Source organism: Marmota monax, unplaced genomic scaffold, assembly GCF_021218885.2.
Source record: "Marmota monax isolate L192 unplaced genomic scaffold, Marmota_monax_Labrador192_F-V1.1 WCK01_AAM20220418_F8-fsc00192, whole genome shotgun sequence".
NCBI classification, from domain to species: Eukaryota; Metazoa; Chordata; class Mammalia; order Rodentia; family Sciuridae; genus Marmota; species Marmota monax.
Genome location: NW_026693786.1, coordinates 842,746 through 974,486, shown reverse-complemented (window position 1 = coordinate 974,486; position 131,741 = coordinate 842,746). Strand labels below are relative to the sequence as shown.

The following is a 131,741-nucleotide window of genomic DNA, read 5'->3' as shown; positions in this document are numbered from 1 at the left end:
ATACAAAAATTTTCTAGGTGTGTGTGAGTGCTCGTGCAGTTTGTTACCACCCCTGTCTCCAACCTCTTAAACATGTTGCCTAAACCACTAAGATTTCTTTGTTTCCAAGTAGGTCGTCATATTCAGACACCTGGATAAGGCTTCCCTTGGCATCCATTTAGTCAATGGTGAATTTATTCTAGTTTCATTTCCTCTGGTGCCTACAGAGCTCTCTATCATTGGCATCAGAACTCAGTTCCTCAGGATAGTTTTGGTATTGTCAGCTCTTCACCTGTGACCTAGGGTTTAAGTTTTAGGTGGACACATATCTTTATTTTACATTTATGTGGTGCTGAGGATAGAATCCAGTGCCTTATGTATGCTAGGCGAGCGCTCTACCCTGAACCACAACCCCAGCCCCGTGACTTGGGTAACACAATTCTAAAAAAGTTTGCACTAGAACAATGTAAGATGCCCATATATAGGCATCTTTTTGAGGAAAAGTTGGTGAAAAGGACCCTGACACCTAAAACAGAATTTGATAAATTTGGGTGTATTATAAACTGCCCTATTTTTTTTTTTTCGTTGGGTGCTGGGGATGGAATACAGGGCTTTATACATACTAATGATCATGTACTCTCACTGAACTATACTCCCAGATCCTTAATGGAAATTTTCTTTTACTAGGGTCCAGTTTTTTTTAAGGTCTTGGAATTTGGTTAAGATTTAAATATAAAACCTTGCAGATGGATGACTAATAGCCATATTACAAATGGCTAAACTGGTCTATCAGGCTTTATGTTAAATACTCTGTATCAGTTATTTAACCTTCACAGTGAGGTGGAAGTTTACCACCCTGTTCCATAGGTGAAAGCTAAGATACATATGTTATTTCCACTCATATTAAATTCCAGAGTTTTTCTTTGTGCCCTTAATCCTGCTACCATATGACCTTATATTTCAATTTTCCTTCCAAGCCCTAGGGTCAATTGTTCATGAGGTATGATTTCCTAGAATAAATGTCAGTTAGGGCTGATTGTCCAAGGTACACTTAGAAGAGCAAATTATTCTAGGGAGGATTAAAGATTATAATGTGCTGGACATAGTGGTGCATGCATGTAATCCCATCTGCTCCAGAGGCTGAGTTAGGAGGATCCCAAGTGCCAGGCCACCCTGTCTCAAAATATAAAAATTACTGGGGGGTGCAACTCAGTGATGGAGTGCCTCTAAGTTTAATCCCTAGAACACACACAAAAAAATGTAAATTTTGGTAAATCACATACGGCATTACAAAATACACATAAGCATTACAAATAATGGGAGTCTTCATCTTAGTAGGTTAAGTATCTTGGAATCAGCTCTAGGACAAAAGGTATCAAAGGCTGGGTGTGGTGGCACATGCCTGTAATCCCAGCAACCAGAAGGGGCAGAGCCAGGAGAATTGCAAATTAGGTAAGCCTCAGCAATTTAGCAAGGTCCTGTCTCAAAAAAGGGCTGGGAATATAGTTCAGTGGTAAAGTAACCCTGGATTCAGTCTCTAGTACCTTAAAAAAACAATTATCAAGGTGTTCAATTCCCAGCACCACCACCAAAAAAAAAAGTTCCATTGGGCAGCCACAGGGATTCTAAGAATGTTTTCTTTGCTCTAAAGATAATAGGAACTTGTCTTTTAGAAATAGTTTTATAAGCCATTGAGAAAACCATCCCTATTCAGTTTGTTCACTTTATTTGCCATCCTTGAGGTGAATCTTTTTTTTTTTTTTTTTGAAATTTTTTTAATATTTATTTTTTAGTTTTCGGCGGACACAACATCTTTGTTTGTATGTGGTGTTGAGGATCGAACCCGGGCCACACGCATGCCAGGCCAGCGCGCTACCACTTGAGCCACATCCCCAGCCCCCTTGAGGTGAATCTTAACTGTTTCCAAGAATCATCTTTCTCTCAATGGATAGAGGTTTGCCACCCTGAAGCATATTCAGGAATGTACTGTACATTCTAAAGGCAGTTTTAAATGAGCCATTTTTAAACAATAGATACATTAGTGTTTAGAATAAGGAAACGGCTGCTGGGGTCAGTACTTTGAGAAAATTATTACAGCCAGATGTAGTTCCCAGCACCTGTAATTCCAGTGACTTGAGGGGCTGAGAGGAGGATTACAAATTGAAGGCCAGCGACTGCGGATGTAGCTCAGTGGTAACGCATCCCTGGGTTCAATCCCCAGTACCAAAAAAACAAAAGAATTATTACAAGTCATTCAACGTTTGAAACAAGGATACAATCCGCACTCACAAAAAAACAGGTATTTCAGTGGGGAGACTTGTAGATAATATTACCAAAACCTTAAGGGACATACATTCTGTAATTGTCTCCATTCAAATGCATCAGAACTGCTAGAGCTAGAATGATATTCAAATTTGGGTGGAGCATTAAGGAATAATTGGGTGAACAAGGACGGGCCTGAATTTTGAGTTTGTTTCCTCAACTAATAGAAATACATGTGTGTTGTACTCAACTACATCCTAGGCTAAAGTTTCTGGTTCCTTTGTTTTTGGCAGGACGGAGACCTAAAGCCTCTGAAATATTGCTGGGTTTCTCACTGGATGGTCTTGGTGACTACTTTTTAAAAAGATTCACTGTCAGTCCTCTATATGCACCAAATGTTCTAGATTAGTGCTGTCCAGTAGAAATATAAAGTCTCATGTAATTTTAAATAGCCACATTGCAAAAGGTAATGTGTAAAGAAATTTTAATGTTTTATTTAATGCAATAAAGTAAGTATTTCAACATGTGATCCATATAAAATTTTTGAGATAATCACATTTTTTTCATGCTGAATCTTCAATTTGGACTATCAACATCTCAAGTGCTCACTAATCACATGTAGCTACTATATTGTATGGCAAAGTTCTGGAACAATATGGGAGAGAGTGAATAAAGTGGGTAGAATGCAAATGGTGGTGAGCTTTACAAGTTCAGCTTTGGATATGCATAAACACCTTATCTGCTCATCCACACTACCCAAGAACTAAATAAGCCTCGTTCTTTTAATTGTGCACCAAAGCTATTTGCTTAAAGTGCCTATCCAGGCTTACAAAACTACCATCTTTCTACTCTTTTGAGGTTAAAAGACTACACCCTCTGCCAATGATTGAACTCTTAATTACCACAATACCTTAGCTAGTTAGGGAAACCCATTACAACTGCAGCATTATGGAGCAGTCGGTATCAGTTGTTACATTTATTTATTGCATAAACAAGCACCCCCAAATTTAGAGTCTCTTAATTCAGTTTCCTAATAGGTGTTAAAATAATACAAATCACTTCCAAGCAGTTCATCTGAAAATTCCTGTATTTGAATATTCCTGGCATTTGTTAGAAGTGGCTAATCTGGATTTACAACGTTTCCACTTTATGTCAGACAGTGATAGTATATAGTTTAAGTGAGTTTTCTGGGGTGGGATAGGAAAAGTATACAATATGAGAATAAAGATTCAGTGAAATCAAGTATTTCCCAACATCAAATCTCTCTGATGCCATTGCTTTTTGTTTGGTTTGGTTTGGCAACAGGGAGTGAAATATTAACAGTCCTGTGAAGAAAGAACCTTTGGAGCTGAGGTTTTAGAAAAAGCTGATTCATTTGGCTTGGCTTTACTTGTATTTTCTGAGTGAATATAACATTTTCTGTGGAAGAATCTGAAAATAATTTAGTAATAGTGAATGGATGTCGGTTTCTAGTGTGATTCCAATCTCTCTCTAGCACAAGAATCTTACTGCTTACTTGTAAGAAGCCGTCATCCAGCTTTTTTTTTTTTTAAAAAAAAAACAATACCCAGTGTGGTGGCACACACCTGTAATCCCAGCAATTTGGGAGGGCAAGAGAATCACAAATTTGAGGCCAGCCTCAGCAACTTAGCAAGACCCTGTCTCAAAATAAAAGGGTCTAGAGAGATAGTGGTAAAGCACCCCTGGGTTTAATCCCCAGTACCACAAAAAGAAAAGGTCAAAACCACCAGGAAATAAACAATAAAGCTGGAGAAGCCCTTTTTCTTTCCTTCCTACCTCAAGGTATTCTTTTCAATTCATGCTATTGGCATATTGATTTTCAATACCTATAAGTTAAATCTCCAACATATGTTTTTGTTTTGTTTTGTTTTGTTTTTTGGTGTTGAGGATTGAACCCTGGGGAGCTTAGCCACTGGACCACATCCCCAGTCATTTTTATTTTTTATTTTGAGACAGGGTCTCACTATGTTGCTTAATGCCTTGCTAATTAGCTGAGACTGGCCTCAAACTTGAGATCCTCCTGCGTCAGTCTCCTGAGTTGCTGGGATTACATGCATGCACTACCAAGCCTGGCTTCCAGCACATATTAAGTAGGCATGCCTTAGGCCTTATTACCTTTTCAAATATGGCAGTTTAATGGGGTTGGGGTTGTGGCTCAGTGGTAGAGCTCTTGCCTTGCACATTTGAGGCACTGGATTCAATCTCAGCACCACATAAAAATAAAGGTATTGTGTTCACCTACTATATATAATTTTTAAATGGCAGTTTAAAAACCAGAGCCTAGAATGGGTTCGATTCCTGACAGCATCATGGGAACTCAATATCTATCCACAACTGAACCAAAGTGCCATGAGGCCCATGAGAAAGCATTCTATGATTTATAGCACCCACAGTCTCCAATCACCACCACTCTACACTCTGAAAGGTTAAGGTGAACTTCCGTTATGGCAGAGAGGGAGGTGGAGAGATGGTTATGGATTGATGAGTAAGTCACATCCCAAAATGTGTATGTATACTTATTAGCTGTCAGGCCTTTTCACATTTGTCCTTTAATTTCACACTCGGGGAGAAATTGGCTATTTGCATTTTATAAGTGAAACAGAATCAGAGGTTATGTGACATGCTCCAGGACCCACTGCTGTTACTGATCATTCAAAAAATATTTCTTGGAATCTATGTCCCAAGAACTGTCTCAGATACAGAAGATCCTGGGGTCAATAAGACAATAGCCCTTACCTTCATAGAGGCTACATTCTAATAGGGATAGCTAGGTAATATATATTTGTAAATACCAAGTCAGGTTGTGATTAAATGTTGTGAAGAAAATAAGATGAGGTGATTTGATTGGGACTGAGATGGGGATACTTTCTGGCAGATGACATAAACTGGGGCCTATGAATGAATACAAGTTGGTAGTACATTCCAGTCCCAGGAAATGAGCACCACTCATTATTTGGAGGGAGGAAAAGGTACAGTGTTGAACAGGGAAATGGATAAGAGACAAGGCAGGGGCTAGTTCCTGAAGTTTTATAGCTCAAGGAAGGGAGATAGGATTTGATTCTGGGATAAGCTATTGGAAAGTCTTAATCATAGGAGTCAAGTGCTCTGATTTAAATAAAATGGCACAATCAGGGCTAGGAAGCAGATCTGACCTGAGGGTTACTGCATGCCACTATAATAGAAAACTCTCCCAAGTCTGTTCTTTTCCTTCTCCAAATGGAAGTTCAGGGAAGCTGGGTGCACAGTACCATGGAGATGACTCTGCAGTGCTCTAGACTTCTCTTTCTAGGGTTCCTTGTTTTCCTAAACTTGGTTTGTTGGGTGCATACAAACAATGATACTGTTCTTTGTTTTATTTTAGTCTAATCTGATAAAATAATGACCATCGCTGAGGAAATTCTCAGTTCAAATAAGACACAAAGAAAATGAAACACTCTCACTGATAATTGGGCCTTTGTTAATGTTTTTTCATTACTAAAACCTGTAGGGGGCAGGGTTGCCCAGATAGTGAGCCAAAGGGACCGCTGAGATATTTTTCTTTTCTTTTTTTTAATTTTTAAAGAGCTAGCTGATTACACAAATCCCTTTCATTGGATGCCTCTCAGTAATTACTTGTTAGTGATTTTATGGGTAATCTAAATTCAGCAAACTCAGATGACTCTAGTAAAAATAACATTTTTTATAGATTAGCTCATATGATCTGGCATTTAGGATCTACAGTCATCCAAACCAGCTGCCTACATTCAGGCAGGTCTACATTTCAAGTCATCCTGAGAGAACTGATAGCTGAAAAACAGGAACACTCTGGATTGAATGTTTCCAATTATTAAAGGGATATGGGGCCCAACCTGGCCATGGGGATTGGGGGTCCCAACCTTGGTGTCTAGGTTCCTAGTTCACTTTCTAGGCTTCAGGTGTGGGAGCAAAAGTACAGGGGAAGCTATGGTGCCAAAGGAAAGGCAATAGCTGTCTACAAGATAGGAACTGGGCCAAGCTAAATGGAGATTCGCTCCTTTTCAACTTGTTACGGAGGGATACATTGCTTCTCTTGTCTAGGTAAGGAGATCTACCTTTTAGTCCTGCATCATCTCCTCCATGCCACTATTGACGGCTAGCATGGGTTTGGTGATGACTTCATAGCCATATTTCCTCTGGACTCCATCAAAGGCCAAGGATTTTCAGGACTGTAGATGTGTGCATGTGGAGCCTGCATCATCTACAGAGGTGTCTTCTCAGGCTAAGAAACAAGTTTTGGGACAAGGCCCTAGTTCAATGTATGTGCAAAGTTACAAGCTCTTACCCTGTCTATCCAGCTTTTTTAACCAAGGGCTCTGAAAATAACATTTGCAACATACCGTGAAACTGTATAAAACATTCACCTAGGAAAGTTAATTCCCAGTGGCTGCCCACCCCCCTCAAACTTCCTTCTATCTTTGCTCCTTTTAAGGAATCTATCCACCTGCAGATCCAATTGAATTATTAGAATAATGTCTAGATAAGGACAAATGGCCTCAGGAGCTCTAAGAGATGATATAGGACCGGTGGTATAACTCAGTGGTAGAGAGTGCTTAGCATGTGTTTGATCCTTTGCGTGCGCGCGCGCGCACACACACACACACACACACACACCCCAAAACAAGGCAATATTAGGGTCTTGGGGCTTAAAAGTAATGTGCAAAAATTATCCTATTGAGAAATTAGCCCATGGAGAGGTGAAATGGGGGACCTAAATGTATATTGAAAATAAAAGATTTAAAGCCAGTCATGCTTAGGTTCACATGCCTTTTACAAGCTGTATGTTTTTTTTTTTTTTTCATTTATTTTTGGTGCTGGGGATTGAACCAAGGGCCTTTTGCATGCTGAGCCCACACTAGCATGGATGCTACATCTCCAGCAAATTGTATAATTTTAGATAAGACACTTAACCCTCTCTGAATCTTAGCTTTCCTTTCTGCAAAGCAGGGATAAGGATACTTAGAGATCATACATGTCAATCCCCTAGCACAAAATGTAGAGAACTTCTAATGAGCTTTTATTAATAAGGTGAGAAACCAGTACTGCCCAGCAGGGGAGGAGGTGGCTAGGCCAACCTCTAATGGCTATGAAGTCTGTACTTTGAGACTTTTGGGGGGCAGGGGCAGTGCTGGGGATTGAATCCAAGGCCTTCTGCAAGGGCTCTACCACTGAGCTACATCCTCAGCCCTGATTTTGAGAGCTTGTTAAAAGACTTAGTGTATGGTCTGGGGTACTAGCTTCAATGAAGATGAATACATTTGGCCAATGTTCTTTGGATGCTCAAGAAAGTCTATGAGGCTTGTGTGATGGTGAAAGGCAGGGAAACAGACACAGTTGCTCTGGAATAATACCTGTCCGTTGTTAGACAGTAGGGAAAAAAACTGAAAACCCAAATAACAGGTCCTTGCTTTATTAGGTATACTAGGGTTACACTTAACTGTGAAGCAACAATTAAATGACTGAACATTTGTTACTATGGCAACCTCTTTTTTGCTCAGCATCTAGCTACTATTTAGAGGCTACAATAGGAGCTAGATAGGCAGATAATTAGATATACCAGGTACAAAACAAACAAACAAAAAAACGGGCTGGGGTTGTGGCTCAGTGGTAGAGTGCTCCTGTAGCATATAGGAGGCACTGGGTTCGATCCTCAGCACCACATAAATGTAAAATAAAGATATTATGTCCACCTAAAACCAAAAAATAAATATATTTTAAAAACCAACCCAAGAAGTCTGCTGGCAAAATAGAATAATTGGCTGAAGAATCATCTTGCAACAATTCTTTTAAAACTTGCATGTGTCTCAACGAAGATTCTCTACACTCTGAGTGATGTCATAAGAAAATCTTTGATAGAGCTGGATAAGATTGAAAAGGAAAAGAAATGTGAAAAGTATAGATTGTATTTTATTTATTTATTTATTTGGTACTGAGGATTGAACTTTACTGGTGCTTTACTACTGGGCTACATCCCAGCCCTTTCATTTTTTTGAGACAGAGTCTTGCTAAGTTGCTGAAGCTGACCCCAAACTTGCCATCATCTTGCCTCTGTTAAAAAGTATAGATTTTAGGCCCAAGGAAAAGTTTTGTCATAAACCAGGAACTCCCAGAATTTTACCTAGAACTTCTCTCGTCTCACCTTCTCCAATTGGGGTGTCCTTTCTGCTAACAACAGCAACCCCTAGGCATCCTTTAACAACCTTTTAGGCACCATAGCTAAAGTCCTATTATCAGCATCCCCAGGTCTGAGATGAACTGAAATTTTCCTTCATTCTAAAAAGAGTGAAGCTACTACTAGATGAAAGACAGTTTGGGAAAAAAGACCACCCACTGAGACAACTCACCAGAGGAAACCCCTCATTAAATGCCACCCTGCTAACTTTTTTAAATATTTCTTTTAGTTGTAGTTGGACACAATACCTTTATTTTATTTATTTATTTTTTTATGTGGTGCTGAGGATGGAACCCAGGGCCTTACACGTGCTAGGTGAGTGCTCTACTGCTGAGCCCCAGCCCCAGCCCCACTCTGCTAACTTTTTCAACATGCCCTAGATGGTTCAAGGCTTCAAGCATCAGTGATCATAGCTGAGGAAAAAAGCACTACTAGATCCTTCATTCTTTTTCTAGTTGAGACTGTTTGACTTTATTATCTCTGTAGTATCGTTCCTTTATGTAAAATTATTTATCTTTTGATTACAGAAGAAATTCCCCTCACACACACATGGTTTTAAATATTTCCCTTACCCTGATGACTCATAAATCTGTATTTCTAGACTTGATCCCTCCCTGGAACTTTAGACACCTTTTTCCCCCCAGTTTACTGAACTTCTTGATCTGAACATTCTGTGGGCACTTTAGACTCATGTGATATCCTCCTCCTATGTTGGTAGTTGGCACCATGTGGTGTTCAGCAGTGTGCTTGGATGGCTAGGAATAGCTGTTAGGCCATTGCTCAACAGAAAAGATCATGAAACAGGCAGGAAGTTTCTATGAAATGTTGAACATGACTGAGTCAGAGCTTAAAAGTTATGAGTGGAGGTCAGAAAACCCACCCTTGCCATATATATTTAAGTATATGGCTACAAAAATGATTGAGATGTCCAGAGGGAGAAATTCAGTAGAGAGAAGGGAATCTGACCAGCAAGAAGAGCTAGAGTGGAACTGGGGCTGTAGCTCAGTGGTAGAGTGCTTGCCTTGCAGGTGTGAGGCCCTGGGTTCGATCCTCAGCACCACATAAAAATAAATAAATAAAATAAAGGTATGTGTCCATCTACAACTAAAGAAGAAAGAAGGAAGAAGAAGAAGAAGAAGAAGGAGAAGGAGGAAGAAGGAAGAAGAAGAAGAAGAGCTAGAACTTTGGCATGAAGGAATGTGACAGTAGTGTAGGCAAGTTAATGCTGGAAAGTACACTGGTGCAAGTTACTGAGTTTTGAGAGCCCCAAAGAATATTAGATCTTAGGACAGTAATAAAGGTGGCAAGATCTCAGTGCTGCCCTGACAGCTGCATAACAATTGGTCAGCCATGTGCCTTTTGGCATCTCAGTTGCCCTGTCTGAAAAATAAGGGAACTCAGCATGTCTTTCCATGTACTTAGGTTTTCCTTGATTTTTTTCATCAGTATTTTGAAATTTTCTTCATACATGTACATTTTATTAAGTGTACATCTAAGTATTTAATTTTCTTTGTAATGATTTCAAAATGCTATTGCTTTTGAGCTTGGTTTCTGCATATTTATTGACAAAATATAGAAATGTGGTTGATTTTTGAGTGTTGATCTTATAAACTGCAATGTTGCTGAACTCACTTATTGGCTCTATACAGTTTTTGCAGATTTCCTTGGGATTTATTTTATGTAAAAAAAAATCATGTCACCTGCAAATGGTTTTGTTTTTTCCCTTTTACACATTTTAATTCTTTTTTTCTCATTTTGTTGACTTTCCAGTGCTATGTGAAATAAGAGTGGCCAGAATGGCCTTACTCCCCATCTTAGAAGTATAAAGAATTTCCTCATATAGTGTGATGCTCACTGCAGGGTTTTTTGTAGATGCTTTTGATCAGGTTGAAGTAGTTCTTCTCCATTCCTAACTTGCTGAGTTTTTCATTGTTGTTGTTGTTTGTGTGTGTGTGTGTGTGTGTGTGTGTGTGTGTTACTGTGGATTGAACTCAGGGCCTTGTACATGCTAGGCAAGATCTCTACCACTGAGTCACATTCTCTGCCCCTTTAAATTTTATTTTGAAACAGGGTTTCAATAAGTTGTCCAGGCTGGCCTTGAAGTGGCCATCCTCCTGCCTCAGCTTCCCAAGTAGCTGGGATTATAGGCATGCACCTCCATGGTAGTTGTTGTTTCAAATTATGAATAAGTATTGGGTTTGGTCAAATGCTTTTTCTGCATTAATTGATAAGATCATTAGCTTATTGATACAGTACATTGAATTCACTGAGTTTGGAACATGAAAGCAGCCTTCCAGCCCTGAATAAACCCCAATTGGCATTTAATTCTTATATTAATGGATTTGGCTTGCTAATATTTTGTTGAAGAACTTACACCTATATTCATAAAGGACATTGTCTGGATTTGTCACTCTTTTGTATTATCTTTGTCTGGTTTTGATAACAGGATAATACTGGGTTCATTTCAAAGCCCCACTTTTTATTTCATTGATTTTCTGCATTTTTTAATTCTTCAATTCCATTGATTGCCCTTTGTTATTTTCTTCCTTCGGTTTGATTTCATTTTGCCTTTTTTTGTATTTTTTTAAATATAATTTTTATTGTTGTTGTTTATTTTTTATGTGGTGATGGGGATTGAACTCAGGACCTCATGCGTGCTAGGCAGGCACTTTACCACTGAGCTATCTCCCCAGCCCCTCATTTTGCCTTTTTTCTACTTTCTTGAGGTAGGAATGTAGATTATTAATTTGAGGCCATTCTTAATTTCTTTTTCTTTCTTTCTTTTTTTTTTTTTTTTTTGGTACTGGGGATTGAACTCAGGGGCACTTGACCACTGAGCCACATCCCAGCCCTATTTTGTATTTTATTTAGAGACAGGGTCTCACTGAGTTGCTTAGTGCCTCACCATTGCTGAGGCTGGCTGGCTTTAAATTTGTGATCCTCCTGTTTCAGCCTCCTGAGGGGCTGGGATTACAGGCATGTGCCACCGCACCCAGCACCATTCCTAATTTCTAATGAAAGCATTTGGTGCTATAAATTTTATAAATTTCCCTTTCAATACTTTAGCTCTGTCCCACATATTTTGATATGTTGTGTGTCTTATTCTGTGTTATTATAACAAATATAACAAAATACCTGAGACTGGGTAATTTATAAACAATACAAATTTATTTCTAACAGTTTAGAAGGCAAGGAAGTCCAGTATCAAGGTGCTGGCATACTCAGTGTCAAGTGAGGGTCTCATTGTTGGTGCCATTTTTATGTCCTCACATGGTAGAAGGTGAAAGCATAAGAGACCAAATGCACTTCCTCCCTTAAGCACTTTTATAAGAATACTAATCCATTGGTGAAATCAGAGCCCTATGGCCTAGTGATCTCCTAAAATACCATATTTTTGCTTTCCAAATACTTTCTTCCTGATATTCCAAGATTCCTTCTTTTGTCATTTCTGTTTCAAGAAGTTCCTTTAACCATATTTTAGGATAGGCCTGCTGTGACAAATTCTTAATTTTCCATCATCTGAGGATGTCTTGATTTCCTCTTCCTTCCTCAAAGATACAATTCTGAGTTGACAGTTCTTTTCTTTCAGTGCTTGAAAAAATTGTGAAATCTTTCTCCGCCCTCCACAATTTTTTATAGGAAATCTGCTCTTATTTGAATTGGTTTTTCCCTAAAACTAAGGTGTCAATAGTTTTATAACTATAAGGTGTCATGATTTAGTTTTCTCACTGCTTTCAAGATAGTTTTGTTCGTTTTGTGTTTAGTTTTCTGATATTTGATTATGATATGTCTTAGCATATATTTGTTTGAATTCATTCCATTTGGGATTCACTCAGCTTCTTTAATCTATAGGGTTATGTCTTTTGCCAAATTCAAGAAGTTTTCAGCCTTTATTTCTTTGAACACTTTTTCAGTCTTACCTTTTTCTCCTCTCCTTCTGGAACTGTGATAACATGAATGTTAGATCTTTTGTCATGGTCCCACAGTTCCCTTAGGGACCACTAATTATTTTTTCAGAACTGAGAGTTGAACCCAGGGCTTTGTGGATGCTAGGCAAGTGCTCTGCCACTGAGCTACATCCTCAGCCCTATCCTATCCTAGCCTAGCCTAGCCTATCTCATTCTATCCTATCCAGTCCTCTTACCTCAGCCTCTAAAGTCACCAGGATTACAGGCATATGCCACCATACCTGGCTTCTATTATTTTTTCCAGTCTATTTTCTTTTTTAAAAAATATTTATTTTTTAGTTTTAGGTGGACACAATCTTTATTTTATTTTATTTTTTTTATGTGGTGTTGAGGATTGAACCCAGCACCCCGTGCATGCCAGGCGAGCACACTACCACTTGAGCCCTCCAGTCTATTTTCTTTTAAAAATTTTTAAATATTTTTTAGTTGTAGATGGACATAATACCTTTATTTATTAATTTTTAAAATAACTTTAGCTTATTTATTTATTTATTTATGTGACGCTGAGGATCAAACCCAGGGTCTTGCATGTGCAAGGCGAGCCCTCTACCACTGAGCCATAACCCCAGCCCCTATTAATTTTTTTTAATGTGGTGCTGAGGACCAAACCCAGTACCTCACACATACTAGGCAACTGTTCTACCACTGAGCTATAACGCCAACCCCTCTTTTAAATTTTATTGAATTAATTAAAAATATTTTTGCAGTACCAGGGATTGAGCCAAGGGGTGCTCTACCACTGAGCTACATCCTCATCCCTGTTTATTTTTTATTTTGAGACAGGGTCTCCTTAAGTTGCTCAGGCTAGCCTCAAACTTGCCATCCTCCTGCCTCAACCTCCTGAGTAGCTGGGATTACAAGGGTGCCTCACCATAGCTGGCTCCTTTTGGGTTATTTTAGCTTTCAGTTCTAAAATTTCCATTTGTTTTTCTATTTATATTTTCTATTTATTTACTGGAATTTTCTGATTTTTAATCTATTTCAAGCATGTTCATAAATACTCATTGGAGCATTTTTATGATGGCTGCTTTAAGTTCCTTTTCAGATAATTCTAACATCTGTGTCATTTCACTGTTGGCATTGGTTGTCTTTTTTTCTTACAAGTTGATATTTTCTCAATTCTAGTAAGATATTCTGGTATGATGAGTATTTATTAAAACCTAGACATTTTGAGTGATATGTAATAATACTGTTGGTCTTATTTAAATCTTCGATTGTAGCAGGACTCCTCTGACAGCCTGGCACTGCCTCATTACTGTGAAATCAAAGTAGAAGTCCAGATTCCCATGGGACCTCTGTTGCCATCCAACTGTTGAGGGACTCCTCATTACTGCTTGGTGGGGGTGGGAGCTCAGGCACCCTATTAGGCCTCTACTGAGAATGCCCAGTCTGCTGGGAGGGGCAGGGATGTCACCTTACTGTCAGGGATAAAAGTCTGGACTCCCTATATGGCTTTCTGTGATGCCACCCTGATGATGGAGAGGGGAGGTGCTTTGTCACAGTAAGATGAAGGTGGAAATCTAGTCTCTCCACTTCACTTTTGTTGGCTAGAGTGAGAATGGGACCAGTTTCTTCCATAATGTGTGACAAGAGTAGAGTGGCTATTGTGTGAAAGTTTTCAGTCTTGTTGGGCTGCTCTTTTTCTGGTTCTTGGCTAGAGAAAGCAAAATTTTCTTGGGCTTTTTATTCCCATTAGTATTTCTGGGTTTCTGGCTTCTCTAGTACCAACTCTAGGATATATGAGGCAAAAAGAAAACACAGAGCACTCACCTCAGGAGAGTCGCTCTTGAAGTTCTGAGTTCCCTAGCTGGTCAGCCTTCTCTACACATTTCAGAGTCTCGGGTTTGTTTTATATACTACGTAGCATTTTAAGCTGTTCTTCAAGGAAGGAACAGAGAAAAATACATAAAATCGGTCTTTCCAGAAGCATAAGTCTTGATTAGAAGTAATTTTTAAAAATTGTTTTAATTTTTTTATACTAGTGATTGAACCCAGGGGAGCTGTACCATTGAACTATATCCCCAACTTTTGTAATTTTTGTTTGAGACAGGGTATCTCTAAGTTGCTGAGACTGACCACAAACTTGCCATCCTCCTGCCTTGACCTTGAGGTGCTGGGATTACAGGCATACACCACCACACCCTGCTATAAAGTTGTCCTAAATTTTTAACAGCAGAATCCATTTTTCAATGATAAAACTTAATCTGCTCAAAGGGAAGAGAGGCCCATAACTCTATATATAATCTTCTGTCATTCCACATATTACAGTGGACTTGAGGTACCTCTGATTCACAGAGAGCAATTTAAAAGCTCTCCACCATTTCTTCCTACTAGGATAACCCTTAACTGTGTTTAGCAAGGACTGTGAAGAACTCAGTTGGATAGAAAAAGTTAATTAAGATATGTTTGTTTGAAGCACCTATGCTTTGTCAACATAATGTTAAAGTGCTTTTGGAATTCAGTAGTTACAACTATTTACAGAAGTACTGAACTGGAACTAGCTTTACCTGGAACTTGACTTTCCCAGAAACTTGGCCCTGTATCAAACTTGGCTCTCCCTGCTTTGTGGACCCAGCCATTGTGGTTGACAGGTGAGTACTAACCTTGAATGCTTGAAACTACTCACCTTGAAGGAAAGGCTTAGGCTAGGCCTTATTTGAGGTGACAAAGTTTTTTTTTTTTCTTTTGGTGCTAGGGGTCTAACCCAAGGCTTGGGCTTGCTAAGCACAGGCTCTAACATTGAGCTATACTCCTAGCCTTAGGCAAAGACTTATTATGATCAGGGGATTTAGAACCCAAAGAAAAATAGCAGTGAGGGGTGGGGGATACTAGAAAACACCAAGCTCTCCTGCAAATATAAGGAATCTGTCAACTGGAGTCAGTGGAAGATAACAGCCCCAGTTTGGGGATGGGGGTGGGGAGCTGCACAGACAGTAAAAGTCCACCTCAATAAAGCATGTGGGCAGGGGTTTGGGTATGTTTTACCCTTTTCTCTTCCCCATATGCTACCTTGGGAGCTCCTTTACCCTTATTTGCATAACATTTGCTGCTCTTTCCCTTCCCCTCTGTAGCTTGGCCCAGTGCTGTAATTCTCAAAGACAGAGACCCCTTGAGCTAGTGTTGATATCTTAGACACACAAGTTCTTTTTCAGGAAAGCAGAGCCTCCCAGGAACTACTCCATGTCCCCCTCCCCCTGCCATAACTAGACCAGACAAAGGACCTTTTTCTGGCCTACAGACATCAAGCAAGGCCCTGAAAATTAAGTTGTAATGATTTTATTATATGAAGAGAAAAAGACTGAGAAAGCAAGGTGTAAGGGAGCTCATTTGGAGTTTTACCCCAATTTTGAAGGCCAGAGGACCCCTAAAGGCAGTGATAGGTACTCCAAAAGAAAGGCAGATGACAGATCCCTAGTTCCTTTTCCTCATGCCCTCCAATGGGGAGGCTGGGAAGGGAGAAGCACAAGGACTCTAGCTCAGTTTCGCTGTCCCTCATACCTCCATATTGGTGCTATATTCCCACTCCCTGTCCAGATCCTTCACTGGGGAACAGAGTGGGCATGGGGTGGGGCAGGTACTGACTTTAGAAGCAGCAAGCAGGCTTTCTGAGAGGTCAGGGGGGAAAAAAGATTTTTCTCACATTCCATGAAGTTGAGTGGAAGCACCTTGGAGAAGGGGTTCTTAATTTCGGCCCTTGATTTCTTCCTACTAGCTTAACCCTTAACTGTGTTTAGCAAGGACTGTGAAAAACTCAGTTGGATAGAAAAAGTTAATTGAGATATATTTGTTTGAAGCACCTATGCTTTGTCAACATAATGTTAACAACAAAAGTCAACAAATGGCATTTGGCTCCCACTGGGCCTCAATTTCCCAATCTGTGAAAGGAACTTAAAAGCAGCTGCCTCAGGCTGGGGTTGTAGCTCAGTTGATAGAGTGCTTGCCTAGCATGCACAAGGCCCTGGGTTCAATCCCCAGCAACACACACACAAAGCAGATGCCTCTCTTGGCTGAAGAGAGAGGGTCAAGTGTGATGAAGGATAGGAGAGCACATGTGAACTGTAAATTGCCCACCCACAGGTGAGGGAGCCCTTGTTACCATTAGAGGGGGCCTCTGTGTCCAGCTACGCTGGGGGAGGCCCTTCATTCAGGAGCTGAGGGATGGAGTGTCTGCAGTGTGTATAGAGTGCAGAGGTGTGAAATAAGCAGACAGCTGGGAGATCCCAGACTGACAGGAGGAAACTCTGGCCTTAAGAAAGAAGGATCTGTGAGGCTGGCCCTCCTCAGAAGCCTCCACCTTGGGAAAGGGAGTGTTATGTGAGTGTGTGGGTAGTGCAGGTGGCTGCCAATCCACCTTAGTGGAGGTTCCTCGGCTTAAGGAAGCAGGTTGGTGGAGAGTGGGTGGAGGGGTGTCTGTGAGGAGCAAATTGAGGAGGGCCGATCTCAGACACAAGGTGTTCCTTCCCACCACTACCACGAAGAGAGTTCTCCAGCCTAGGCAACTGTGCCTGCTCACCTGTGTGATCTCTGGGCAGTTGGTGGGACTGTGTGGTGGGGGAGCCGGCCTGAGCCCGTGAGGTGGAAGCCCAGAGTTCTGAGGAAGTTTTGTTTCTGTCGTTTCGTTTCACTTTATGTTCTGTATGTGTACGCGTGCACGGGCCTCGAGCATGCAAAGCGTGCGCTCTAGCCCTGAGCCACTCACCCGCTTCCTCTGGGACTGTCTCCTCGAGGCTGGGCGGGGGATTGAGCGGTGGGCCAAGTCTTTGGCTGGTGCAGCGCCACTGGCTGACCTCAGAGAGCAGGCGGCCCCGCGGGGCGGGCCCAGCGTTGGAGGTCGGAAAGGAGGGCAGAGGACGGCAGGAGCGTTTCCTCCGGGCGGTCCCCGCCCCCAGGCCCCTCATCCTGGCGGCCTCGAGCCTGGGCTCACGTAGGCCCTTCGCTAGCAGCGGCCAGACTTCACCCCTGGGGCCTTGGGGACGGCGCTTTCGGGTGGAGGGAGGAGGGAGGCCCTCGGAAGGGGCTCTCAGGGGCCCAAGGGGAGCGCCTCGTGTAGTAGTCGCCCTGCTGGCGGGGGTGAGTTTGGGGCGCCGTCGCCGCTGCAGCTGCAGCCACTGGTGGCGGTGGCACGAGCCGGGCGGTGGGGGAGCGGGAGGAGCAGAGCCCGGGCTAGCGGGCAGCTGCCGTCTACCCCTCGGGCCCTCGGGCCAGTTGGCGCGCGGAGACTGGCTCCTCCTGCCCTTCTCCCGCCCCCTTGCCCCTGGGCGGGCCGGATTCCCGTCTGAGTAGCAGGGGCAGATGCGTCTCCGTGGCGCGGCTCCCGGGTGGTCACCCCTCCCCGATGGGGGAACGGAGAGAGGCCCGCCGAGGGGCAGCAACCCCGTGCACCCCCCCGCTGCCCTCCCAACATGACCAGAAGCCGGCGACAAGACCAGGAGCCATAGCCGGGGTCCTCAGCCCCGTCTCCATCCCAGGCATCCCCAGAGTGCGGGGCGGGCCAGGGGACCTGGTGGGGAAGGGTACCGATTAGCACCCCTGGATCCCGATTATGCTGCGAGGGCAAATAGAGCGGGAGTGTGGTGGGTAGGAAAGGGGGGCAAGGGTCGCCCCGCGGGTTTCTAGGTCGGTTGGGGCCATGGTCTCTGGCAGGAGCAGAGGAGCGAGGGGGCCCTGGGCAGGGACCGCACGACAGGTGCTGCCAGTCGGCTGGTGGCACGGGCCCCGGAGGGCGCGAAAGAGGCCCGGCTGGCTCCGCCTCCCCTCCCCCAGCTGGACGCGGCTCTGACACTCGTTAGATGTGAGCAATGGGCTAATTTTATCCGGCTCGGGCTCAGCAGGAAACCGACGCTGAAGCTAGATTTGTTCTTCCGGGCGACTCTGGCCCCCGGGAGGCCAGTCTCGGGGAGCACAGGGGGGAGGGGACGCGCCCGCCTCGGTGGGAGTGGGGGCGTGGTGTCCCCTCTCTGCCCCAAAGTAGTCAAAGTAGTTTTGACGTCGGGGGTGGGGGGTGGTAATACTCCAGGACACTAAGGCCCAGAGGAGGAAGATATTTTGGAAAAATGATAGTACAAATTCCTTCTTGTGTTGCCTCACATTGTTGTCTCTAATTCTGTTTCTTTTCTTTTCTTTTTTTTTTTTTTTCCATTCCTGAAGTCCCTGGGTTCTAGCAGTGCCTGACACACATCAGGTTCTTAGGAAATACTGCTGAAAAGACAGGACAACCAGGCCTGGAGCTCTGTATCTGATGACCACTAGAGAGAGCTGAAAGGCAGGAATCAAGGGCCTTTGAAGAACAGCCTCCTCAACCTCCTGGGTATCTAATCCCTTTCCTTGTTCCTCTGGGGTCTCTGCTACAATTGCAGAACTTGTTTCAAGTGTTCTTACTCTAACCAGTCTCACTCTATGGGGCACCAGCTGTCAGACACCCGGGATTTGTAATCCCCGTCAGCTGGCTTGCTGTGCTACTGTGGAGAAGTGGCAGGGAGCTGCTGGCTGCCTTTTCAGACATGAAAAGGCCCTGGAGGAGAGCATATGCTCATAAAAATTATGGGATTCCACAGCTTTGAAATCTAACGATCCTGAGTGATCAAACAGACTGAGCTCTTCGGGCTGCTGGGGGAGGGACTGGAGGGGCGGCAGATCTTGGGTGGGAGAGCCTGAGGCCTGGCAGCTGGACAAAGTAATTAGCCTCAGTGGGAGGAGATGAGGAGGCCGGCAGCCTGAGGGTGTCTGCACTAAGCAGAGGAGAAACAGCAATAGCTAAGAACTGGGTGGTAAACCACCCACTCCCAAAGAAAGCCAGTCTCTTCTCTTTGTCCCTGTCTTGGCCATTGCACAGCCAGAAGGAGACGGACTTTATTCGTTGCTCTTGGTGTTCAGAGTAGAAAGGCAGTTGGTGGAAAGAAGCTTCCAAGGCCAAGGCTTCCTGAAGGTCTAGAATGAATGGGAGGGAGAAACCAAAAGTTTGTGTAGATTGGGAATGAGAGTAATTGTGAAGCAATGGGGTATGCTGAGAGTCACACTGCTCAGCTTTTATTTCCACTAAGAGCTGGTCCTGCTGACACCCTTTTAGAAATGGGCTTCTGTGTGGTTGAGTGAAGTGGACAACTCCTTTTTTCCTTTCTAGGGCCAGTGTCTTCATCTAGCAAACAAGGGGTTTGGATTGGACTGGAAGTTAATTACCTGAGTTCAAGTCTTGTTCTGATGAACTGTGTGAACCTGCAGCAGGCCCTTCGTTTCTCTAGGCCTCAATTTCCCCACTTAAATTCAATGCAGAATATGGACAAGTGAGACTTTAAGTTTACTCCTAGTTTTGTCATTCTCTGCTGTATCACCCTCCATTCCAGGCTGTTACTGTAGGGCTGTGTAACCCAGCTAGACTAATCTCTTCAGGTTCCCTATCAATAAGGGAGAGAGAAGAGGTTGAATTGTAATATTGCTAAGGTCATTGCCAATTTTCAGGAAGGCACATTTATAGCAAGGTGGTGGCCTTGGCAGGCTTTTACTCTGACTCAGCCAGTAACCATGTTCTCATTTTGTAAAGTAGCCACTTTTCCACTTCAGAGCTCCCTAGCAAATGAAGTTTCAAACAGTCCACCCAAACCCAAAGCCTTATATAGCTCCTCTCTTTTTCAAATGTCCGCTCTTTCAGAGAGCACAGACCCTGGCAGAAATCTGATTTGGAATGAGGCTTCAGTTCTGAAGCCAAACTTCCTGCTGTTAACCAGGTTGACTATTTCACCCTTATAGGCAACATCCATACCAAAACCAAACTTTTAGATCTGTTTATTTTGTTCCAAACCCCTTGAGGATTTAAATGTCCCAGGTCTCAAGCTCTGAAATTTTGTTCGTTCTCCTAGGTTTAACTGTGGTGCTTAAGAGGCTGCATCCTACTCTAAATATTAATACTGTGCTGCTTTTGCCAACCAACAATTCTCTCCAAAAGCACACAAGCCCACACATGCACATGCACATGTGTGGAAGAAGTAAATTGACACCCTGTCAATGTTAAGTGACACCTGAATAGGCAGATTTGGGACCTGTGAATATCTTTCCTTCAACTGGAGAGAAGTGGGTGGCAGCCTGATTTTTAAAAGCTATCCAGTCATGAGCAACAAAGGAGGCCCTGCAGGACCACCCTCCAGCATCTCAGTGGGGGCGGGGCAGGGAGGAATGGAAGCAGGGGCATTGTTGCTCTAGTATTTCCAATGGTCTCTCTCAGGAGTTACAGGGCTCCTGCAGTCCATCTTCTCCTGTTCCACTGCTGTTTGAGCTGACAGGCTACTAACTAGGCCCTTTCCTACTTACAGAGCCAAGAACCAGTGGATTTTCCTTCAGGGAGTTGATAAGAGCTGGACTAAGACCAGCAGAGGTGGGGGGGGGGGCTCAGACTTTGGCCTTGAATGAAACTTTCAGAGGCCAACCATGCCCCAGCTGCCTGTTTGTAACGGAAAAATTCATGTGTGGGGACCATTGTCTTCTTTGGAGCCCCTCAGGGCAACCTCATCCTCCTGGCCATAGGATGACCCTGGTTTAGGGTGGCAAATTACTATTGGCTCTAAGTGACAGCCAGGGGTGCCTGGCAAAAAGATGATGAAAGGTTGGGTGACAGGAACACAATAAACAAAGGCCCAGAGAGGGGAGAAAGAGACACAAAGACAGAGGAAAGAGAGAGGCTGAGCTCCTAATGAGGTGAGCTGTGCTAGCTGGACACAGCCTGGCAGAGCCCTCTGCCCCTAGCCAGGAGCACCTGGAATGCTCTTCAGTAAGATTGTTGCACAGAGCCTGGGTATAGGGAAGCATCTGGTACCTACTTCAGAGGGAAGAAGGTGGTCCAGAATCTACCTTTCCTGGCACCATTAATGCCCACTAAGCAGAGTGGCCCAGGATGTCCAGCATGGGGGAAACACTTGGTGGTAAAAGCTAGGGTGGCTTCCCCTTCCTAAAAGAAAGTGTCCAACCCTGTGTGCAGCTGCTGCCTGTACCTTTGGGGATCCAGGTTCTGAATGAGGTTTTTCCTAAAACAGTCCATTTCCTGTCCTGGCCAGGTGGAAATATTGACCTGTCATGAAAACTAAGAGATGGAGGAGTTGGTCTTTCACTATGTCAATAGCCACTGGCCCTCCATGCACCACGCCAGCTCACTGTCCTTAGTCCTCCTCTGCCTGCTGAGATGAAAGGAGTTTATTCACATTTGACAGGTGGATACAAGGATGGGGGACTGGGAAGGCCTCCAGGTTAATGCATTGACTTGGAAAATCTGTAAAAAACAGTGGGTGGAACATGGAACTCTGTGGTGTTTAAGGTCCTTTCCCTGTGTGATATTCTACTCTTCCAGTCTATGATTATATCAGCTTGAGCCAAAAAGTGAGATGAGGCTCAGCCTGAGATGAACGGGATTAATGCTAGTGTTAGGGCTGGACTGAGCCAATATGAGGCTGATTGGCCCAAGCTTTGGGTCCCTCCTTTCTCCAAGCACCTTGAATCTGTGACAATCATAAAAAGAAATAGAGAGGGAAAAGAATGGAAAGGAGGCAGTAGAGAAAAATCAAAGGAAAGGAAGAGAGAAACAGACTGTTAACCAACCATATCATGGGGATACTACCTGTATACAGCTCTCGGGAAGCCACAGACCTCAGGAACTTGTGAGACTAAATAAGGCTCCTTGTCTCATTCTGCCTCCCTTCCCCCACCACCCAAATGGCTTCCAAGGATGAATGGCAATAAATTTCTCAGTAATCAGAGGCTTGAGTCTCTCCCACTAGGCTCCTGGGGACACAGTAGCACCTTTGGCAGTTAATTTTAGTGGGCGACTAACAAGCTGGGGCCTGGAGGTTCTATCATCCTCCTCCCCCAGGGGTTAGAATGTATATGGAGAGGTTCCAAAGGCCAGGGGGAAATCTCAAGCTTTCCCGGTTCCTGGGAGAAGAAGGGCCCTGGCAAGTTTGAAGGCATTCATGGGGAAAATTTGGTTAATGAGTTTGGAACACCTAGAGCTTTGGCTCCAAGGGGGTGGTCAGGTGGCTGAAATGCTGTGTGCACAGGTTTGGGAACTAGTGTGCTGGTGGCAAAAAAATGTAAATGCTGAGCAGGGGAAGAGCTGGGGAGGAGCACACAATGGCAAGAAAGAGGCATTAGATTGGTTCCTCAGGGTTTGGGGAGCCTGGCAGCAGCTCCCCATTGGGGTCTGGATCAGGGACCAACATCTTATCCTTGCTGGAATCCCTCTGCTCTTTCTTGAACATCCTTTGATGCATGAGAGGGACGAAGAAGAGGATTACAGCCCCAATGATGGGGGGCACACCGGCAAAGTAGAAGGCCACATGGTAGTCCCCAAAACAGTTGCGGAGGAGGCCTGAAACAGTCAAGAGACACAAGTCAAGCTCAGCTTTTCCCTACCACCCAAAATTGCTCTCTGCCTCTTCTAGGGGCCATCCCAGTGCTTATCCAGAGAATCTTGGCCTGCACTGTCTTGACTTGGGAGTTCCCTCAACTTAAAGGCAAGTGGTTCCTCCCTGAGGTAATGGGGCTATGGGCCCTTGAGCTAAATGCTTATTATGGAAGGAGAGAATGAAGCCCCTCTTAAGATTTCCACATTTGTAACTTTCATCAAGCTATAGCTACCTTCCAGTCATTCCTAGGGATGGTGTTAGGAGGGAATCTAGTTTAAAATAATTCCAAGGAAGGAAGGCCAAGCCTTGTGTCTGTTCACAGTGATATTCCCCACCCCTACTCCCATTTATTCTCGTGGAACAATTTAGCTGAGTCCCTATTTACTTTTTCTCTGAGGTTCCCTTTCTCTGAAGTTCCAGTTCCCCTAGGAAGAAGTCACACAAGTCTTTTTTTTTTTTTCAGTTATAGATATGGTTGGCCCCTCTGGCTTCCTCTCTAAGCTGCCAATACCATGGATGTGTTTGGCATGGGATGCAAGGCCTCTTCCTGTTCACCTCCAGAAGCTAACATGAGCTACCTCATAAGGAGGATGAGCCCAGAAGCAAAGGCAAGGATGCCCTTGTCCCTTTGCTTACTCAGGAGACAAGCAAAAAGGAAAGAGTTGTTGATTCTGGACCACTGTTGCCATCAGGGACTGGATAGAGCCTCCCCTCCCCCAGTAAGCAGTGTGACTGTTGCACAAGAGCCTGAATGAAACCTTTTGCCACTGTCACATGGCACCCTCACAACACCTTGTACATAATTGGTGTTCAAGGAGTATTTGTTGAATTAGCCCATTTGACCAACTTAGGGGAGGCTAACCCATGAATCAGTGTTTGTAATAAATCCCTAGAAAGGAAATGAAGTTCTCTTCATTGGGTTTCTTATTTCGTATGTTCCCTCGGTTACCAACAGTGCTCTCCTGGGAGGATGGAGGGGGAAACTAGGAGTGCTGAAAAATGGCACACCAGCACTTTGCCTGCTGCCTGCTGGAGGTGAACTTCACTGGCTCTGTCTTGGGGTGTTTCCTTAATAAGTTTAATTCCTAAGCCAGTAGAGGAGGAGGAAGAGAAGGACATCTCAAAGTTTTAATAAAACTAGGGCCAGCTTTCTTTTTTTTCCCTACCTCTTTTACTCAGCTACCTTAAATAATCACTTAACTGTGAGGAGAGCAAGAGAACACTGGACAAATAAAATGGTCAAGAAGGTCAAACCCATTTTTCCCTCTACTTTCCTGGAAGGAGCCATGCTGACTATAATAAAACCCCACTGAAACACCACCATGGAAAACCCATCCCCCCCAAATGAATCCATGCCTGTGTACTGTGTTTAATCTCCTTCACCAATGGTGGTAAGGGGTTTCATGCACTCTGACAAGGCTGCTTATGCAGAAAATATGAGGAAAGGGGACCTTAAACAGAGATAGAGCCTATGGAAAACGGGTCTCTGACTCATGCCCTCCCTGGAAATCAACCTCACCTGCAATGGGGGGCCCAGCAATCATCGGCAGGGCCATCATGCCCAGGAGGTAGCCAATGGCCTGTGAGGCCTGCATTGGGCCCACCAGCTCAAATGCGATGGGGGCCATGATGGTGATGAAGAAGCCATCACACAGGCCCAGGAAGAGGCAGACAACGATGAGGCCCCCGAAGTCCCGGCACAGGGGAATCATCATGGACATCAGGCCCAGGAGCAGGAAGGAGAGGACCTAGGGGAGCAAGGGCCTGTGGTCATGTTGTGCTGACCAGGCAAGACCACATAGCACATAACATGTCCTTTTTCAGATCTTCATTTCTACCATCTATAAAATGGGTTGGGGGAAGCAGGGTGTCAACAAGGACAGCAGTTGGATTAAGCAGTTACTCAGGCCCCTTCTAAGTTCTTCAATGAAGGGTTCAAAGTCTTTGTGAGAGCCCCAACTTAACTGAATCTAGCAGGACTAAAGAAAGGGAGGACATGGCCCCTGGCCTCAAGAAGTTGGTCTTTGCATTGGATCCTGAGATAAAGGGAATGCTTTTTTTTTTTTTTTTTTTTTTTTCTGAGCCTATGTCTGAGTGTCTCAGGTATCAGGACCTGGGATCAGGTCATATTGATATTCTCAGATTCAAGTAAGGTATGGGAAAAGGAAGGGGAAGAGGGAGGATGGCTTGCACAATGACTAGATAGGGGATATAAAGAAAGGTATGGCTTTCTAAAATGTGGAAGGAGCCAATGCCCATTTTGGTGGGGGTAGATTTTAGAAAACACCTTGACATGAAAGAAACCATTAGGGGGTTCACCCAGGTTCCTTATGCTTTAGGACATGCGACACATCACCTGTCTCAAACACCTCAGGCAGCATGTCCCTGGGGGCCTCTGGGCTTGGCTGGACACCCTGAGAAGGCGACAAAGGGGCCTTTCAGGAAAACTAAGCTAGTAGGTGGGTGTCTAGGAAGCTTAAATCCAGACCAGGAGCACTGACTAGTCACTGGGCCTTCTTTTGGGCTGAGAAAAAAAATTGACTCCAAAACAAAGACAATCACTTTGCAGTGGCTGGTTTTTCTCTCTCAACAGAGAAGGGTCACAGGAAACAGCCGATCTTTTGATAAAGGTTATTTGCAACTTGTGCCTGTGGAGTTGAATGAAGACCTTGGCTGCAGGCAGAGAAAGGAGCACTGCCTGCCCCTCCACCAATCTCTGCAGCCAGCAGAGTCAGGTTATCCCAGGGCCAAGGCTAAGACCTGATCTGTTTACTAAGGCCTTAAGAGGCCCAAGGATTTGCCAATAGTTCGTAGTTGGTCAATAAGCAGGCCAATTTGCCCAGGAACTTGTGGGAGGAGTGAAGGTCAAGTCTGTTTAAGGTTCTAAAGACATTTTGTGTTGCAGCCAGGTGTGGTGAGCATGCCTGTAATTCCAGAGACTCAGGAGGCTGAGACAGGAAGATTGCAAGTGGGAGGCCAGCCTCAGCAATTTAGAGATCCCCGTCTCAAAAAGTAAAAATAAAGGCTGGGGGAGGCCAGGAACTGTGGCGCATGCCTGTAATCCCAGAGGCTTGAGAGGCTGTGATAGGAGGATTGCAAGTTCAAAGCTAGCCTCAGCAATGGAGGTGCTAAGCAACTCAGTAAGACCCTGTCTCTGAATAAAAAACAAAATGGGACTGGGGGTGTGGCTCCCCATACAAAAAAAAAAACAGAAAACAAAGGCTGGGAATGTTTCTGGGTGGTAGGTGCCACTGGGTTCAATCCTCATATCTACAAAGAGAAAAAAAGATTTTCTATATTGTTGCTCACAGTGGGTTTGTTAGGTGGATTAGTTGGGTTTTTGAGAGGATAATGCCATCTGAGGACATCTCTTTTTTGGGGAAACTTTGAACTTGACCACGTTGTTTTGAGGTAGGTAGGCAGAATTTAGGAATAAGAACAGGAGACACTCTAGCTTCACACACAACTATGAGATAAAACCAGATCCACCTATCAACCAAGCCCATTATGGTAATTAAGAGTTAATACCATTATATAACACAAAGGATGGCATTAACTGATTTTAATCAGCTCTAATTGCTACCTATTGTATCTAGTTGCCTCTTAACATACTCTAGGAGGCCTTGCCAAAGTTTAGAAATAAAAAAAAAAATCCCTCTTGGAACTGGGAATTAGGCCTCAAGAACTGGTCCAATGTGGGGCTCTCTTGCAGGTTGTCACCATTTTCTTGCCAACAAACTGTGCAGAGGCTAAATGCCAGGCATGTATGCCTGTCTTCACGAATAGTAAGAACCACAGGGTCTAATGGGTGGTTTTTCAGAACCTGAGGCTGTATATCCTCCTTTTCTCTCCCAGACCTGTACTCCTGCAACTGACCCAGAGACAAAAAAAAAAAAAAAAACAATTCCTGTGATGGAGTCTGTTGAGAAACTCAAGAGAAAGGAGCAGTTTATCCATTGTCTTGTGCTCTTGGCCTGAAACACTCAATTTGCAAAATGAAAGAGTTGAACTATAAGTTGATGAAGATGTGTTTCAACTATAATGTTCTAAGATTGTTTTATATTATTTTAAGTGGTAAAACTGGGTCAAGTAAGACTAAGGAAAAGGAGCAGGAGCAGAGGGTGGGAAAAGTTACCAGAAACACTGAATTCCAGCCTAACTTGGCCTCCATCCAGCAGTGCTTCCCAGTCCCTTGGAAATCCTGCTGTACAACAGAAAGCAAAAGCTGCTGGGGCCTCATCTCTCTCCTGCAGACTATAATGAGAAGCATGTGAGCTATATGGCTAGGCAGGGGCTGCTGCCTCTCCTCAAGATAAAGCCCTGGCTCAGTGCCAGATTACTCTGATTTCCAGAACCCTTTGGCATCTTGGCTAATAGTGGCAGGGAAGACCCATGGCGAGTGGGGGCTTGTGAAAGAGGCTGGAAGAACATGCATATTCCCAATGCAGAAAGCCACCCAGATAAAGCACTTGCTGATATTTGCACAGAAATTCAAAATTTCATAATCCCAATCATAGGCTCTTGGTTTGACCTTGGTCAAGTCAATTATTATTTCTGAAACTTGACTCTGTCATCCGTCACTTAGGGTAAGGTGTGATATGAGAAGAGTGCTTCACAGGAGTTCAGCTCTGCCATTACTGTCTGAGAAGCCTTTCCCTCAGTTTCTCCATCAGTGCCATGAGAATTTAGCCTGGCTGGACACGAAGGGCATCTACAGCTCTGGCAAAGAAGATTGGCCAGATCTCTCAAACTAACAGGAGTTAAACACAACAGGAAAAAATTAATCATGTCCTTATCCAAAACAACTGAGGGTATTTAGGAACACACTTGGGACAGATAAATCCCTGCTGTGAGTATCTTCAGGGCCCCTTAGAAGTGCCCTTAGGGCTTTCCCAGGCATTCAGTCCAAACACAACCACCTTCTGGATGGATAATTCATGACTATTTGTTTCTTGGGGCTGCCTTTGCCCTTCCCACAGGGTTCCACACTTAGGAACCTTCTGATAAGACCAGCTATAGGAGCAAAAAGCATGAGACAGATCAGGAAGACATTATTGCTGCCAGCCAGCCAAAGACGGACAACCTGAGTAGTAGTAGTCTATATTTGAATCAAAACAGGGCCCAGTGCACACAGAAAGAGGCCTCTGGAGCATCCATGTTTCTGCTGCCCACAATATGAGGAAACTGTGTCACTGTCAGAAGGATTAAAACCTGGTAATACTGCATTTCTTTTGATCCTCACCTGTAAGGTGAGATAGGAAAGCAAAGAATTATCTCGTTGCATAAATTAGTACAGTGAGGACTAAAGAGGGGAAGTAAGGTCTGGCCTTTTCTGGCCTTTTGTTTTTGATTTCCACTGAGAGGATGGCAATTGAGAACCATTGCTTGGGCGGGCACAGTGGCACACACCTGTAATCTCAGCAACTTGGGAGGCTAAAGCAGGAGAATCACAAGTTCAAGACCAGCCTCGGCAGCTTAGCAAGATCCTGTCTCAGAATAAAAAATTAAAAGGGCTGTGGATATAGTTCAGTGGCAAAACACCCCTGGGTTCAATCCCTAGTACCAGAGAGAGGAAGAGAACCAGTGCTTGATGCCAAGTAGCTCTGGAAGTATGAGACATGATAGGCTTGAGCCTGGGCCTAGAGGAGAGAGATGCTGGGTCACACGGAGTGTTATAGTTGCCTACAGTCCTCCAAGAGAGTGTACGGTAGCAATGAAATCAGTCCTTACTGGGGTCTGCATTTAACTTCCGGCCTCAGTTTCTTGTTTTCAGATGAACACCTATTATTAATTTTTTAAAATGCCTGTAAAATGTTCTAAAAGTTTCCATATACACTGATTTTACTGGGTACACATTCCATCTTGGTAAAGGAAGCATAACAAGGATGATTGCTTTTGCTTGAAAACAAGGGAAACTGAGGCTCAGAGAATTGGATTGACTTTCTTGTGTCACACAAGGGCCCAGGGAACTGCAGTGGCACACCCTACCAATCTGTTCCAAAGCCTAGAGATAACCTGTGGCAAGCTATTCTTCCTCACAGTGTACATATGGTCACACTCACCTGCAAGTAGATCTTCTTAAGTCCAGGAATGGAGTCACTGACATGGCCTGACACAAGACGCCCAAGGCCTGAGGTAGCCCCGATACACACCAAGAGCACCCAGGTCTCCTTGATTTCCAAGAACTCCTCTTCCACATACTTCATCTGAAAAGCAGGATACCAGGACCCTCAGAACACAAGGTGGAAGAAAAGCTGACTGGTTAATTGTTGGCATATTCAGGACTCTCTACTGAAACAACTGAAAGTTCTGTGGCATAGAAGTTTAGTGAATGCTGGAGTAAACAAAGCTGAATGGGTTCTTTTAATACAGGATTTGTTATTACCTTAAAGAGGTTACTACACATCATGAAGTTAGATCTAATATGTGCTATTTTTTAAACAAAATCATGTGACCACAAAGACCAGCATTCCACACAGTCGTAGAAAACTCTCTCAGGGGCTGGGGCTGTAGCTCAGTGGTAGAGCGCCTGCCTCACATGTGTGAGGCACTGGGTTTGATCCTCAGCACCACATAAAAATAAATAAAGATATTGTGTCCATCTACAACTAAAAAATATTTTTAAAAAATAGTTTAAAAAAAATAGAAAACTCTGTCAGACCATCTGGGCCAGTCTCCTATATCCCAATCTGCGTATCTCCCCAAAATCTGTCTAATTGTTTTTGCATCTTATTTTTATTTACTTAATATTTTATTGACAACCAGCCTTTTTTGTCTAATTTTTTTCACTGTGAGGGAAACCATAATGTATGGACCTTCCCATAAGGAACTCCCCCCATTTTCCTTTGGGGTCCTCCCTTGATCTGTGCTCTGTCCCTCTCTGGTTATCTCCAACCACTGTTCTGTTTCTTTTTCCAAATGTCTCAGCTCTGCCCTTTCAGTATCCCCCACCCCTACCCTCTGGACTCCAGGCAGGTTCAGGGCAGGTCTTCCTCACCAGGTGTACATAAGGAACGAAGTAGCCAAGGGCAGCAGCAGCAATCCCAAAGGCCCAGATGCGGTAAGTGCGTTGGCGGAACACTCTCATGTTGAAGTACTTCCTGAGCTGAGCCAGAAAGCGCTGGTGCAAGGTGTGGACACCTCTCTTGCTTGGGGTGTCCTGGGAGCTGGGCAGGAGGGGCCGGTAGGTAAGTGAGAGCAGCATAAGAACAAACATGAAGGTACTCAGCACCTGGAAGGTTTGGGCCAGCTTGATCTTATCCCCCAGCATTTTGATGAGGAAGGGGAAGGACATGGAGAAGATGCTACTCCCAGCAGACACCACACCATTGGCCAGACCCAGGCGGCGTTGGAAGTAGTGGCCCAGGATGACGAGGGATGGCTGAAAGGCGAAGGAACAGCCACAACCAAACAGAATTCCATACGTGAAGTAGCGCAGGCTTAGGGAGCTGTGGGAGAGACACAGAGAGCTATCCTCAGCAGCCTGACCATCTGCCTCCCCAGTTTGGCCTCTTGAGAACCTCCATCCCTTAACCCAAGCCCCACTTGCCATTGACCCTCAGAGCAGGCAAGGAATTGGGCCTTCTTTTTTTATTTACTGTTTTTTTTTAATTATACATGACAGTAGAATCCATTTTGATACAATTATACAAGCATGGGATATATCTTATTCTAGTTAGGATCCTATTCTTATGGATGTACATGATGGTGGGATTCACTATGATGTTTTCATACAAATACATGGGAAAATTATGTCAAATTAATTCCACTGTCTTTCCTTTTCCTATCCCCCCTCCCTTCCTTCTATTCCCCTTTGTGTAATATATTATACTTCTATTCTTCACCTCACCGCAACATTCAACCTTTGGTTTTGGGGGACTGGCTTACTTCACGTAGCAGGATAGTCTCCAAATCCATCCACTTACTGGCAGATGTCATAAAGTCATTCTTCCTTATGGCTGAGTAATACTCCATTGTGTATATATACCACATTTTCTTTATCCATCCATCTGTTGAAGGCACTTAAGTTGGCACCATGACTTAGCTATTGTGATTTGAGCTGATATAAACATTGATGTGGCTGCATCACTATAGTAAACTGATTTTAAAATTCTTTGGTTATATACTGAAAGTGTAATAGCTGGGTCAAATGGTGGTTCCATTCCTAGTTTTTTGAGGAATCTCCATACTGCTTTCCAGAGTGTTACACCAAAGGAATTGGACCTTCTGATCCCCATTTTGCAAGTGAGGAGGCAGATGCTCAGAGAGGTGATTTACCCAAGGTAATGTAACTGGGGATCAATAATGCTTGGACTTGAGTACACGTCTTTGTGTATCTAGCATGAATTGCAGCACCCTAGCAAACATGGTTGTTCAAAACAAAGCCATAACCAGCCTATACAAAGGCTATATAAGGGGCTACAGGGAGTTAAGTCAGTGCCTTAAAGCAGTTTTGCCCCTGATGCCCTACCCCATTTGCTCTTTCTGTAAGAACATTTCTGGATGGCTTCACAACCAGTGGAAAAATGGTCCTACTTGTGGCTAGAGCTCCAAGTCATCCTTCCTGTTATCTCAGTCAGAGCTCTGAGTTCCTCTGGATGACATGGAACTGGTCATGACTACTGCTCACCTAGACACCACTTTGGCTGGTGGCCAAAGCTTTATTCCAAGTAACAACAAAGGTCTGCAAGGAGCCAAAATCCTTGAAGGCTGAAACTTCCATAGGATTCTTCAATGTCTTTCTCCACATTCAGGGACCTTAGTATTTCAGAGAATGGATGATGATTTGAGAGACAGCCACTCCCCAACTCTTCCCAAGGTCCAGCAACCCTAGGTCCTGGATGATATCCATGGGGATAACAGGGTAAGGAGTCCCTTTAATTTCCAGAGTACTGCCTATCTTTCTGGACATGGTATTTATTAGTTCTCCCAGAGTAGAATGGCTGCTTGAAAGAAAGTGTAGCCTCAAAGAAGTTGTGGGCCTGACCAAGTAAGACAGGTCCTGCCTTAAAACCCTTAGGCCCTGTTGTGGCCATAAGCCTCTGTAACAGAAGGCAAAGTGTCAGAAGGGGAAAGGCCATGGGAAGGTCAGCTTGGCCAGTCATCTGCCCCCAGACAATATTGGCACAACCTAGTGAAGAGTTTTGTTTCCCTTTTGATGCCTCCATATATTTTGCAAGAGTTCTTATCTGGCCACTTTATTACCCAATACTCTTCTTGGCCAGGCAGTTCTTCCCTAGAGATAGACCCAGTCTTCATACTCAAGGACTCAGGCTATGCTGCAGAGAAGATGTGGTGTTAGCCCCCATGATTCCAAGATAGCTTTCATAACTGTTACTTTCTGTCTGCTTGTAATCACTGGATGTGGTCAGGGGTTCTGGTTCCAAACAGGCTGTTTCTACCTGTTACACATAGCTAAGCCAATTGCTCTTCTGTCAGGTTCCTTGAGGCTTCCTCCATTAGATTCTAGGTACTCTATGGGATTGGTCTGGGATGGGACTTATCTTAGGGAGAGAAGCTAGACCTTCAGAGAGGGGCCTGTATGGGCAAAACATGAGATTTAGTTAGGGTGCTGTGTGGTGAATTTGTTTCTAGCTGGGCCACAGGACAGTAGGCTCCTGAGTTGGGCTTGCCAAAGCCTCATCAGCCCTGCCTGTACTCTACCCAGTTCCATGTCATCCAGAGGAACTCAGAGCTCTGACTGAGACAACAGGAAGGATGACTTGGAGCTCTAGCCACAAGTAGAACCATTTTTCCACTAGATGTGAAGCCATCCAGAAAGTTTCTTGGCTCTGGAAATGTTCTTACAGAAAGAGCAAATGGGGTAAGGGGTCAGGGGCTAGAGAACAGAACGCCTACTCCAGTGTGCCTAAAGAAAAATTCCAGAAGAAAATACCACATCTGAGCTCCCTCCCCTCCTGTGACTGAGCCCATGTGAATTGGAAAGGAAATGGGATCCATATGTTGCTAATTTGTTTACACTTTGCTCTGCTGTGCCTCAAGCAACAGGCCTCTGCTGTGCAGTACTGAGAATGGAGTTGCTAGCTCCTCCCCACAAGAAACCAGGCACCAGCTTGCTGGGGGCAAATGAGGCTGACCACTAGAGGGGTCTTGAAAATGTTTGAAGCTGCTGTCCTGGGAGGGCTGAGCAGGTTCCAAGCAGGGCATGATTTTCCCTCCTCTGTCCCAATTTGATGGGATGGAGGCAAGAAATCATTGCAAGCCAAATCTGAGCTCTGCTGGAGGGCAGGCTGAGCAGCCAAAAATGCTGCTCACCCTCAAGGAGCCCAGTTGAGGCAGAACACAATTATCATTCTCTACCGTGAGTGGAACCTTATGCTTTGAGAGCAAGTTTCTGACAAGTTAGCTCTGCCCCCATTGCAAACATGTTACTGTGGCCACTTCCTTGTCTCCAGCCCAGCATTTTCCTACATCAGCCCAGGAAGACTGGAAGGAGGAGGTGCCATAAGTTCTAAAGTGTCTGGAAGAAAGAAAATGGAGTTCTTTAGGAACCCCATATTCCTCCAACTATGATGTAGGGTCTTTATTCTCCCATCCCCTATACACATACTTCTGCAGGACTGGTTAGAAAGCACAGATGAACTTAAAGCATGTTTCTTAGTTCTGCCAGTGGGGAGCAGTAGGACTAGGGTTCAAATTTACCTTTGATCAACATTAGTATGTTAGCCTATACCCAGCTGGGCTGCTGGGTTCTGGGTCTGTAACTCAATGAGGGATGCTGTTAAACATCTTTTTTTCAATCTTTATTTTTTAGTTGTAGTTGTACACAATACCTTTATTTGTTTTTAGGTGGTGCTGAGGATTGAACCCAGGACCCTGCGCTTGCTAGGCGAGCGCACTACTACTGAGCCACAATGGCAGCCCTGTTAAACATCTTTATCATGTCAAAGACATAAATCTTTATCTGCCCCAAATCATCTATCCATTGGCAGCCAGAGATATCTGGGAAAGGGCCAGACATGTTAAATAGCTTTGGGCTCAGCTGACTGCTTTTTCAGGATTGGATCCCTTCAAGAATTCTCGAATACTAGAGGCTTACTCAAGAGTTCACTCCTGGGAAGAAAGGCAAGCTCATGACATGTGAGGTACATTGAAAGGAAATAGAGTGGTATAGCTTGGAGAATCCTGGAAAGATCATTTGGTTTAATTCTCCCATGTTATAGATAGACAAATTGAGGCACAGACAGGGGAATGATACCCATCAGTTTTCCATAGCCATTTAGTGGCAAAAACTGGGCTTGGACCCAGGTCTATGAACTATCAGGCTTAGGCTCCTCCCAACTCTTTGGAACTCTTGGGTCCTCTTTGGGGATATTCCCTTCAAATGTGTCCTTCAGACCCTACCTAGATGAATCCATTGCATTATGAATCCTGGGAGCAGGGTCTTTGAGAGTCCCACATGGCCAGGGCCATAGAGGATCCTACAATGAGAAGAGTGTCTCTAGCTGAAGTCGAAAAAGAAGCCAGTGGAGAAACAGCCAGCAACTCCTAGCCTTACCTGGTGAAGGAGCTGGTATGGAGGCCAATGAAAGCAACAGCAGCGCCCGCAGTGGCTGTGATTCGGCAGCCCAGTCGGTCAGTGAATATACTCACAATGGGAGAACAGAAGAAGATCATACCCATCGCAAGGGCTCCTACCCATGCTGCAGAGAAAAGAAGCACAAAGACACTGTAGCTTAATGTGGTACCTGGTTATGCTGCTGGTATCTCAGTTCTTCTTCTCTGGCTATTCAGGGGAGTCATTGCATTGGTCTGCATTGTCAGCCTGCTGGTCTCTGCTGGTCAGAAAGGTATGCAAGCAGATGCTAGATATTATAAAACAGGGGATCCCAATGCTGGGGTCACATTTGGACTTGCCAACATTTTAGGCCTTTTTTGGGGACACTAAGCCAGATCTGTAGCATTAGGCACTGGGCTGCCTGGATTCAAGGGCAAGGAGCATGGGGGGTTAGCTTTTAGGAGCTATAGTCAGGTTTGTCTTAGTCATTGGGACGACTCTGTGAAGATGCTAAGACTAAGGAGCAGAGAAGGCCAAGACAAAAATCTTCTGGAATTGTACTAGGGTATAGAGAAGATTCAGGGGCCACCTAAAGATTTCTAAGGACACTGTGCAAGAGGGCTATGTAACCTCATCCTAAAATCCTCCATCAGAACCCATGTTTGGCAAATCTCTGATTCCAACTCAAACAGTAAGTCCTGTTTTTATTTTATTTTGGTACTGCGGATTAAACTCAGGGCCACTCTATCACTGAGATATGCCCCTATCCCTTTTTATTTTAATGCAGGATCTTACAAGGTTACTGAGGCTGGCCTCAAACTTGTGATCCTCTTGCCTCAATCTCCCAAATCTCTGGGATTACAGGCATGTACCACCATGCCCAGTGAGAGTATCCTGTTTTTAAAAGCTAAGTATCAGCTGGGTGTGGTGGTACATGCCTGTAATCCCAGCTGCTCAGGAGGCTGAGCCAGGAGGATAGCAGGTTCAAAGCCAGCCTCAACAACTTAGCAAGGCTGTAAGCAACCTAGAGAGATCTGTCATGAAATTAAAAATAAAAAAGGGCTGGGGATAATAATAATTACTATTATTAGTATAATAATAATAAAATAAAATCTAAGTATCTATAACAATCCTGACCAGGGAGAAAGAAATTTGCCATTTTACTTAGATTCTTCCAGACCATTTCCCCTTGCTCAGCCCTCAGAAGGAAAACCTGAATTTTCTTTTTTCATTTGTTTGTTTGAAGGCTATTATCAAGTTTCATCTTGAGCCTCTTTTTTCCAGGATAAATAATCGTAGTTCCTTAATTTTTCTTCTTAGCTTTAATTTCCAACTCCGTATTTTCAGAATTCTCTTCTGAACAGGTTCCAAGTCTTCATCATCATCATCATCAAAAAGTATTCATTGAGTGTCAGCTAAGTAGGGCTCTGGATCAGCTTCTGGCTCTCTTCAACCGTAGAGCCCCAGGTAGGCCAGAGGAGCACAACTGGAGTGAAGTTAGTGCTAGTCTACCACTTGTGTCCCATACCTTAGTGCCAAGTAGGATGCTCAAATCCCCACCAGGAATCTTCACTTCTGGGCCCTGTCCTGAGCCCATGATGCCTGACTCCCAAAACACTGGCTGAGGGCATCAGGAAATCTGGACTTTCATTACAATTTTACCTCTTATCAGCTGTGGAACCTTGAGATGTTACATAGCACTTCTCTAATTAATTTTTTCATCTGTGAAATAGGGATTAAAATTCCTACTGTGCCTTCCTCAAAGTTTTTAAAAATTATTATAACCATATATATATATATATATATATATATATATATAGAGAGAGAGAGAGAGAGAGAGAGAGAGAGAGTGTGTTTTGGAAATATTAACAGTTACATCATATACAAAAAAAACAACGTAAAATGGATCATTGACTTAAAGGTAAAAAACTATAAAATTTCTAGAGGAAAGTATAGGAGAAAAAATCCTTCTGACTTTTGGTAAGGCAAAGATTTCCAGATATTCATAAAAAAGTATGAGCCAGGGGCTGGGGTGTGGCTCAGCAGTAGAGTGCTTGCCTAGCATGGGCAAGACCCTGGGTTAGATCCTCAGCACCACATAAAAATAAATAAGTAAAATAAAGGTATTGTGTCCAACTATAACCAAAATATAAATATTTTTTAAAAGTATGATCTATAAGAGAAAATTTTGACACATTAGACTTTATAAAAATTTAAAACTTCTATTCTTTGAAAAAATAGTTACAAAAGTGAAAGGCAGGCCATAGACTGGGGAAAACATTTACAATGCACATATCTGGCAAAAGACTGGTATCCAGCACACAAGTGTGAATTGACTCTCACAATTCAAAAAGAAAAAAAGCAAGCAATCTGATATAAAATATGGGCAAAAGACTTGAAAAGACATCATACACACACAATATGAATAGCAATTAAACACATGAAAAGATGCTCAACATAATTAATCATTTAAGAAATGCATATTAAAACCACAGTGGGATACCCCCTACATACCCACTAAAAAGGCTTTTAAAAATGATAATACTTAGTATTGGGGAGGATGTGGAGGAAATGGAAATCTTATACACTGCTGGGAGAAATGAAAAATAGTACACTTTTTTGAAAAGTCTGGCAGCATCTTGTGAGGTTAATCATATATTTACCACATCATATACCACTCCTGGGTATTTAATCAAGATGAACAAAAACTTATGTTCATTCAAAAACCTGTACCTAGACGGTTATAGCAGCTTTTTGCATAATTGCTCAAACCTGGCAACAACCTGAATATACTTCAACTGATGAATAAATAGACAAATGGGTATTACATTAATGCAGCAGAATAAAATTCAGCAACAAACCAGAATGAACTATTGATACTTGTACAATTCTCAAAGGCCTTATACTAGGTGAAAGAAGTCAAACTCAAGTGACTCATAAGAAATTCTGGATAAGACAAAACTATGGGACAAAAAAACCCGCCAAATTGGTTGGTATCAGGGGAGGGGATGGTGTGAGAGGGTTGAATATGGAACGAGGCATGAGAGAATTTGGGGGATAATGGAAGAATATATATCTTGATTGTGGTAGTGGTACTCTTTGGGGGATATAGCTTAGTGGTAGACCAAGTGCTTAGCATGCAGGAAGCCTGGGCTCTAATCCCCAGCACCAAAAATAAAACTGGAAAACCAAGTATATAAAAAGCATAAATATTATCATACTTAAATTATATCTCTAAATTTGATGTTATTAAAAAGTGAGGTCAGGGGCTAGGAGTGTAGCTCAGTGGCACAGCATGTGTTTAACATGTGTGAGGCCTGAAGTTTAATCTCTAGCACCAAAAAGTGGGCAGGGGAAGGTAGAAAAACAGGAAGTACCAGTTAGAGATCTCATTTATGGGGCTGGGATTGTGGCTCAGCGGTAGAGCGCTCACCTAGTGTGTGTGAGGCCCTGGGTTTGATCCTCAGCACCACATAAAAATGAATAAATAAAGGTATTGTGTCCAACTACAACTAAAAAATAAATATTAAAAAAATCTCATTTATGGTATATATACTTTTGTTCTGGCCAGATTAAAAAAAAATAGCTTAGATGCTTTGTTGAAGAGGAAAACATAGCTGAATTTAGTAAATAATTTTACTGACATTCTATAGTCAGAACTCTATTGATTGACCCTTCTGAGTATATACAAGACAATGAAAACTGATGATTCAGCTTGTAAGGTACTTTTTGTACAGTCTAAGAAAGTGTAAATTGAATTTAATGTAGCTTTTAAAAATTAATCTGCTTTTTTGTCTGTTTTTTGGTATTGGGGATTTAACCCAGGAGTGCTTTAACACTGAACTACACCCCCAGCCCTTTTTGTTCTTTATTTTGAGACGGGGTCTTGCTAAGTTGCTTAGGTCCTTACTAAATTTCTAAGGCTGGCTTAGAACTTGCAATCCTCCTGCCTTGGCCTTCTGAGTCACTGGGATTACTGGTGTGCGCCACCACACCTTAATTTGGGGAGGGGGGTGTTACTGGGGATTAAACTCAGGGGCACTTGACCACTGAGCCAATTCCCAGCCCTATTTTGTATTTTATTTAGAGACAGAGTCTCACTGAGTTGCTTAGTGCCTTGTTTTTGCTGAGGCTGGCTTTGAACTCATGATCCTTCTGCCTCAGCCTCCTGAGCCTCTGGAATTACAGGCACACACCACCATGCCCAGGTATCTGCTTAATTTTGGAAAATATTTTTATTTTGAAATAATTTATTGATTCACAGAAAACAGTTGAAGTAGCTCAAAGGGGTTTAATGAACCCTTCACCCAGTTTCCCCTTATGTAACTATAGTACAATATAATAGTCAGGAAATTGATGGTGGTATAATGTATGTGTATAGTTCTGTATCATTTTATCATGCGTAGATTCCTATAACCATCATCACAATCAAGGTACACAAGAATTCCAAAACTACTAAGGTCTCCTTTGTGCCATCCATTTGTAGTCACACCCAGCCCATTCTCCCACCATCCCTAACTCCTAGAAATTATCACTGATTTGTTTTCCATATCTATTATATTCTTATTTTAAGAAGGTTATATAAATGGAGACGTATAGTATATAACCTTTGACATTGGCTTAACCTTTGATGTTGACATTTTGACACCCAACATAATCCTTTGGAAATACATATTTGAAGTGGGTTTCTTGGAGACAATATATAGTTGAAGCATGGCTTTCCCCCCACCCTACTCTGCCAAACTCTGTCTTTTAATTGATGTATTTAGAGCTTTTACATTTGATATAATCATATATATGTTAGGGCCATTTTATTTTTGTTTCTTATGAACTCTAGTTTCTTTTGCCTACATGCAGTTTACTTAAACAGTTTTTAGAATTCTGTTTTAACTGATAGTGCTTGAGTGCATCCCTTTGTATGACTTTTTAAGAGGCTACTAAAAATTCAAAGAATTCACATATGTATATAATATCCCAGTCATCTTGAATATTTCCTCTATATAGATTGATAACCACATCAGTTATAGTTATAATTTTTCCTTAACTGTTAAACATAATTTAGAAAATACAAAAAGAGAAGGAAACCCCATTATATTTACCCATTATTTTACCCTTTTCACTGTTATTTCTCCCTGTTTTGATTTAGAAGTGAGGTGTCCCCCAAAAAGTTCACATGTGAGACAATTCAAGAAGGTGAAATTATTGGGTTATGAGAGTCTTAACCCAATCAGTGATTTAATGCCCTGATAGGGATTAACTGAGTGGTCACTGAAGTGGTAGGGTGTGGCTGGAGGAGATGGGAATTGGGGCGTGGCTTTGGGATATATTTGTTTCTGGCTAGTGGAGTCTCTCTCTGCTTTCTGATCACCATGTGAGCCACTTCCCTTTGCTACGCTCTCCCACCATGATATTCTGCCTCACCTCGGGCCCTGAGGAATGGAACCAGCCTTCTATAGATTAAGACTCTGAAACCGTGGCCCTCAAATAAACTTTTCCTCCACTACAGTTGTTTTGGTGGACTCTTTTAGTTACAGCAGCCAAAAAAAAAAAAAATCTAAGACACTCCCTGATATTTTCTATCCCTTCTTTTATTATTTCTTTTCTAGTTAGAGAAACTCCTTTAGCCATTCTTTTTCTTTCTACTTTTTATTGGTACATTATAATTATACATAATAGTGGGATTTGTTGGCTTTACCCTTTCTTTTAGGGTAGGTCTATAAATAACAAATTCTCTTAGTTTTCCTTCATGTGAGAATGTTTTGGTTTTCCTATTCATTCCTGAAGGATATTTTCACTGATTATACAATTCTAGGTTTTTCTTTCAGCATTTAGAATATCATGCCACTTCTTCCTTTTGCCTTCCATGATTTCTAATTACAAATCTATTGTCTTAGAATTGTTTCCCCCTTAGAGTTAATGTGTCATTTCTCTTTCCCTGTTTTCAAGATTATTTTTTGTGTATGTATGTTTATGTGTGTATTTAGTTTTCAGAAGTTTAACTATGATGTGTCTTGGCATAGATGTGTCTTTGGGGTCTACTCAGCATCTTGAAACTAGACACTTATATCTTTTTCCATATTTGGGAAGTTTTCAGCACTATTTTATTTAGTACTTTCTCAGCCCCATCTTTTTTCTCCTCTCCTTCTGGGAATCCTCCTATGGCAGAAATGTGAGACCCTTTGTTATATCATCACAGGTCCCCAAGCTGTGTTCACATTTTCCCCCAATCTATTTTCTCTAAATTTTTCAGATTTTATCATTCCTATTGTTCTATTTTTTTAGTTCACTGATTCTTTCCTCTGTCTTCTCTAGTCTGCTGTGGAATCTACCCCATAAGGCTTATTTGATTTTGGTTAGTATTTTTTTCAGTAGTGAGGATTGAACTCAGGGCTTTGCATATTCTAGGCAAGCACTTTAACACTGAGCCACATCCCCAGCCCTTTGTATTTTTTTTATTTGAGACAGGGTATCAGTAAGTTGCCCAGGGTGGTCTCAAACTTGTGATCCTCCTGCCTCACCCTTTGGAGAAAGTTGAGATTACAGGTGTGGGTCACCATGCCTGGCTTATTATATTTTTCAGTTCTAAAAATTTCCATTTGTTTTGTCTTTATGACTTTTATTTACTTGCTGAGACTTTGTGGCTTTTTTTTCATTTATTTCAAGTATGATTTTAATGGCTTGTTATAGCATTTTTTTATGATAACTGCTGTAAAATCCTTGCCAAGTCTAATTTCTGTGTCATCTTGGTCTTGATGGTCTTTTTAAATTGAAGTCAAGATTTTCCTGGTCCTTGGTGTGACAAGGGATTTTCTATTGTATCCTGGGCATTTTGTTGTGAGACTCCAGAGCTTATTAAAATCTTGTGCTTTAGCAGGCCTCCTCTGACAACATGCCAGCCAGGCAGCACCAGGCAGCACTGCCAAATGAGGGTGGAAGTCCATGTTCCCGGCTCAGCCTCCATTGATACACTGGGGAGGAAGGTTGCCTTGATATTGCTGAGCAGGTGTAGCAGTTGGTCAAGATCCCCACTAGGCTTCTTCTGATACCTTCTTTATTGAAAGGAGTAGGGGTCCCTTGTTACTGTTTCCCATGTGGTATCAACTGACACTATACTAGGTGATAGTGAAAGTCCCAATGGCCTACTTGGCCTTCACTGACACCACTTTGGCACTTTTCCAGGAACAGGAGGGGTGGTCAGAGGTTACAGTCTGGCAAGGGTAAAAGTCCAGGCTCCCTACAAGGTCTCCACTGACGCTGTGGGGGAGGGGTAGGCCTTGTTACCACTGAGAGGGGAAGAAACTTCTGAATCCCTACTTACTTTTCTCTGACACCACTTCAGCATGGGAGGTTGGCATGTTGGGGCACCTTCTGAAGCTGGGTGAATGTAGAAATCTAAGATCCCTCCTAGGCCTTTGCTGACAAAGTGTGAGTGGGGTGCATTTTTTCCTCCATGGTGTTTGCCTGGAGTAGAGAGGTTGTTGTCTAAAGGTTTTCTGTCTTGCTAGGCTGCCCCTTTCCTGGTCATTTAGCTAAAGAATCAATCTTTTTTCTGCTTCCACTGGCATTTCTGGTCCATCAGTTTTAGATGTATTTCATGCAAGGAATAGGAAAAAGTGCCTTGATAGTTTTTAAAAACTTTTTTTAGTTGTAGATGGATATGATATCTTTATTTATTTATTTTTATGTGGTGCTGATGATCGAACCCTCATGCATGCAAGGCAAGTGCTCTCTTACTGAGCCATAACGCCAGCTCTTGATACAGTTATTAATGCTAAACGTGTATATATTTTAAATTAAGTCACCCATGTATAATATTCATTTATTGAACAGTTATTTAACATTATCTTTGGCCCAGACACATGGCTACCCCACTTGCATTGAGGATGCTAAATAAGTAACATACAGATATGGTCTTTGACTTCAAGGATCTGACAGTGGGGTAGGGAACATTTTTTTTATATAATAGGGCAATACAATTTATAAAATCCTGTGATTCATGACCAGAACTAAATTGTCTAAGTATTTTTAAAGAAATCAAACACTCCAAGTGAAGGAAAATTTACTATATTAAGGGAAAGAAAAGTAGCCTAATAGATTAATGAATGAAGAACAACATAGTATAAGACTTAAAGGATAGTGGGATAGGTTATCAGAGGAAATTTAGTAAGAGAAAAATAACCAAGCAATGGACAATTTGAAAAAAAGAACCAACAGCTGGGCACAGTAGTGCATGTCTGTAATTCTAGTGGTTTGGGAGGCTGAGGCTGGAAGATTGAGAGTTCAAAGCCAGCATCAGCAAAAGTGAGGTGCTGAGCAACTCAGTGAGACCCTGTCTCTAAATAAAATACAAAATAGGGCTAGGGATGTGGCTCAGTGGTTGACTACCCCTGAGTTCAATCCCAGGTACCCCTACCCCAAAAAGAATAGAACCAACAGTCATATAATAATGATATGGTCTTTGACTTCAAGGATCTAACAGTGGGGTAGGGAACATGTCACTAATAAATGAGCATTATTACTTGCCTTTGCCCTTTTTCCACTTGGTTTCTGTTTTTTGGAAAATGCAAGGAGTAGTCAAAGTTTTTGACAACTCTGACAGTTTTCAATCTGGACTCAAAGTCCAGATTCTATTTGTTTCTTATTATTGCCCCTGCTGTCACATGGGGAGGACAAAGAGATTTTGATGAAACAGCTGAGATTATGGGAGAGTTGGGAAGAGTGAAAAGTAGATTTCAACAAAAGAATACCATCTTTCTAAACAAACTTGGAAAAATCAGAGACGGGACTCCATAATTTTCCATCATGCAGAGGGCATTATTTTCAATTCACAGCTGTACCAAGTGCTAAGGAAGTGCTTAATTTCTGACAAATTTTCTTTGCAACAAAGCCCTGGCCTCTGAGGTTCAACTATATATAAATCCACTGATATGGTTTAGATATAAGGTGTCCTCCCCAAAAAGCTCATGTGTTAGGCAATGCAGGAATGTTCAGAGGCTAAATGATTAGATTATGAGAGCTATAACCTAATTAGTGGATTAGTGGATTAATCCATTTGATGGATTAATAATTTGGATTACTGGGCGGTAACTATAGGCAGATAGGGCATGGCTGAAGGAAGTAGTTCACTGGGGTCATGTCCTTGTGGATTATATATTTTGTTCCTGACTTTCTGTGTTTCTCTCTCTCTCTCTCTCTCTCTCTCTCTCTCTCTCTCCCCCTCCTTCTCTCTCTTTTCTCTCTTTCCCTCCCTCCCTCCTTCTCTCCCTCTGTCCCATGCTCTCTGTCTCTCTCCTTTCTCTCTCCCTCTCTCCCTCTCTCCCTCCCTGACTGCCATGAACCCAGCAGCTTTCCTCATCCACACCCTTCTACTATGATGTTCTGTTACACCTTGGGTCCCAAGCAATGGAACAATGAAAGAGGCTGGTCATGCACTGAAATCTCTGAAACCATAAGCCAAAATAAACTTCTCCTTCTCTAAGTTGTTCTTGTCAGTTATTTTGTTCACAATGATGAAAAACTGACTAACACACCCACCATCCACTCCTTTCATCTAGTAGTCCCCAGAAATTTTTTTCAACCTCAACCACTACCTCCAGGTGAATGACAGTTCACCCCAAAAGGCCTGTATTTGAAATGAACACAATGGCTGTATTCAGCAGGCAAGCCCTTCCTTTCCTCCTCTAAGCACCCATAGCTGTGGGGTTTCTGTTGGGCCTGGGCAGCACAAGGTCAGAACCCTGGCTTTTTTAGCTCTATCCTGGACCTGTTGGCCTTCCAGATTCCTCATCCTCAACATTTTTTTCACTCAAGTGCCCAATTAGTGCCCTGGATCCTTACCCAGGCACTCAGGCAAATGTCTTTGAAGTATAGGGAGACCGCTCGAAAAGAACTCAAATGTGGGACCAGATTCCTTATTTCTTGTTTGCCAAAAACCAAGCACTCCAAGCTCTCCCCCTGAGTTAAAAGAGGGAGAGAGGGTACTCCAAGAGCCAAACTCTCCAAATAAATTACAGGCTTTCACAAATTCCTGTTATTGTGAGAAACTAACAAAAGTTTAAATGAGGAAATGATGGAGCATAGCCAATGAAAGGCCAAAACTGGTTAAGGGATAGATGGGTGAGAGAGGTAAGGAGGGGTGACATGAGGGCAGAGGTGGCTCTATTCAAGAGCCCCCTGCTGCTTCCTGACAAGGTGCATAGTATAATGAAAGCATAGCAAATAGGATTAAGAGATCTCATTCGAAGCTTAGCTATACAGCTGCTATGCGCAGTGCTAAGTGGAGAGAATAGCACCATGAATTGGAGTTTGTGTTGCCAGAAGTATCCCTCTCCTTCTGTCTCATCTCCATATGCTTTCAGAGTTCTCAGAACCTGGTGGAGAGTCTAAATCTAGTGGGAATAAGTGACGGTGGCTGGAATGGTATAGGCAGGGTAAGGGGAGAGTGTGGAGTAGGTGGCAGGCAGGTCAGGACTGTGGTGACTATGCTAGCACATCTGGTCAGGTGATCATCACTCATTAGCTAGATGACTGGAAGCATCAGTGGAACACATTTAAAAGGAGGCAGGTGGGTGGTCATTGTGGCATGTACTATCGTTCAAATACTTGGGAGGGAGAATTGCTTGAGATGAGGAGATTGAGATCAGCCTGGGTCACATAACAATATCCAGTCAATCAATCAATTGATCAATGCAGGTAAAAGCACTTCTGGCATCAGCTGGGGACTTTCAGAGGGGAGAAATGCAACACCCTACTTTTTCCATAGGGACTGAGCTGTCAGATCTCTGACCTCCATTTTCTCTTTGGCTGACCAGGAAAAGAACCACCCGCTGAGCTTCAAATTTTAACTATTTCCCTAGCTTTGTGCAGGGCCCACAGTTAAGTGCTATGTAGCTGACCAGTGAATAGATAAAATACTCTTGCTCAGGGAAGGTGATTACAAAATCTTTTTCTGTCCCCTCTCCTCTCTGCTCCTCTCCTCTGCCCTCACTTCTCCTCCTTCCTTTTCTCCTCCTTCCCCTCTTCCTTCTTCTCTCTCCTTTTTCAGTGCTCAGAATCAAACCCAGGGCCTTCCACATATTAAGAAAGTATTCTATCACTGAGCAACCCCTCCAGCCCCCTTTTCCATTTTCTGACATACATTATGTTGAAGAGCTCTTTCTTCCAGCTCCCAGTTTCTCTAAACCCATTTGCTTTGTTAGCAACTCATGATCCATCCATTGTGTCTGGGACTCTGCTCCAGATTTGTAGTACACCTTTATTTAAAAAGTCAAAAACTACATTCATATTTGCCCTGGCATTTGATCTTCCCTGTGTTCTTTTTTTCAATATTAAAATGTAGTGAGGGTTTTTTATGGTATGACCCGGCAATATTGGAAAACATTCTTTTCCAAGCATTCGACACCTAAACAAACCCCATTTTTATTCTTCCATGCCTTGTCTCAATACATGGATTATCTACTTTTCAGTTTCAAAACTTTTGAAACCAAATAATCATTGAAAATATGTTAATGTTTCATCCCTTATTGGGTCATTTGGCCTCCTTTCCCTTGCTATTATTGTTTATTTACTTCCTTTTTCAGAGTACAAAAATCTAGGGGTCTAGTTCCTCATTTTACAGATAGTCAGACAGAGGCCCACAGAGACCCATCTCAAGGAGTGACCATGCCAAGTTTGAGATAGCAGGCTAACTACTGTCCCAGTCCTTCAGGTATAACTTGGCTTTACCTAATGGCCTATGGCTTACTGATTTGGCACCCACTGTTTTTCAAACAATGGTCAGTTATCTACTCTAGTTACTAAGGCAGATTACAGGTGGTTATATGACCAAAACATACCAGAGTTGGAATAAACTATGAAATGAAAGAGTTTCCTCCACTTTCCTCTGGGAAGACAGGACAAATGCCTACAGACTCAGACTGTCAGACTCAGATTGTCACTTAATAGAGGATATGGGAAACTGGAAGGAGGTAGAGATAGGCGGATAAGATATAAAGAGACAGAGGAGAGATACACATCTAAACTGGAAAGAATCTTACTAGAATTGCAGAATGTCCAAGATGAAAGGGCCCTTAAGAATCATAGAGGGGACAACCAAAATGGTTTCATGGGTGTATTACAAACATTTAAGGGTGAAATGATACCAATTCTACACAAATTCTTCCCCCCAACAGAAGGAAACACTTTCCAGCTTATTCTAGAAGCCTAACCCGATAAAGTTATCACAAGAAAAGTACAGAAAATGTCCCTTATAAGTGCATTTAAAAAAACACCTTAATAGCATTTTAGCAAATTAAATTCAATGATATATAAAAAGGACAAAACATCACGACTGAGTAGGATTTATCCAAGAAATGTAAAAAATCAATCAATGCAATATGCAATTATAACAGACTAAAAATAAAAAATATAATCATGTCAATATATGGATAAAAAGCATCTTACAAAATTCAATAGCCATTCAAGATTTTTAAAGATTCTCATCAAACTAGAAGTAGAAGGGGACTTTCTCATCCTGATTAGGGGCAAGTATAGAAAATCTATAGCTAACATCATAATAATGAAAGGTTGGTTCTAAGATAAAGAATAAAGAAAAGGTGTCTGCTCTCACTAGTTTTATTTAACATTCTGCCAGAGGTTCTTACTATTGCACTAAGAAAACAAGAAGAAATGAAAGACAGACAAATTGGAAATGAAGAAGTAAAGCTGTTTCCCGGACTGGGGTTTTAGCTCAGCGGTAGAGCGCTTACCTAGCATGTGCGAGGCCCTGGGTTTAATTCTGAGCATCACATAAAAATAAATAAATAAATAAATAAAGGTATGTGTCCAACTACACCTAAAAAATAAATATTAAAAAAACCGTTTCCATGATTTTCAACCTAGAAAATTCAAAAGACTCTACCAAAAAGCTACTAGAACTAACACATGAGTTAAGCAAGACCTCAGGACACATGCTGGGTGCAGTGGTCTATAATCCCAGTGACTCAGGAGGCTGAGGCAGGAGAATTGCAAGTTCAAGGCCAGCCTGGACAATTTAGCAAGACCCTCAGCAACTTAGTGTGACTCTGTCTCAAAATAAAAAAATAAAAAGGGCTGGGGATGTAGCTCAGTGGTAAAGTACCCCTAGGTTCAATCTCCAGTACCAAAAAAAAAAAAAGAAGAAGAAAGAAAAAGATCCCATGATACATCAACATGCAAAAATCAATTGTATTTTTATATATCAGCAATTCATGGCAAAAAAATTAAAATAAAAATAACATTTGCAACATCACAAAAATTTGAAAGACTTATGAATAAACTTGATAAAATTGTGTAAGCCTTCTATCCTGAAAAGTATAAAATGGTTCTTAGAAAATTAAAGAAGACTTACATGAATGGAGGGAAACACCTTGTTCATGAGTTAGAAGACATAATATTGTTAAGATGTCAATTCACCCCTAAATTGTCCTTGGATATAATGTAATCCTAATAAAGATTCCAGCAAAGTTGTGGGGATTTTTAGAATTTGGGACATTTATTTTCAAGTCGATGTGAACATAAAGGACTTAGAGTTGAGAAAATAATTTTGATAAACAAACTTGGGAGACTTATATGACCTGATTTTAAGACTTTTTATGAAGTTATAGCAATCAAGACAGTGTGCTATTGGCATAAAGATAGACATACAGATCAACGGTATAGAATAGAGAGTCTAGAAATGGGCCCACACATATAAATCTAGTTGGTTTTGGCAAATGTGTTGAGACAATTCAACAGGGAAATAATTTTTCAACTATTATTCAGGGTCAACTGAATATATACATTGCAAAGAATAAAGTTGATTTCTATCTTACACAATATTCAAAAATTAACTCAGAATGGTTCAGACATGTAAATGTAAGAAATGAAACTATAAAACAGGAGAAAATCATAGTGATCTTGGGTTATGCAAAGATTTCTTAAAGAGAACACAAATAACATAAGGTGTGAAAATACATGAAATTGACCTAATTGAAATTTTAAAATTTACTCTTCAAAGACAGTTTTAAGAGAATTAGAACATAAGCCACAGACTGGGAAAAAATATTTGCTGGTTATATATCTGGTAAAGAAGTGTGTGTGTGTGTGTGTGTGTGTGTGTGAGAGAGAGAGAGAGAGAGAGAGAGAGAGAGAGAGAGAGAGAGAGAGAGAGCGCATGCACATGGATGCACTCTCAAAACTCAAAAATAAGAAAGTTAAAAAACCCAATTAATTTGAATCCACATTTCACCAAAGAAGACATACGAATGCTACAAAACTCATGAAAAGATGTTCAATATCGTTGGTCATTAGAGAAATGCAAGTCAAAACCCAATAGAAAGTTACCACACACCGGTTAAAACATCTAAAATTTTTAAAACTGACTATACCAAGTGTTGATGAGGATTTGAAACAACTGGAACTGTCAGCTCCAATTGCATGGCTGCTGTGAATGTAAAATGGTGCTGTCACTTTGGAAAACAGTTTGGAAGTCCCTCAAATGGTTAAACACAGACCCGACAACCTAAAAAAAAAATGAAAGCATGTGTCCACATCGGGACTTGTGAATGAATATTCATAGCAACTATATTTGTAATAGTCAAAAACTAGAAACAACTCAAATGTCCATCAAGATGTAAATGGTTGCACAAATTGTGATATAGAAATACCAAGAAATACTACTCAACAATAAAATGAATGAACTATTGATACATGCAATGACATGGATGAATTGCAAAACAATTATGGTGAGAAGAAGCCAGAGTAAAAAAGTAACTACTTTTTATTCCATTTATATAAAATTATAGAAACTGCATTCAGTGACAGAAAGAATGGCAGTGGTTGCCTGTGCTTAAGGAGAGGACTTTTGGGGATGATGGATATACTCATCATCTTGAATACAATGACAGCTTCATAATATATACATAAATAAAATTTATCACATTGTGCACTTTAAATATAGGCCGTTTATTATATATCAGTTATGCCTCAATAAAGTGACTTTAAAGATACAGTAACATTTTTCTACTTATTAAAATAGCTATAACTTTTTACAAAGTAAATAGGCCAATCCTGAAAAGCCAAAGGTTGAACATTTTCTCTGATATGTGGAAGCTAAACCACAATGGGGGAGGGAGATAAAGAAAGAATAGAAGTTCAATGGATTAGACAAAGGGGAATAAAGAAAAGGGAGGAGGGATAGGATAAGGAAAGATAACTGGATGAATCTGACATAATTTTCCTATGTACACATATGAATACTTCACAGTGAATCTCACTATCATATACAACCATAAGAAATTAATTTTAAAAACAACTATGGGTAAATGGCAGAAAGATGAATAGAGAGAAGGGAGCAGGGGGCGTGGGAAGGGAACAGAGGGGAAGGAGAGGTACTGGGGACTGAATTACAACAAGATATATTCCATGCTTCTATAAATTATGTCAAAATGGATTCTATGGTCATGTATAATAAGGCCAGGCACAGTGGCACATGCCTGTAATCCCAGTGACTTGGGAGGCTGAGGCAGGAGGATCATGAGTTCAAAGCCAGCCTCAGCAATTTAGTGAAGCCCAAAGCAACTCAGCAAGACCCTGTCTCTAACTAAAATATAAAAAGGGGGGCTGGGATTGTGGCTCAGTGGCAGAGTGCATGCCTCGAGCATGTGAGGAACTGTTTGATTCTCAGCACCACATAAAAAATAAATAAACAAAGACTGTGTCCATGTATAACTAAAAAAATTTTTAAATAAAATATAAAAAAGGGCTGGGGATGTAGCTCAGTGGTTAAGTACCCCTGGATTCAATTCCTGGTACCAAAATAAATAAATAAATAGGAAACAGAGAAGCAAGGAAAAAAATCCAAAATTCTAATCACTAGGACACAAATATTTTTACCTTGGTATGTATTCTTCCAGATAGACACACACACACACTTTTGTCAAGACAGCATATTGCATACTTACCACTTTATCTACTTTTAAAATTGACCTATGTTAAATTATATATTTTAATATACCTAATTTTCAATATTGTCCAATATTTTTAACTACTTTAATATTCTAGAAAAATTATATGTGTATAAAATATTTTTATATAGCACTTATTATAATTAAACATTTAAAACACATAAAAATTGCTTGAGATGAGCACTTTTCCTTTTGCCTTAAGTTGTATTATGGTATGGTATGACAAATCAGATCTTGTTTTTAACTAAAATAGTATTTTGCTCATCATGGATTTTTACATTAATTTGGACTTTTAAAACTACTGTATTAAAATGTTACTTACCTTGAAAAAAATTGATGTATGTTTTAGAGACCTTTCCATGATTTCAAACTTCCACACTGGAAAGAATGGGAGGATGGAAGGAGGGGAGGGAAGGAGAAACTACTAATATATGCAACGATATGGATAAATATCAAAATAATCATGTTGAATAAAAGAAGCCAGATCCTGCCAGAAAATACATACTATACTGTATAATTCCAACCATGTAAAACTCTAGAAAATATGTACTAATCTATAGTGGCAGAAAGCATCTCAGTGGTTGTCTAGGTGTGAGGAGGAACAGGGAGTAAGATGGGAGGGATGAATTATAAAAAGATATGAGGAGGGGCTGGGGCTGTAGCTCAGAGGCAGAGTGCTTGCCTGGTACATATGAGGCACTGGGTTCAATCCTTAGCACCACATAAAAATAAACAAATAAAATAAAGGCATGCTAATCATCTATAACTACAAATTTTTTTAAAAGTGTATCATTGTGTTTATTTTAAAAAAAAGATATGAAGAAACATTTGGGGATGATATGTATGTCCATCACCTTGATTGTGGTGATGGTTTCCTGAGTGTGCACAGATGCCAAAACTCATCAAATTGTATACTTGGAATATGTGTGGTTTATTGTATGTTCAATGTTCCTCAATAAAGCATTGGGAAAAATCACAGATGGGGAAATTGAGGCTCAAATTCATTGCTGAGACAGAACTAAAACCCCCAGCTTTGGATTCCTAATCCAGTGTTTCTTCCACTGCATCATGATACCTAATAGGCTTTCAGTAAGACTGCTGTTCTCAGATCCTCTCTTCCATTGCCCTACCCTTCTGAGTGTTTCTCTCCTGAAGACTCATGGGAAAGTCCCTGAGATATCCCACCCCCATTGCAGATCTGCTTTTCTCTGCTTACTCATCCAATTATTTTGACCTCTCTTAACTTAGACATTAACCAAATTCCAAGTTGCCTCTCCTTTCAGCCAGGTTTGCCTGCTTCAGGGGTGCTCTTCCTGTGCTCAATTAGGCAATGGCTCTATGGCCTTGACACTCCTGAACTCTAGGGCAGTGCCTCTCAGCTTGGATCTACTTCAAGGTCTCCACAGTCCCACTTCCAAACGCTGTGCCCCAAATCAATAGGAATCTTGTGGCATTAAGAAAGACTGATCAGGGGCTGGAGTTGTGGCTCAGTGGTAGAGGGCTTGTCTGGCATGTGTGAAGCCCTGGGTTCAATCCTCCAGTGCCACATATAAATAAATAAAGAAAAGAAGGCTAATCAGTGATCTCCCTATTGTTTACAGATGATGAAACAAGGCTCACATAGTTAGTTCATGGCAGGGCAGGGTCAAGGCCTCTGGTCTCCTCCATCACTATGCCTTGTCTACTCCCTTGTCTGGTTCCTTGCCATTTTAGCATCTCTCTCTTGTGACCTCTAGGTGGTAGCTAGAGGCCTTATCCTAACCAGAGTTCTGTGAGATTGGGAAAAGGAACCCCAAACCCATGGTTTAGAAGGAGCAAGTGTGTAGTTAGGCCTGGGTAATAGTGCCTAGAGCTCACCAGCTGCTCCCTACTAGATTAGCAAATCTCCACACCCTCCTTGGAAACATGTGGCAGCTTCAATGATCTGTCCAACCACCAGAAAAGAAGCATCATGGGTCAGATGGCCAATTTTCTAAGTTTTGCTTTCACCAAGCATCAGTGCCTTTGCAGAGCTAAAACAAGAAGAAACAAAGGCAAAAATGATGATCCCCTTCCTACCCTAAGACAGTACCTGGATCAGGCCCCAGACTTAACTTTAAGGACACTTTTGAGCTAAAGAGACAGCCAGTTTGTGCAGCTGCTTCCAGCAGTGACACCAAGGAGACAAGTAACCACTCTGTCTCCAGAAGCAACTGTTTTCATGCTTGTAGTTCAGTATTAGAAAGGAAACCTGGGATAGTCTGCCTGGGGAAGATGACAATCTAATCAATCTAGGGAAGATTGGCTGCCAGGATCAATATGGCTTTGATCCTCAGAGCTGAGCCAAGCATTAACATTGATTTCACGGGGGCCTGCTGCTATGATGTCATGAAGCATCAAAGCCCAGAAGAAATATCAAGAGGACAATTCAGCTATGTTTCTGCCTTTGAGCAGGAATCTGCTGACAATTCCTAGGTCTTTGGATCCCTTATTAAAGCAAAAGTATGGAAGTAGGAGGAAAGAGAAAAAAAGAGACAGGAAAAATATGAGCAGAGCTCATTTTTCTATCTAAAATGTCTTTCCTGGGTATACTGCCCCTTTCTCTTAAGTGTTCTCTGAGGAGGTGAGGAAACTGAGGGAAAGAGGAAAGAAATCAAAAGTCCCTTCAGGCCAGAGAATATTACAGTGGTTTGTAACTTGCTCCCCTGTTGAAACAAGGAACCTGAAACAAGGCTAAAAGCTGTACCACTACAGGAGAGTTCTGGGCTGAGTTCATCTTTCTATAATGTTAAGAGTTCAGGCTCTGGAGTCAGAGAGACCTGGGTTTGGTTTTCATTTGGTTTTGGTGCTGGGGATTGAACCCTTACACAAGCTAAGTATGTGCTCTACCAAAGAGCCATGCTCCTAGCCCAAGCATAAGTTTAAGAACAAGATCTACTTACTCACTAGTTGACCTTGAGAAATTTTACCTCGTATCTCTGTCAGTTACCTCATCTGGAAAATGGACCCTACAAAATTACCAAGTAAATGTTTTGTGAAGATTAAGGCAACATACGATATCTTGCATTTAGAATTAAACTCTGTCCTGAGGCAAGAGATGAGGACAGTCAATCCTCAGAGGCTGCTACAGAAAAGGAACCCACCTACCTCAAACATACACCCCCTCCTTTAGCTAGTCCAGGTTTATCAAATGACTGTTATGCAATGGAGTATTTTTGTGTGCAGAAGTTAATGATCACTCAGTGTGGTGGGTCCTGACACAACTGCATGGGCTCCAGCATGCCCTAAAACCTGAAATGTGGCAGCAGGAAGCCTGATCACTGGTAAGGAGGAGCTAGGCCTTCAGCAGAGCAAGCACAAAGTGAAGTCTGGGCCTAGGCTGAGCACTGGATACTTGTCTGAGAAGTACCTCTGCAGTAATGGGGAGGTGGCAGAGTTGGCAGAAGGATGGGGGTCAAAGTTTCTAATCCCTTCCTCCACTGTCAGGAGGAGAAAATCATCACAAAAGCAGGATGCATGGGTAGGAGGAGGGGAAGGCAATAGCCACTCACACCAGTACTGAGCAAGACAGAGTCCATAGACTCAGGATAAACCTCTTGACAGTAAGGCGGGAAGACCCAATGCCTCTGTTTTTTAATGTAATTCCACTGTACATTTGAAGAGTCCTTTTATCTTCCAAAATCCTTTTCTAGAATTTATTTCATTAGATCCTCAGAATAAATGTGAGAATTAGGCCAGCAAATGTCTTCCTATACATCTTCTTTCCCTTCATAAAAAGCAGTAGTAGTAATAGTTAACACATATATAGAACTTACTAAATGACAGGTACCATGTCAAAATTTTTACATATTTTAGTTATTTTATCTCATTTAATTCTCAAAACAACTTCATATTGGTGTTTCATTTACTTGCCCTAAGTAAATAAACAAAGAGACATTGATGAGTAGATGTTGTAGTTTGGGTCCTAAATGTCCCCTAAGGGCCATGTGTTTAAATATTGGTCCTCAGGGTGGTGCTATTGGGAAGTGGGGCCCAGTAGAAGGTCTCTTGAAGATATGCCCTTGAAGTGGGTAGGGGGATTCTAGCCCCTTCCTCTTCCTCTTTATCTCTTTCCCTTCCTAGCTATGAGGTGAGTGGTTCTGCTTTGATGTATGCTCCCTGCCATGATGCACTGCCTCGCACCAGGCCCAAAAGCAATGGGGTCAATGGGTCATGGACTGGAATCTCCAAGTTTATGAACCAAAATAAACCTTTTCTCTACAAACTGATAATATCAGATATTTGTTATAGTAATGGAAAGCTGACTAACATATTAGAATGGGTGACACAGCTAGGAAGTAGTAGAGGGGGGACCCCAATACAGGTCTGCCTGACTTTAAAGGCCATGCTCTTAGCTACTATGCTATGGTTTATTGTATGTTCAATACAATAAACCATAGCATAGTATGGTTTTGCAAAGAAATTAGAGTCAAAGAGATTGACTGGCTTGCTCACAGAAAGCTAATACCAGAAATAGGCCTAACTGAATTTTATTACTTTTTCTAATTTTCTTTCCCTTATTCCCAACTGCATCGTCAATGGCAAGCCTTCCCACCCATGGGAACTGTGCTCCAGGCATCCTATGGTCACCATGACCTTGGAATGTAAACATGCCATCTTCTGGCAATGTCAGAGTTTAATCTCATTATTTATGATATCCACTCAGTAGATGAGGTAACCAAGGTGCAAAGAAGGCAAGCAGCTTACCGTGGCTCCCCACTGTACCAGGAGCAGAGAAATTCCTCGAAGTTCTTAATTCTCAAGTCTGGGCTTGTTTCACTTGAATATCTATGCATGTGCCCACAGGGCAGCAAAGAAAGCAGTGTAGGTCTAAAGAAAATCAGACAAAAGAGGCCCAGTCTGTTCCCAGTCTCCTTTTAATTGGGTCGTAGAGGCCTCCTGGCAGGGACAAATAGAGCTGACACAAAATTGAGGTGGCTGAAGAAAAAGAAGGTCAGGGGCCTACAATGAGAGGACAAGAGAAGTTTGAAAAATCATATACTTTGGTTAGAGGTAGAGGGAAGGTAATGTCAGGGTCTTTTTAAAGGCTTGGAGTGTCTTTCTGTAGAGATTCTGTGAGGTCCCAGAGAAGGGCAGGGTGAGGGCAGGGGTACAGGCAGAGTTGTAAACACATTTCCACCCTGGTCCACAGCCATGAAACCAACACTAAGAACCTGCCAGGATTTGGGCCTGGCGCTCAAGGATGCGGTGGCTATGGAGCAATGCAAGCCAAAAGGTCTGGCCAGTCCAAGCAGAAGGCTAACTTAAAGGAAGCTTGTTCAGTATTGCTGAATGCCAAACCTGTGGCCCATGCTTGGGCTGCCTCTGCATCACCTGGGTAGTCCAGGGACACTACCAGTTTTGGGAAGAACTGGGCTGAATCAACTAGTATTGTCAGGGTCCCTTGTGGAGACTGAGGAGAGCAGAAGAGGAGGTCAGAAAGACCATTTGGCTGGAACACTCCTTCAGAAAAGGGCTCCAGTGTAGACCTTACTAATCCTGTAATTATCTTGTGAATGATATATATTGCATTGTATTTCTGTGATATATGTTAGAATATGTAGCTATTAAAGGTAAATATTTCAAAAAGTGCCACAACTTCTAGTGCTGTATTTTGACATTTCTTCATTTTAGAATATCCACAAAGCCTCAGAAAATTGATGTGTCCTGCGTCTTTCTTCAACTCTTGAATGTGGAGAGCTATGAATGACAGTGTCAGGAAATGAACTTGGATCTTAAGGTACTAGATGCCATACACAAGGTCCAAGTGGAATTTTAAAAAGATGACTGGTTGAATTCGTTCATTTACTGTTGCTAATAACACAATACCACAGATTGGGTATGTTTTTAGAAAAAGAGGTTTATTTTGGCTCACTGTTTTGGAGGTTCAAAATCCAAGATTGGGTGGGCCCCATTGGTTTGGCCTCCGGTGATGGCCTTGCTGATGGCAGAATCCTGAGGCAGTACAGGACATCACATGGCAAGAGACAGGGAGTGCACGTGTTGTCTGTGTGTCTCCTCTGGTCTCTCACTCATAAAGCCATCAGTATTCAATCACAGGCATTCCACCCTGATGACTATCGGATCATAATTACCTCCCAAAGGCCCCAAATGTAAACACCATAGTCAGATGAAATTTCTACATCACAATGAGGATTACATTCCAACATGTGAAGCTTTGGGGGACACACTCAAACCATATCCACACCATAGCAGTGGTCATTGTGTACTGAGAGGTGTGGGGGTAGGACTGGAAGCTACCACCGAGGAGACTGATGTCACTTTTTTTAGGGAAGGTAAGAGGCAGCCTGGTCTGAGGATCTGCCCTGGGAGGAGAGGTAAGACAGAATCAAACAGATGAGAGTTTAGAGAAATGACACTTAGTGCTCATCTAGACCAATTTCCTCATTTTACACGTGGAGAAACCAAGATCCAGGGAAGTGAAAATGTACTGCCAAAGGCACCAATCTGTTGGTGCCATACTGTATTTTTCTATTACACAAAGACAAGATATTAAACAAGACAGGACTCTGTCTGGAGAAGTGGGGAGGAGAGAGCTGAGAAGGACTGCAAGGTTTCAAGCCTGTACCTGCATTCTGGATAATGCTTGAAAACAGGACCCCTAACATGTTCCCTGGCCTTTGGATGGTAGGCGGAATTTGGAGGAACACTTTGAAGAGAGTTGCTCTGCCCTCAGGACTGAGTCTTGGGTGCTTGGAAGATCCCAGAGGCTCTTCCATGTGCTGGGTAGGTGCCGGTCTGGGCTCTGGTGAAGGGTGCCCATCTGGTAGGTTTGGGTGGAGCAGCAAGTGTTAGTAAAAGCCAGACTGCCTAGCCCCTACGGCGGCCTGTTGCATTCTTCTATATGGGTGGCATTCCCCAGGGGTGGGGGTGTGGTGGGGTGAACAAACTAGCAAGCACCAAGGTAAAGAGGAGTACAGGTTGTTTGTTAAGACATGTGCTCTTTGGATGGGGTGGCCTCCATGCCAAGACAAACTCCTTCAGAAATAAATATTTGACATGAAAGACTAATCATGGGTTTGAGTTTGGGGCTTCATAGAAAGACATATGGCTCAATTCAGGATGAATTTTTGCAGCCTGTAGTACCAGGTTGGAGAAGGCAACAAATGAGATGGAAGGGTGGGAAGTGAATATTTTCAGTAGCCCTCAGAGATTTTACAAAATTGGATTTCCCAGGAACTGATAGCAAACAGATCTGAAGCAGATGTGGGGCGCACCAGAGATGGCAGAAGCAGAATGGGGTTCTTGCATCTTGCCCTACCTGCTCAGGGGTTACAGCTACACCTTTTCCAACCTCCCCACTCAACTGGTCTGTACCATTGTTGCAGGTGCCATTAAAAAGGCTCTTCACCAGGCCTGGAAATAGTGCCCCTACCCACCCACCTAACCTGCTAGCTGTCTGCACTACCCTCCAAGCCCAGGTACACTGCATTTCCAACAGGGTACAAATAGAGGCCAACAAAGTTGTTCTGTGCATTTCCCTGGCCTCTAGTGAAAGATTGGTCTGGAGACAGTAAAGAATACTGTGGCAATTGAGTGCCTGGCTGAACCTCTGCAAACTAAATCTAAAGGTTAGCTTCACTTGTTACCTTTTACATCCCTTCAGACATATAACTTAACCCCTTAGAACTCATTTTCCTACTGTGCAAAATAGGGGAATTATAGTTACATTACAGGATTATTGTAAGGACTATATAAAATGATGTATATGAAGAAAAATGAATGGCACATTAATAGGAGAAACACATAATTTATGATCTAAACCATGGCACATTTTTTTAAAGAGAGAGGAGAGAGAATTTTTTAATATTTATTTTAGTTTTCGGGGGACACAACATCTTTGTTTGTATGTGGTGCTGAGGATCGAACCCAGGCCACACGCATGCCAGGCGAGCACGCTACCGCTTGAGCCACATCCCAGCCCTAAACCATGGCACTTTTAAGAGGAAATGTTAACAATTAGAATGGAACAATTGTCACAAACTGAGACATCCAGTCATTCTATTTATAAAGATTACATATTATTAAGAAAACCTGGGCTGAAGATGTAGTTCAGTGGTCAAGCATTTGCCCAGAATGAGTGAATCCCTGAGTTCAATCCCCAGGACTGTGAGGGGGGAAAAAAAAGAAAGAAAACCTGAGTTTGAGTTCTTTATAATTGATTGCTGTGGAACTTGGAGCAAATGAACACCCTTCCCTAGAACTAACTTTGCCCAACTGTGAAACAAAGCAAACAGAATGCAAAGGGTAGGCTGAAAATTACACTTTGAGATTCATTGTGAATTGTGCATTCTATTCTAGAATATAACCCTGCAACAAGCACTGTTTTAAATTACTAATAACTGTAAAATGGGGGTTTCCAGCTTTCAGGTCCCATAAACAAGGGCAAGTGCCCTATGTTCTCTGGTCCTCAGCTCCCAGCTCTGAGGATGAACATGATGTATACCACCCTGTTCAGTTTTCTCCCTTATCCAAGGTCTGGTGGGGTAGGGCTTGGCATGGAAGAGAAAAGAGAGGTGAACCCAGGGCCCAAAATTCTGGACATCCACTGTTTTCCAAGAGGATAGAGCTTTTGCTAGTGCCAACAGCAAAGACAGAACACTTCCACATTGCTAGGGAGCAGGTAGAGGACATGCTAGGGACTAGAGGGCCCATTCTCTTCTTGTCCAAGAAAATACACAACTCTTCAACAGCTCAGTATTTACAAATCAGCCTGGAAAACAAGGTTCAGAAACCAAATAATGGGACTGACCAGACAACTAAAATAGGTATTTCCTTAGTTTTTCCTTGTAAGTTTCACTTAAACACCTTTGTATGTCACTGAGGACAGTGAATGCAAAGTTCACAGGACATTTTCCCACGTGTTCACTATGGCTTCCAGTGTCATCCCCCGGTCCCTACATACATAGGAGAAGAGCAGCAGGGATGGACAACATGAGCATCTTGCTCAGGCACCTTTATAACAATTAAGTCAAGGACGATGTACACTACATCATAGATATAAATTTGGGGAAGGATACTTTTGGCTTTCAGCATCAGCAGAGAAAAAAAAGAGAACTCTTTTCAGAATCATTGAACTTGTGCCATGTTTTGAGGCCCTAAGAACATACTTCATATCACGAGCCAATGAGAGAAAGGGTACCCAGTTCACATGCGACTTCTGGGAATGGGGGTATAGCTCAATGGTAGACTATTTACCTAGCATGTGCAAAGCCCTGGTTTGACCCCCCAGTAGTGGGAAAAAATAAACGTCCACACTTCTACTTGGAAAATCTATGGAAGCCTCCACAGTGAGCTTTGGGATTCTAACCTGCTACCTGGAGGTGAACCCAGGGCCCTGGCCTAAGGAAGGGGAGCCAAGCCTGGTGAGGTGGTACACACCTGTAATCCCAGTGACTCAGGAGGATGAGGTAAGAGGATTGCCAGATTGCAGCCAGCCTCAATAACTTAGTAAGACCCTGTCTCAAAATGAAATATAAATGATAGGGGATTAGCTCAGTGGTAGAGTACTTGCCTAGTAATCTAGCATGGGCAAGGTCCTGGGTTTGATCCCCAGCATTGAAAAAAAGAAAAGAAGAAAAGGAAAGAAATATATAGGCAGTTTCTACTTTAAAGATCACTGAAACCTCCACATTGAGCTTTGGGGTCCCATCTTGTTACTTGGATAACTTCTGTCCTAAAGAAAGGGAAATTCACCTTTCCTCCAAGTCCCAGAAGCTGCCCAATTCTTGCTGACATGTTAATTGTCAAGGACAAAGTACACTACATCACAGATACAAGTTTGAGGTAGGAAACATTTTGGCCTTCTGCATTAGCAGAGAAAGAAAAGAAAACTCTTTTCAGAACCATTGAATTTGTGTCATGTTTTGAGGGCCCTGAGAACATACTTCATATCATGATAGCCAGCAAGAGAAAGAGTGTCCAGTTCCCATGCTATTTTAGGGGCTGTCAGAATGGCTCAGTGGTAGAACACTGGCCTAGTATGGGCAAGATTCTGGGTTTAATTCCCAGGACTGAAGCAAAAAGAAAAAAAAAACAGAAAAGAAGTTAGCTTCTGCTTGGAAAGGTCCGTGAAACCTCCATAGATGAGTACTAAGGTCACAACCTGCTACTTGGAGAATATCTGGCCTAAAGGAGGGGAGCCTTATCTCTGCCCCAAGTCCCAGAAGTGACCCAATTCTTCCCAACATGACAAAAGTACCTGAAGGTCAGCCACATCCTTGGCCTTCCTTGTCTAACCTGGAGATGGAAGACCAACTGCTCTTTAGGGCTACCTTCCTTGACCAATCAGAGCTAACTTCTCCAGAAATGGACATAGCCAGGGCAGTGTCGGCAGCATAAGACTGCCCATGAACCCCTGAGATGGGCTCTTCTGGGTTCCCACTGCCTCCTGGGGTTAGCCTGGGTTGGAATTGCCTCCCTACTAGGGTACAGGCTCCAAGTGGTGGTGGGGGCCCGATTCTCTTGTTCACTGTAAAGTTCCCAATAACGCAGCCACTATTGGTTGAATAATGAAGCTGCTGGGAGACTCAGTGGTTCTTGGGTGGGGTGGTCAGGTTTGAGTCTCAGCTCACACACCTGGCCTCTTCCCTGCTATGTGCATGTATGCAGGCATGCACGTGTCTGGTCCTCCCCCAGGAGGACTCAGGAGCTCCTGAGTGTGGGGGCTACAGACTGGTTTTAGTTCACACCCCAACTGTTCTCTCCTAGGTGACTGGCTCTCCATTTCACAATTTCCTTACTGCCCAGGAAGGATCTCCCCTGAGGGGGTAAGTGTCCATCCCTCATGTACCCCAGGCTCCCCCTGTCTCAGCTCTGTGCCACCTAGAGCAGGTTCCCAGTTCCTTGTGTGGAAGTTGGGGAGCAGGGCTAATTGCAGAGTTTTGCCTAGACACTGCTGCCTCCTGAATCTTGGGATCAGGAGCAGAGAGAGACTCAAGGGCATAGTCTTCACTCTCCCACTGTGCCTTGAGTTGTGGTGATGAAAATGCCTGTCACTCACTCAGGCACTTCTGGGATGATCAACATACACAGCCCTTGACCAGAGGAGACAAGGCTAAGAGACAGTAGGCATGAAGCAGGAAGACCCTCCTGACAGAAAGGTCATTAAGGCCAGAAACCATTTACCAAGTCATGTGAGGGTCTCCTTTTGCTGGAGGTGATAGAAACTTGGAAGTTAATGGGTCTCTCAAGATCATCTGGCCTAGGCTCTTCATTTTCCAGATAAGGAAACTGAGACCCACAGAGAGGAAGTTGCCTGTTGGGGGTCACAGAGCTGCATGATGAAGAGCGGAGACCAAGCCCTGAAGCCAGGACTCACTGGCCAGAGTGGTTTCCATTACTCTAAGCTGAGAAGCCTCCTCAACTGCAGGACAGCCAGGCTGACTCTGGAGCATCTTCACTGTGCAGGTGAGAACTCCCCGTGGTCCCCAGAAGGTAAATGGCCAGTGGCAGGAGGGTTAAGATCAAAGCCCTTATCTTTAGGATAGTCAGGGCCAAGCTGTTCCCTGGACACTGCCTTGCCTCCTCTGAGGACAAGATCGGCCACTGTAATTCTGGAATGTGTGATGGCTGGCTCCCGTCTGGGGTCTGGGATCTCTCCTCAAAGACTGGCCAGTAATTTCCACCCCACCCCAAGACCTCAGGAAAATAAACAGTTGGCTCCCACTTGGGTAGCACCTTCCAAATGGTTCTGGCTGAGATTTGGCTGGGGTGGGAGGCACAGGTACCCAGGAGCCAAAGTCCCTCCCTGCATGTGCATGGCTGCTGGATCCAGGGAGACCAAGGCACATGCACCCAAGGGTAGATATGTGGGAGGACAGAGCTGGGCCAGAGATGAGAGGAGATCACAGGAGGTGGGGCTGCATTGGCCTTTGACAGATGCTGGGTAGGATCTGGACCAGGCATGGGGTGTCAGTGATGGAGCCTCCCCTGCCTTCACCTTCCTGCTGGGCAGGCACAGGTGGCAGAATGTGGGGGTCAGGGCATATGCAGAAGTCAGGATGCCTGACATGAGTTAAAACCTGACCCAGTCACTCCCTTGCTGGGTGACAGAGAGCTCTTCATTTCATTGCTTTGAATGTCAGTCTCTTCTGGAAACTTGGGAGCTAGTATAGCCTGAAGTGGGGAAGGCAGAGCTCATGGTGGTCTCAGGAGGAGCCTTAAGGTCAGTGGTTATGAGACAATTCTAGTTCCTATAACTTCAGACTATTCAAGAGGGGAAACTGATGGATTAATGTGTGGACTTCATGTAGATCCTGACTGAAATAAAGGGAAAAATAACCCCACAGGGGCTGGGGTAGAGTGCTTGCCTAAAACATTTGAGGCATTGGGTTTGATCTTCAGCACCATATAAAAAAATAAATAAAATAATCAAGGTGCCCCCCTCCCCCCCCAAAAAAAAGAAAGTAACCCCACAAAAACCAAAGCCTTCCATGACATTGATGAGACAGACATTTGGATACTGACCAGGTATTTGATCGTATTGTGGGATGATAGTCATTTTAGGCTTTATAATGATATCGTACTAGTGTTTAAAGAGGTGCAATCTTTCAGAGCTACCTTCTGAAATTCTTAGGGATGCATCAATAAGATGAATAGCCAGGACCTGATAATCGCTGAAGCAGGTGTTGTGTACAGCAGGGATCATTATGCCACTCCACTTGTGTATAGGCTTGAAATTTTCCATAACAATAAGCTTTACATATGAAATAGAGAAGGGTGCATGGGGAAGGTGTTTACCCAAATGTGGCTTATCTGTCCCCCTTTGGAAGACCATTCACATGGAGAACAACATTGGAAAGGTGTGAAAAGCCTTGTGTTCCTGGGATTGTGAGTACCAGAGGCACTGCTGCAGGTGGCTTGTGTCCCCTCATTTCAGCCCCCTCATTCTGACAACATCTGTGCTGCTCTGCTCAGCTTGTGGTGGCAGATTTGGTTGCCAGGCAATGGAAGGCAGAGGCCAGAAGCCCTTTTCTTGGGAGGGAGAAGGGGGAGGGAGAGAAAAAAGAAATAAGATCCTCATGGAAGGCTTGTTTCTGTCCCAGAACCCAGCCTGGGGGAGAAATGGGGTGTCCCTTGATTCCAGTTTTCTCAGGGCCCTACTTTCTGTGGTTTGCTCCTGGGGGCAGCCTCACTGTCAGGGCTTCAAGTCCTGGGTAGTGGGTGGGGAATGCCAGCACCTGCACCTCCTGTGAGAGCCAGGCAGCTCTGTGACTAAGGAAGATACCCATGATCACCCTTTGCACAGTTAGAATTCCAGAGAGGCCTCTTCTGGGCACTTCCAAATTGTTGTTTTCAAAACTTCCAGGAAATCAAGCTCATCAAATGGAGAATCTGCACTGGTAAAAACCTTGAGCTGGGATTATCCCAGAAGACAGGAGGGATGGGGCTTCTTTGGGGGTGAGAAATCTATCTTAGCTATCTTCTGGGGAGGAAGAAGCAGAAGGCTCAGGAGCTGCACAGGGGCCTGGCAGTCGGTCTCACATATACTGACCTGTTGGGGGATCCTTTGTTCTGGCATTGAGTCAGATCTTGTGAAAGGCTATATGGGACTGATCCAAGCTCTGATTCTGTTTTTTGAGCTCTAATAGCAAGTTATCTTATATGGCCCCTCACCACTTTGAGGCTGAGATGAACTGGGATTACAGTGTGCCTCTGCCTTCACCCCAAGTAGGAACTGCTCTTACTCAGGGTGAAAATAAGCTGCCTGCCCCCCACCCACCTACCAGGCCAGCTGGAGGAACCAACACAGTCAATGGCTTCTGTCTCTGTTTAGTGAGGGTACTTCCTAGAGCCACCCTATTGTGGTCAGGAAGTGGCCTAGGAGGTGGGATTCAGAGAGGCTCTAGGCTGGCAGCATTGTGTAGGGTGAGGTTTTTCAGTTGCCTCAAATATCAGCTTTTCAAGACCCTGCACCCAAGAAAAGACAGTTGTCTATGCTCTTTAAGAAAAACATCGGGGAGGCCAGCAGTCAATAACTAAGTAAGAGCAAGGCCCAGACAGCTCCCTCTTTCTGCAGCATCTCTGTGGCTCCTGGTTGCTAGGAGCTGGTGCTTCTGTTGCTAAGCAACGGGAGCCTGGTGGATTAAAATCAATTTCCTGAGCTTGCTGGAAGGGGGAGGGAGAAAACCTGGAATGCAGATGCCTTGGGAAAGCTCATCCCTGCCCCCAAGCTTTGGTGGATGATGCAGGTGGAGGGTGAATATGCACCAGGTAATCAGTATAAAGACCTAGAGTAAGGTTGACAAATAAAATGATGTTTAGAGCACTAATAAATGCTAATGGTGCTCCTTTGTGAAATCCCAGAAAGGCCTGCAGTCCCTGGGGTCTTTCTAAACCCAGCCTGGGCCAAATAGGACTGGGCAGATTTTGACCTCCAAACACTGATGATCTAAGCATTTTAGGGTCAGTAGTACTCAAAGTTCTGGGGTCTACTCTCTGGATGAATGACAAGAGGCTCCTGCACATATAGGCCTCTGTCCTTTGTTTGGGTAATAACCACAGTGATAACAGGAAGTTCACTTCCTCCTGAGGCGGCCCTTCTGAACCTTTCTGAACATAGACAGTGCTTTGTCCTGTTCAACCCAAATCAGTCTCCCTGTGGCTCCTTCCTGTGAGAACCAAGTGAGCTACTCCACTCTGCCTCTGTATAGGGACCTGTAGCTTCTCTTTTCTGTGAGTTCCATCCCCCACCCCATCACCTCTTGGAGGACAGACTTGGTGTGGGGAGTGTAGGGAGGTGGCTTCACTTTGCTCCACTTGATCCCTGATCTCCCACTTTGTCTTTACCCTTCCTAAAGGATGAGCCACTTATATAGATTAATGTGCAGAGTGTCTAGGACCCAAGTCTTACTCCAGGTTCAAGGTTTCTCCCACTGCCCTGCTTAGGTGAGGCCCTCTTGCCATAAGACAGTCTGTGAGTCAGAGAAACAGAAGAAGTCTATGAGGGAGAAATTTACAAACTTAACAAAGAAGGTTCAAGATTCAGAATGGGGATATGTAGAGCCCTGTAAACCCTGGAGAAACAACGATAACTGCTGAAATTTATTTTAAAGACTTTAAGTCTTTGTAAATTGTCTAATTCTCCTACTACAAAAGGAATAATGAAGAACTCTAGTAAATTTTGAACCCTGACTTTCTCCCATCCCTACCTGCAAGGTCAGCATACTGAAGTTCTTTTCTGGTGGGGTGTGACCAATAACATGGAGCTCTCTCTTTTTCCAGCTCCTCCTATAGGGAAACAGTTTGTTCCGGGGGGATAGGCTGCTGGGATCTCTCATCCTCATCAGATCCATGTTGCACAGGCTTGGTTCCACTCAAGCATGGCTGAAAGGACAAGGGAGCCCTTCCTTTACTCAGCTCCCATTGATGGGATAGAATCTCTACTTTAGGCATGGCAGGGCAGTAATATTATGCCTCTGATAATTTATACCCCATACTTTTCACTCATAATGTGGAGGTTCCATGCTGGGAAAGAAGTTAAGAAAAGCATTGGCTACCATTCCTACCCAGCACCTACTCGTAGAACAGGTGTGTCACTCTGGGGAAAGTAGGCTTCTCTTCTTGTCTCCAGCACCAGTGCAGTGAGTAGAAGTTCTTCCCATGAGAAGATATAAGCTTTAAGAATAGGGGCTGGCAGAGGCTGTGGCTGGGGCTCAGTGGTAGCACACTTGTCTGGCATGTGTGAGGCACTGTGTTCCATTCTCAGAACCGCATATAAATAAATAAAATAAAGGTCTATCAACAATTTACAAAATATTTTAAAAAAAAGAACAGGGGCTGGGGTTGTGACTCAGCAGTACAACACTTGCTTCGCACGTGTGAGGCACTGGGTTCAATCCTCAGTACCACATAAAAACAAATAAACAAAATAAAAGTATGGACACAACCATATACAACTAAATATATATTTAAAAAAAAAAAAGAATAGACAGCTCCTTAACTCTACCTAAGGGGAATACTTCTACTTAGAAAAAAAGGAGTGGTGACATTTTTGCCTAAAGGAATTGTCAGGAACAAGGAAGCACTTGGGATGAGCAATTAAGAGGGGATTGGGAGTTCACTGATTCTAGGAGCAACTATAGAATAGTAGACCACATAGAGGGTTAACAGAAAGAACCATGGTGGGGGGCACATGACACTAAGAAGAATCCTCTTAACATGTGAACAAGCCTCAAAGCATGTACCCCTGCAATGTGCCCAACTTTAATTGGATCAGATTATAAAATAATTTATACTTTGAGCATTTCTTTAAAAAACACTGGTGAGCCGGGCATGGTGGGCCAGGCTAAGCAACCCAGTGAAACTCTGTCTCTAAATAAAATACAAAATAGGGCTGGGGATGTGGCTCAGTTGTTGAGTGTCCCGAGGTTCAAGCCCCAGTACCCCCCCCATAAAAAATAGTGAAATTAAAAAACAATTAGTGGAGGTTAATAGTTGGGTGTGATATCACTAGTGATAGATCATCCGGACACTAAAAAAGGGATCTCAGGGAGAGAGACAGAGAACCCAGCAAAAACCATAGTAATCACTGTGGTAGATACTGCAGACATGCTCAAGACTCTGACCCCTGAGGAACAACATAAAGGCTGTATACTGCAGAGAAATAGACTTTATTGAATAGCCTAGCAAAGTTAGTGATAGCATCTAGAGTTGCTATTTTATTTGAAATGTCCAGCCTTTAACAAAAAAAAAATATATATATATATATAAGAGATGTGAAAAAGAAAAAGAAAAGTGTGGCAAATAAAAAGGAAAAAAGCAAGTAACAGAAAGTAGTTTGAGGGGGCCACATGTTGGGCTTAAAAGATAAAGCAGGTATTATACATATGTTCAAAAACTAAAGAAAATTATGCTTAAATAACTAAAAGACGGCTGGGTTTGTAGCTCAGTGGTAGAGCGCTCGCCTAGCATGTGTGAGGCACCGGGTTCAATTCTCAGCACCAATAAAAATAAATAAATAAAATAAAGGTATTGCATCCATATACAACATATATATATAGATAGATAGATATGTATATATATATATATATATATATAAAGAATGCATGATGACAATGTTCTATCCAAAAGAGAATATCAATAAAGAGAAATAACAAAAAATAACCAAACCAAAATTCTGCATTGAAAAATACAATAACTAACTAAAAAATTTGATAGTGGGGCTTGTCAGTAGATTTGAAGTGGCAGAAAAAAATTAGCAAATTTGAAGATAGATTAATATATTATGCAAATTGAGTAAAACTGAAAATATAGTATTAAAAAATGGACAGAGCCTCAGAGAAATGTGGGACACCATTAAGCATACTAAAATACATGCAATGGGATTTCAGAAAGAGAAGAGAATGGGACAGAAGGAAATATTCAAAAATAATAAAATCTTCTCAAATTTGAAGAAAAACATTAATCTCCATATCTAAGAAACTCTACAAATAAAAAGTGGGCTAAACACAAGGAGATACACTCAATTAAACCACAGTCAAAAATGTTTAGAGGCTGGGGTTGTGGCTCAGTGGTAGAGTGCTCTTCTAGCATATGCAAGGGCCTAGATTTGATCCTCAGCACCACATAAAAATAAATAAATAAAATAAAAGTATTGTGTCCAACTACAACTAAAAAATAAATATTTTTTTAAAATGCTGAAAACCCCAAAATAAAGGGAAATCTTGAAAGAAACAAAAGAAAATGACTCATCTTGTACAAGAAAAATGCTAATAAGAGTAATGGTTAACTTCTACCAGAAATAATAGAGGTCAGAAGGCAGTGGGATGACATATTAAAAGTGATGAAAGAAAATAAATGTCAGCCAAAAACACTCTATATGAAATGTCTAGTATAGGCAAATTTATAAAGACAAAGTAGATTACCAATCATCATGGACCAGGGGATGGGGGTAAGGGGAGATGGAGGTAAGGTACAGAGTTAATTTGGGGGACTATGAAAATGTTCTGGAATCAGATAGTGACAATGGTCGTATAACATTAGAAATATGGTGAATTTTGTGATCTGTGAATTTTTTCTCAATGAAAAAAATAAAAAATATCTTAAATCAATAACCTTATTTTCTACCAAAATAAACTAGAAAAAAGAGCAGACTAAACCAGAAGTAAGCAGAAGGAAGACAATATCAAAGATTGGAACAGAAATAGAGAATAAAAAAACAATAGAGAAAATCAGTGAAACCACAAGTTAATTCTTTGTAAAAGTCTATAAAATTGACAAACCTTTAACTAGACTTCCTAAGGAAAAAAGAGAAAAGATTCAAATTAGTAAAATTAAGAATAAAGATGGAGCTGGATACGGTGGCGCACACCTGTAATCCCAGCGGCTGGGGAGGTTGAGACAGGAAGATGGCGCGAGTTCAAAGCCAGCCTCAGCAAAAGTGAGGTGCTAAGCAACTCAGTGAGACCCTGTCTCTAAATAAAATACAAAATAGGGCTGGGGATGTGGCTCAGTGGTCGAGTGTCCCTGAGTTCAATCCCAGTACCAAAAATAAATAAATAAATAAAGATGTGTATGGCACTAAATTAGATTATTTAGATAAAATAGAAAATTTTCTAGAAAGCCACAAACTACCAAAATATATGCAAGACAGAAAATTTAAGTGGAACTGTAACAAGAGGTAGAATTATTAATTAAGTCATTACTCCCCATCCCAACTCAAATAACCTCATTTTGGTGAATTTTACCAAACATTTTTAAAATAGTTAATACTGATTCTTTACAAACTTTTCCAGAACAGAAGGGAATATTTCCCAGCTCATTCTATGAAGTTAGTATTATCCTGATACCAAAACCAGCCAAATGTACTACAAGAAAAGTATGAATCAATATCTTTTATGAATATTGATATAAAATTCCCCAACAGAATCCAGTAAATTGAATCCAGTTACATATACAAAAGATTATGCACATGACCAAGTAAGATTTATTCCAGGAATGTGAAGTTGACTTAACATCTGATGTGTAATATACCACATCAATAGAATAAAAGAAAAAAAAAACACATGATCATTTCAAAAGATGAAGAAAAAACAGTTGACAAAAACATAACATTCTTCTATGATAAAAACATTCAACAAACTAGGAATAGAAAGGAATTTCTTCAATGTGATGAAAGCCATCTATAAAAAAACCAAGTCTAACATCATATTTACTGGTGAAAGACTGATTGCTTTCCCTCTAAGATCAGAAATGAAACAATAATGTCTGCTGTCATTATATCTTTTCGACATTATACTTGAGGGTCCAGCCAAGCCAACTAGGCAAGAAAAAAAAAAGATATCCAGATTGGAAATAAATAAATAAAACTACCTCTGTTTTAAGATTACATGATCATGTACATAGAAAATATTGAGGAATTTACAAAAAGACTATTAGAACTAACAAATTAGTTCGGAAGGTTTCAAGACACAAGATCAATTTTATTTCTATACACTAGCAATAAACAATCTGAAAATAAAAATTAATAAAACAATTTCATTTACAATAGCATCCAGAAGCACACAAATTTCTTAGGAATAATTTTAACAGAAGAAGTATAAAACTTACACTCTGAAAAGTACAATCATTGTTGAAAGAAACCAGAAATAAATGGAAACACATCCCATCATCATGGATCAAAAGAGTTAATATTGTTAAGATAGCAATCTCTCTAAATTTACTTACAAATTCATCACTATTCCTATCAAAATTCCATCTGCATCTTCTTGTAGAAACTGACAGATCGATTCTCAAATTTGCATAGAAATGCAAGAGAACTAAAATAGCCAAAACAATTTTGAAAAATTGAGCAAAGTTGAAAGAGCAAAGTTGGAGTACTCACATTTCCTGATTTCAAATCCACTACAAATCTACAGCAATCAAGGCAGTGTGATACTACCATAAAAACATACAGATAGGTTAATGGAATAAAATTGAGAGTCTATTAAAAATTTACATTTAATGTTAACTGATTGGGAGCAAGGATGTCAAGATAATTTGATAAAAATAGTCATTTCAACAAATGATGATGAGATAACTGGATATTCACATGAACAAAAATGAAGTTGGACCCTCTACATGACATCACAGAGAGAAATTAACTCAAAGCACAGACCTAAATGTAAGAACTCAAACTACAGAACTAGATGGAAGCATAGAAGCGAATCATAACCTTAGATTAGGCTTTTGGTTTCTTTGATGTGATTTTAAAAGCACAAGCTACAAAAGAAAACAATAGATAAATTGGACTTCATGAAAATTAAAAGTTTTTTTTCTGGGTGTATACCCAAAAGAATTGAATTTGGAGACTTGAGCAGATATTTGCACACCAATGTAGCACTATTCACAATAGCCAAAAGATGGGAAAAACCCACGTGTTCATTTATAGATGAATTGATAAACAAATTGTGATATATACATACAATAGAATATTGTTCAGTCTTTAAAAAGAAGGAAATTCTGGCACATGTGCCAAAATGGATGAACTTTGAAGACATTATGCTCAGTTTTGTTTTGTTTTTGGTACTGTGGATTGAACCCAGGGGTGCTTAACCATTGAGCCATATTCCCAGAGCTTTTTTATGTTTTATTTTGGGACAAGATCTCACTAAGTTGCTCATGGCCTTGCAAATTTGCTAATACTGGCTTTGAACTTGCAATCTTCCTGCCTCAGCCTTCCTAGCCACTGAGACAATAGGTGTGCACACTGAGCCCAGCTATGTTCAGTTTTCTAAAAAGGCACAAAAGGAAAATTTTATATGATTTCACTTTAATGACATAGCTAGAGTAGTCAAATTAATAGAGATTGGAAGTAGAATGATGGTTGCCATGAGCTGAAAGGAGGAAAATATGCAGAGTTATTTTTTAATGGATACCAAATTTCAGTTCAGAAAGATGAAAATTTTCTGGAGATGGATGATGGTGGTGATTATATAACAATGTTAAAGCACTTACTGATGCTGAAATATACATTTGAAATGCTGAAACTTGTAAATTTTATGTTATATGTATTTGACCACAATACAATAATTTAAAAATTTGTTCTTCAAAAGATACAAGCCAGAAAATTAAAAGACAACCCATAGAATGACCGAAAATATTTGTAAATTATTTATCTGATAATATCCAGAATATATAAAGAATTCATATGGTTGTGCAATGGAAAGACAAATAGTAACATTTAAGGAGTTTGGAAGTTGTCACTCTGTCCTAACAATAAATAAAAAGCTAAACTAACTGAAAAATCAATAATTCTCTTTTTTTGTACTTGGCAGCTATACTGTTACTCATATGATGTATTTATAATGTTATTATATCTTTATACCTCTATTTTATTTATTTATTTTTATTAGGTGCTAAAGATTGAACCCAGTGCCTCACACATGCTAGGCAAGGACTCTGCCACTGAGCTATAACTTCAACCCATATTGATGGTTTTATAGATATACATATACATTATATATATATATATATATATATATATATATATATATATATATGCATAGATATATTATGAAACAAATGGATAATTATTTTGATTTCAACAAGGAACTAAGATTTTACTATAAGAGAAGCAAATGTAAAAATCAAAGAAAATAACTCTAAAATTATATTTTAAGTTTGAATTTGAAACATTTTTTCTTTTTTAATTTGTTCTTTTTAGTTCTATTACATGAAAATAGAATTCATTCTGGCATAAGTATAAAAGCATGAAATATAATTTGTTCTAATTCAGTCCCCAGTACTTCCCCTTCCCTCTCTTCCTCCAAACCCTGTTCCCTTCCCTCTACTCCACTGATCTTTCTGCTATTATAGTTTTTTTTAAAATTAGTATCTTGTGGATGTATATTGATGGTGAGATTCACTGTGATATTTCATATATATACAGAGATGTGTTATTTCAGATTCATTCCACAGTCCCATATGTCCTTTCTTGCCTTTATTCCTCTTTGTCTATTCCACTGATCTTTCTTCTATTTGTTTTTTTATCCCTCCATACCTTATTTTGGATTAGCTTCTGTGTATCAGCAAAAACATTTGACCTTTGACCTTTTGGGAGTGTCTTATTTCAGTTAGCATCATAGCCTCCAGTTACATCCATTTGCTGGCAAATGCCAGAAAGTCATTCTTCTTTATGGCTGAGTAATATTCCATCATGTATATATACCACATTTTCTTTATCCATTTATCTGTTGAAGGGCACCTGTGTTGGTTCCACAGCTTACTCATTTTGAATTGTGCTGCTACAAACATTGACATGGCTGTGTCATTGTAGTATGCTGGTTTCAAGTCTTTTGAGTATATACCAAGGAGGGGGATAACTGGGTCAAATGGTGGTTCCATTCCAAGTTTTCTGAAGAATCTCATACTGTCTTCCAGAGTGGTTGCAGCAATTTTCCATCCCACCAATAATGTATGAGTACCCTTTTCCCCACATCCTCACCAACATTTACAAAATAAATAATTGTTCTTAGAGTCACCAGAGAAAATGAATTCACAGGGTAAACAAATGCACCAAAAAATTGAGACAGACAAGAGAATACAAAAGATCACAATACCAGAGCAGAAAACTACGGGAACCACCACTGGAGTAGTACAATTCGAACTGTAACTGACAAACTGCTGGAGGTTCAGTGTACACAAGTCAGAGAGCTAAAAACTCCAGGGGGTGCCTAATCATAGAAGGATTCCCCCCCACCTCGCATTTTTTGAATTTTGCCACTAGGAGCATGTTCTCATAGTGAAAATTGGAAGGAAAAAACTTATGTTTCCAGCAGAGAGAAGGAGAATTAACCATTTTTAAATACTTTAGAGCATTGTATTCTTCTTAACACGGCCTGTCTGTACTCCAGAGAAAATATTTTAGTAGAGCTTAAACTACTGGGGTTTATCAGAGCTTAACTGACCTGGGGAAAGAGAAATACTCAACTCCAGCCCACTCTAGCCAACCTGTTTCACATGGATGAGAAGAACTGAGAAGCACTTGTGAAGTTGACAGCCCAAGAGCACAGGTTCACTAAAGACTGAGGCTTAATCATAGGACTACAGAATGTTTCTCGCCTCCCTCCACACCTTATTACCACACCACTATTTACCTAGCCTATTTACTAGAGTTCCTTTTGCTCAGTACATCATGTTCAGCTTTCAACTTAAACTTTCCAGACATATTCCAAAAGGCAAAAAAAAAAAAAAAAAAAAAACCCTGCAATTTGAAGAATTAGAGTAAACATCAAAACCAGACTCAGTTGTGGCAGGGATGCTGGAATTATCAGACTGAAGATAACACAATTATGACAAATATGCTAATGGATACAATAGACAGCATGCAAGAACAGATGGGCAAAGTAAGTAGAAAGATGGAAATTCTAAGAATCAAGAAGAAATACTAGCAATAAAAAAAAAAAACCACTATAACAGCTAGGGATGCAGCTCATGGCAGAGTACTTGCCTAGAATGTGTGAGTTCTTGGGTTTTATCCCCAGCACTACAAAACAAAACAAAACAAAAACCACTGTTAACAGAAATGAAGAATGCTTCTGATAGGATCATTAGTAAACTGGACATGGCTAAGGAAAGAATGTCTGAGCTTGAGGATAAGTCAATAAAAACTTCTAATATGGAAAAGCAAAGAAAAATAAGATTGAAAAAAAATGAAGCAGAATGTCCAAGAATGGTGGGACAACTATTGAAGGTATAATGAGTAATGAATATAAAAGATAAAAAAGGCAAAGAAACAGAAGAAACAATTGAAGCGATGATATGTGAGAATTTCACCCAAATTAATGTCAGGTACCAAATCACAGATCAGGAAACTCAAACAACATAAATCAGGATAAATGCCCCCAAATAAAAATCACATGCAGGTATATCATAGTTAAACTGAAGAAATCAAAGACAAGAAAAAAATACTGAAAGGAGCCAGAAGAAAACCCACTTTAGCTATAAAGGAATAAAGGTAAGAATTACATCTGACTTGTCTTTGGGAAGAAAACATGCAAACAAACAAACAAAAAAGAGTGGGATAAAATATTCAAAGTGTTGAGAAAGCTGGACATGGTGATACATATTTATAATCCCGGCAACTAGGAATGTTGAGACAGGAGAATCTCAAGTTTGAGACCAGCCTCAGAAACTTAGTATTAAAGCACCCCTGGGTTCAACCCCTAGTACCAAAATAAATAAAATAGAGAGCTGGGGCGGGGGGGTGGGGGAAACCAACAACAATAAGACCAATCTAGAATTCTGTACTCTGTAAAATTATCCCATAAAAGTGAAAAAGAAAACTTTCTCAGAAAAAAAAAATGAAGGAATTTGTTGCCAGTAGAACTTCCACAAAATAAATGTTAGAAGTTTGGTGGCGCATGCCTGTAATCCCAGCAGCTCAGGAGGCTGAGGCAGGAGGATCATGAGTTCAAAGCCAGCCTCAGCAACTTAACGAGGCACTAAGCAACTCAGTGAGATCCTGTCTCTAAATAAAATACAAAATAGGGCTGTGGATGTGGCTCAGTGGTTGAGTGCCCCTGAGTTCAATCCCTGGTACAAAAAAAAAAAGTTTGTTATAGAAAAGGAAAATGATATAAATCAGAAACTTCAAGTCTAGGGACTGAGGGTGTAGTTCAGTGGTAAAGCACTTACTAGCATATGTGAGGCCCTGGGTTCAATCCCCAGTACCATAAAAGTGAAAAACAAGTTCAGGTCTACATAGAGAAAGGAGCAGCATTGGAGAAAAGTATAAGAGAAAGTAAAATAAAAACTTTTTGTTCTTAATTGTTTTAGCATATACCTATTCATTCAAATAATATCAATGATGTATTTGATACAGGCTTATTTGTAAGTGTAAAGAATGACAGTAATGATACAAGTGATGGGAGGAGGTATTGGGATTATTTAGTTATTATGAAGTACTTGCAGTACCCCTTGAAGTGATATACTATTATCTAAAATTAGATTTAGATCAATTTTAAATGTATATAATATACATTTGTATATTGCAAATTCTAGAGCAACTATTAAAAAGTAAAAATGAAATATAATTGATATACAACAAAGGGAGAGAAAATGGAATCATAAAATGCTAAATTAAAACCATGAAAGGCAGAAAAAAATGAAATACAAAAATTGAAACAAAGAACAAGGATAATAAATGGCACACAGTAACAAATATGGTAGATGTAATTCAACTATATCAACAATCACTTTAAACATCAATAGTGTAAATACCCTAATTAAAAGAGCTTGTCAAGGTGAATTAAAAGACAAGATATATGTTTTCTTTAAGTAATTCACTTTTAATATAAACACACATAGATTAAAAGTAAGGGGATAAGAACAGAAGTACTTTGGATTAGACAAAGGGGAATGAAGGGAAGGAAGGGAAGATGGGAATGGGAAAGAGAAGAATGAATTGGACATAACTTTCCCTGTGCTCATACATGAATACACGACCAGTGAAACTCCACATTATGTACAACCACAAGAATGGGAAGTTATACTCCATATACGCATAATATGTCAGAATACATTCTACTGTCATGTATAACTAAAAAGAACAAATTTCAAAAATACAAAAAAGTAAGGAGATAGAGAAAGATACACCACATTAACATTAATCAAAAAGCTTGAGCAACTATATTATATTACATTTTATATAAGCTAGAAATAGAGATACCATATGACCCATCAATCCCCTACTGAGTATATATTGAAATTAGTATGTCAAAGACACATCTGCACTCATACATTTATTACAGCACTGTTCACAATAGCCAAGATATGGAATCAACCTAGATGTCCATTAATGGATGAATGAAGAAGATGTGGTATAGATATAGATAAAATAGAATATCATTTGGCCATAAAAAGAACAAACTTCTGTCATTACAGAATTTATAGCAACATGGGTGAATTTAGAGTACATTATGCAAATGATATGTCAGGTGAAGAAAGGCAAATACATTATACAATGTGTAATGATCATATCAGGGTAATTGGCATATCTATCACCTGAGACACATATAACTTCTTTGTGCTGGGAAACATCCCCTCTACTCATAAGTGGAAGCTAAAAAGTTGATCTTTAAGTAGAGAATAGAATAGTGATTATCAGAGCCTAAGAGGGGTGTGTGTGGAAGGGAGAGTGATGGAGAGAGGATGGTTAATGGGTGTAGAGGAATGCAGTTATATATTAAGAATAACTTCTAATGTTCTATAACACAATAATTATGGTTGAAGGCAATTACTTGAATGTTTCTGAGTAGTTATTAGAGGGGATATTCCTAATGCAAAGAAATGACATGTGTCTGAGGCAATAGATATGCCAATTACCCTGATATGATCATAACACATTATATATATATATGGAAATGTCACACTGTACCCCATAAATATGTAAAAGTATTATGTTTCAATTAAAATTAAAATATTTTTAAAAGATTTCATACAGAGCAAACTTCAGAGTAAGGAAAGTTATCTGAGATAAAGATGGGTACTATATAATGATAAAAGTGTCAATTTTCCAAGAAGACATAACCATCCTTAATGTATATGTGCCTAACAACAGAGTGTCAAAATACACAAGTAAAAACCATCAGAATTATGGAAATAAATAAGCAAATCTATTATAGTTGGAGGCTTAGAATTCAACACTCCTCTATTAGAAATGGACCACTCCAGCTGGCAGAAAATTAGTAAGACATCCTTTCCAAACTCACACCAAACATTGACCAAGATAGACCATATTCTGGACTCTAAAATATACCTTAACAAATTTAAAAGAATAAAATCATACAGCATCTGCCTTCAGTCTAAAATGGAGTTAAGCTAGAAATTAATAAAAGAAAGCTAGCTAGAAAATCTCCAAATATTTGGATATTAAACAACACACTGGTAAATTACACATGGGCCAAAAACTAAGAGAAATTTTAAAAATATTTTGAAGTAAATGAAAATACAACTTATCAAAATTTGTGGGATGCAATAAGAACAGTATATCCAGGGAAACTTGTACCATTGAATTGATATTTTAGAAAAGAAAAAAGATCTAAAAATTAATAATCAAAACTTCCACTTTAGGAAATTAGAAAAAAGTACTAATTAAATTCAAAGTAAGCAGAAGAAAAGAAATAACAAAATTTAGATCAGAAAATAATAAAATCAAAAGCAGGAAATAGAGAAAACCAATACAACAAAAGCTAATTCTTTTTTTTTTAAATTTTTTTTTTAATATTTATTTTTTAGTTATCAGTGGACACAACATCTTTGTTTGTATGTGGTGCTGAGGATCGAACCTGGGCCGCACGCATGCCAGGCGAGTACGCTACCACTTGAGCCACATCCCCAGCCCCAAAAGCTAATTCTTTAAAAAGATCTGCAAGTTCAATAAACCTCTAGACAGGCTAACTATGAAAAAGGAGAGAGAAGACACAAACTCCTAATATCAGAAGTGAAAGAGTACATTAGTACAGATTCCACAGACATTAAAAGGATAATAAAGAAACATTATAAACAATTCAATGCCCACAAATTTAATACTTAGATGAGAAGGACCAATTTTTTGAAAGACGCAATCTGTAAAAAGTCACACTAGACATAGTAGGCAACCTGAATAGCCTTATATTTATTAAGGAAATTAAATCAATAATTTTAAAACTTCTAAAGCAAACCCAGGCTCAGATGAGATCACTGGTGAATTCTACCGAACACTGAAGGAAGAAATTATACCAATTCTCTACATTATCTTTCAGAAGACAAAAGTAGAGGGACTTTTTCCTAACTCATTCCATGAGGCCAACATTACCCTAATATCAAAACCAGATAAAGACATTACAAAAAAAAAATGACCAGTATCTCTCATGAACATTCATGCAAAAGTCCTCAACAAAATATTGGCAAATTGTATTCAACAATGTACAAAAAGAATCATATACCATGACCAAGTGAGATTTATCTCAGGTATGTTTGGCTGGTTCAACATTCAAACATCATTAATGTAATCCATCACATCAAGAGATTAAAGAAGAAAAGGTGATCGTATCAATAGATGCAGGAAAAGCATTTGGCAAAATCCAAAACCCACTCCTGATACAAACTCCAAGCAAACCTGAAATAGAAGGGAACTTCCTCAACTTGATAAAGAACATTTACAAAGAACTGACAGCTAACACCATACTTAATGGTGAAAAACTGGATGCTTCCTCGCTACAGTGAAGAACAAAGGAAGGATTCCCCTTCCTACCACTCCTTTACAATATTGTACTGAAAATCCTAGCCAATGATACTGTAAAATAAATAAAATAAAATGTGTACCAATTGGGAACAAAGAAACAAAACTGTCCTTTTTGCAGATGATAGTATTGTCTATGTAGAAAATCTGAAAGAAAGAACAGACAGAAGAACTTCTGGAATTAATAAGTGATTATTATAGCAAGGTTGTAGGATACAAGTTCAGTATACAAAAGTAAATTGTTTTCATTTCTACCAGTAAAGAACAAGTAGAATTTAAAATTAAAAGAATAATTTTAATTTTATATAATATAATTTACATTTTTACTTCCCCCAAACGAAATACTTTGGTATAAATATAACAAAATATGTACAAGATCTAGGTGAGGAAAATTATAAAATTCAAATGAAATAAATCAAGAAACTAAGTAATTGTAGAGATATTCCAAGTTCATGGATGGAAATACTTGATGTTGTCAAGGTGTCAGTTCTTCCTAAACTTCAATGCAATCTCAATCAGAATCCCAGAAAGTTACTTTGTGGATACTGAGAAACTGATTTTAATATTTGTCTGGAAAGGCAAAAGACCCAGAATAGATAACACAATATTGAAAGAGAAGAACAAACCTGGAAAAGTGACACTAACTGACTTCAAGACTTCCTATTAAGCTACAGTAACCAGGACAGTATGACACTATTGAAAGAATAGACAAATAGTCTAATGGAACAGAATAGAAAGTCTAGAAATAGACCCATATGAATACAGTCAATTGATCTTTGACAAAGAAGCAAAGGCAATACAATGTAGCAACAGTCTCTCTGGAACAAGTGGATATATACATGAAAAAGCAGACAAATAAATGTAGACACAGACCTTATATCCTTCACAAAAAATTCACTCAAAATTAATCACATGCTTAAATGTAAAACACTAAAACTCCTAGGAGATAATATAGGAGAAAATTTAGATGACCTTGAGTGATGACTTTTTAAGATACAGCACCAAAGTTTCAATCCATAAAAGAAAGAATTGATAAACCGGACTTTATTAAAATTAACAACTTTTTTTCTGGTTGATGAAAAACACTGTTGAGTGAATGAGAAGAAAAGTCACAGGGAAATCTATTTGCAAAAGACACATCTGATAAAGGACTATTAACCAAAATATACAAAGAACTCTCAAAACTCAACAAAAAGAAAATGAACAACTAGATTTTAAAAACAGGCAAAAGACTTGATCACCTCATCAAAGAACATATGCAAATGGCAGATGAGCATATGATATCATATGTCATTAGACAAGTGCAAATGAGATACCACTACAAACCTATGAGAATGGCCAAAATCCAAAACACTGGCAACATCAAAGCCTAAAGAGGACATGGAGCAACAGAAACTCATGCATTGCTGTTGGGAAGGCAAAATGGTACAACCAATTTGGGAGACAGTTTGGCAGTTTCTTACAAAATTAAACATACTCTTACCATAAAATCCAGCAATCACATTCCTTGATATTTATTAAAATGAGTCAAAAACATATCTACACAAAAATCTACACTTGTTTGTTTATAGCAGTTTTATTCACAATGGTGAAAACTTGAAAGCAATCAAAATATTCTTCAGTAGATGATTAGATTAATAAACTATGGTTCATGCGGACAATGGGGTATTATTCAACACCAAAAAGAAATGAGCTATCAGGTCATAAAAAATGTATAGAGGAATCTTAAACACATATTGTTAAGTGAAAGAAGCCAATATGAAAAGGCTACATACAGTATGATTTCAACTATATGATATTCTGGGAAAGGTAAAACTATGGAGATAGTAGAAGGATTAGTGATTGCCACTGGTTCAGAGAGAGGGACAGATGACTAGATAGGGTACAGATGATTTTTTGGGTAGTGAGGCTATTCTGTATGATACTCTAATGATGGATGCATGTCATTATACATTTATCAAAACATACAGAATGTACAACATCAAGAGTGAATCTAGTGTAAACAAAAAGTCTGGGGCAATAAGGATGTGTCACCATAGGTTCTGGATTGTAACAAATATACCATTCTGGTGCAGGCTGTTAGTAGTGGGGAGGCTGTACAATGTGTGGGGACAGTAGGTATATGGGAAGTGTCTACCTTTTGTTCAACTTTGCTACAAACCTAAAACTGCTCTAAAAATAGTCTTTAAAAAACAGGCCAAGGGTTTGAATAGCGAATTCTCCAAAGAAGATATAGGAATGGCCAATGAGCACCTGAAAAGATACTTAACATCTTTAGTCATTAAGGAACTACAAATCAAAACCAAAATGAGATAACACTTAATACCCACTAGGATACTAATTAAAAAAAATAACAAATGTTGGTGAGGATGTAGAGAAACTGAAATTTTCAGGCATTGCTGGTAGGAATGCAAGATGTTTTAGCCACTTCAGAAAATATTTTGGCAGTTCCTTAGAATATTAAAGAAAGTTACTATATAACCCAACAATTCTACTCTTAGGTATACACCCAAGATATGTGAAAACATACATCTACAACAAACCTGTTCATAGCAACATTATTCATAATAGCTCCAAAGTAGAAACAACTTAAATATCTGTGAATTGTTGAATGAATAAATGAAACATGATACATCCACACAAAAGGTATTATTCAGCCACAAAAAAATGAATTACTAACACATGCCGAATATAAAATAAACTTGAAAGCACTCTAAGTGAAAGAAGACAGTCAAAAAGCACCATATGTTGTATGATTTAATTTAAATGAAATGTCCAGAACATGCAAATTTATAGAGACATAAAATACAGTACTATTTGCTAAAGGTTGGGTCAGAAGAGTGAAGAAATTGGAGGATGATGCTAAAGGACGTGGGTTTCTTTTTGGGTGATAATGTTCTAAAATTGATTGTGTTGGGGTTGCAATTCTGTAAATTTAATAAAAATCATAGAACTATACTTTAAATGAAACATGAATATTGTCTTGATAAAGCTGATATTTAAAAAAAAAAGCCAAATAGAATAGAATGTATCTTTGAGTTAAATCCTGAATGATAATCAAGTAATCAAAATGTAGAGAAAGAGCCAGGTGTGGTGGTGGTGCACTCCTATAATCCTAGCAGTTCGGGAGGCTGAGGCAGGAGGATTGTGAGTTCAGAGCCAACCTCAGCAACTTAGTGAAGTGCTGAGCAGCTCAGTGAGACCCTGTCTTTAAAAAAAGTACAAAATAGGGATGGAGATGTGGCTCAGTGGTTAAGTACCCTCTCCAGTACCAAAAGAAAAAATGTAGAGAAAGGTATTTCAAGCAGTGGATTTGTATGTACAACACTTTGGAGGCTTCAGATATGAATGATAGAATGTGAGTAAAAACGGTATCTGTGGATGGTTCAGGTAGGGTTGGGTGGAACAAAATGAACCGGGGAATGTCACTTGGGAACTTGAATGGTGTCCTCAGGAGTTTGGGTCTAACCTCATCAAGCCTTTAGAGATTATTGGGTGGTTTCTGGGAGGGGGACTAACAAAGTCAGATTTCTATGCCATGGAGCATGTCTGACAACAATCAGTCTGCAGAATACATGGAAGGAGGCAAGAATACCTTTTGTAAACTGTAACTGGATTTTGTAAATTGTATAGTTTCCAAAGTCTGTTAATGGGGGCTTTCTTAATTGTCTTCTCTGAGCTACCTCCCTCAGGGCCTGCCCTTAGCCTTGTTCCCACAGGGCTTTGCCTATTGTAGGATTTTATTTTAGGAAAATTAAATGTGCACAGGCTTCAAGCTCCAAAAGAATTAACCCAGAGGCAGATTTTCTATTTCTGAGAGATGCTTTGTGTGTCAGTGCCAAGAGTCTACCAGGCTAACCAACATTATATGGGGCTATAAAGTCCAGGTTATGGGTCTTGACCTGCTTTCTACATCCCCTTCCCCTAATACATACACTAATTTAGGATATCCTCTTTGTTTTATAAGCTTCCCTTCTACCCTTAGCCATAGACCCCAATTCCAAGCTTTACCACTAACCTGATGTGTGGTTTGTCTATATCATGAAGATTCTAAAAAAAATTTATCTCTAAAGTTCCTTACCACTTTATAGCTTAACTTTACTTAGATGGAGCTAAGCCTGAGCAGACAGAGAGACAGAAAGATGGAGAAAAACAGGAAGATGGAAGACAGGCGTCAGCCCTTAATGGGCCTTAGATCTTTCTTTCTGGCTGAGAACTATCTGGTTTTACGTGACCTAGTTTAGAAGAGTGGGGACTGTTCCCAAGCTAAGCATGCTTACCTTAAATTGGCCTACGGCCCTAAGATTTTCCACTTTCCAATCCAAAATGCATTTCATATTTTCCTTTGTTTTCTGTAGCCCCAAATCTCACGAGAGCATATTTCCCAGCAGTGCATATTGTTTTGGGTAGGCTAGGAAAGCATGTCCTTCATTAACAACCTGAATGATCCATTGAATAATGCAAGTAGAACCAAAAGGGCATTAGAACTTGGGCTTGACTGAACTACAATGAGGATCCTTACCCTGGGCCCTCTTGCCTTTCTTAAAAAGGTTTCTGGATTCTAGTCCATACTTCATAAAGTGCCTACTAATACAGAGAAATGACCCAGAGAAAAAGGCCTACCACTTGCACAGGGAGCCATGGCTTAGGAGGTCTGTACAGCAGTACAGGGAGTACACGTTTGGAGGTAGCAACCAAAGTGGAACAGGCAAAGGACACAGGGACTCCTGGAGCCCCATAGAGCTAACAGAAGCTTAGGGATCATCTACTTTAGCAGCTTCTAACTAAGAATGGTATAAGGTAAGTGGAAATGGAAACAAAAAAAGAAGACTTCAAGTGAATCCAAAACCCTCAAAGAAATTCTAGGTTGACCCAGGATGAGGTGGCATGTGGCAAAAGCTCACTAAATTGCAATTTCTTTCTGGTTGTAATGGTCATTATCTTCTGCTGATTAGGAGTTCTAATTGGCAGTTGTATCTTTGGCTAGTAAAGTGAGGACATAAATTATTGTATAATCAATGTATTTATTGGTAAGCAAACTTTTAAAAAATACATGGCTCAGGAGGAGAAATATTTTAAAAGGGGAAAAAATTGGCAACTGCTGATGGAACCTATACATTTCATTTTACTCATGAAGAAACCAAGATCCAAGGAGGAGAGGTAACTTGTCCAGAGTCACATCATGAATGGTCCCATCAAAACTGAAGCCCAGATCACTTAACCATCAGCTAGAACCCTTTTTTATCTACTCCACTCTATTCTAAAACTGACTGCTCCTCTACAATATAATGTAGATGCCCAGGAAAGTTTTGTTGAATTGTATGAAACTCAACAGTTTTGCCAGGAAAGTGTCTGACTTGATTGAACCATGGCCTAAAGTGATCTAGCTTGGCAGAATGGCACTAAAAAACCAGAATCTGGATGTCTTTGTTTTCTATTGCTACAACAAGACACCTGCAACTGAATAATTTATAAAGGAAAGAAATTTATTTTGGCTCATAGTTCTGGAGGCTGGGAAGTCCACCTGCATGGCAGCAGTGTTTGGTGATGCTGCTTCATCTCATGGTAGAAAAGTGGAATGGCAAGTGAGCACATGTGGAAGAGACAAAATATGAGGGGCAGCCTCACTTTATAACAATCTGCTCTCATGAAAATTAATACAGTCATCAGAGCAAGAACTCAGTCCTATAAGAATTAACCTAGCCTTGCAAGAGTTGTATTAATCTCTCCCACCACCTCTCAACACCATTGCATTGGGAATCAAATTTCAACATGAATTTTGGAAGGGACAGACCATATTTGTCCCATAGCACTGGGCTAAAACGTCTAAAACTCCTTTAGGGCCATGTCTCTTACCAGTGAGCATTGCGACAAAGCCATGGACTTCTGGACCATGCCAAACCATGGCAAGCCTAACTTAGGTTAGGACCGCAGCCTGGTCTAAACCCAAACTAGAGGTTCCAGAACTCTTCGATCCTTCTTACCAGATAAGTGTTTTATTGTGCCCCCAGCGTCACTAAACTTGTACTCAGTATGGCTCTGGCCCAGGTGGAGCTTGTTAAAGCAAATTAGAGAAGGGCAACTTTGTTTTTACCAGATACAAGGAAGCAACTGATGTATGACAAGGAGAAGCACAGAGAATGAAAGTACTGAGAGAAGCATGGGTTTGCAGCAGACCCCAAATAAAATATATCCAGGTGAGAGGAATGGCAAGGAAGGAGTCAGGGGAGGGTATGAGAGAATGCTGGAGCTTGAGTAGCTGTTTGGCTTTCATAAGCTTTTTAGGAGCCAGGTCTAGAAAAATCTCATAAAGACAAAGTAAAAAAAATCCACACCAGCCACAAGCATCAAGGCTTTGAAGCATTGGTGGGAGGGTATGAAGTCTGAATCCACCGCCCATCCGGACTCCTGGAACCCTGGGGGCCTTGGATGGAGCCTGCCCTCTTATTCCTAGGCTTTCCCCAAGAATGGTGCTACCTGCTGGGTTTCTGGTACTCTTGGCTCTCTTGGATCCCTTCTCCTCTCTCCTTAGAGGTGGTATTGACCAACCCTCTCCCACCAGATAAGGAAGTCTTGTTCTTCCTGATCTAGGAGAGCAAAACAGTCTTCATTCCCCGGGGGCTGGGAGGGCCTGAGAGGGGAAGTTCTGATGATTGTAAGCAGATCAGTCAGTGGTTTGGGCAGCCCCAGGGGCTCCTGGTCCCCATATCCTCCACCACCTCCCACTCTGTCCCCTCCCCATCTTTACCCTGCTTCCTCACTGGCCATTCAATTCTGTTGTTCAATGCCCAGAGACTTGCTGCAAGCTAACAGCAATGTATTTCACCTCTCCAGAATTGTCACCCCAGTACTGAGGTTGGCTGGGAAAGAAAATTACGATGTGCTTCTCACTCTGCTTCTACCCAACTCTGTCCATCCCTTTTCTACCTTCCAGTGGGGACTGCCCTGCTGCACAAATGCTATCTAATCTACAAAATTGCCTGAGCACCACCCCCATCCTCCCTGGCAGTCCAGACAGTGAAATGTTGCTCAGGCCTATCTTAGTCCCAGAAAAAGAATCTGAAGAGTGGGCAAGGGCCACAAGAAACTGTGGTGTCACAGAATCGGATGGGCCAGTGCTTCTCAAAGGGATGTGTTTCTGCCTTTATCTGCAGTAATTCTTTCTCCAAAGTGAAAGGAAAGTGACCACAACACTCGGAGCAACCAAAAGATCTTTATTGCAGCAGTGCAACAAAGAGAAAGGAAAGAAGGAAAGAGAGAGAGAAAAGAGAAGAGATGAACAGGGAGAGAGCAAGAGCAAGAGAGAGACAGAGAGCGCGCGTAAGAAAGATAAAGAGCAGGAGAGAGAGAGCAAGAGAGAAAGAGCAAGAGAGAAAGAGCAAGAGAGAGAGGGGGCCTGGCAGGAGGGAGTTTTATAGCCCAAATCTAATGGGGCCTCTGGGTCTGCAAGCTGCCTTGTTGGCCCAAGGGGGGGTTAAGTGTTCAGCCTTAAGCAGGGTTGAATGTTCAGACTTGAGGCAAACAGGTGATAAAGGACCAGATAGAGGGGGGTTTGAGTGCGTGGGCTATCTTGCAGCCAACATCTGTTCAGCCTGCCCAGCAGACAACAGAGTTCAGCCTGCTCTGCACCCAACACAAAGGACACATGCAAGGATTCTACAGTCCAGGCAAAATTTTTGTGCTTGGATTCCCTATTCTAGGCTGCCCATTTCCACACTATGGCAAAATCTCCTCAAGCCACACATTCCTTGTGGCCTGCAAAGTCACCCTTGGTCTCCAAATAGCCCCCTAGGGCCATTTTGAATTTTATTAAGGAAATATAAAATAAGAATGAAATACAAGTATGGCCATTTCCTTGGAGATGCTTGCCTGGAAGGAAAACATGAAAGGATTCCATATCCTGTTCTGTTAACAGTGTTTACACCATGCAATCTCTCTCTGAACCCTTTTCCCAAAACAACAGCTTTTACTGGCTGTAGTCCAGAGTCCTCTGTGCTTCCATATTTCCTGACTCATTGGAGGAGCAATAGGTCGGAAACTACCTTAAGATTGTCACTTGTCCACTCATGATCTTGTAGTCTCTGCTAACTGGGAGAACACTCAAGCCTTTATTTAAGTTAGTGAATTTAAAAAGAAATTAACACCCTCTGTATTTGCTATTATAATCTATTGGTTTGTTTTAGTAAATAAAAAATATTTATTCAGGCTTTGCTTCTCATTTTCCCCCTAAGACAACTCTTTATACATAAAGTCTTAAGTTCTTCAACTGAAATTCTTCCTTCATGGATTTTCAGAAATCCATTCACAATGCTTAGGGAGGTGCTACTGTAGGATGTGTGATAACATCAAAGGATATAAAATATCAACAACAACAAAAACTGCCAAAAATAGCCTTCAGTACAAAAGAGAAACACCAATGCCAAGTCAGCTTCTGCTTAAAAAAATTTTTAATGGAAGTGATCAATAATCAGTTAAAATTTAAAAATGCATTAAATTACTTATACATAAATGTTCAGAACAACTTAATTTATAGTAGACCCAGACAGGAAACAACACAAATGTCCATCTACAGGTAAATAGAGGAAAATAACTGTGGTATGGTCACACAATGGAATACTATTCAGCAATAAAAAAGAAAAAATATTGGTACACACATTATTCTGAATTTCAAAATAATTATGCTGAGTGAAAGAATCTCTAGACAAAAATAGTACATACTGTATAATTCTGCTCATGTAAAATTCTAAAAAATTCCAACTAGTTTATAGTGACAGAAGAAGATCAGTGGTTGCCTGGAGATAGAGGTGCAGAGAAGAACTGACTGCAAAAAGAGTATGAAGAAATTTTGGGCTATGATGATGGATATGGACATTATCCAGATTATTGCAATGATTTCATAAGTGTGTAGATTTGTCAAATTTTGCTAAATTATATGCCTTAAATATCTGCTGTTATTATATATCAATTATACCTTAATAAGCTGTTAAAAGGTAAATAGATTTAGAGCAGAAATATTAATTTTAATACATACTGTTGAGCTGACTATCCATTTTCAAGTCTCTTTATTTCTGTCACTGTTACAGAAGCTACAAAATTAAATGCTTATTTTTCAGACTCACTAACAAGTAGGAGTTAGAAAGCTAAATCAATGGAACCTCTTTCTTTTCCAACTGAAATCTTTCACTGATGTATATTATATAAATCATAGAAAAGCAGGAATGCTCTGGTGTGATGGGGGTGCTTTTCAGCTTACTGGAGTCTCCACTGACTTTCTCATTTACTTTCTCTATACCTATTATGGTTTGGATCTTGGAGGTCTCCCAAAGACTCAGGTGTTGAAAGCTTGGTCCACAAACCAGCAGTGTTCAGAAGCAAGGCTCTTGGGAAGTGATTAGATCATGAGAGCTCTAACTTCATCTGTGGTTTAATCCACCTATGGATTAATAATTTGATGGTATTATTGGAAGGTGGTAGAAACTAGGAAGTGGAGCCTAGTTGGAGGAAGTAGGACACCTGGAAGGGTATATCTTGTCCCTAGCCCCTTCCTCCCTTTCTCTTTTTTGGTTTTATGGCTGCCATGAGACAATGAGCTTTCTTCCACTTTGCCCTTCTGCCATGATGTTTCTGCCTTAGAGCCAGCCAACCAATTTCAGAGGACCAAGACCTCTGAAACTACGAGCCAAATAATCTTTCTTCCTCTAGCTGGGTGTAGTGGCACTCGCCTTTAATCCCAGCAACTGCGAGTGGGAGGCTGAGGCAGGAGGAACATGAGTTCAACACCAGCCCCAGCAACTTAGCAAGGCGCTGAGCAACTCAGCGAGACCCTATTTCTAAATAAAATATTTTAATAAAGGCTGGGGATATGGCTCAGTGGTCGAATGCCCCTGAGTTCAATCTTGGCACCAAAAACAAAACAAATCTTTCCTCCTCTTAGTTGTTTTTCTCAGATGTTTTTCACAGTGAGGAAAGGCTGACTAACACGCCACCCATCCTCTCCCTCTGCAGTAGTCACTAAGGAATTCTGAGCAATCTCTAGAGTTATACGGATCACTTCTTTCTTAGGCTAGCTACTATCTCACTTCTATCCTAAAAGATGATAGAGTCTAACTGTCCTGTTTTATACAAAGTGAGTCACAAAGATGTAAAGAGGTGACCTACACATGGTCTTACAAGACAGAAGCTCAAGTTGGTGGCCCAAATGTTTTAGGTATCTCAGACTCAGGTCCTCTTGTTGAGCCTGTGTGTGGCATTTCTCAAGGCCTTTCATTTCATGAGATTTTTTTTGCTTCAGTTTCTTCACAGATGTCTTGAGCCCCTAAAGAATTTCTATAACCCTAGTTCTAAGCACAACTACTTTTCTGTCCCATGCTCATTCTTGTTTTTCTTCGGTCATGGTCTTCCAAGCCTATGAACATTCCCCCTGCCTTTGGAGGAGCCCATTCTCCACAGATCTGCTGCAGACTTGCTATTAGAAGTTGTGATATGGGGCTGGGGATGTGGCTCAAGCGGTAGTGTGCTCGCCTGGCATGCACGGGGCCAAGGTTCGATCCTCAGCACCACATACAAACAAAGATGTTGTGTCCACTGAAAACTAAAGAATAAATTAAAAATTTAAAAAAAAAGAAGTTGTGAGATGCTGGGATAAGAACACCAAACTAGAACTAAAAGCTCTGGGTGAAACACTGGTAGACAGGAGGCTACCCAGGAAACAAATACCTCAGACCCACCTCTATGAAGAGAGCCTCAGGCCCCTAAAAGAGGCTGGGAACCAGAAAGCACAACCAACCATGACTCATCTCAGCAAAGGGCTCCACCCAAATTTAGAAGGACACCTCAGGACCCTCTTTAAAGACACTGGGCCAACAACAGAGGCAAGGTTTCTGTCACTAGAGGGAAGAGAAGGCAGGAAGAGGGAGTTCAGGGGAGACGCCCCCTATTAAAGGCCCCAACTGGCAGACTTGGGAGGAGACACTTCTCTGTGTGAGGAGACAGAAGACAGTGGAGGCCACTTCAGGGGACAGAGTTAGATTTAGAGGAGTCAGGGGCTTGGAACAAAGCATCCTGTCCTCTCCAGATGGAGCTGGAGATGGGATTAAGCCTGAATCCCTCCTAGGAGGAGTTGTAAGTGATTACGTTTCAAATCTCTAGGGTGATTTCTGGAAACACAAAGCTAAGAGCTGGAATGCCTTTCAACCTTAAAATTTCTTTAATTTGGTAATTATACCAGAGTCACAGATCTTCTGTTCCTTACATTTGTATCTGCCAGACCCATCCTGGGCAAAGGAGCAAGGTAAAGAAGACTGTAACTCCAAGAAGAGCCTTCTTGCAAAAGTAGGTCACCATGTGTGTTGCCTAGCACTGCATGTGAGGGAACCACCAAGCAAAGCTGGAAAGAAACTGCACAAAGATGTCTCACTTCCGAGCTCGCTCTCTCCCTCTTTACCCCCTCTCTCCTGCCTCCCCAACCATCTCTTACACACCCTTTCCAATAGGCCACTGCCTTTTAGAAGAACTTGAGTTCTACAAGTTCTGAGGAATGCAAGTGAGGTAATAGAAAAAGAGGTAGTTTGGGTCTGGGGATACACCTCAGTTGGTAGAGTGCTTGCCTTGAATGCACAAGGCCCTGGGTTCAATCCCCAGAACCACACTAAATAAATAAATAAAACAGGGTGATTTCAACACACTTCTCTCAGCAATAGACAGGTAAAAACAGAAAGACAGAGAGAGTGATAGTCACCGAAAAAAGAAAGAAAGAGAGCTAAGACCAGGAAAGGGGAAGACATAGGGAGTGTGGGATCTAGTCCAAGTTAACATGGTTTGACAATGATTTCCCTGATTCCCAGTGCAGAATGAAGAATAGGAAGAAATGAGTGCTTCTTAGGTGATACTACAGTCAAACCAAAGAAAGATCTTCTTCCATAACAAGGCACATAGGACACTGAGTTGGAACAATTTTTAGACAAATAATTTTTAAGACAGTGATTTGGAGTAAGTAAAGTAATAAATTTGGATCCCTCACAAATCTCTCTAAACTTTAGAGCTACTTCTTCAATGTTTAGAAACTTGCATTTTTCTAAATGTGACCCAAAGCTTCCCATTACACAGGATCCTGGGTAAAGGTCCTGATTTCAGGCCAATTTGATTTTAGCTTGGTCAGAATTTGTATTAACCTGAGACCTTAAAGAGGCAGACAATAAAATGGGGTTAAACAGGGATAGGAATGTGGCTCAGTGATAGAACACTGAGGCCCAGCACCACAAATAAATAAATAAATAAAAATTTAAAAACAAAATGGGGTTACAGCTGGGCACGTGGTGCATACCTGTAATCCCAGCAATTTGGGAGGCTGAAGCAGGAGGATTGTGAGTTCAAAGCCAGCCTCAACAATTTAGTGAGGCCCTAAGCAACTTAGCAAGACCCTGTCTCAAAATAAAACATAAAAAGGGCTGGGTTTGACAATGATTTGTCAACATCATTATGGTAGCAGGGATTGATTAAGGTTAAGTGTCCCTTAATCAATCCCTGGTACCATAATTAATTAATTAATTAAAGTGGGGTTAAACATATAAGAATTTATTAAGGGAAATGAGAGCAGATATGGAAGAAGTCTGAGAAGGCCAGGATAGCCCTAAGACCATAATGTAAATCTGACTCTGAGAGAAGGAGAGAGGGAGGGAAGGTTGGGTAGAAACATCCTAGCTTCCCCTATACTATAAAGAAGGTTTGGCAAGGCTGTCAGGGATTCATGAGGTGGTGGTCAGTCATCAGTCAGAGGAGTTCTGCGTTTCTTAGGAATGGGCCTTCCTAAGTATTCCTGCCATCTAGCAAGAGTGACCTCAGTGCAAATGCTGGGATAGATTTCAGAGCATGAGGACCAAGCTTTTGGTCAATCATGCTCTCTGTAGTTGGAGGTCTGCAAGGCATATTCTCATGGCAGCCACAGAGCTTCACCTTTAGTATCTATCATACCCCCTCATTGCCCAGCTGTGAGGGTCTTTTCCACACACCCACAGAGGGCAAAAACAGAGGAAAATGGGAACCAGCAAGCCTTTACCTGCAGCATGAAGTTAGAGCCACCTTGAACCTTGGCTCTTTCCATCTGACATCCCAGTACTTGCTCTGATGTGGACTAACATATTCATACTATCAAGGCTAGTTGTTGAGCAAAGCCATTCAATTCATATGGCCCTTCCAAGTACACTGAATGTAGAGGCCCTTTTCTGCTCCAGACATCCCTTGTCCTTCCTTTTCCTACACTCCTAATCACCTAGGTCTGGAGAACACAGAACAAAGCATAACGGCCAAGTCAATGGGGCAGGAGTTGGGAGAACATCAGATGCAACTATTAATTCTTCCAACAGTGGGTATGGTAGGGAAAGTTTAGGAAACTAACATTTTGTTGACACTTTCCTCTCTTGGGAAAAAAAATGGTACTGAGGATTGAACCCAATGGCATTGAACCCAGTGGTAACTGAGCTACATCTCTAGTCCTTTTTATTTTTTGAGACAGAATCTCACTAAATTGCTGAGGCTGGACTCAAACTTGTGATCCTTCTGCCTTAGCCTCCCAAGTAGCTGGAATTATAGGCCTGCTCATCTATGCCCCACTACCCTCCATCCTCTATGTATTTTACCTGCTTTACTTCACATAAAACTACACTGAGAGGTATTAATATACATGCTTGATGGGTGAAAAACTGAGAATACATGTAAGACACTTCACCACAGTCACACAGTAGTGACAAGAGCCCCAAATTTCACAAAGAACCAGAAACCCAGTCAGGGGGGGACAAACTTCATCCTCCAGTGAATGTTTCTTCTTTCCAAATCCCAAGAACTTGCAGGGTTGCAGTCCTCTCTGCAAGCAATTTCCACTGCAGGCCACCACTATCAGCATTTCTGTCTCCTGACTGACATGATTCAACCCAGCTCCAGCCCATTGGGGTCTTTCACCTGTGGTCTTGATAGGAGGCAGGGAAAACCTGATTAAGACTCTGGTCAGGACACTGTTACAAGTACAGGCCAGAGCAGAGGTCTGTAACTACCATGAGAGGATCCAGGGAGATGTTGGTGAGCCAGCTGGACTTTCTGGACTCTCCAGACCACTCACGACCACTGCATTAAATAGAAGAATAAGCCATTGTACAATGGTGGCCTATGGAAAACAGTATGGAGGTTCTTCCAAAAATTAAAAACAATATTGCTATATGATCTAACTATCGTATTCTTGAGTATATATACAAAGGAATTGAAATCAGTATCTCAAGGAAAGATTTGCACTCCCATGTTTGTTGCAGCATTATTCAAAATGGCCAAGATATGGAAACAACCTAAGTGTCTTTCAATGGATGAATGGGTAAAGAAAATGTGGCATATACACAATTGAATATTATTCAGGCTTAAAAACAAAGGAAATCCTGCTATTTGTGACAACATGGGATAAACCTAGAGGACATTCTGCTACATGAAATATGACAGACATAGAAAGACAAATACTATACCACTTCAAGTGTCTGTGAAATCTAAAAAGTTGAACTTACAGAAGCAAAAAGTAGAATGATGGTTACCCGGGACTGGGAGGTGAGGGAAATAGGGAGGTGTTGGTCAAAGAGTATAAAATTTCAGTTACAACATTAATAAGCACAGAGACTATAGTTAATAATACTATATTATATAAATGAAATTTGCTAAGTATATAGATTTTAAGTGTTCTTACCAGCAAGAAAAAAAGAATAACTATATGAGTGATGGATATGTTAATTAATTTGATTGTTGCAACCATTTCACAATTTACACATATATCAAATCATCACATTGTAAAACTTACATATATACAATATTTATTTGTCAATTATACCTCAATAAAACTGAGGAGAAGACCACTTAAAATAGCAAAGTGACTATATGTTGATGAACACTATTAATAACCCCCTTCAGCCTTAGTATTTGAGGAAAGATTTATGTAGTATGTTGAAGAAGATGTTTTATTTAGTACCAAATGGTTAATTTTACTAGTGGAATATTTCAGTAAATCTTATTTTCTGAACAAAGAAAAACCATTGGTAGTGTAGAAAAGGCACACATATGTACTTTATCATCCTCAGGCAAGTCAAGCTCATACATAACTATTGGTCCAGAGCCAGCAAGACAATAAGGCAGAAATGAACAGGCATTGAGTATCCCAGGGCCCAGCGTCTCCCTTCTCCCTGATCTGTTCTGGGTCTCCCTAACAGTCTCGTGCTTAAAAAGCAAGCTGTATATGTGAGAATAGGAAGTAGACAGGGGTGAAGACTGCTGGATGGTTTCAGGTACTCAACACAAGTCCTTTGGAAGACTTAGGGAGATGGCATGACTCAAATGGAGGATGCCAAGAAAAGTCAGAAACATGGGCAAATTGTTTATGGGCTTCCTGTTAGAGGCAGGCAGTTTCTTCAGAGGCCTTTGTGATGAACCAAAAAAAAAAAAAAGAGTAAGAAGGCTGGAAATGAAACATTTATAAGATGTGATGAGGGGAAAGGCAATGACAAGAGTGTTAATGGGGCTCAGGACAACACCAGTGACCCTGAAACTCCTATTCCCAGACTCCGAGGCCCTCCGCATACCAGAGTTCAGGGCTATGTTGAGGTAAGGGCAGTCTGGACTGCATGGAGCCATGGCTGGGAAGCCTGCTTCATTGGGAGTCTGTCCTTTAGGTTTCCTCACAGATGTGAGATGTGTTTTCTCTAGAGCAATGATTTTTTTTATCTTGCCTGTACATTAGAATCACCTAGGGAGCTTTTTAAAACATCACACCATCCCTCAGAGATGAAGATTAAATTGGTCTGGGGTAGGGCCAGGATGTCAGTATTTCTTTAATGCCCCCCAGGGGATTCTGATGGTCTGCTGAGGTTGAGAATTGCTGCTCTAAAGGAAGCCCATAGACACAGTATGAGGCTACACTGGGGGACAGATCAAGGGACAGGAAGTTGGTGGAGGTAGAGGGATACAAAGTAGAGAGACAAGGATGCTGTGGAAAGCACACGCTGGCCTATAAGCCAGGAGAAAATGGGTTAAGGCCATTTCTGTCACTGCTTTACTATGTGACCCTGGTCAGGTCCATGTCTCTCTCTGAGCTTCTCTGCCACTAAAATAAAGGGATCAGACTCAATGGCCTCTCAGAGTCTTTCTGAATTCCTCAACATTCTAGGAATTTACCAGGTAGAAGAAACACCTGGTACCCTTGTTGGCACTGCATGGGCTTAGCCTGCAGAGAGATGCAAAAGAGCACTTCCAACCCAGTCATTGGAAATTGTTGGTCCCAGGGAAGTGCCTCCCAAGAGCCCAGAGTAGAAGGCATAGAAATGGTCTTCAGGGTTTCCTCAATTGTAAGCCCACTAAGCAGGGTCAGTGCTCAGGTTTAGGCTTTTTAGAATGCTGGTAGCAGTGGAGACACTACTTATATTTAGTAGTAGTAATAGGAGTAGAAATAGTAGAGTAGTATTAGTTGTAGTAGTAGTAGTAGTAGTAGTAGTAGTAGTAATGGCAGCAGTAATGAGGATCTTAAGTTGACATTTAACTTTCCCATTCTATAATAATGACAGTTCAAATGTGTCTACAGCAGCATCCCAGGAGCTGAAAACATGTTCCTTCTCTCTCCTCCCTCCCCCCCCCTCTCTCTCTCTCCCCCCCCTCTCTCCCTCCCCTCCCCTCTCCTCTCTTCTCCTCTCCTCTCCTCTCTCTCTCATCCCTATCATCGCTCTCCCTGAGGAATGAAAGAAGTAAAAGTGTACATTAAAATCTTGTGTTTTTAATTCACTAATTTCTAAGCCCAGGCCTGGCCAAGATTCTTGGTCCACACATTGGACTCTAAGACTGGCTCAATGCCCATTTGGGAAGGGTGCAACGTGTCCTCTCCCACCTCCAATCCAACCCTTAATCTCCATTCTCTGCACTTTGTTCCCCAGCCAATGTCCTTGCGCTACCTGGAAGTTTTGCCACCTATTTCTTTCCTCTCCCCCCAACCCTGTCCTGCTTATGAATTACAGAACACAATCAATGAATAACAACTCTACTATGGAACAACCACAACTCACACATAATCAACCATAGTCAATTACCTAGACTAGAAGCTTCTTGGAAAAGACACCTTGCTTCTCCCTTCTCCTCAGTGTCCCACAGCCTAACACAGAAGTGAGCACACAGTGGGTATCATTCAAAGAGATCAGCTGGTTCATCTGATAAAGATGCCAGGCCTTATCAATCAAGGATTATAAGAACCCAATGCAGTAAGCAAATAGTCATGAATTTTATGAGAAGGTATTTTGGAACACCAGGTCCAAAACATTGGCTTACCACTGCAAGTTCTTTTCCTCCCTCTCCCACAGAGCATAATCTGCCCATATCATAGAACTACTCCTGGCTGCTCCCCATATGCATGCTCTAGTGTTTCCACTTCGGATTCCTTCTGCTTTTACCTCTGACCCTCTATACCAGATATAAAATGCAGGAGGAGCCACATCTCACTCTAACCATTACCCCACTTGGGTCCCCCTTGCCTAGAATGGCTAGACAGACCCTTATCAAAGTCAGTCATATCCTACCCCTTTCTCATTGCTTTCCTATCACCATCAGCAAGCCTTCCCTATTCTCCCTAGCCAAAAGAACTTCACAACTAAAAGAAAAGAAGGAAGGAAGGAGCTGGGCTCAGTTGCACACGCCTATAATCCCAGCAGTTCAGGAGGCTGAGGCAGGAGGATCACAAGTTCAAAGCCAGCCTCAGCAACTTAGTGAGACCCTGTCTCTAAATAAAATATTAAAAGGGCTGGGTATGTGGCTCAGTAGTTAAGTACCCCTGGATTCAATCCCAAGTACCAAAAGGAAGGAAGGAAGGAAGGAAGGAAGAAACGAAGGAAGGAAGGGAGGGAAGCAGGGATGGAGGGATGGAGGGAGGAAGGAAGGAAGGAAGGAAGGATGGATGGATAACCTGAGAGCAGAAGAGGAACTCTTGGGAATGGGAAAGGGGCCAAGGAGGAGGGAGAGGGTAGGAGGAGAGGGTAGAAAAAGGGTGGATGGACATGATCAATGCATGAGAATATGCACATATGAAAACATCATAATAAATTTCATAAATTTGTATGATTAAGATGTATTAATGATTATAATAAAAAAGAAGATCTTCCAAATTCCCAGGGGCCTTTTTCCCCCCTCTGTCTTGGCCTTTAGCATTTTCTACTATACTTTATAGTTAATCCCCTAATAACCCTAAAATAACTCACTTGTATGATCCTAGACAAGTCACTTAACTCCTCAAGCTTTAATCACTCATCTTTAAAACAGGGATAAAAAGCCCCACTCTAACTTTTTCCTACCATATCAAATGAGATAAAATATGTAAAAGTATATAGTATATAATCATAATGATAGTTGATAGTTATTGAACACTTACATGTATACACACACACACACACATACACATATGCTGAAACCACCAAGCAATCTTCTGCAATCAGGATTCATTATCCTGATTTTTGAGGACACTAAGAGACACAGAGAGATTAAATAATTTGCACAAGGATATGCAACTAGTGAATTACAGAACTGTAGAATTTGATTTGAACCTAGGTAGTCTGGCTTTGGAGTGACCACTTATATGACTCAGTCACATATTTCCAATGTATGCAATAAGACATTCACATATATAATTCTTAAATAAAATTAAGTGCTTTAAAATATACAAAAAATACAATGAAAGTTTACCAATTCAGAGATAGATCAATTTTATCTAGAGCTATCAAATAAAATATCATGTAAGATGTAATGATTTAAATTGGGTCATGAAAGATATATTAGAGCAGGGAAGGTATCATAAGTGAGGGCTTAGTTTAGTCAAAAGCCCAGAGGTAGAAATATGTTTGAGATACAGAAAGGAAAGTAATGATAGCACTAGTTTGGCTAGAGTGGGGGCATCATGATAGACAAAGGATAGATGAATGGTCTGGAAAAAATAAATATGACCTGCTGAGCAATAGCTATGTAGGGTTTAAATGCAGCTCTCTCTGAGCCAATGAAACCAAATTTAAATATGCATGAAGACAGTCAGGGATGGGATGTGTAAGTGGATTAAAAAAAGGTGAGTCAGGTGAAAGGTAAACTGTAACAGAGATAAATGATAGTTTCTATAGTAGGATTAAAAAGCAACCTGCACAGAAGTAGGATAAGAAAGATAGGGCTTAGCAGAGACATGTGTAAGAGACACCTCAAGGTTTTGGACAAGTGTCACTTCATTAGGTAGCAACCTGCAATGTGTTGCCTTATTGGAAATCTTGAACTCAGTCGTTTAAAATGTACTGGTCAGAATAAAAAAGGAAATAGCTGTGTATTCTTCTGTTTTGAGCACACTACATCTACAAGGCTGCCTGGTTCTGGTGCCCCATATCTTATAACCAACTCGGGTGTGTCCAGAGGAGAGTAGACTGTAGACTGAAGACACTTGAAACTGTGTTATGTGAACATTAGTGAAGGGAGGCCTGTGTATATTTATATATCTGTGTATAACCATATATGTAATAATATGTATATGTATTATAGAAATATATGTGTCACATGTATATCATATATACATATTTAAAATTATATATGTGATATTTATATGCACCTTAAGCAAATTTCACAAAACAGTAATTATTCCTACTCTATGTGACAAATTGACATTTTTTATTGCACTTTAGTTTTTTCAAATATAAATTGTGTCTTTCTAAATTGATATTATGACTCACTAATGGGTTATAATGCAGATTTTGAAAAAACATTGTTACAGAAGACCTTTGAGGTCCCCACATGCACTAGGCCTTCCCCTTCTGTGCTGCTCATTTTTTACTCTCCAATTCAAAATGGTACCTGGACTGTGGGCAAGTCCCTTCTTGTTTTCCCAGAATGGAAGCCAACACAACTGCTTCCAACAGGACAAGAGGGAAAGCCTGCCACTCTACAGGACAGTAACCAAATCCACTGCTGAGTGCAGTGGTGGTGATGCTCCAGGAGAGAGCACACTGGCAGTTGGAGGAGTGGCGGGAACTGGCTGGCACTGGCTGGCACAACCTCAATGCATGTCTAGTCCGGAGGATGCCTGGGGGGCTTGCCAACTCTATTCTGGTCATTTCACTATGGTCCAAGGGGGTCAAGGACCAACCTGCTGCTAGTCACTTAGCTCAAATTGTGCCCGGACAGGGACATTGAACTTTTCCCTTCTTGAAATAGAGGGCCTCCTTTGGCCCCTTTCCCAACTATGAAATCCTCCAAGCCCCTTAATAGTAATACATCACTTCTCTTTCTGACTGCATGACACATTTGAATTCAAGCTCATCCCTCCTATTTATAACACCAGGAAGGCTCAAGTAAGCCAAAAACATTTGATCAGTGTGACACATTTACTGTCACATTCTCATGAGACATTTGTCCCATGACAGGTGGAGGAGGAACCCCCAGGGAATGATATTTTAATATAAATTGGCATATAATGTTTTGAACAACCAATAAAAAAATAATAAAAATAAATAAATTGGCACATACCTATAACAGATTTTCCCTATACTCTTCCACACACTTCCTTTATGACTTATTTTTGAGTTACTGGGCCCTGGGAATCCAAAAGTTTCTCTTACCTCATAGCGCATGCCCCATCACTCATCACTAATCATCAACCTTCTATCTCACTTTATGATCAAGCCCACCTAAGTTTAGCCATTTCACAGTCATTTGCTCTTTGCCTGGAATCAAATGTTGAAACTAACCACAGGGAAGTCCCTGGAAAAACACACTGAAAGTCTGAATAATTTCATAGATTCAGAGAAAGACCAATAGAACTGGAACAAACCTCAAAAATTATTTAGGTGGCTGGGGATGTGGCTCAAGCGGTAGCACACTCGCCTGGCATGCGTGCGGCCCAGGTTCGATCCTCAGCACCACATACAAAAAACAAAGATGTTGTGTCCACTGAAGACTAAAAAATAAATATTAAAATTCTCTCTCTCTCTTTAAAAAAATATTTAGCTTAACTGATATCTGATCATAGAGACTAATCATATATGAGGGAAAAAGGAAGGTGTGAGAGATCAGCTTCTCAAGTTATTGATTACACATTTTAGGCTTCTTATACTATTTGTCTGATAAATAAATATGCTTTTCTTTTCCTCAAACAGCAGCCTCTACCTCCCATCTGAAATTCAGCACATATACACATAGTCATTGCCCAATTCCAGCTCCAGCCTGACTCACCACAATAAAATAACTTACACAAAACAAACCACCTTTCTACTGGTTACACATTTGGAATCAGAGAATCATAGATTTCCAGGATTGGGAGGTCTGTTATAGGTCATCCTTAATTTAAAAAAAAAAAACTAAAGTTCATGTGCTTTACCCATAAAACCCATGGAAACTCAATCCAGAGAGACAAGAAGAGAAAGGCAAACTAAGATAGATTCTACCTTTACTGGGTTTCTGCCTGGTTTTCTTTAACACCAGGAAGATTGGCATATGCATATTTCATGGACAAGACTTTCAAACTCAAAATCTATGTGCTTGCAACAGGGGACAAGTATTTTCTTCTGTCATGATCAGGATTCCCAGATCTCCATAAGCCTGCCACTCCAACCACTAACAAATCCCAAGGGATATATCATTCAACATACTTCTCATTGGACATCAAAAGACACTGTAAGGGAGGCAAAGGGGGCCTTTAAGTCATGGAAGCAAAACCTGGTTAGCAACCCCATTGGCATGGTGGGAGGCACTGACCTCTCTGAAATTGGCTTGGTCCTGAATCCAGAATTTTGTCCCTTTCTTTCCATCATCATGAGCCCAATTCTATCTGATGACTAGATTAATGTTTCTTCTGCTTCTTGGAGAAGAGGGAGTAAAGTGGTATTTGGCACATGAGCATAGATCACAAAGTCGTGAACTACCAGAGATAGAAGACTCCTATGGGATCATTGAATTTAGCATAAAATTCTAGAGGGAGAGACACAGGCTCAAAGAAAGGAAAGAATATGCTCAAAGTTACAAGATAGATTGGTGACTGACCCAAGTCTCGTGACTCAGCTAGCACTATTTCCTTTGGGCTTTAGGTCTGTTTAGTCTTTATCTTTTCAGTCATTATTCATTCAACAAATATTTATTGAGTATCTATTATGTGCCAGTCAGGCTTTGTGCTAGGCCCTGGAGCATATAATGGGGGAGTCCATAATTTCTCAATAGGAAGGACTTAGGGAAAGCAATTGGTTGGAAGGAGGTGACTAGAGGACTTGTCTTAATGCTTGCTGGCATGAGTTTTGCTTAGATTATCTATTTATTAGTCATGGCTTTGGGGGATGCTAAAATTCTCCCAAGCTAGCCTTTGATGCTATCAATGATGATGGAGGAAGGATAGATCTTTCTGATAGTGCCCTATTTCAAGACAAAGATCATCCCCTTATTCCTGGAGGGTAGGAGGAGAAGGGAGTATAGGTTGTTAGGAGGAGAAGGGTTAGGCTGAGAAGAAATCCCCAGAGCAAAACAGCTGCCAAATTTAAGAGTTCCCCACAACAGGATGAATCAAGGCCTTTCCAGTCAGAGAAACCACAGGCCGCTGGCACTGAGCCGGTGCCAGCAGGAGACCTAGTTAGAGGGGTGTGTGGCTAAAGGAGTCAATGTGCTCAAAAGACCCGCAGATGTTGCAGAACAGGGCAAGAGAGCACCACAGATGGGATCCTGAAAAGTCAAGTTAGCTACATCCTCGGGAACCCAGGTCTGGTAGAAAAACAGTCTTCAGATGTTGCCTTTGAGAAGTTAGAGTATCCAGAGTGCAGTATAGCCAGCCTGAGCTGAAACACTGTCAACCAAGGTGGGCTACAAACATATGCAAATTGCTTCAGAAGTCATATCTTGAGCATTTGAGGATAATATATCTTCTCTAAGAGTGAACTCAGGATATGAGACGAACAGGACCCGTGAGGACAGGGAATGAGCATCACCCCCTGACCTTATAACTTGAATCATTGAATTAACATCACTCAGTCATATCTGAAAGGCTCCAAGTCTATGCTCATTGTGCAGGTAGAGACACTGAAGCTTAGAGGGGTAAGAGCCTAGTCTATAGTCACACAGTTAAGTGAACATGGCAGTGGTAATGTTAGAGCTCAGGTCTAATAATAGCACTTCTTCCATAATCCTCTCTTGCACTTGGCATTGAACTCATCTCAATGCACACAAAAAATGCCACTATCCCTGCCTTGCCTTCCACCAGCCATCGTTCCATTCTACTTTCTACCCGGGCCCTGAAGACAGCAGACCAAGGCTCTGGGCAGCCTTGCAGACTTAGGCAGGGTGAAACACAGTGCTGTGAGAGTGATAAGCACAGCTAAAGATGTGGACATGAAGAAACAACTCCCAGGGGTTGTCTCAATGCCGGGTAATTGAAGTTTGAGGCATTTTTCAAACATGTCATTATCCTTGCACTTAAGGCTGCCACCGGCGATAGTGTAACGGGAATGAGGCCAAAATTCCCCAAGATAAACAAACAGACATTCAGCTCCAGCCTGAGCTTCAGGTAACCTGTTGCCACCAGACATTCTGGCTCCCTTAGCACAAGAACTGGACTTCTAGCTCCCACGTGGCTCTGGACAGATCTCTACCAGCACACACACTTTAAATTTTGCAGTTTTCCCTGCTTTGTGCTCCTGCCCCAACCGTTTGTCTCTGGGAAAATGGAGGCATAGGGTCTAAGAATGTACATCTGCCCCCAAAAGTTAAGAGGCTGGTTTTGGGGGGTGGGATGTGTAGTTTGGTGGTAGAGTGCTTACCTAGTATACATGAGGCCCTGGGTTCAATCCCCAGCAAAGAGAAGACAGAGAGAGAGAGCCAGAGCGAGAGCGAGCGAGCGAGAGAGAGAGAGAGAGAGAGAGAGAGAGAGAGATGGAATCCTGGCTTCAAGGATCAGGTTGAAAGACTTGGAATCCTCAGATATGGATCTTGACATGATCCCACCATCAAAGTACTCACAATTCTGAAGACATAGAAAGACAAGTAATTGATCAGGCAGATAAGGAAATATTATATGGGTGTTCTATGCAAAGGAGGGATAATGAGAACCAAGGTACAGGTGCTCTACTCTTATTTTCCTGTCTGGCACTTTGCTACAGGCTACAGACCCTTTGAGCCTCAGTTTCCTCATTTAAAAAAATCAAAGGATTCAACCAAACATAGGGTTTCCAAATTGTCTTATTGTCGGAATTACCTGATTATATTATTTTAAATGCAGAGATTACAGCCCCTCTTCAGCGATTCTGATTCAGTTAGTTTATTATGAGCCCCAGAGAAGTTATATTTTTAATACACTCCCTAGGTAATTTTTTTTTGGAGTGCTGGGGATCAAACTCAGTGCCTTGGGCATGCTAGGTATGTGCTCTACCACTGAGCTTCATTCCCAGTCCTTCCCAAGATGGCTTACTGAACTGGATGACCACTGAGGAGTTTCTAGCCCTGATGTGAGCAAGTACTTTGTCACAGTTATCAATATCATCATCGAAAAAGCTTTTGTCATGCAATTACCTCCATATGATTCAGACCTGGGCATTTCACAGAGGAAGTTAGTGAGCCTCTGAAAATTCACAAAGATTGAAATTGATTATGTATTCAGACCTTAAGAACATACCTAAAGTCTCTTGAATATTGGATGACATTTTATTTGAAAAAGAAAGTCAATAATAACCTTATTAAGGAAGAGAAGGGCAAAAGCACACTGAGGGGTGGCAAAGGGAGAGGTATTCAATTACATGTTGGGGCAGGAATGGGTGGGGAGGAATGCATTCTCTGTTGCAAACAGGTAACTCTGTCAATCTCATCTTCACCAGGGCCTTGCACCAAAATCTGTACTTCCTGCTCTAAGAGAATAGGCAAAGACCATCTTTCTGGCATGACTGGAGGCAAGAGGCTGAACCCAAAGGCTTAGGGAGAACTATATGTCATAGCATCTTAGAATTCTAAGTTGAGAAGTTCTTTCCTCTAGGTTTATTTTCTTCTGCTACAAGCAAACCTCACCAGTACTCTGGTCTTTGGGTAAAAGGTAGACAAGTTTAAATAGCCATTTCCTGGGTAATTATGTGACAGAATTCACTTGAACTCAGGATGCTAAATGACTGCCCCACTCAAAGTGTCACTGGGCTGGCAAGAGAGGAGCCTGTCTCCCCAATCAGCTTTTCTCCTGAAGGGGAATAATGAAAAGAATTGACTTAGGTTAGATCTGGAAACTAGGACTAAGGAGGTAAAGCTGTCAAGGGAAGGACATGACAGATGTAAATTTTTCCTGTCTAGCTACACCTGGAATGCTGATGAAACACATGGTGCCTTGGTAATTCCAGACTGCAGCCAGAGGATGGGTGAGAGTGTGGCTTTACTCTGGAATTCAGAAATCTGATTGGCCCCAGTGGAAGAAGAGGAGGAAAAAAATCTTGGCCTCCACAGTTCAAAATTAGAGTCCATAGACAGGGTAAGGAAATTGGAGAGTCATTTTCCAAGTGTCCAGAAGCAAAGTGAATCTTGGGGGCTTCCTGTGGGATTTCTTAGGCAGAGGGGTATGGTCAGCAGTCAAAGGAAAAACCAAAAACCCTGACCTTGGTTGCTAAAAACAATGATTTGGAAAACAAATCCAAACACATCACACCTTGAAAAGTAGCCTTGCAAATAAGGGCTGAGAAGTCAGCAGTGGATCGTGGCTTTGTCTAGCCTGCCTGGAGTGAGAGGCACAAACCATTGTGGGTCTTCTTGCCCACAATGCATTAACCTTTCCCCAAACATATCGTGTTCTCCCTCATTTCATTTCAATACACTTTAGTCAAGCACAAACCATTATAGTGCCTTGTGTTAGCTGCCAGAATCACTTTATTTCTCCTTATAATGCATTATACTCAATGGTAACCTCTTATTGTTATCCATCGTGGTCTACCTTGATTCAAGTATGGTGTGTGTGTGTGTGTGTGTGTGTGTGTGTGTTCATATAGACTTCATTCTCTGTTTCTCCTTGACTCTCTCCCATCATAGCACTTAGCAAAATGTGCTGTATCTATGAAGTGAAATGAATCTTCTTGCAGGAACCCAAGCCAAAGAGAGAAAGAAAGGCAGAAAGAGTACACAGTCAGTATCTTTTTGGTCTACTGCCTAATTTTTATTGGGCTTGCTGCCTGGTTTTATTGGATTCCTGGAAACTGATGGTTATCTTAATAGCAAATCCAGATTCCTCACCTTTTGTATGCCTGTAGATAAACTTACTACCCACTTCAATGTGCACACATACACACACAACTTCAAGTCTGCCACCTGTTGTCTATGTGCCCTTTACTTCACTTCTCTGAGCTCAGTTTCCTCATCTGCAATAATGGGCTAATAATAACATCCCAACACAAGCTGCATTTTCCCAAATAGACCTGTCCTACTGGTTTGCATAAACTCAAAGTTGTCATTGCTCCTTTGAGTGAGATGGGAAGGCTCTTCTGTATAGAAAGGCCTAGCTAAGTTTGTCCCTAAGAGAGGGAAAGGGACCTCGTGGGAAGCCTGTGATTCTCTGTTATAGACACAAAGACTGCAGAAGCAGACAGCCACCAAGTCTTTAGAGCAAACATGATAAGGGGACAGGACATTGGCCAGGCTGGGCAAATTTGAATTCTTGTGTGTATGGAAGGGCAGCCAGGGAACACAGAATATTCACAACAGCAACTTCTCCTGTGCCAATGGGACTTCAGGGCTCACCAAGTATTTCCAGATCATTCCCTCATTTGATTCTTAAGACGAGCAACAGAAATCTGGATGTTTTTGCCTACTTTTTTTTTACATTTAAACTTTGGGTCAAATCTTTAAAACCAGGCTGATTTTTATAAATGAGGAAACTGAAGTTCAGGGCAGTAAATCACTTTGCCCAAAGTCACATGGGATAGTGGTGAAGTCTGCAGAGGGTGACAGAATCCATGTTTTCTGATTCCTTGTGGTGTGCTCCTCCCCCTGTACCAAATAACAAGGGTGGTGTAAGTGGCAGGATATGGTGCCAGGACTGCAGAGATTGAAGAGGGAAGCAATATGGAAGGGGAAGACAAAGAATGTGAGGGCAAAGGATGGTGAAGAGTGAATGGGTCTGGCATCTGAACCATAACCCCTCCCCGAGACATTTTAGAAATTTTAGTAATTTTCTAAGGGCCTCTTAGGGTTCTTCCAGGGAACACCTCTCTCCCAGATGTTGCCTCCAGAAGCAACCTGGCTCTTCCCAGATCCTCGCCACTGGGCACACTTGGGTAATGCTCTACTGAAGCCAGACAAAAATCATCACCTTTCCCTGCCCCTCCCCCAGACACACATGCATATGTGCACCAAGTACCTGACCCTGGCCAATATCACTCTATGAGCCAAACTGCCTTCCTCTTCTGCTCAATATTCAGAAGGGGATGGAAAACCCATCATCAGCTTCCCATAGGAAAAGGCTGATGAGATGGGCAGGGAAGGAAATATTCATCTCAGCCCATCAAGGAGGGCTATGGACAATGCAAAATCAAGGTTGACCTCTGTCTGTAATTTCTTCTGACTGTATCATGCACCCCAAGAAGTACACACACTGATATGAGCACAGGCACAATTACAGAAGGCATGGAGGCAACTTCCCTGGGGCCCTTTTGCAATGTAAGGAGATGTTTCCTGTTTTTCAGAGGGAAAGAGTTACAGGCCTGCTTAGAGCCCAGAGCAGCTTCTGAATGTTGTTACAGAAAGTATCTTACCTGAGATCTGGGGCCAGGAGTGAGGGAGTTGAGTCAGAGTCCCAGACTGAATCCAAATGAGCTGACTGGGAGGCAGGAGCACTCATTCATTCTACCCCTGTACAATACACAGAGAGACCCTAGACAAGGAAGAATGAAAGTGGACCACAGCCAAGTGACCCCAAGGCTGCTTGAGTGCATGGGAAAGGATTACCATAGAGTTGCTGACCTCTAAGATATCAGAGTTGGAAGGGGCTTGGGAATCATTTGGATATGGAATATGATATCCACAGAGAAGCAGGGGAGAGATGGCCCTAGGCTTGGGAATCAACAGGCCTGTATTTGAATCCTGGCTCTACTGTGAGTACTAGCACTTGACCTTGGATAACTTACCTAATATTTCTGTTCCTTATATGAAAAAAAGGTGGGAAAAGTATCCCCCCTATAAAGGTATTTTGAGGATTAAGTGAGATAATCCATAGAAAAATTTTAGCATAATGCCTGGCATGCAGTAGGTTCTCAGTAGTCAAGCACAGTGGTGGTTGAATTCTTATTCCCTCATTGCTAGCTATTTTACTTGGAGCAAACTGTTCTACCTCTTAGAGTGTCTTAATGGGACTAATCCTACTTCACATGGTTTTTGTGAAGACTCTGTGAAATAATGCAAATCTAGTATGATGCTAAACACACAGTAAATACTCAATAAATATTGCCTGAGTCTAAATTGGGTGTCACTATCCATAAGACCTAGAATGTTTTTTTGTAAATATTTTTTAGTTGTAGATGGACACAATATCTTTATTTATTTATTTTTATGTGGTGCTGAGGGTCAAACCCAGGGCCTCACACATACTGGGCAAGGGCTCTACCACTGAGCTATAGCCCTAGCCCCTAAGACCTGGAATGTTTTCCCAGGATTGTGCTACAGCACCCCAAACTCTTGCCTCATCCTTTGTGTGACGTGTCAGAAAAATGGATACAGCCTAAACAGGCTCAAGTAAGCTGAATTTTCTCAGATGAAGACTGAACCACAGTTTGGGGTTTGGACTTTATTAGTACTTGACTATCCTCACTTGCATGACCAATTCCTCAATCACAGATAAAATAGACCAAGTCTAATGAGATAGCCACCTACCATTCTCTGAGGGCACACATTCCCATTCTGATACTCCTAGACCTCTCTAGCTATTTTCCCTGTCAGAGCCCAAAGTGAGAGGGCAAGAGCAAGGAGCTCAGGGTCTGGGGGAGAGAGGCTTTCCTGTCTCTTACTGCACGATCTAAGGACACTTTTGGCTTATGTCTGGCCTGTATGCTCTGAAGGCCTCTAGTGGATCTCTAATGGAGATCAAGGTTTGTCTCCAAGGCAAACCACATCTGTAGGTTGTGGGATGAAGAGGAGGGCACTGAATGATATTCAAAGCCCTGGAAATCTTCCATCACTTGATAGGATCCTTCAGAGACTCAGGTCAGGCGGAATCACCCATCTGTTAAATCTTCCCTTTGCACTCAAGTCTAGGCCTTGCAGGCACCTCAAAGTAACCCTTAAGAAGCTTCTTCTTGGCCTTGTCAAGCAACTATTGTTTGTGAAAACTTAAAAGAAGTAGCTGGGCTTTTATACCAATGCATGGATTGGGAGCTGGCTCCCAATCAGGATGATAGTGACTGTTGCTAGTCTACCCTTTACTACTGCCAAGCAAATAACAAAACTGTGTCAGTCTGAAGACACATGCCTCAGTTTCCTCATATGTAAAATGAGATGGTGGTCTATGTGATGGCTATCTGGAATTTGAGTCCACAACTCAATGAACAAGTGGTCACAGGCTCTACCCTGCATGTGCATGAATATGTACAAATATGCCCTTGTGCATCCTCACCACATCTACACTGACACACATCTATATACACATATGTCTGTACTTGCACATGGTTGGATATACTCAAATACCCATTCACATTCATACATACATACTTTCACAAGTTTGACTGAAAAACACACACACACACACACAAAGCATCTCTTCTAAAGCTGACCAAGAAATCAACACACTTGAAAAGGCACTCTGTTATATATTTATGGACAGGTACAAGAAAAGAAATTCATACTCAGAGTAAATGATCACCAATCCTAAGGCTGAAAAGACTAAATCTCTCTGTTCTACTCTCCACTGCCCAACCACAACACACAAACACACAATCATACACATACTTTTCAGTATATCTTGTGAGGATCGTTTCCCAGAAAACTTGAACAATATGTCCTAAACCTAGAATGAATACACACCTTGGTTTTCTAGGACAATCCTAATTTTTAGTAAATACTTTGATTATTTTTTTTATTTTTTAAATTTTTTAATTTGACAATCCTATGACTGTTGTCTTTTTTAAAATTTCTTTTAGTTGTAGATAGACACAATACCTTTTTTTGTTTATTTTTATGTGGTGCTGAGGATCAAACCCAGTGCCTCACAAATGCTGGGCAAGCCCTGTACCACTAAGCTACAACCCCAGCCCCCAACTGTTGTCTTAATAAAATGTTAACAGTGTCCTTTTTCACCCTCAAAGGCATCCAAGTTTGCATAATAAATGATATGATAAATCGTACCAAAACCCCTCCTCACCCAGGACCATTGTTGGGTTACCTATGATGGGGCCTATCATATTAGACCCAGGACTACTCTCTTCCTTGGAAACCATCTTGTTCCCTAATCATGCTTTCCTTTTCAACTCTATCACTAGAGATGCTTTTTAGTAATCTAACCTTGCAAATAAGCAAAACAATTTACTGATCCCTGTCCCAGAGATTGAGGGAAGGCTGGAACACTCTGCCATTTGATTTGAGAAGTAATCCAGCCACCAAAATTTTAGTTGGCCTCAAAATGGACATTAGCCCTCCTCCTCTCAGTCTCCCCCTCCACTTAATACTTCAGCTTCCCCTCTGCTGCTTATAATCCTCAGTACCCTTTTCTTCCTCCTTCTTTTATCCCCTTCCTTTCTCCCCAAACTTTAATAACTCCAGGCTCTCTCTGAAGCAAATATACTCCATGGTACCACACTGCCACACCCTAGACTCAGAAACCCTTGGAATAAAGAGAGAGAGATTCAACTTCTTTTAGGCTCTGTGACTAATTTTCATTAGGCCTGTTGCCTAATTTCTTTTAGCTTCAGGGCATGTGGGCCAGTGACTATTTTCGTGGCTGGATTAACTGTATTTTGAAAAAAATGTGAAAATGCTGTCAGCTCTTTGCAAACATGGCTAAAAATATATTGTGCAGGATAGAGTCCTAGTGCTATTCACAGAGCAACTGGACAGGGATCCGTGTTTTCCAGACATGTGGATACACATACTGGAGTTTGAATTTTAGCAGCAGCTGTGCTAATGTGCAAACAAGATGGAGGCAGGGAAGAGGCCTCAGCAAGGGCAAAACGGACATTATCAGAATGAAATGGGGGAATTTACAAATAGAGCCTGTGTCAGACCCCTAGAAAACTAGACAGTCTTGGGGAAATCTGGGTGATATGGCATGCCCTTTTATAGCTATGAAGCTGTACATACACGCACATGCATACACATAAATACACAGATACATACACATCTGCTTGTGTTAGTGAGAAAAACAGTAAGAGGCTATATGGGGGCTGGGGTTGTGGCTCAGCGGTAGAGCACTTGCCTAGCATGTGCGAGGCTGGGTTCAATCCTCAGTACCACATAAAAATAAATAAACAAAATAAAGGTATTGTGTCCAACTACAACTAAAAAATAAATGTTAAAAAAAAAAGTAAGAGGCTATCTGTCCATGTGGATAAACATGTATGTATGCCTGTGGGGGTTGTGCTTTTAATTATCTATGTCATGAGTTCAGGCTTAAAGTCAGAGATATATGTGAAGTTTTGTACATATGGGAAGATATATATAATGGGAGTTATCTCAACCCACCTATACATGCAAAGGTACATATGCAACTCTACAGATTAATTTATTAATGTGGTGACCATGAGGATAATTCATATGGAAGGTTCCAAGCAATTTTCAAAGGATTATCATATCCATTCTGTCATTTGAACTGCATCAAGAGGCAATGAGATAGGAATTATAATCCTATCACTGGCCATTTTTTACAGATAGGGAAAGTGAGGCTCAGACTTGGCCAAGATTGCAGATCAGGCAAATAGCAAAGCTAGGACTTGCACTGGCCTATCTGATGTCAGATCCTGTGCCTTACCATATACTACACAGCACAAAGAGAAGTGAGGCAAAGAAGAGCTGAACTTTAGGGTCTTCTTTATGACTTCCCATCCCAAGGCCATATTTTCCATCAGTGCTAAAACAAATTCCATAAAAAAGAAGACAGTGCTATTCTTTGTCAAGCCAACCTAGAAATACCCTTCAGGTTGCTGGGCCTGCCTGGAGATACTAGCCAAGTCCACTCACAAGACACAGATGAGCTATGGCCTCCTTAAGCAGGTATTCATTGGTGATACCCTGAAACCCGTGGAGTGAGGGGGTTTCCTGGAGCTAGAAGCTGAAATAATAAATTTGTTTCCTCCTTATTCTCTCCTCTGGCTGTCTGTAGATGTGTCATTTTCTTCCTAAAAGCCACAGGCTCCCAGCATCTGGTCTGACCGGTTCCACTTGAGCCTTCCATGTTTGAGACATTCTATGAAGAAGGCAGGTAGGATAGGCCAGAGTAGGCCTGAATGTGAGTAGTGCCATCCCCAGGCAAGGCAGCAAATGAATCCATCTGGGTCCTGCTAACCTCTCTTACCCAAGACACCAGGTCCGTCCAGCTGTTTAGTCAACAGATCTATGGAAAATTTGCTTTGGGCTAGTCTTTCCATAGGCAAAATATAGGTCAAGGCAAAAAAAAAAAAAAAAAAAAAAAAAAAAAAACTTTAACTCTTAGAACTATTGTTCACCATTTGCATGATTAGAACCTGGTCAACTTCATAGAGTAATGGAGATACTGATAGTGATACCAAGGTTTCTGGGATCACTGCTTTAAAGTCTTTGGAGGAGTCAGGGCTCAGGGGAGGGCCTTAGTCTCCTAATAATCTAGAGGTAGAAAAGCCTCACCATTCCTCTTCTCAATAAAGAGCATGCTCAGTCATCCCAACTTGTTACCAAAACTTTAACTTGCCAATGTTTAGAGCTTACTGCCAGGTGCCTTATTGAGACTTCCAGGTTTTCTTCTTTCTTGCCCCCACCCAGAAGATAAACCATCATTCCAAGTAATAGATGTGAGGTCCTAATAGATGTGAGTAATAGATGTGAGTTCATGCAGCTCAGCAGAATAAGCTCTTAGGAGCTGGGATGCCTGTTGTGGATGGAGCTGCTTGGGTTCAGAACTGTTTGTGAATGTCAATGGTTCCCTCCAGAACTTAGAGAGGAGTTTACAGGCTGGTGGAGCCAGTGCAGGATCACCCAACATGTGAACTAAGCATGAGCATGGAATACCAGCGAAGCAGGCCCACTCCAAAATGAGAAAAGTATAAATTTAATGAATTTTTTTTCTGAAATGTAGCATCCGGAAAAAAATAGTGCTTAGGGCCTTTAAAAGTCTTAATCTGGATCTTGAGCATGAGCAACATCAGAGCAGCCCAGATGGTGCCTTCATGAGACATCCCTACCATCCAGAGTTCCTGAATGGGTAATACTGTGCTCCCTTAGGCTCACCTGGGATCACACTTGCTCTCTAAGGCTCAGCTGTAGCCTACTACGGAGATAATAAGAACAGTGAACATATACATAGCACTTACCATGTGCAAGAAACTGTTCTAAGCTTATTAGCTATGTAGAGAGAGACACAGATATCAGCTCATTTAACAACCCCATGTTGTAAGTACTTTTGTTATCTTCCTTTTACAAATGAGGCACAGAAAGGTTAAGTGCCTTGCCCAAGGACACACAGCTAGTGAATGGTAGAGCCAGGATTTATTCAAATAGTTTGGTTCTAGGCCAGTTCTCATCAAGCTGGTTTCATGAGAGGAAGACTCCCAGTGGTACCCCACCCATAAGACATAAAGCCCTTTTGAAAAACAAAATCAAGGTCTTAGAAAAGTGATCTCGAAGATTATTTAGCAGAAATTTCCAGAGATATTGATTCAGTATATCTCAATCTATTCCACCAAATCTCATTTTTGCATTGAGGTATTTGCTCACTTACAAACACATTTTCTCTTTGCTCCTCTTCATGGAATTCTCCAAGGAGATATAATAAGAGATCATGGGATAGTTACCTTTTCAGAAGTCATCTTTGCTTAGATCTGGGAGAATCTGCTTTCCTTTTTCATCAAAGAAGTTGTTCTCTTCTGTTCACCACCCGACCACTCCCAATCACCCTCATTAGGCCCTTGCTAGTAAATTCACAAGACCTCTTTGATTTACACAAACTTGGCCCAAGTATCTAGGGAAGTCCAATTTTCTCATTTCATAAATAGAGAAACTTGAGGTCCAGAAAGGGGGATGGGCTTGGTAAGGTCACAAAGACAGCCAGTAACACAGCCAGAACCAGAACCAGAACCCAGATCTCCTGAATCCCAGTCCACAAGTGTTCTTTCTTTCCATGCTTTTTCTTTTCTTTTCTTTTCTTTTTCTTTTCTTTTTTTTTTTTTTTTTTTTTTTTTTTGAGCTAGGGAAAGCATTTTTCCTGATCCCAGGCAGCAAGATTTAACTATGCCCAGATCCTCCTTTCCATTCCCCCCCAATTCCCATGCCCCTGAACTTTGTGACTCCTAGTTGTGTGTTTCATCATACTATATGTACTGTTTTTTATCCTTAAACTTCAGGCTGCTACCAATTTAGGAAAAAAAAAATCTATCCCAGCTTTCTGGGAGCTCCTACATTTCTGACCCCCATGGAACATGAAATTGGAAGACCTGGGTTGTAGTCTCAGCTCTGCTGAATATTAAATGTGTGGCCTTAGGCCACACACTTACCCTCAGTCTGTTATCCATTTTCTGCCACTATAAAACAGGAACATGGATCTCTACCCTAATAAAAACAAATCATGTTGTCTTTTCATTTTCTAAGCCCCTTCAACACAGCACTTGATGTGACCAAGTGCTATGGTCACATTATGAGACATTATGGCACAATATGGGATTCAGCTATTTTATTTCATAATTGTCTCTGTTGCAAGGATCAACAAAAGCTAAGATGTAAACTACAATGTGCCACACACAGAGGGGATCAGTATCACTCAATAGACTTCTCTCTTCTGGGGTTCACAGGATCTGGAGGTCCATTTGGGATCCGGGGTGAGGGATTAAGAGCTGCTTCTAGTTATACTCTTCTCAGACCTCTTAGAAAAAAGTTCCTGGGCTGCTGACATGGAAGAGCAGGTGGTGTGGGCTGGGCAGGCTGTGCTACAAGCCATTTACAGGCATCTCATTCTGTGGCTCTATGCCCAGACATCCCCCCGCCCTGTGCCCTTCTCTCCAAATGTCCTTAGTATTTTTCTCTCCTTCTGCCCCTCCACCTCACCCCACCTGTTGGATAGGGCTTGATGGGGAACAGTGACTCACTGGGTTCCCAGAGGGCAAAGACCCAGAATCTGAGCAACAACCAAACTATCTAATTTTCAATTCCTATCCCACCATTTCTCAATTTTCCACCCCATTTCAAATTCCAACTCAACCAGCAAGATTTGTGATTCCTCTGGTACTCACATGCATCTCTCCTTTTCCATATCACCACATGAAAACTGTAAAAAACTCAATTTAATACACTTAGCAGTGATCTATGGTTGTTTGGAATGTTATATCTTCTCAAAGAAATTATAAACTTCTTAAGGCCTTCTCTGGCTCATCCAATGTCAGCCCAGCACTTAATAGAACTGAACCTACATTAATTGAATTGGAGGGAGAAGGTATGGGGAGGACTTGTGAGCAGGGAGAGAGACTAACACTTACTGAACACTTAGTAGGAGCCAAGCTGTAAGTTAAACATTTTACATGTGTCATCTCACTTAATCTCTACATCAGTAGTAATACATGTTATTGTTACCCTTATTGTACATATGAGAAAACTCAGACTCTAAGAAGTTAAAAACCTTGTCAAGTACAGCCATGTGGTAAGGCATCTATCTGAATGTAGTGCTGTTTGATTCTAAAGCATATAGTCAAAGATGGATTAACAGCTCAAATGTCCATTAGTAAGGTGTTGATTAAATAAATTATGATTAAGTATGGCACAGTTATAAAAAAGAATGAGGGCTTTATAGATTGGATGTGTAACAATACCCAAGATAGATTTTGAAGTATAAAAAGCAAGGTAGAAGATAATGTGGATTACAGTCCACCATTTGTATTTTAAAAACAGGATATAGGGCTGGGGTTGTGGCTCAGTGGTAGAGTACTTGCCTAGCACATGTGAGGCACTGGGTTCAATCCTTAGAACCACATAAAAATAGATAAATAAAATAAAGATATTGTGTCCATCTACAACTAAAAAATTAAAACAAGATATATACATAGTTGCTTATACACATATGGAATATCTCTTAAAGGACACCAGATAACACTGGTGGCCTCTGGGGAAGGAAACAGAGTCACTGGAAAACAGGAGTGGGAAAGACACTTTTCACCATTGTACCTTTTGAATTTTATTTCTATCTCTTTCCACATAGTAGTACCTGGGGATCAAATTGGGGAATGCTTAGTATGCCAGAAGTCCACCCCTGGGGATCAAATTGGGGAATGCTTAGTATGCCAGAAGTCCACCCCTGGAACCCATTTACTAACACTCTTAAAAACCAACCTCCACTACAAGCAGCTACCCACAATGTGATTAAGGTCACCTCTTTTCAGATCTCAGTTCTTTACCTGGAAGATAGGAACCAGAGAGAATAGGATTAAGTGATCTTTAAAATGTCTTTCAGCGCAGACATTTAAAAACCTGAAAATCAAGAGAGTCCTAGTGTATTTGAAATCGTAGTCTCAGAAAAGGGCTTGGAGATTTTGTTTTTGCTTTTTGCAACAAAAAAAGAAAAACGTTTCCATTCTGATTTGCCAACTAGTTATACTTAATGGAGGCTCCTTAAGTGGCCATTGAAATGCTTGCTCAAAACTGCTATTGCAATCCTCCTTTGTGAAGTCCACAATCCTTCTGTGGCCTCTGTTCTCTGGGGCTATCCTGTTTAGAACACAAGGAAACTGGCCTACACCAAAACTGAGTACAAAGGAGCAAAACTCCTTCTATACTTAATGTCCCTTGGCCCAGACCTTCTGACCCTAAATATCCCTTTCCTTCTTCCTTACTACCTGCAGGAGAACAGAGGCTCTGTTAGAGACCCTCGGGAGGAAGTGACACCCTAACTCCACCCCACCATCCACCCCCCATCCTTAGCAATTGCTACTAAAAGAACTTAGTCCTTGACAAACTAGGGAGGTTTGTGAGCTCCTGCCAAGTGCTGTAAATATTTCAACATGCCTTGTTTCCTTGAATGTATATGACCTGGGATCTGGCCCCTCCTCTCTCTCTCTCTGGGCTCTCAGAGAGCTGAGGAACAAAGAAAACACAGGCAGTCCTTAGCTACAGGACACCCGGGTCAAATTGCAGAAGAATACAAGGGGAGATGGGGAAGAGATGGAGTGGGGAGGAGGCGACAGATGGCGAGGAAACATTTAGAAACAAGTATGAATCCATTTCTAGGGGCTGGAAAAGTATAATAATAATAACCATTTCATTTCACAATTGACAAAGATCTTTCATATACACATAATCTCATTTGACCCTTTACAGTCCTATCAAAGTGATACTATTTGTCTCGGTTCATAAATGGGAATCCTAAAGCCCAGAAAGGTTATGTGACTTATTCAGGCTAAACAGCTAAGAAGTGACAGTTTCCCTTGTCCTTTTTGGACTCAAGGATTATGACCCTTTGCATAAAGACGTAAAGTAAAATGGGTAGTTAGAAGATCATGTCTTGTATCATGAGATTGTCTATTTTTTGTTTACTAAATCCCTTCTTGGTCATTCCTTTTTATTTTTTAATCGTAATGATGTCCAGAGGCTATAGGAATGAAAAAACTCTGTAGCAGTCTCCCTTGGTAGCTCCCCCCACATCTTCACTATGTATTAGATGATGTCTAAAAGCAGGAGTTCTAAATTCATACTGTCTGGGTCCAAGCGCTGGGTCTGCTATTATTTGGCATATGAACTTGGACAAGATACATAACTCCCATGCCTCTCTTTATCTACAAGATGAATGAAGTAATGGTACCTACCTCATAGGGTTGCTGAGAATTAAGATGGATTGGTACATGAAAGTGTTTCGTGCCTTACACATTTCATTGCTAAGTGTTAATTAAACATTGTTACTACTACTACAACTACTACTACTAGGGTGTTTGATAGGAGTAAGAAACTAAATGTCAAAAAATTTCATTTTGGAATGCTCCAGAGGTAGCCATCACCAAGTTCAGTGCTTCACATTTTTCTTCAGTATCAGGGAAGTCTTACAAGTCATCTCCATTCTTCTACCCAGTTCCCCTTGGGATTAGTGACAATCCAGCATGAGGGGCATGGGTCATGAACAGAAGAAGAGTTCTTTTGTTTGTGAGAAGCTCAGTGACCCAAACAAGTGGCTGAACCTGTGACCTCAATCTCATAGGCAATATGATCTTAGCAATTGTGTTAATTGACTGGGACACACACCACACACCAGTTATACACACATACACACACATCTGGACACATGGGTACATGTGCATACCCTTCCAGCCTGGTTGAGAGGGTGGACAGTCAGATCCCAGGATAATCTAAGCAAAGAGTCTGTGTGGGGACTGCTTATTTAACAACACTTACCTTCCCTTTTTCTCTTCAGCTGCACAGAGGCTGGAGAGCATCTGACCTGGGTGCTTCACTACCCCATTCTCTACCCTCCCTAAAGGCACTTCTGACTTAAGTTAGGTGCTTGAGTATCTGTGTCCTACCTTCAGTGACCCCTCTACAAGCAACTTTGTGGCCTTTTTGGCAAAAAGAAAGATGCTAGAGGCTTAAAATATAATAACCAGAACCCTCCAAAGTTACCAAAAACTAATCTGAAGCCGGGCATGGTGTTACACACCTGTAATCCCAGCAACTCAGAGGTGAAGGCAGGAGGATAGCAAGTTCAAGACCAGCCTGAGACTCTTAGCAAGACCCTAAGCAATTTAGTGAGACCCTGTCTCAATATAAAAAATAAAAAGGATTGGGAACATAGCTCAGTGGTTAAGCACCCCTGGATTTAATCCCTGGTACCAAGAAAAAAAATCTGAAATCTAGAGGTTCCACTGGCCCAGGAGATGGGGAACAATGACAGTGAGGACTTGAAGATAAAGAGACTCAAGTGACCAAGACATTTTTTAAATACTACTGAGTACAAACCAGTTATAATACTATCTTCTGGGCAGGAGTCCTGTGGCTGTGAAAAGAGGAAGTATGGAAATGACAAAAAAGGTTTATTTATTTTGTTTTATTTATTTGTTTGGTTTTTGGTATTGGGGATTGAACCCAGGGGCGTTTAACCACTGAGCCACATCCCCTGCCCTTTTTGTCTTTTATTTAGAGACAGGGTCTGAGTTGCTTAGGGCCCTGCTAAGTGTCTGAGGCTGGCTTTGACCTTGCCATCCCCCTGCCTCAGCCTCACGAGCTGCTAGGATTACAGGAGTGCACCAGTATTCCTAGCTGACAAAAAGATTTTATAGCAGTTATCTTACTGCAAATATCCAGAGCTAATGACTTCCATACTCTTGAGTACTCCACAGAAAGTCATCCTTCATTCAGAAAGTAGAGAGCAAAAGTGGAGAGAAAGGCAAAAAGGGGAAGGGAAGTAGTGTTTGTGAGATCTATAGGGGTTGGCCTGGGGCTCCAGCTGGAGTTGGGCCTGTTTAACATGTAAACCCCAGATGTTCTTCTGAGTGGTAGAAAGAGAGGTAGGGGAACAGTATTGAGAGGAAAGAGGGTGGTACATCCAGCAAACATGATAAAAATGCACTGTAAAAATAGGAGAAGCTGAGAAAATATGTGGTGGTAAGCTAATTTCATACTTTGCTCTCAGCAACCCTGAAACTGGAGCAAAGTAGAGCGAAAAGAGGGCAAGACTACCAGGGTGAAGAGGCTGCACTCCCTCAAAGCACCCAAACATGCCACATTCCCCACTCTCAAGTAGATGCCAAGTGATTTTACATTAGCCACAGCACCCACCTTCAGAGCAAGTGGTTACATGACCCTAGGTTTGCTAGTCCTCTGTTATCTCTGAAACCAGAGAGGTCTGGGGTGGGCCTAAACCCTCTTCCCAGAAACTTTTGAATACTAAAAGGGATGAAGAATAGGGGAAGATGAAGATAGAAAGAAACTTTCAATAAATGTTTCCCAATCCCATGTGGAGTAGAAAATGGGTCTAGGTCAAGAGGTACAATCCAGGCTGCCCATATTCTATCATTCTCACCTAGCAAGTCTCCCAGGCTGGGTCCTTTACACTAGTCCTGCAGAACCTTTTTTAGAAGCCCCTGTTACATTAAACCTGACCCACAGACAGATGGAATAGTCATAATCCGTGTGTGAATGTGTGTGTGAGTGTGTGTGTGTGTTAAGAACAAAACCCTTTCTCTAAGATTTATTCATTCAATTCCAGGTAAAACAGCTTCTTTCAACACAGTAAATCCCACCTCATCATTCACATAATCTGAAAGAGTAAATGATTCTTTCTTTTCAAAATGCAACAAAGCAAAAAGATGCTGGTAGGAAAAACAGTGCATCCTCCTGAGAAACTGGACTACTCCAAATGTTGTGAGCATCTTTTATGTACTTCTACCACTGTCAACAGTTCAGCTGCTTGTTTACTCTTCATGGGGCTGGAGGAAATATTGTCAATGACAACAAAATGTAAATCTAAAGAAAATGAGTGAGCTCTGTGCATGCTACTTCCTTAGGCATACTTTCAGCTAAGCTGAAGCTGAAGTTGACCAGGGATTGTGGACACCCAAGAGGGCCTTCTCTAAGATCACACAAGCAGCAGCCCTCCCCTCCCCCACCACAGTGGGATCCAGGCAGCAGCCCTGAGCCAGCTATAAAGACGCCCTGTGCTGTCTGAACCCCTCTACAGGGAACCTCTGTATCACATTTAGGAATCTTGGTTTACTCTTCTAGCCTACAGTAACAGCAAACCAAGGTCACACTGACCATGCATTTCTGAGAAATGAGAGAAAGCTGTGGGAAACTAAATTTCAGAAGAGGAGTCCAAACTGAGGCCTGAGGAAATACTTATAGTTTATATTTTTAAAGAAGAGATTCAAATGCTGAGAAACAGGAACATACAGACCCACCCTGCTAGTCCGAAGTAGGCCAAGTGGAGGGATTTCTCTTGGAGGCCCAGCTTTCTGTTGAGCAAGGCACTATGGGAGATGCAGCCATATGCTCAGAGTTGTCCTGATATACTCAATAAAAAGGAATGGGTCTTTTTTTATTGGTTCTTTGTAATTATACATGACAATAGAATTCATTTTGATATAATTATACAAGCATGGAATATATCTTATTCTAATTAGGACCCTATTCTTATGGATGTACACAATGGTGGGATTTGCTACAGTGTATGTACATCAGAAAATTATTTCAGATTCATTCCACTGTCTTTCCTTTTCCTATTCCCCCTCCCTTCCCTTCATTTCCCTTTGTCCAGTTTACTAAATATCTATTCTTCCCCTCTCCCCCTTTATTATGGGTTAGCTTCCATACATCAATGAAAATGAACCATATCCATATGCATGGGAATATGATATCTAAATGGCTTTTCCTTGCTTTCCTAATCTCCTCCCAATCCTTCCTCCTCCATTCAGGAAGATTTACAAATTTTCATTTGCCTGAACAAGTCAACATTTATGGTAGTTAAGTAGTAAAGAATAAGATATCACACAATTCTAGAAGGATAGATGGAAGAGCTAGAAAGTTCATATAGTCAAATCTTTTCATTTTACAGATAGATAAACTGAGATATTGAGAGGTAGAATGCCTGCTCAAAGTCACTGAACAGTTAAGGGCACAAGTTATCTAACTCCTAGTCACTGACTAGCTGATATCACTGAGATTGCCAGCTTCTTGGGGGTCCATATTTGGCCTGAAGTCTTCCTTTTTAAGATTTAGAATAAGCATTTGAGGCCACTGCTCAGTGAACCAGGGATACAGCCTCAACCAGTTAACCCAGCTCAAACAAGCATCCTCTTATTTGGCTTCCAAACACCCCAACCTCTCTTTCTCATCCTTTACAATGAATCAAGGTTGTAGTATGGGATCCAGTTTTATTGGAGAGGAGGCAGGGGAATAACTCAAAAGATGTTTGGCTGATGGCCCTGTGACCTGAAGCTCCACAGTAGGCTCTGAGTCAACATGATCTAGCTCTGCTGGACAGTAGCCTTCAGCCAAAGTCAAACGATTGGTGGATTTGGGCTGGGGTTGTGGCTCAGAGGTAGAGAGCTCACCTAGCATGTGTGAGGCACTGGGTTTGATCCTCAACACCACATAAAAATAAAATAAAGATATTGTGTCCACCTATAACTAAATAATAAATAAATAAATATTTTTAAAAATATTTTTTAAAAAAGATTGGCAGATTTGCTCAAATGATACCTTAATCCCAAAGTCAGCAATGAAAACCCCTAAGATGGGAAAGACAAAGATAGCCTACTCTGCTCTAGCCCTACCCATCTTGAGTACTCTGGGTTCACCTGAAGACAGAGTGGACCCTTCTTCTCCATGCCTAGAAAATCCAGTCTCCATCAGAGTGATCCAGCAGCTTGAGTAGTGAAGCTTCTTGACCATTTTCCCTTTCCTTAATAGTGAGAACCTTACTCTACCCTCACTCAGGAGCTTGCAAGGGCCATGCTTATAAACTGCCTAATGCCGGGCACAGTGGTGCATGCCTATAATCCCAGCAGCTCTGGAGGCTGAGACAGGAGGAGAGGATCGCAAGTTGAAAGCCAGCCTCAGCAAAAAACAAGATGCTAAGCAACTCAGTAAGACCCTGTCTCTAAAAAAAAAAAAAATAGGGCTGGGGATGTGGTTCAATAGTCAAATGCCCCCCAAAAAAACTGCCCAATAAAAAAACCGCTTCTCATCATATTTTACCAGTCAGTACTAGACTCACAGTTGAGGTGGAAAATACAGGGTAATGGGTTTACTCTGGAGCACTTTCAAAAAAACTTTGGTTTGGATCCAATGTTAGCAACTTTGTCTTGTTCTGCCTTATCCTGAGCCGCCAACCCTAACCCTACCCCCATTTAGGATTTTGATAGTGAGCTGAGGCCTGCAACCTATGCCACCTTGCTCCTCTTTCCCTAAAAGCCTCACTTATCATCCCAGGAAACCATTCTGGGCCTATAGTTTCTACAGATTGCCTGGTTGCCTCCTATCCTATCTGTGGCTTGATCTGGGTTGGAGAACTCCCAAATTTCCCCCCAGTCTCTACAAAAGTATAGACACATTTCTCACCTGATCTCTACTGCTTCTTCCCTAAACCAGACCGTGGTTACCTGCCTCACTTTCGAAAACCTTTTGCCTGCCAGTCCTCCCAGGCCTAGAACCCAGGAAAAATTGGCTCTGCCTCTAAATAGGTGAAGACAGGACACTACATATACTTCTGTTGACACTACAGAACCATGCACATCATAGAGTCCACAAAGATTGTACATTGTATGCTTTAGTATGTCCTGAATTCCACTTCCCTCCTACCTCCTGTGGCCTTTGCCCATGTCCAAAGGCCCCCTAAGGCGGAGTTATTCCCCAAACATCAAAACTAACTTTCTCTGGGATTCTCTCACATCTGTAGAATCTTAGATCTACAAAACCAATCAGGACAGCTTTAGGGTTGTAATGATGTTAAGCCTAACCAAAAACAATCTGGATTATGAAGCGCCTCCAAACAGTAATTTCATAGATGTTTAGAGATGGAAGTCATGTTAGACATTAATAGAAATGGACCATGCATCAACCTCCTGGAGTGACCCCCATAATGGCTATTGGGCAAATACTGGCTGATAAAAATGATAGCAAACTTCTATTTGGCTTTGTGTCCTTTTGGGACACCAAGGCTGTAGCACAGGTGGCCAGGACAGTTTGAGTAAATTGCAGACAGTATGTTCAGGCAGAGACATTTGGAATCTCAGGATCTAAATGGTGGCTTGAGAAAGCTGAGGAGATAAAGAAAGGTAGTGTTGAGAATGAGATTTTCTGGAATGTAGTAGGGTGTTCCTGACTTTTCCAAAATAAAAACTGAGGTATTCCTGAGAGGCTCTTGTATCAAAAATAACTTTAGTGAATTCAAGATACACCACAGCAAGGACCCAAGCCAAAGTACTCTGAGACCCTGGGGACATACCAAATTCCTTTCTGTCGCTTCCTGACCTATTACTCTCCATAATTTAAGCTAGTAACCTCAATTCCTCAGTGGACCTGGTCTGTGTCAGAATACACACTAGCCACACCTCTGCATAGACCACTGCACCACCGCCCCCCTCCAGCTGCCGTGAGGTCTTGACCGGAAAGTCCCAGCCAGCCCTCCCCCTGAGTCCCCTATGATCACCTACTTTGAAGTCTGTTCCCCAGCAGTGAACCTCTTCCTGGTAAAATAGTGGTTTTTCCAAGTTTTATTACACACTCCTAAGGCCCCAGCTCTAGGCCTGCTCACACCACATAAATGCCAGGGCCTAGCTTCAGTCCAGCCTCTGCTGCTTCTCTTCAAGTTGCACTCAAACTTTGCCACTAATCCCCAAGACCAACAGTCTGCTCTCAATCACAGGGCAACATTCAGGAGGTCCCTCCACCCATCTACCCACACATACACCCCCCAATAACCTAGGCAACAGCCTGAGGCCCTACCCTGGCTGCCTTCCTAAGAGCCCCTGAACTACATCAAAGCAAAAAAAAAAAAAGGTGGTCCCAGGGATGAGTGTGGCTGTGACCTTCCCCCTAGAAGTTGTTCCACATAGGCCAGGGACCCCCTCCATTCCAGCATCAGGTGGCCTGGGTAGTGCTGAGACTGCCCTTGATAGCTACTGACATAGACTCAGACTTTCTTCAAGAGGGACCTGCACACTGTTGCTATGCCAATGAGTCACAAGATTTGGGGCACCAAAAGCCCCAAAGCCCCTTCTGCCAGGGCAGTCTAAAGAAGCTGCAAACTAAAAACACAAGTTCTCAGTTGAGGGCATTGAGAGAAGCTCTCCAAGGGGAATCCACAGGTGGATGCCCCAGAATTCAAGGTTTCTATGTTCACTTAATAGTCTCCAAGCCCCCTCAGATGGTAGCAGAAGTACATGCTGGGAATTGGCAAGAGCAGAGAAAGCTTCAGCTCCAAACCAACACTGAAAATCCACATTTTCCAAGCTGCAAACTTGAGGTGGTGGCATATATAGAGTTGTCCTGGAGCCACCAGAGGAAGTGAAACTTAGGGGGTATTCCAAGCCCCCGACTCATGGGAGACGTCTCACAAGAACTGCCTAAAGGGCTTCTCCGGCAAAGCAGATGGCTCCTTTGACTGTTCCAAGCTCACAGGGGGCCACAGTGTGAGGATCCTGCACAAGCTTTGCAGCCACTGGCCTGGAGAGAAAGGGCTATGCCCCCAATCCTGCTAATCTTAGGGAAGGAGACCAAGTCAGCCCCAAGTCACAGCGGGAGTGGCAGGGCCAATATTCTGGCTTCAGATGGAAAAGGGCACCCTGCCCACCCCCGCCATAGCAAAGAGGCACGGGGTTGGGGTGAAGGGGCATGGCTGAAGTTGGGGGTGGTGCGAAGTGAGCCACAGGGCCCAGCCTGCCGGCGCCTCAAGCCTCAAGTCTCACGCCTCTCTGGCAGGAGACCGCCTCCCTGCCAACTTTGGGGCTCAGCTCAAAGGACACCGAAATCCGCTCGTTCCCCCAGGGCTGCTTGGGATGGCAGTGGTCTGGCTGGGCCGTAACCACGGCAGGCAGAAACGCGTACACACCCCCAATCGCACTCCCTCTCTCCTCCCTCCCTTTCCCTCCTACAGACACACGCCTTCCGTGTGTTTGACTCCCAGCAAAGAGTCACCAGGATTCCCGAAGTGTTTTTGACAGAAAACACCTCCGCTCTTCCAAAGGAACAAGGGCTGCTGTGGAGATTCGTGGTATCGTGCTTCTCTCCCACCTCCCAATTCTCTCACCCCACCTCCCAATTCTCTCCAGTCTTCATGCCTTCGCCCCCTCTGCCCCCCAAAATTCCTGAAAATATTTTCTTCCAGCACACATGGGCAAAGTACTTTAAACAAATCCAAAAGGTGAGTCTGGATTTGTCCCAGGGCAAAAAAAAGTTCATTGCTTGCCTGTGATCAATGAATGTCCCAGTTCCCACTCCCAGGACGTCTTGCACCTAGTCTCCACAGCTGAGGCTGCCCAGAGCCCGGCAACCCGCGTCTCAGCAGGGCCATGGGCAGAACAAGGGAAGGAGTAGCAGCGGCGCTTTGGAGGGGCGCCTGGTACCAGGAGGTATGGAGGTGGAAGCAGGAGTACACACTCTTGCCTAGAATGCCAAGTGGGGCGCATGGGGCTACTCACCTGCTTGGAACTCCACCTGGCGATTTTTCTCTTTTTCCTCCTCTAGCAGCATGGAGTAGAGGATCCCGACGGAGTTATGGATGCCGAAGATGGAGCCGTTGCACCAGGTGGCGGCGAATACCACCATCCAGCCGAAGCCGCCTTCGGGAGGCTGGAAGCCACGCGCTGTGCCGCGAGTCTCCACTGTGGGCGTGGGCTCGGGTTCGTGCACCGGCTCCGGCTCAAACTCCAGCTCCGGCAGGGGTGCGGGGTCCGGTAGGGGTTGGGGCTCGGGCTGGGGCTCGGGCGGAGGCACTGGCACTGGCACGGGCTCGGGCTCGGGCTCAGGCTCAGGCTCAGGCTCGGGCTCCGGCTCCGGACTACCCACCGGCTCCTGCTGTTCCTGGTCTGTCTCCTGCCAGGGCCCCTTGGCTTCCTCGCTCGCTGGGATTTGCTTCGCCATCGCGGCCGGGGGACTGTGGCTGCTCGGGCCGGAGGAGCCTCTGTGTGGCTGGTACTTGTTTCTACTGCTGCTGCTCCGAGCACTGCTGCTGCCACTGCCTCTGCCTCTGCCTCCTCCTCCTCGAGGCTCCGCGCCCCAGCTGGCCAGCCCGTCCCGCGACAGACGGTCCCTCGAGCCCTCTCCTCCTCCTCCGCCCCTGTCCAACCCCCCTCCTCCTCTCCCCATGTCATCTCTCTCTCCTCCCCCTCCTCCTCCCCCCACCTCTTCCTCCCTCAACAGGCAGCCGCTACAGCCTCGCTCTTCTCCCCAGCCCTTCCTCCTCCTCTTACTCGCCTACCTACTCTAGCCGTCGCTGCTTCTCCTAAACTCCCCTTCCAAACTACTGAATCCTGTTCTCCTTGTCCAGATGCCCAGTAGAGGAAGAATTTAAAAAGGGAAAGAAAAAAAAAAGAGCACAAACTATTCTGCTTCTCTGCCCTCTTCTCCCCTCAGGTTCCAGAACCCGCACTGATCAACCCCGAGTCTCCCAGAAAAGACCCTGCCTGCCCTTCCCTCTTCCTCACTAGCAGCCTGCAATTGGGGTGCCTGGGGAGCCCAAGACGACAGCTAGCCCTTGAGGGACCCCACCCTGCCTTCAGGAGTCCCTATGTCCCCAGTTGGGCTTGAGGGGGCGACCCAGAGGGGACAGCCTGGGCTTCGGACAGAGGGTGGGCACAATCTTCTCGAGCCCCAGGTCTTGGCCCCCCACTGACCTACACGCACCCCACCCCCCGTATCCCCCTACCCCCGCCCTTCCCGGCAAATCCCTGGCGGGGCCGAAAGGAGAGGAGGCGGCTCCGCAACGAGGCCCGCCCCTCCGGGCAGTCAATCAGGGCTTTGTTTGCGCCAACCTGGAGCCCAGAGGAGCCACAGAGGGCCGGGTCTGGGCCGGGCCAGGGCAGAGTCTGGGCTAGGGGCCGGGCCAGGAAGGGAGGGAGGTGTAGTGGCACTAGAGGGGGCCGGGCCCAGGCCAAGGCGGGAGTCGGAGCTCGGTTCGGGCTCCTCCTGGCTCTCTCTGTCCCAGACTGTGGAGCGAGAAGTCGGAGCCGGGTTAAGCCGCCAGTTTGGGCTAAGCCTGCCCCGCCCCCGACATCCCGGCTAGGCTGGTCCCTTGGGCCTCGGCCTCCGTTTTTCGGTTGCTCGGGACTGCGCGAAGCCGCAAGAGTAGGGATGCCTTCCTAGCACCCACTGCCCCCTTCCAAGGCCCACCTCGGGCACACAGAAGTGGGAGTCCCACTGAATGTCCTCTATTCGGGTCCCAGCTTTAAGACGGTAAGGGAGAGTTTGCACCCCAAAGAGCGCATAGATCCCGAAAGTGGGTAAGGAGATCTATACTGCAAGTGGCAGGGCTCCCAGCCTGGTAATTTCGGAAAACCACCTCCCCTAAGGGTCTGTGCATTGAATACGGCCACGGTATTATTACCAAGCCACTGGGCTCCCCATGAGCAGGAGATCGAGCTCCAAGCCTTTTTTACCTCTTATCTCATTAACCCTCCTGCTAGGTGAAAGATTGCTCTCAAAATGGAAATGCAGCCCAGGTGCCTCAGGTGCTTAATGACTGCCAATATACACAGTCATTAAGCACCTGAGGGCAGGCGGAGCTGGATGGGAAGGTAGAGACTTCCTGAGGGGCTTAGGGTGCCAGGAGAGGAAACAGCCAAATTCACAAAGCACCTGCGGTGCCACTCAACATTGCGCGATAGACTATAAAGAGCGTCTCTTATTGCCCTGAGAGAAGTATTATCACCTGCTTTTTGCAGACCCCCAAACTGAAGTTTAACAGAGATCAAGGCATTTATCACCCTGAGGTCATGAGGCAAGTCAAAGACAAGCCAGAATTCAAGGAAGGTCTCCATAAGGCAATGCCTCCTGATGCCTCTCTAGTCCTTCACCACAAGAGTTTAGAACTTGGCCTCCAAGGAAGGACACAGAGGAAGGAAGGCATAATCTGGCTGAGAAACTCGGTAGTAGGTTTAGGGAGAAGGTGGTATCCACCATAAAACTTGAATATTGAGTAGGATTTTAACAGGCTGGGTGGAAGTGGCCCCCTGCTTCAGAGCATGCCCTGAACTCAAAACACAGAAACACAGAAGGACTAGAGGAAAGTGAAAGCTAATCAGGCCAAAAAGTTAATATGTATGCTGCCTCTCCCCAGAAACATTTACATTTTAATAAAAATCCACAATTCTTCAACCATTAGAAATGACAAAACACGGACATTGTGAGCACTGGGGCTTAAGGTTCACTTTTTCATCAGGCTTCTCACAATACATGCAGCAAACCGATGCTCCAAGGGAGTACTAACTTTGGTATTCACTTGCAAAGAACCCAACTGAAACCCTGAAAAGGTTATTTCCAACCCCAGAGCTAGGAAAAGACTGGAGTTCTGTACCCCATCTAGATTCCCACTGTCTAAATTCTACTTCCCTCGTTGTTTAAATGGGTTTTTTAGATCACCAGAATGGGATACTGGTGAATGATGATACCTACTGAAGATCTCCTGTGAACCTAGCACTATGCTAGGCCCTTTACATCCATGATCTTCATAAAAATACTACCAAGTAGTGATGATTTGTCCTTATTTCATAAATGATGAAATAGAGGCTCCAGGAGGTTGTCAGTTGTTTAAGTCTACAAAGCCAGTAAGAAGTAGAACAGGTATCTTTGCTCATTTGAGTGAGTTTCAGAGTATGCACCCCACCCAGGAGACAGGATTATATAACCACCATCCCATCATTCTAGCAAATACATGCAGCATCTATCATTTCTCCCCACTTTAGAAAGTGCAGGTACTGAATAATGACTAGAATGCTGACATCAGGAGACCTGGATTCTAATTGGAGTTCTACCATTGCATGCCTGTGTGATCTTGAACAATTTGTTTTCCCTCTTTCAGTCTCAAGTTCTTTATATGCAAAATAAGAGTTAATGCCTACTTCAAAGAGTAGCATTAAATGTCATGCTGAGGGGCATAGACTTTACTTTGGCTATACAAGTGCTATGGTTTGACTAAATGTCCCCCAAAGGCCCATGTGTTAAAGGGTTGGTTGCCAGCCTATAGAACTATTGGGAAGTGGTGGAACCTTTGAGAGGTGGTGTCTAGTGGAAGGAAGTTAGATCATTAGGGGGGCATGTTCTTGAAGGGAATATTGGGACTCTGACCCCTTCCTATTTGCTTCCTGGATGTCATAGGTGAGCAGCTCCTCTGCCATGCATTCCCATCATGATGTAGTATGCCACCACAGGCTGGGCCCAAAAGCAATAAGATCAAGATACCATGAACTGAAACCAGGAGCCAAATTAAATATTTTCTCCTTAAAAGTTGATTATCTCAGGTATTTTATCAGAGCAATGGAAAACTGACTATCACAAGATTGCCACTGAAGACTTTTTGAGTAGTAGAGCTGCATCTTAAAGAGAAAATTATGGCAAAAGAAAATAGAAGATGTCTTGGAAAGATTCAAAATAAAGAAAATAGGCATCGTGGGCTGGGGCTATAGCTCAGTGGTAGAGCACTCACCTAGCACATGTGAGGCCCTGGGTTCGATCCTCAGCACCACATAAAAATAAATAAATAAAATAAAGGTATTTTTTTTAATCAGACTTGGTCAATACACATCATCAACAGCAACAGATCTTTAGAGACACCGACTGTGTAGAGACTCATCAGTTTTGCTCATGCTCACAGCAAGTAAGTGACATGTAGCTGCTGTAGTCCTTTATTTTACTTGTCTACAGGCCTTGGAAAAAACAGTTGAGATCTCCAGGTTACATTGCAAGTAAGAGGATGTGCTTTCATTCTATCCCTAAAAGAAATGAGCACACAATGGAATCATTCCAACTACTTATGCCCTTGACTGTTCAATAAGCAGGTAAAGTAGAGCAGTAGTTTTATAATATAGTTGAACTTCAAAACCTAAGAGTTTTGTGAAAGTACTAACTCCTAGGTCCCAATTCAAACTTGTTGAATCATAATATCTGGAGGTGGAACCCAGGAAAAGTTTAACAAGGATACACCACCAAGTATAAAAACCACTAGACAAAAACAATGATTCCCAAAAATTTGGATTTCCAAGACTAGTAACATTTCTCCCAAAATTTTGGAGACCCAACATGATGATGCCAAGCTTTTAATGTTGTCATGTATCATTACTATCATGTAATTAATAAAATGATATTTTAACACCAAAATATAGAAAATGTACAAAGAACATAATCTTTTATAGAGGAAAGTCACTTTGTTTGTGGGAGTGGATACTTGGGAATGAAACCAGGGGTACTCTACCACTGAGCTACATCTCCAGTCCTTTTTATTGAGTCAGGGTCTCACTAAGTTGCCAAAACTGGACACGAATTTGCCATCCTCCTGCCTCAGCCTCCTGAATTACTGGGACTACAGGTGTGCACTGCCATACCCAGCTAGGAAAGTCTTTCTCAAATCAGTTGTCAATAATTTTTCTCATGTGTCAGCAGACTGGTGAAAATATCACAGACTGTCATGGGTATGCTGACTAGTTCTTGGGAGTTCCTGGACTGGATGAAAGACCTTTCTGTCCCTGAAGTTCTCTATTTTAGCCCAAATGCACTCCCTTGCTTTGGGCTTTTCCTATTCTTCAATATATTTTTTTGTCTTGAATGGAACTCAACAGGTCATGACATCATCTCCCTGCTCTGTTTCTAAATCATCTGAATAAATACTTGAGAATGGGTGAAATATTTTTAAATGGTTTTTAATTGTAGATGAACACAATACCTTTATTTTATTTATTTTTATGTGGTGCTGAGAATTGAACCCAGTGCCTCACAAGTGCTGGGCAAGCACTCTGCCCCTGAGCTGCACCCCCAGCCCCTTGAGAATGGGTGAAATGTTGGCATCATTCTCAAGAAGGTAAGTACATAATCTTTCCCTCCTTTGCTCACTTTTCTTTATTCCTTTTTATGAGGGTAACTTAAGAGTTCTGATGACACAGCATCACCTTGGATTCAAGAGCCAAATGGGATTGATTGTGAAAAGGAGCCAGGATGCTCCTGTAGTAACAAAAAAGATCCAAGCAGAAAAGACTTTGGTTTTATTGTTCATAATCAGGAAGAGTACTTATGGGAACCCACATTACTGGGAAATGAATTTGAATGTTGACACCTTCTGATGGCCAAAGTGGAAACATGAAAGGGAAAAGATATTGGACATAGCCTGATTTCAGCTTGAGCCAGAAGGCTATTCATAATAATAGGTGCATTAAAAACGAATCAATTGGCCATATGCATGGAGCCTGCTTCCTGAATGCCAAGGAAGCAGTCTGCTCAATAGTTAGTCTATTATTAGAGCAGCCATAGAGGGGAAAAGATGACAGAAGCAGCAGGAGGATTGTGGAAAAGAAAGAGATAGGAAATAATTAACTCTCTGAGAGCTAGCATAGAACAGCAAAGCATGAAGTAAGAGAAAGGGTGACATGGATTGGTCTTGATAATATTCAAGGGAGAAATGGAATGGGTTTTAAGCCTTTTATTAATTCATTTTTTCCATTCATTCAAGAGATTTGCCTGCTACATGATTTATATCGTACTAGACCCTGGTTAAAAGTTTCCCATCCTGAAAAGTGGAACCTCTGTAAGGGCTGGAAAGGAGGTATCCAGGATGCGTGGTTGCAAAAGTAGTAAAAGGATGGGCCTTGCCTTTGTTATATGTTTAGCCCCTCTAGTACACAGGGTCAGCATTATTTGTTTTTATATCCTTAGCATTTGACACAATGCCTTACTCAAAGAAGGTGTTCAATAAATAGATAAATAAATTTAGCTACTTGATGTAAAAAGCCTCAGCTTCTTCACCCATAAATAACAGGGATGAGACCATTTCTCAGGATTATTATGAGGACTGGAAATAAAGTATGGAAAGCACTTAGTATAGCATCTGGCCTGAAAGGCACTCAATGTTAGCTTGTAGTTGGTGCTCAAAAATGTTAGTACCAAGGTGACTTGAAGAGTGCTTACATTGGAATAAGAAAAAAACAGCCCCATATGGTTTTTGGCATTGACTCAATTCCAAAATATAGAATATAGAGTGTCAGAGCTGGAAGAGTCTTTCCATAAAGTACAATCTCCTCATTTACAAATGAGAAAACTGAAACCTAAACAGGCAAAAAGACTTACTTAGGTTAACTTCTAAATTATCCCAGCTGTTCCTTCTAATTACCTCTAATCATAATGGAAGGTGGTGATATGATATGATCTACATACATATGGGGTAGGGACGTCATTTTACAAATGAGAAAATTAAATGATATGCCCAAGGGCCTATGATTCCCTATGATTCACACTATGGCAATCTGGCTCCAGAGTCTGTGATTTTTTACTCTATAATTCTCTATCAGAATTCATGAGATTATAGTAAAATTTCCCATTTAACATGTCTCCTCACTATCTTCCTGCTCCTTGGGAGTAGG

At 41.9% G+C, this 131,741-nt stretch overlaps 1 protein-coding gene across 1 annotated transcript; it reads right to left on the bottom strand.

Annotated features, from left to right (window-relative positions):
- Window positions 1–19,215: 19,215 nt before the first annotated feature.
- Slc16a2 (solute carrier family 16 member 2) lies at window positions 19,216–125,452 on the bottom strand. The gene is made up of 6 exons (XM_046462126.2): window positions 124,821–125,452; window positions 34,321–34,465; window positions 29,800–30,250; window positions 28,865–29,008; window positions 24,322–24,550; window positions 19,216–22,765 (listed from the first exon to the last, which is right to left on the bottom strand). Exons 1-6 carry the CDS (start codon window positions 125,260–125,262, stop codon window positions 22,545–22,547), a joined length of 1,632 nt encoding a protein of 543 aa, XP_046318082.1. The 5' UTR covers window positions 125,263–125,452; the 3' UTR covers window positions 19,216–22,544.
- Window positions 125,453–131,741: the final 6,289 nt, after the last annotated feature.

Bases quoted from the DNA above. Each gene is read 5' to 3' on its own strand.
- Slc16a2 (XM_046462126.2), bottom strand. From the start codon at position 125,262: ATGGCGAAGCAAATCCCAGCGAGCGAGGAAGCCAAGGGGCCCTGGCAG. The intron at 29,009-29,799 runs GTGAGGAAGACC...CCTGCTTTTCAG, and splicing joins TCGTTCCTTATGTACACCTG to ATGAAGTATGTGGAAGAGGA. The intron at 22,766-24,321 runs GTGAGGTTGATT...TGACTGTTTCAG, and splicing joins TGCTGGGCCCCCCATTGCAG to GCCTCCTCCGCAACTGTTTT.